Raw genomic sequence first — 134945 nt, forward strand, 5'->3', positions numbered from 1 at the left:
AAAACCATACATAAATAAGGATGAAGGTGATACCGAAGATTGGGAAGACGTCATGCCTAGTGTACCTCTGGCGCGTTTCCCTATTGAAAACGTTACCAGAATCTCGGGAAACCCCTTCCCGACGTCTTCAGAATTGAGCCTCCCCTTCCCTTCTGCTCATTTCCGTTTATCCCCCCCCCCCCCCTCCTTTTCTACCGTCACCCTACTGGCAATTATATGTTTCACCCAAAACAATCCCTTTGTTCATCCACTGCTTATCTTCACGTTCTCTCGGAATAATTTACAACCAAAGAGGTGAGAACTCGAAAGAACAAAGGAGACCTTCCTCAGTGTCACTTTTTAAACGGAAGTGACACTGAGAAAGGTTTTTGGAGGGGGACCCTGATATTAAAGGGGATAATTGGATGGGAAATCTAACCTTTCTGTTTTAGATAGGACAGCTCTCCACAGAATCCTCCGGAAGCCTTCAAACCCCATTTTATTTTTGAAATTGTATCTTTTTTCCATCCTTATTGCCACCCGGATTATCCTGTTATTTGTAACCCCGTTCTAGTCACTTTTCAAAAACAATACCATCTGCTCATCAATCGGATTCTTCTAAGGCTTCCCCCCATTCAGGATACTGTAGTAGAATTCAAATTTAAATAAAAAGTTTGATCTCACGGAGAGAAAATAAGGGATATGTTTTTGTTTCGGGAGGCCCGACACCTGCCGACTTTTCGTCTAGAAGGTCGAGAAAAGGAAACATTTTTGTTTTGGGAATTTGAGGAATTCGGATTTGAAAACTTAGTGGAGAAGAAGGGGGTACGGTAGTGGGAGTAGGAGCGTGAGGAAGAAAACTAAGCTAGCTGAAAATCGAGATTTTATTGAAAATGGCTACATCTTTTTACAGTATCTTTAAAAATTGAAAACTGAAAACTAGAAGGTCTAGAGGATTCTGAAGCCGGTAAGCTCAAAACAAAGCAGATTTCAATACTTACAACGGGACGGGCCGATTTGAGAATTTTCACCGGGTACAAGAAATGGTCACAGTTCAAGAATTTGAAAATTTGATTTTTTTTTTGAAATTTTCTTGATTGTTCTGCAAAAAGTAGAATTTTCGACAAGTTTTTAACTATCGATAAAAACTCGACCGTATCGTTAATTGAAATTTCAGAAAATTTCGAAAAAAATTTTTGAAAAATTGTGCACAATTTTTGACTCCGGGCCGATATTTTGCAAGTCTGCAGGTTTCCAAGTTCTCATTGTCAAAGTCAATAACATCCGCTGAAATTCTGTTTTTTCTCTGAATCTTGAATGTTTTCGAGTTTCTCTTTCGAACGAAATTTCAATAAGATTCTTTATTTACATTTAATTTTCCCATTTTTTCGTGTTTTTTCCAGATTTTTCTAAATTCCAGACTCCCCTCCCAATCTGAAACTCCCTGTATTTCCCATAAACTTCTTCGCTTCCTTCATTTTTCTATCCATCAAATTGTCATCTTTGACCCTCTCCACCCCTCTTCATTCTCCTCTCCCTTCCCTCCTCCCTAAGCCCCGCCCCTTCAACAAGTCCCACCTCCTGCCAAGACTCCCAATGTCATCTACTCATACCTCCTTCAGTTTTTGAGGACTTGGTTTTTTGGAGAAAGGTTTGGCGATCATCTCATGAGGCCTTATCATAGCTTCAACGCCTCCTCACGTCTTTTATTTCCCTCTGTCCTCCAGAACTGTTCATATTTCCAGACGTCTCTATCAGAATGAACGACGTGACAACCTCCTCGGTCTTCCTGGATTCTCTGTTCATAGATGACTCTCTGATCACATGTGAAGTATGTTTCGAAGCATTCAATCATCAGACTCGCCCTCCGAAACTCCTCCCCTGTGGACACAATTTCTGCGAGTCGTGCATTTTCAGTCTATGTCTTCATCAGGAGGTAAGTGTAGAGATTTCAAGAAGCAACTTGATCTGAATCTGAAGTTTCGGAATTTCAGTCTTGAAAAGAAAAATTCATAGATTTTTGAGTTTGATGAGAAATAGGAAAATACTAGAATACCGTAAAACCTGTAATAGAGGCGGACCTAGCGGTGCTTGTTCGCAGCGGTGCATCTCGTTCCCCAAAGGAAATGTCAAAAAGCTTTTAACTGACAAAATATAGCTTAATATTTCTTCAGTTGAAATAGTTTTCATATCTTTAAAGACAGCCGAGATATGATGCTCCAAACTCTTGCAAACGGACGCGCCTATATTACAGGTTTTACGGTAACCAATTTCAGTTCGTGTACTCGAAATGTGGCGGAAATTCAAAATTTGAAACTTTTCCCCACTTTTCTACCATTTTTCCAAACCAATTTGTTTTTCAGTACTACCTCCTCGACTCGATCAAATGCCCCACATGTCGTCGAGAATTCACAATGAAGACTGCTCGTCAAGCACCCACCAACTATGATCTTTGCAGTAAGTTTGAAACCGTTTGGCGCGCTTTTGACGCGTTAGTAATCCCTTTCCCTTTCTTCAGAAATTCTTGAAAACTTGTGGAAACGAAAAGAGCAGAATGTGACAGTGATTGAAGTACCTGACAAATCTTCCGACCTTCCTCCACCAATGAAAGAAGTTACTGTATCTCGCAAAATGACGTCATCTCTATCAGCTGCCACATCGACTGAACAGAAAAATCCACGCCATCATCATCATGTGAGCAAGAAAATGAAGGCGTTGGCGAAGAGATCGGAGGAGAGCAAACATTTGAAATGTGCGGATTGTCACAGGAAGATCTCGCAGAAGAACTTATTCCGAGTTTCCAGATATTGTGTCGATTGTACGAGTACTAGTCGGATGGTGAGTATGGGGATTAGGTCATTGTTACAGTACCAGCCAAAAGGTTTTAAACTTTGGCCGTTTTCAGTTGAAATTGGGTAACTTTGAGAGAGTGTCATGGTAATACTGATTGTCCCATCAAGTGGATTTTTAATGAATTTTTTGCACGGACCCTCCCTAGAGAGTTATGGTCATTTTTAGACGACAGCTCAAAAATCGCACTATTTTGCACTGAAATTAGTCGATTTAAGGGAGAAATTACTTTGTCGATGCGTAACTTGCTAGAGAGTGACCGTACAAAAAAGTTGTAAACTACAAAAATTAAGCTCTACTTTTGATATGTATAAATCGTTAAAAATCTATTTTATGGGATAATCAGTATTACCTAGACACTCTCTCAAAATTGGACAATTTCAATTTCAACTGAAAACGGTCAAAGTTTACAACCTTTGGAAATAGTACTGTTAGAAGGTTTAGGTTCATAAAATAATCTTTAAACTTTTCAAATTTTATCATTTTTCCAGACAATCGTGTGCCTGGAATGCTGTGTCAACCATCACAATGGACACGAACTTCTCACCGAAGACGCCCTCCATCACAACCAACTGAAAACTATCACGGAACTCCGAAAACTTCGTCACAAAATCCTCGATATCTCAGATGAATTCGACACTCGTTCAGAAGAAATCAGAATGTCCGGAATGGAGGTCTGCGGATCGCTGGTAGCTGAGAAGCAGAGTCTTTTGACCTACACACTGGCTTCAATCGATGACGTCATGCGACGGATTGAGACCTCTCCGATACTATTCCCTCCTGTTTTGAGGAGTATCAGAGATGAACAATCTCATAACTTCTCTAGATTAGAGAAGTTGGGAATTCAGTTGGAGAAGTCACTGGTGTCAAGAAAAAACACCAAACCGACAAGTCTTACATTCATTGAAAATATGAATGAATCAGATATCCAGGGACCTTCGGGATTGGGACCAAAACCTCCAAAAGGTGTCGGTCTCAGCCTAAACCGATCCCTCTCACTCCGCCAATCAAGAGTCTCCCTTCGTGGAGACAGAGATGATTCCCTCTTCCATGAATCCATTGCTTCCCTGGTCCGCCTGATGCATAAACATCCAATGTGTCTTCAACTGGACTTCCATCACTCTACAGTAAACCCAAAAGATACTGTAGAACAACGAAAGCAAAAGATTATGTCATGTGCCCACGCGACGACTTGTATGCTGGATATCGACACTCAGATCTCGATGGTTCCCTTGTTTGCTGACGTCTTATTGAACTGCTTCTACCAATTGAATCGTCTCTCGAAGAACAAATTTGTTGGAGACAAGAAGTCGTTCAGAAGAATTGATATCTGGAAACAGATTCAGGATAGTTATACGGTTCTGTTTGGTATCACTGCTAAACACTTCCCATCTCATCATCCGGAGAGAGTCGACATTTTGGACGACTTGGCTTATTTATGTCATTTGTACAGTGATGTGGCAGATCAGGTAAGTGTGGGGAACTGTCTGGGTGTCCGATGGTCCGGATGTCCAGTGTTTTAAAGTTTCTTTCAAAACTCCTATCTTCCAGGGTACCGTAACCATCTGCCTAATCGAAGCCGCCCGTGCTCGTGCCTCCGACCCCACTGGACTCTCCGATATCGAGCAACAGAGAACTCAGGAACGTCTCGAATTGATCGATGAACATCTCACAGAGTGCCGTCGCCTTCAGAAGCTTCTCGAACTCCGGAAAACTTCGAAAACCAAGAAAAGTGGAGGGCTGAAGCGTCTTTTCGGTGGTTGCTTCACTTCTCAGGAGTTGGTTAATGAATCACTTGTTTATTGATTGATCAATTTATAACATTCTGTAGTTTGTAGTCTTATATATTGCTTTTTGATACCGATTTATTGTCTGAAAGTTCCCGAGTTTGAAAGAATAAATAATCAAAAATCTATCCGTCACCATGTCTCTTATCACTTCACCCAAAAAAATCTACAGAAAAACAGAAGCGATTTGTGTTGTCCGGTTTGAAAGATTGCGCCAGATGATAAGGATTCATTGAAAATTAGGTCAAATTGGATGAGACGCCGGGCGCCACCTTAGCCTTTCAATTGACCAAGGACACTTAGCGGAACACTATTTTTCTTCATTACCTAACCGATTTAGTTTTCAACTTATTTTTTTCTCATTTTGTTGAAAATTGACTCTTTTTGAATGTTTGAATGGGTTCTGAGGTCTGAAATAAATGACACCTACAGTATCGCTCAAAAGTATATTAAGTTTTCGTTTTTTCAGTTGAAAAAGTTCAACTTTGAGAGTTTGTCATGGTAATTCTGATTGTCCCATCAAGTAGATTTTTATCGAATTAAAGAGATTAAAAGTAGAGCTTCGTTTTCGTAGTTGACAACTTTTTTGCACGGGCACTCCCTAAAGAGTTATGCTCATTTTTAGGAGACAGCTCCAAAATCACTCTGATCGATTTGAGAGAAATTAATTTGTCGATATGTAACTTGCTAGGGCGTGTTTGTACAAAAAAGTTGTCGATTACAAAAATAAGGTTCTTCTCTTGGTCTGTAGGATTTATTAAATTTTTACTTGGTGAGACAATCAGTGATACCGTAACACCCTCTCAAAGTTGGACAATTTAAACTGAGAACGGCCAAAGTTTGTATCTTTTTGGACGGCACTGTATCTCTGCAATCGTTATCGTCACTGAAAAATACTGAATTATACAAGTGTGAGAAATTTCATATAGATGATTTTTGTAGTTGATAGTTTTCAGATACCACTATCCCTTATTGAACTATGAACACTAGAAGACAACGAGACGCTCTAGCTTCTCCGCGTCTCTCACTTTATGCTTTTGAGCTATCCAAAAACTGTTAGCTATAAAAATGAAGTCACTTATTTCTCAAATATAATCTGCTGCATCGTCAAATCTTTAACTTGTTTCCAGATTCTCCTTCAAAATGAGAGAGTTTGCTCTCATTTGTTTCCTGCTTCCCGCAATTCTATCCCATGAATTTCATGTTCATTCAGTAAGTCTATTCTCTCAAAACTTTTATAACATAACTATTGTTTTCAGCTGAAACACGTGCAGAAGCGACATGACATCCCACTGGAATTCATCATGAATTCTCAGGAGCACTCGGATATCAGAAGATCAGTGCATATGGAGGAGGATAAGGAGAATCTGGAGAGGCTGTCGTCGGATAAGGTTAGTAGAGAGAAAGAGACGCAGAGAAACGAGACTGTCTGATTGTCTGCGCGTATCTATCTCTTTTTTTCGAGTTTTGATCGCATTTATTTCTTTTTTTTTCAATCTGGAAATCCAGTAACAACACGGAAAATTAAACATTTTATTAGTTTCGAGTAGTCAAGTAATAGAGAGTTAGAATTCCAAATGCTTTGAAAAATTTCTCCTTTTGACCATTGGTAAATGGATTGCCTACAATCTTTGTAGAATTTCCTGAAAAACAATCAGTTGTAACTGCGCTCCATTGATAACAACTAACTGCATTTATGAAATCTGAAAAGTGATTGAATATTTGTATTTCTCCCTCGCTGTTGCTCCTCATTATTGTTGCGCGTAGAAGTTGAACAGATTCATTGCAACATCCTGTAAAATCATAGAGTAAGCTTGTGCGCTCTATTGATAATAACTCACCTTGTTTTCATACTATCCTATATCGGGGTCCATGACGATAGTGGAGAGGAGAGGAGAGAAGAGAGGAGAGTTGAGGAGGGAGGGGAAATCGAGAACTGAATTTATCCACTGATCGTCTGGCCATATAAGGGGGAGAGGGGGACAAAAAAATGAGGGAATGGGGATATCGGGGGGTCACGGGAAAAATGATTTTTGAGTTATTGCTCTCCTCGAAAAAGAGAAAATCCACGTATCCTCGAAATCTTAAAATCATTGGAAATGTGTCTTGATTATACTCATTCGGACCGTTTCAACGTGCTGAATCTGAAAATGCAAATATCAGAGCGAAGTTTTAGGCAATTTCAGTCAATTTTTGATGATTTTAATTGATTTTGGCTTAAAATTGCTCATTTCAGTTCGAGTTAAAAGCATTGCGGACATTTATTGCTATAACTGCACTTTCAGCTCGCCAAGACGCTTCGAATGAGTATACTCACGAGCAGTTTTAGAGAAATTTAAATTTTTTCGGTCTCCAGTGGAATTCGGCCACTTTAAAGACGCATAGACCATAAATTTTTCAAATTTGAGCGAACCAAAGCATGACTATACTCATTTGAAGCGTCTCGACGTGCTGAATCAGGAAATCTGGGAGTTTAGAGGCGATTTCTTGTCTTCTGAAGCTTATATCTTTCGAACCACTGTATTGTCGAAATAAAAAAAGTGATACCCGGTGTTTGCGGACTTAATGGAAAAATTATTAAAATTAGCAGTAAGTCCGCAAACACCGGGTATCACTTTTTTCATTTCGACAATAGCTATCAAAAAGTTGTCAACTGTCAAAATGATCATCTTGAGATTCTACACATTTCATTGGTTGACATCTTTTTGATATATTCACTAGTTTCAGAGATACAAGCGCTCAAATTGAATGAGTTCGAGTGAAGAGGAGTTAGGCCCAGGAGCCACGTGGTTTAAGTGCAAAAGACAGATCCTTCTTCCGCATAAATAAGTGATCCCCATCTGAAATCCCACAACAAAAAACAAAAAGATTGATACAAAAATTTATTCAGTTCAAGTAGCTATATCGAGTTAGAATTCCCATCGATCCTCCCATCATTTGATCGATTCCATCTTTTTCATCATTCGTGAAGATTATCGAATATTTGAATTGATAAATATTCTGAAAAACAATGGTTGTTTGAAACTACATGGATCTCAAACTCACTTGTTTCAGTATACGGAAAGAAGTCGATTATTTTCTATAATCTCCAACTGCATTACGTGTCATTGAAATTTAAAGAAAATCGCAGTTGAGCAGGAGAGGAGAAGAAGAATAGAGAACTGAATTCATCGTTTGATTTTTGATTGATTGAGGGGCGGTGGCGGATGACGTGGAGATACGTGGAAACTAGGGTGACAGGGGATATGGGAGATCACGGTGAAATTAATATTTTATTCGAATTTGGGATATGGAAGGTCACGGAAATATTATTTTTCGTTACATGTTTTTTAAAAATTTTTCTGAAAGATAACAAAAGAAGAACGAAGTATCAGCTCGGCACAGTTCTCGCAACTGCGCTCCACCGAAATCCCCTCGAGGAATGTCTCTTTTTCTCTGAGTCTCTCAATTTCGCACACAATTTTCTTCGGTTTCGGTAGTGCGCGGTTGTAATCGTGCTGCGCGTGTCTCATAGTTGTACGGAATTAAACTATTCGATTTCCGGAATCCGGAAACCGCAACCAGAATGAAAAAAACCCGGAATTCCGAATGGTTTGCAAAATTTGCAAGAAAAGTCATTTTTTCTAGTGTTTTTAATGATAAATGAAGTTTAAGACTACTTTTAAGGATCAAAACCGGAAAAAAGTACTATAGTCGTCTTTTAATACCAAAAAATTAAAAATTTTAACTTCCGGATTCCGGAAATCGGAAACTCAAAAAACCGGAACCCGGAATTCCGGAAAACTGTGGTGTATCTCTCCTCTCCTCCCACTCATTTGATTTAATCCACTTTCCGAGAGACTATTACTATTTGAAGATAGATACGATAGGATTCTACTTTCCTTCGCTGAAAAAGAGTCTCTATTCAAATTGTTATCAGGGATGAATTTCACTTATAACAGCCAGTTATCCATCTCAAAATCTATCAATAACTATAGAGATATAGAGAAACGAAAGTGTCTCGCCGTCTGCTCCTCTTCTCACTTCATGGTTTTATTTGGACCGTATACATCTTCAACTGTTAAAAGTAGTCAACTGAGAAGTTATAGCCCCGTTTGATATCCTGTCTTATTTTGTGTATATGCGGTTGGAAAACTGAAAAGATGATTGTCAGTGAGCAGATGATTTCATCATGGCATATATTTCTTTCAGTTCGTCGTTCGTCGTGATGAAATCCCACCACGCTCATCTGATTCCTCGATTGAAGTCGATGGAGATGCCACTTCAGTTCCAGACAAGTTCGACCAACCGTCTTACGATTTCATGTTGCCAGAAGGGAAGAACGAGGTTTGTTGTCACTTTTTCTAGTTTTTGAGATTTGCTCATTCTTCTCTAAGACTCCGTCTTCTGAAGAGCCCATGATATCATTCAAGACCGTGGGGGTATAGCTCAGGGGTAGAGCGCTCGCTTTGCATGCGAGAAGTCTGGGGTTCGATTCCCCATACCTCCAGTTTTTTTTTAGTTTTTTTTTAAGCTGCCAGGTTCTTTAGTTATCTCAATAGATTTTAGAAGAGCAAACACCATCTGCGGTTCTCAAAATGTATTTTGAGCAAACTCTATCATTCTTCTCAATCATATCTTTTTTTCAGAAATCCACAATCCTCGCCGTGGTCGACTTCATCACTCGTAAGCACAACGTCAAGCCAACGTTCATTGTGAATTTTGACGAGAATCAATGGTTTGATATCGGAGAGATTCAGAAGACACGGGCAGACAACGCAGATGTCTACAAGGCTACAGTAATCCTCAGAGAGAATGCAAATGTGGAAATTGCGAAAACGGAGGGAGGATTGTATAAATTTGTGGTGGAGGCTCAACAGGGAGATGTCGTTTTAGCGACAACGAATATATCTGTGGATGTGATAAATCTGGCACCAACAACGACAAAAAGAGCAAGAGTTACTGTACCGAGTGAACCGAAAATGATGGAGACAAGCACTTCGGAAGGAGTCACGTCTTCTACTGCGTCGTCTTCTGAATCTACTTCTGAATCTCCAGAATCTACTACTTCTGAAGCATCAACTGAATCCGATGAACCTGAAATTATGACTACCACATCTTCTGAATCTCTAACCACGTCTTCTGATGAGATTCTGACAATCGGAGGATCTGACGATGACCTCACCACCCCAGTCTCTTCTGAATCCACCACTGAAGATTCAGAAGAAGAAGTTGAAGTATTGGATTCTGAATCAGAATCCTCTGGAGATTCTGAAGGCTCCGCGGATTCTGCCACCACGTCTTCTGCAGAGGAATCATCTGGAGAACTCTTGACGTCTTCTACTTCAGAATCCACGTCTTCTGAAATCTCTGAATCTGAAGACCCAATCACTGGTCCAATCACTATCCTTCCACTTAAAAACTCTCCTGATGGAACTCTTGAGCCCCTTGAAAATGTTCATTTAAAAATTCAAGGAGCTCCAGAAGACGTTATTCTGATTCCACGTGACGCCCGTCCAGGTGACGTCATCAGAGATGTCCATGTTGACTTCCAAGGTCTTCAAGGGCATGAAATAGAGCTATCCGTCGAGCCGAAAGGATTTGTGGAAATTCGACCATCTACGATTCTATCTGGAGAGAGTACTGCATTCTTTGTTGAGAAAATTCTGGAAAAATCAGAAAATTCTGACTCAGAAGACCCGCGAATTCAAAAATTGGAAATCGTCGCTCGTTTCGATAACTCTTCAATTCGAACCCCGTTCCAAATCAACTTTTCGGAGAACTCTGATACTTCTGAAGGTTCGGAAATGTTGTCGTTGAGAGAGGTTGAATTTGGAGTGATGGAATCAGCTGAGAGTGGAAGAACTATTGGAAAAGTGGATGGAGATTTGAAGATTATCGGAGGAAATGGGAATAGAAGGTGAGAAGTGACATTTAGATCTGAATTTCTAGGCCAATTTTTTTTTCAAAGTTGAGAAAATAACTTTGTAAAATTTTGATATTCTAAAAAAACTAGTCATTTTATCAGATTTATCGTAGTTGACAATTTTCTTCCAGCTCTTTCAGATTTAGAGATTTAACCAGTTTTTGAATAATTATGATTTTTGCTGTTTATTCCCAGAAAACTGGAATTGATAACAATTATAAATGTGAAAAATGAGTTTAGCGTGATTGATTTAATCTATAAACCAATTTTCAAGAAGATCGGGGAAAATGAAGGAGAGGAGAGACGCAGACAACCAGACACTCTGGCCGTCTGCGTCTCTCCTTCTCTTCAAACCACTATAGCAAAAAGTTGCTGAAATATCAACGGAACCTTGAACTTCAAAATTTTAAAGCGCGTGGCCCCAGTCGTTTTACACATTATGCCAAATTTCTTCTGAAACCAAGAAAGACTCTCATCCCTACTCTAGAACTTCTTCCCGGCTGCTACGCGAAATCAGATCAAGAAAAAGCAGATTGCCTGGCTTCTCATTTTGAAAAACAGTACCTGAATAAGTCCACCTCCCCGCTCAGCTTCCCAAGCAACTTTAAGTCTAGCCAAACAACTCCCTGGATCACTGACAACGATCTGTTCAAACTAATGATGAAAAGCAAAAACTCCTCTACTCCTACTTCCGATGGCGTCCCTCATACCTTTATGAAAATGATCAGCCCAAGTATCTCCAGTCCCCTATCGCAAGTATGTAACTTGACTATGTCCCGTGGTTCTGTTCCAAAAGTGTGGAAACACTCTTACATCCTTCCTCTCAACAAAACTGCTAGGCCCTCGCAACCGTCAGACTTCAGACCTATTTCTATCACTTCCCAAATATGCCGAATCTACGAAAGATTTCTATTGAAACAGATCATTGCGCATCTTGACTCAATCAACTTTTGGAGCGACGAGCAGCATGGTTTCCGCCCCAGGAGGTCTACAGTATCATGCATGTTAACCGCATTAAATGACTGGACAGATAACATAGATAAAGGTAACCAAGTAGACATTGTTTACTTAGATTATGCTAAAGCTTTTGATCGCGTACAACATGACTTACTGCTAGCTAAACTTGTCGAAGTTAGACTGAATCCGTCACTAATCAGGTGGATCGATTCATTTCTTTCCGAGAGATATTTTGAGGTTAAGGTGGGAAAATCATATTCAGCTAAACGTAAGGCGCTATGCGGAGTCCCGCAAGGTTCAGTCCTATCCCCCATTCTTTTCGGAATTTTCGTCAATGATGTCCCAAAAACGTTACCACCTGGAGTCAAATGCCGTCAGTTTGCAGACGACCTAAAAATTTATGCCTCCTTCTCCACCTCAGATTCTAGTAACTCTCTTCCTAATCGTCTCCAATTAGCTATAGATTCTGTAATGCTATGGTCCAAAAAAGCAAAATTAGACTTGAACAATAGTAAAACCGAATGCATTACCCTAGGCAACAGAAGAGCTATGAATACCTACACTATAGAAGGTAATACTGTTGGTCAGAAAACACTGATAAGAGATCTTGGGTTCCTCATAAGCCCCAAACTTGACTTCAGTGAACATTGGCACAAGGCCACCAACGCAGCTAAATTCCTTGTCTCCCAAATATTTACTAAATACAATAGTAACGACTCAAAAATCATGACTCTTTTGTATAAAACTTTCATTAGACCAGTTCTAGAATATGGAACGGAAGTAAGCAGCCCGTACAAAAAATGCGATATCAGGGCAATAGAATCTATTCAAAATTCGTTTACACGCCGCCTCCTCAGCAGACAGATCGGGAGGTATCTTACACCATCCGACCCGGACTACTTGTCAGCCAATCAACGTAACGCCAAATATGGCCTAGCCTCTCTGGAGCACCGCAGACAAACAACAGACTACAAAATGATTCTCAAAATGCAACTAGGCAAAATTGATATTAACACTGAAGACTTCTTCACGACCAACACATTCACTAAAACACGCAGTAACAACACATTCCACTGGAAAGCAGGAAAAACTAAAACTAGGCGCAACTTCTTTATTCACCGCACACTTAGCCGCGCAGCCATCAGCTCTGACCGACCGCCCATCTCTCCTAACTGATCCCACTACGATAGCTCTTTTTTTGTCTTTTGCTTGGCATATAACATCCCGTTTAACTCTTCCCCTGATGCTTATATTTTCTGTATATTTTTCTTTTCTTTTCTTACTTTCACGATACTCGAGATCGTATTCAATAAATAAATAAATAAATAAATAAATCTCAAAAAGGGGCAGTGCTAGAAAAAAGTGATCAACTAACGAAATGTGTAAAATTTTATGCTGATCATTTTACTAGTTAACAATTTTTTGATAGCTCCGCCCATTTTTGAGATACAGCGATTTGAAGTTGAGGAGAGGCGCAGACAACGAGACACTCTAGCTTCTCTGCGTCTCTTCTCCTTTTCAAACCGCTACATCTCGAAAAGGAGCGGAGCTATTTAAAAGTGGTCAACTACAAAATTGTAGTCCTTGTCATAGTTTGGAATGCATTAAAAACTAAAAACATTAAAAGATTAGAATATCTAAAAAGTTTTGTTTTCCAGATTCTCCTTGGTCGGAAACGATTTGATCTTATCCTGTGGACAATTCGACACTGAAAAATGTCTCCAAAATGACCCTCAGAAAACGTTTTCCCTAATTTTAATGCCAAAAAATGGAGAACTTCTCCCAGTCCAAGTGACAATTCAAGTACAACAACAAGCTAGTCTTCGTACTTCTGATAAAGTTATCAGAATATCAGATAATCGGATAATTAGTCCATTTGCTGTGATTACGGAGAGAACGAGGAAGAATATCAAGTTGGATGGAGATGCGGCCAAGTTTTTGGGATTCTTGAAGGCACAGGAGGGATTGTATCAGGTGAGGATGGGGGAATGGGCATCAGGGGAAGTGCTTCTGAAGTCCCCACAACAAAGAAAAACAATATACTTAAAATAAAATGAGTTTATTCATGATCTCCAAATACTCCATTGCATAACCATTCTTCCTTGTTCTGATAATAATCTCGTCTTTTAATTCGAAATGGATTCATATTTTCCATTGTAATTGAATCAACTGAAAAGATAGGAAAATGATAACTCCAACGAGATAAAACTTACTTTTGTATCATTCAAACGTCTTGATGAAAAGATGACGATGAGAAGATGTACAATTAATCCATAGGATGGAGGCAAGTCTTCCAAGAGAAGGGAGAGAGGGAGAACTGATTGAACCGATCGATTTGTTGTTATCGATGAGTTGGAACTTTTTACGTGGCAGAAAAAAGAAGGAAGGTCAGGGTCACTCGCCGACGTGAGGAATTAAATTTTATTTTTCTGAAAACTAAAAATGTTAACTGGAGGTATGGGGAATCGAACCCCAGACTTCTCGCATGCAAAGCGAGCGCTCTACCCCTGAGCTATACCCCCACGTCCAGGATTGGAATCATGGGCTCTTCAGAAGACGGGTGTTTGCGAGTATTTAAGGATATCGAGATTATCTCAAGAACTAGAAGAGCTATGGAAAAAGTGACAATTAGTAAAATGTAGGAAATTAAATTTTCCATATTTTTGTAGTGAATCACTTTTTGGTTAAAGTAGTAGCTGGAGAGTTATAAGTATTTGAAGATAGGTATAAATAAATAATGCATTTTATTTCCAGCTCATCGTTGTCAACTCGGCTGCTTCCGGACGCTACACTCTCAAGATCTCTCTCGAAGATTCAGAAGACTCTCCAAGTCAATCAGTCGACGTCTTCGTTGAGAACTCTCAATCTCATGCCCACTTCAGAAAACCAAAATATTCAGTTGAAATCGATGCGAATACAATTGAAAATGGAGTGAAATTGACACAAGTTGAACTGGAAGGAGTGCCGATTGATGAGGCGAAAATTATGATTTTAGATGGGAATCCAGGATGGGTTACTGTAGAGGAGTACGGTGGAAAAGTCAATGTTGGAAAGTTTGATGGCCCGATCTACACCGGAAAATCATCCATTCGAATCGGTGCAGTTGACAAAAAGACATGGACAATTCTCACCGAGACAGTTGTCGAGGTCGAAGTGAAAAACGGACAAGAACCAGAAGAAAACGACAAAAATCCAACTGAAAATGTAGATAATTCAAGAGTTTTGGAGGCAACATTCGATAGAGAGAAGTCAGAAATTTTCGAAATTCAATTGGATGAGAAGAATCTGAAATTGGATCCAAAGTCAATGTACGGTATTGATGATAAGGGAAGAAAGGTTCCATTGGATCCGGTGAGTTTCAAAGTCTTCTCTTTCAAATTTTCAATGAAATTATATTTTCAGACGTCCATCACCGTCACCCCAACCCATCTCCAACTCACTCCAGAATCCCTCAAAACCCTTCGAATCCTTGGTTTGTCCCTCAAGAATCTAGAATCCACTCAGACAACGAATGTCCTGATTCGTTTGATTTCATCCCCTGACTACCTGAAAACCCAGGAGAAACTAGCCGCCCGCTCGATCTACCCCGCTCCTTGGACCCGTGAGAACAATGAAATCCACGTGGAATTGAAGGAAGAATTGGCATTGGGACAAGTCGTTGGAGTGTATCCAGCAGTTTCCAGACAGAATATGTCACTGGTTTCAAGAGATATCGAAATGGAAGGAGCAATGAAAGATGCATTCGAATTCGATGGAAAGACGGGAGAGCTGAAAATAAAACAACGAATTGATTATGAGAGTTTGACTGAGAACCAGAAGATGTTCAATTTGACATTGAGTTCCGGAGACGAGGGATTTAAAAGTGTGGCGGTGTTGATGGTGAATGTGTTGGATGCGGATGATAATCCACCGATTGTTGATCTCGGATCATTTGAAGAGGTGAGCAGTTAAGGTTTTAAACGCCAAAAGCTATATGTAAAAGCGGTTCCGTGACATTTCGCAACTACGACGTTTCGCAACCATAAAACTAGCAATAGTTTAATCTAGTTTTGTCAAAAAACGGGTCAGACCTTTTTCTTGTATTTAATTATTTCAAGTGTTGCCAGACCCTTTGGTACACTCAATATTTTCAACTGATCCAATTATGCAAATGCGGCAAAACAACGTAGTTTTGAAACGTCTAGTGGCGAAATGACGCAGTTTCGAAGTGTCGCAGAGCCCAACCAACCGCAACTTGATTGCTATATGAGAATTTGAATACATATGATATCTGAAATTCAATAACAAAACACGATTGCTTCAAAACAAAAAGGTTTATTCATTCAAGTAGTATTCAGGTAGATCAAATGAAGTCGCTAGTCAGTGAGATCCTTTATACACAAAAACAGCCAAAAACCAAATCCAGAATTACTCGCAAGAGTTGTTGTAATCATTGAGCACGGACTGAAAACGATTAGAATTAAATTTGATCTACCAAAAAAGCTCAAACTTACTTTTTCTTTTTCTATTTTCCTGATCTTCTTCTGATTTGATACATTGACGAAGAGCTTGACGAATGCATGTGAAGGGAGATCGAAAACTGAATTGTTCGACTATTGTTTTTATTGCTTGACGAAGGAAAGGAATAAGGAATGAGATGGAACTATACAGGGAGAGGTCACGAGAATAATGTAGATTTAGTAGTAAACATATGTTAACGTGAAAAAAATTATCTTTCTGGTGCGCCTATGATGCTTTTTTTCTAGGTTTACTAGTTTGAAATTTTCAAATTTTGAATTTAAAAATTAATTTCAGATTGCTCTACCTGAAAACGCGGTGCCTGGCACAAAAATAGCCGAGTTTGATGTCTCTGACCCAGATAAATCAGAAATTTTCACAGTGAAGTTAGAAGGAGAAGGAAGTGAGAATTTCAGAGCGAATATTGTGAGTTTTTCAAAAAAAAACCTCTTCAAATTAACAATTACTGTTACAGACCTCCAACGGAACCTCAATCCTCTCAATTTTCATTGCTGAAAATGCAAAAATCGATCGAGAACTCGAGGATGCATTGGCTGTTGTTGCCATTATATCCGATATGTCTGGAAATAGAGCCAGCCTTCTCCTTCCCATCAGAATCCTCGACGTAAATGACAATGCTCCGGAATTTGTGAAGAAAATGTATGAGGTTGAAGTGATGGAGGATTGGCCACGTGGAGTTATAATTCATAGAGTCGAGGCAACGGATTCAGATGCTCCCGGACCGTCTTCAGACGTCAAATATGAAATTTTGAAGTCAGAAGATGTTCCAGATGTTATTTCTGTCAATTCTAGTACTGGAACAATCGAAGTCTCCGGAGATTTGTGGGGACTCGCGAGAGAAGTTCCATATAAATATATTGTCATTGCAAAGGATGACGGGGCAATAAGTCAGAATTCTTCAGCTATTTTGAGTCTGAGAGTTCGAGAAAAAGAAGATATCATCACAGAGGAATTCGTGCAGTTTTTGGAGCCAAAGTTTGTTAGAGCTGAAGTTATTATCAAGGAGGTAAGAGAGAACTCACAGGCCAGAAGACCTTATTCAGATACTTGCAAAATTTCGAGCCTTTTCCATTAGACTTTTTTTTGATTAATTTTTTCCTGATTGTGAATATTTTCTTTTTTTTAAGTATATCTGAAAAAGCAGTCTGAAGCGAGTTATATCACCTCAAAATACCAAAAATCGCTTTTCGTCGTGCAGTTCTTCAGTAAACTTCAATTCAGTAAATTTCAAATAGTTTGTTTTTCGATTTTTTTTCTTGAAAATATTCGAAAAATGAACATTCACGTGCACGACGAGGAGAATTTCTGTTGAAACGTATTGAAAAACTGCACGGCGAGGAGCGATTTTCGGCATTTTGAGGTCTCATAACTACTTTCAGACCATTTTCAGACATGACACCAAGAGAAACTTCTCTTTTCCCTGGCTTCCAGAATCGATTCATATCGAAAATCCTAAACTTGGGAAGTGTTGTGTTCCTGTTTAAAACATTCCTCTTTCAGAATCTCCCCCTTGATACCAAAATCTTCACGGCCAAAGCAGATCTACGTGGACTCCCAACTAAAACTGGTGGAAAGCTAGTCTACTCGATCAAGGACCTTCTGAATTCTGAAAAAAAGCCCACATTTGCAATTGATAAGGATTCCGGAGATATATTTGTAGCCAAGGAAATCGACTACGAGAACAAAAAAGAGTATACGGTTAGTTTCAGAAGGAGTTTCAGATGAAATCTCACGGAATGACCCCTGAAAAACTGGGAGACCTTATTATTCTTTTTTTTTGGTTTTTTGAAATTTTTGTCGTTTTTCAACATTTTTTCCGTTCAATGTTTTTTTTCGACAAAAAGAGTGTTTTCCGTTCTATTTACCGTATTGATTATCTACGTAAACCAAATTTGTGACGAAAGGACGAAACGTGTGTTACCTGAACAAATATGATCGGGAACAGCTTGAAAAAAAAAGAAAACGTTGTAAATAAATATGGTACGGTACCACAGGGATTACTGTAGTTTAAAAAAGTTTACTGTAGTTATCAGACTTGCAACAGGCCGGGTCTCAGTACATAAATTTGAAAATTTGTTTTTTTTGTTGATGTTTTTTGCAAAACTGTCGAATTTTTCGATGTTTTCAAATATTGATAAAAAATCAAAACGAAGAAAGATTTTTGACTATTTTTGATGAAAATCTTAAAAAATTCAAAAAGCGCCGGTTTTTTTGGCTGAATTTGCTGGTTTTTGATGGAATTTTGTATGAAAACAACGCAAACCTCGTTTTCAGTGATGACTAGAAAAAGTTTCGTCAAAATACACTGTCGACTTCCGAGTTCGGAACCCCACTTCCGACTTCCATTTTACTTCCACACAGCTCTGCTACATCACTTAAACCTACAGTACCCCTTCAAATATAATCCTACTGTAACCATAGATTTTTTTCCAATCCCCTTGTATACCCTGCTTATCAATCCCCCCCCAAAAGGTCACACCTCTCTCTCTCTTCACTCAATTCCTATTCTTCACACCACCAAAAAATGTTTTCAGAAAAACAGCTTAAAATGCCATAAGGTTTGTATGTTCAGAGGGGGAAGAGTAATCCTATTGTGTCAAACCTTTTCCCCCTTCCCGCCTACGCTTCCCTTGTTGCATCCACAGATTGAGATTCTTCCCCCAGGGTCAACTTTCCACACCATTTCATTTTCTTCACCTTCTTCTTTTCGTTGTTGACCATCCGACGATCATCCTTTTAAACCTGACTCATGGCTAGTTTTCCACTCTTTTTTCCTCCATTCCACCGCCGTCCAGCATAACAATTCCGCATGATGAACGAATGATTAGAGAGGAAAAGCAAACATCAGCACTCTCTTTCTCTTCTAATCAGTTTATCAATTGACACTTGTTCGGTGTTTTAATTAGTTACCTCTTGCAATCAATTAGTTAGTAGCCTTATGTGTTAGTTCCATTAGCTTCTGAACAAAAAAGGAAAAGCGGCAAAGGTGCGCCAGACTTTTTGTCGTAAGGTGGTTTTACAAATACTGTATCCGGGCCGGGCCATAACGAAAATTTTCACGGCACGGCCCGTGGTTGGAAATTCAAAAATTATTTTGAACGAAATTTTGAACGAAATTTTGAAATGTTTTGAATTTATTCCGAAAACGTCGAATTTTTGACTATACGCCAGAATTCAATTAAAAGCTAGTTATGCATCAAAAAATTGGATTTTTTTTAATGTAAATGTTTTTTAAATTCAAATAATTTGGTAAAAAAAGGTACCTTTTCTTGAAGCCGGGCCGAAATTTGACAAGTTTGCGGTCTGTTCTTACTGGAATACTGTTTCTGTAATTTTTAGTAAAACGCGCCAGAGGTGCGCCTGTCACGAAGATGCTCCAGAAGATCTGTCGTGCCTTCGGCTCGTTGTCCTTCCAGCCCCTACTCTTTCGAAATGCAACTTTCTGTTACCTCACCAAATTCAATATTTTCCAAGTTTAACAACTATAAGCCGTTCGTGTTTACGATATTTTTTCTTCTTTTTTTGAGAGTTGCTAACCCCTTCGTTTCCACACCAATGTCAATATTGATAGCCATCCGTTTAGCAGGACTCTCTGTTAGGTCATAGGCTATAAAGTAAGGGAAAGAAGAGTTGTTTGTGATAATGACTCATCTCTCTATATAGTACTACGGGGAGGTTTATAGCTCCAAAAAACAGAGCGTATTGGGAAATTTTATATGGTGACGTTTTGAGAGTTTTTTATAGAATAATGTAGGGTACCAAGGCTGTCAAAATTTTCTACAGTACTCTCATAGTTTCTGCCACGTCACCAGCCTGCCAAATTCCCAACATGCCTGACTAGACAGGTTTCTCTCTCTCACTCATATGCTTTGAAAATGTGTGAAGCTTCGAATGAAAAAAAACACTCAGTCTCTGATCCGACGTCTAAATAAACACTTGTATGAGCCACCCACCACGGGAGGAGTGGAAAGAGAACGCTTTTTTCTTTGAATCTTTACTTTTGAAGGATAGCTGTCAGGAATGTAATACGGCTGATGTGAAGTGTTTAGGAAGGAAAAACGTGTTAACATTTTGAAAAGTTTTCGTAACATTAGTTAGGGAAAAAGAGCTAATTTTTAGGTTGCCTCACTTTTTGGATACCCTAAAGCCAGTAATAGAGGTGCAACTAGCGGTGCGTGTTCGCAGCGGTATATGTCGGTTCTCAATGGAAATATCAAAAAGTTGCCAACTGATAAAACATAGTTTGATTTTGATAGAATATTTCTTCAGTTGATAACATTCTCATATCTTTAAAGAGAGCCGAGATAGGATGCTCCAAACTCTTGCTAGCGGGTGTGTCTATTACAGGTTTTACTGTATGTCTCACGTCAGATCTTAGGTTTCTCGAATGTAAAAGAAACTTCATCAAATTTTCAGCCCGAATAGTCTCCCCTTCCCCCCTCTAAACCTCCAAAAACCCACACAACCTGTCTTCACTCTTCCCTCATTTTCTGTCCTATCCATACTTCAAAATTGGAACGCCTATCAATCCTGACACCTCTTCACCTAATTCGATTTGTCACTTCCTTTTTTCATTCTGTGGATTTTTGCGGGGCACAGTGTTCTTTTATTTATTGACTGATTGTCAGTTTTATTTCTACGCCAACTTAAGCTTTTTCACCATGAAGATCCAGAAAAAACTTATAAACTTTTATAGAGATTCGTCTAAAATTCATTGGCTTAAAATATGAGTTTTCTGACTTTGAGATCATGAAAACGCGCCGAAGGCACACCCGACCGACAAACTCTTACCCTCTGCTCTTCCACTCTTTATTCATTATAACTTTTGACCTCCTTTCTCAATATTTGTTTCCGTTTCCAAACTCTTTTTTGACTCCAAACCGTATACCATCACTTCAAATATTTATGAAAAGAAACCATTTCAGTTGATACATATATTGTTGCCATCTGCCATCATCTTGGGTTCTTCAACAAACACTCCTCCTCCTCCTGCAACTTCCATCATTTTCTAGGTATGTTCATACCGTATATATATATAATAGAAACGTTCTCTCTCTGTCTCTCGACACTTGAAAAAGTAGGGGGAAGAATAGGTGTTGCAATTCAAATCAAACACTTGAACAACACAGAGGAAACCCGTATATTGCGGAAAAGAGAAGAGATGAAAAAGAGGTATTTGAAACACTTATTACCCTTTTTTAGTGTGTGTTTACTGTTACTCCTAGCATCATCCACTCTTTTTTCTAGTTACCAGGATTTTCTAGTGGAAAGAAACGCATCAATGGGGCGCCAGATTTCATCGTATTGCGAAAACGAGTCTACACCGGCAGGGTTGCTCAGCTTAACATGGACAGACTGAATAGCCCTACATAGGTATTTTACTCTATGATAAACAGTTTTCGATATTATTGGAAAACGCGTCAAAGGCACGCCAGCCTTCAAGTTTTTTTTTTTCATTTTGCATTGAAACCGGCAAATACAGTTTTTTGGAAAACGCGCTGAAAGCGCACCAGACTCAACAGCTTTGGATTTTGACATGAGAGAAGGAATACTTTTCCATACTTTTCAAGACCCGGGTACTTGGCGGCAAAAATCAAAATTCAAAAGTTTGCGATTTTTTTGAAATTTTTGAAATTTTTTTTTGCGAAATAGTCAAATTTTCGACTATCATTCAGAATTTAAAGAAATTCTGAAAAATGATCAAAAACTTCTTATTTTCGATGAAAAATTGAAAAAATGTTGATTGATTTTGAAAGAAATCTGTTCATTTTTTGAAGCCGGGCCCTGAGAAGTTAGGCAAATTCTGCTTTTTGGAAGACACATCAGACTCAACAGTTTTGTATTTTGACATGACAGAAACCTTATTTTTTCTTAGGAACGCGTCGAAGGTGCGCCAGATTCCTGAACCACTCGAAAACCATATCTGTGAGCAATCCGAATTCTGAAAATTCAGCTAGCTCGAGGTTTTCGGTTAAAAGTTCAAAAATCTAGCCTCCTCTTCTCCAAATAGTTTTTTTTCGTTTCCTCAAAAAGGAACATAAATCTAATCCATTAAACCCTCTGTCCACTTTTTTGTACATCCTAATCCCCCCTCCCCTAGTCATTTCCTTCACTAATTCCAAAACGTTCCGCTTATTTGACTCATTCCTTCCATCCAAATGACACTTTTTTTTCTGCATTTGATTTGTTACCTCTTTTCCGGAATAAGGTTTCCAAAACCCCCTCTCAACTTTTCCTCTCAATTTTCTCTCATTTTCCCCCCTTTCGTTTCCTGATGATTCTGAGTATAACTAGTATGGAGAAGTGGTGTTTCGCTAACTCCTAAAAAAGCGCCTGAGGTGCGCCAGATTCCTACTTCCAAAGAAAAAACGCGCCCAAATCACGCCAGCCTAGTTCTAAACCCCTTTTATAAAATTTACATACCCGTCATCGGAAACTTGTGTTCTATGAGTCACACTTGTCGGTTTTTGATCATTTCCACGACAATTTTCATTCCGTATTTTGTAATTTCTGTTCATTTTTTGCAATGATTTCCAATTTCCAACGGAAAGAGTGCAACGGGGGTCTTCTAGAACACCTTCTCCCCCTCACTGCCATCCTCCTCCCCCGTCAATTATCAAATTTCCCCCTCTTCCGCGTCAATGAATGTGACGTTGGTTGGTTACTTTCTCACCTTTTGTTATGTTTTTCTTCTTTTTTTTTCGAAAAGTGAGAGAAAAAACGTTCACTTTTTATTTATGGGTAAATACTTAGTGTGTTCTTTTAAGAGTCGAGAACGCGACAGGCACGACTGAAAGTTCTGAAACATAAGTACAGTTGACTATTTTTTTTTGTAGAAACACTAACATAAAACTTACTGGTAATCAAAACCATTACTCCCTGAAACCGACTAATTTCACTTTGACAACCTGTAACTTTCCTGGTAGGGTCCTTACAAAAAAATAATCAACTACAAAAATTATTTCCTATTTTTGCTCTGCTCAACCCATACAAAATAAAACTTGTCGGACAATCAGATGGCACCGAAATACACTGTCAAAGTTGGTCATTTTCTACTGAAAACGGCCAAAGCTCGTACCTTTTTCCACGGTACTGAATGTCTGTCTGTGTGTCGGTTTGTCCAGTGAAAACATGACTCCAAGCTAGGATAGATCGCGTTTCTTACCACTTCATTTTGTTTTATTTTAAGCTTGTTAAAGCGCGCCTAACGGCACCCCAGCAGCCTGGACTGTCTATCAATTCTCTATCAATACTCAATACTTGTCTACCTACTCTCCCCTCCAGCTATTTTCTCCAAAACGCGCCCAACGACACCCCAGACCCTTCCCTATCCAGATCTTCTTCCTCCCAACCGTATCAAAACAGTAAACAGAGACCGCCCATGACGGATGTACTATCTGATCATCACAAGATCTCCTCTCTCGATCTTTTCCTCTACTCTTTTTCCTTTGGTGCGATAAAATTTCTGGTAGCAAACAAAAGAGCAAAAAAGAAAGTGTCCGTTATAATTCTCAAGTGTGATATCTCGGGAGGAGCCGCCTGCTCTCTGAGAAAAATGCTCTGCTCACAGAGATTTACTATCACTTTTCTTTTGTCTTTTTTTTTCTGAATTGATACATACAAGTTGGTGTTAGGAATGGTAGTACAACTTATTTTACGTTTTTTTTTTCTGTTTGCTCTTTTTTAATCACATTTTATCTGATCAAGCTAGTTAGTTTATCATATTTTATTATAGCTTTTTTCGATGGCCTAGATCCTGATGACCTAACTTTTACCATCCATCCATCCATCCATCCAATAGTTTCTAGTACGCTTGTACCTTCCAATTTTCCCCCAATGCCATCCATCCACACCCATTTGTTCTTTCTCTTCCACGTCAATAACTCCCAAAAACCATAATTTTTCCCGATTTTTACTTTTCTGGGTTTCTGTGTCTCTTTATCCCTTGTAATACTTGCCACCCTGCTAGTTATAGTGACGTAATCACTCGAAAAAAGTGTTTCAAACTTTTTGAAATTCTCACTGGAAAGAGGGTTCATAAACTGTGAGAGATCAGAATCAAATGGTAAAGAAAAATTGGAAATGTGATATAAGTTTGACCCGGTTTTAGAAAGATTTTTGAGTTTTTAAGCTTACATTTCGTCGTAGAGTACCTTACAAACTGTCAAATGCTCCAGAAATCACTAATTTCTGTTTTTTATTATCTGGCTGATATCAGGAATTCTGAAGTTTTCGAAGAGTCTGAGAGTAGTTTTAGTAGCGTATAGAAAAATAAATAAGATCCACAAACTTTTGGAAAGCGCTAAAGTCACGCCAGATAGGATATACGTTTAATAATTCACTCTATCCAGAATTCAGATAGTTTTATCATTTTCGATAGAAAAAAGTGTGATAGTTTGGAAATCCGGATAGGCAGTCTTCTGAACAGATGGTTTGGAAAATTTAGACATAGACGATTCATTGAAATCAGAACATTCCGAACATGTGGAAATCTGGAGAAATGTAAGAACAGACAGACGATCCAACACATTTTTTTAAGTACAACTTTGACTGTTTTCAGTAGAAAATGACCAACTTTGTCAGTGTATTTCGGTGTCATCTGATTGTCCGATAAACTTAATTTTGTATGGACTGTACAGACCCAAAATAGCACATGATTTTTGTAGTTGATCATTTTTTTGTAGGGACACTATCTCGAGAGTTGCAGGTTGTCAAAGTGAAAAGCTCCAAAATTTCGCTACTGAAATTAGTCGGCTGGTTTCGATTACCTGTGACTTGCAAAAAAGTTGTCAACTTCAAAAATTATGTGCTTTTTTTTCTGTTCAGCCCATACAAAATTGAGTTTATCAGACAATCAGATGGAATCGAAATACACTGTCAAAGTTGGTGATTTTCCACTGAAAACAGCCGAAATTGATAACCTTTTGAGCGGTACTGTATAACTTATTTTCCATCTGTACATTTGCTTGTCCGGATATCCCCCAGGCTCTCCTTATCTTCTAAACAAATCCATGCCACATCATATGATCCATCTGACTCAATAATTTGTCCCCCAAATATCTATTTGCTCTTCATTTTCCCTTCTCTTTTTTCTTGTCCTTTCCTCCTCTATCAATTTCATTTCCCCCCTCCTCTCATCCTCCAACTACTACCACCATCCGTTCCATTTCTCTGTCATATCAACTCAATTACATTCTGCTATCAGTCTCCCTCTTATATTCCACTTAAAATCTTGCTCTCCGAACAAAATTCTTCTCGTTGCTCATGTGCTCACTCAATCAGATATATAACTTGTCGGAACATTCAGAGAGATAAAAAAACGTGGAACTTTTCTCGAGAAAAGAAAAGTGATCTACCCAATCATAAGACTCCCTATTCGTGGAGTCGAACACTATCTCTATCTCATACCGAAACAGAGAGAGAGCTCAGAAAAAAAGAAAGTTTCATTTCTTATTTTGATAGCACTGTTTTGAGAGCACCCACCGTATTCACTACACTATTTTTGTTATTTGCAACATTTGGTATGTTTTTGTGCACCATTAGTCAGATAGCTTACGTCTGTGAGGCGGACTAGAAATGTCGTGTCGGATTTCTAGGCAACAGTTGTATCGAAAAATTGAGTGACTTGAATGTGGCTGTTCTAGATTAGAAAGCTTAATGTTAACATAGGTTTGTACTGTTTTGAAGTTAATGGCCTAGAAACCCAAACTTTGAATTTCGAGGCCTCATGCTGAATGAACAAATTAAGCAAGACTTTGACTATCTCTAACAGTTTTCAATAGTTAAATAGTCGATTTTTGGATAACTTATCAGGTTTTGAAAAGTTTGGCCTAGAAATCCAAATCAGGACTTCTCGGCCACCAACTTCACAGCGTCAGAACTCGGCCTGACGTCGAAGCTTTTCAGATTCAAAAAAGTCTTCAGTAGGTCAAATCCCAATTTATACGTTTATACATTTCATGGCCTAGTTTTTCAAAATTTGGATTCCTAGGCAATCCACTCCAATGCCAATTTATAACGGGTTGCTCAGGTTAACATGGGCAGACTGAATAACCCTACATAGGTATTTCAGTCAATGATAGACAGTTTTCCTTATTGGAAACGCGTCAAAGGTACGCCAGAATCCAAGGTTTTTTCATAATGCATTGAAACCAGCAAATACACTTTTTTGGAAAACTCAAAAGTTTTGTATTCCGACATGGCAGGTAATACTTTTCCTTAGGAACGCGTCGAAGGTGCGCCAGAATCCTGGAAATCCAAATCAGAATTTCTCGACCACCAACTTCAAAGAGTCATAAAACGACCAGAAGGCAAAGATTTTCAAATTCAAAAAAGTTTTCAGTAGGCCATAACCAAATTTATACATTTCATGGCTTAGTTTTTCGGAATTTGGATTCCTAGGCAATCCACCCCATTATAACTACGTCATGCATTCCAGCCTAAACCCTTCTTTCATAGATGTTTCATAGAAAGAGCTGAAAAAGAAACCAGTCTTGAACGTCTGCAAACAAATAATATAATACACGTGCCGAAACCACATCAAGCAGCACACCTTCAATAGGCCTTTCCTTTCCCACCAATAATTTTCGTCAACTTTTTTTATTTTATTACTTTCTTCTTCTTCTCTGGAAAATTAAACACAGAGATATATAATATACCAATTATCCCATTTGACAGTTACATTCTCTCCCTTTATCTTTTCTGTTTTCCCACCAATTAGTCCTGATTCCGTCGTTTCGATTCCGTAACATTCTTTCGTGTCCATCCCAGTTGTCCGACAAGAAAAAAAGAGAAAGATGGGCGGTACGGATCCGGAATTTTGTGTAGTTGACGGCAGCGAATTGTTTGTTAGAGGGGGGTTTAATGGGAATTGGAATTATACCAGTATGTGTGTGTGTGTGAATGTTTCACTCCTCTGCTTTTCCTTCTCTTTCATGGTTTAGGATAAGGGTCTCTCTGTAGGTCTGTGTATTCAAAGGCTTCATTGTTTTTACGAAATAATTTCAGCCAAAAACGATAGAAGCTGGATAGGCGGCAATTTTAAGCACAAAGTATTGAAGACCAAATTTCGAAAAAATGAAACTTATTTTTCATGATTTCTTTAATTTTTAAACTGAAATTCTCTTGAAAAATGTCTCTTTTTCTCTGCGTCTCTCAATTTCGCACACAATTTTCTTCAGTTTCGGTAGAGCGCGGTTGCAGTTAGCGTGCCTTGCTAATAATGTCTAAAAAAAAAGTAGATTTTTTTTCAGTTTTTCACGCCATCCTACCTAGAAAACACTATAAATCATTGAAATGAAAAGTTATCGCGATTTCCAATTTTCACAAGAAATTCTAAAATTTTTGGGTGACTTATCTGAAATCCGTAACAATCTTGCCTAAGAATCTGAAAATTCACACTTCTCCAAGTTTTTTACACTACAAATTTCTGAAAACGGACATCAATTGACCGAGTTATTACGTTTTGAACTTGGAAAAAAGTTATTGAAACAATTAGTTTTTTTCTGAAATTTCTAAAAAATAAAATTTCTGGAATTATTTGTATGTAAAAGTTCTGAATTTCCAACCTGAGAATCACACACGATTTCACTGTTTTCACACACTGCGATACACTATCACTTGTACTAGAAATACTGTTTGTACCCAGTCACTCAATCAGTACCCACCACTTCTACAGTACCCCTCCATCACAATCTTACTGTACTAATTTCAGAAATCACAATCAAGAAAGAAATGGGCAAACTCGAGAAGTTGGGTCGAAGTATTCTCAAGAAATTCGGCGGTTCTCGTAGAAGTACTTCTCGTCGGAGACGTGAAGAAGACGTCGCTGCAAATGCCACGTCGTCATCGTCAACGTCATCAGATGAGGAGAGAGATCAAGGATATATTCACAAGTTTCAAGTGGTTCCTCCAGAAGACGTCATCATGAATTCAGAAGACGTTGCTTCAGAAGATGTCAGGATGGCTTCCCCAGCAGCTAGTGACGAAGGGTCAGCTGGATACGCAACAGATGACACTGCATTGAGCTCATTGAGCCCGTTGGATATCAAAAGAGTCTCTGTAGACTACTCGGAATCTCAAGGATACTACAGTAATGCTGAGTTGTCACCGATACCAAGAATTGAGATTACGGTACCGCCACAAGATGGTACGGTAGAAAGTCTTAGTCCACGAAGTCCGATGAGATCCCCTATACAACAGGCTCCTCCACCAATCCCCAGAATTGTCGGGGTTACTGTACCAGAGGTTACTGTACCGGTATCCAGAACGCCTCTCTACACCAAAAAACCTGCTCAAGAATATCCGAGAATTGATGTCAGAAACCGACTAAAGCCAAAGCCAATCTATAAGAGCTCCCAACTCCTTGCTGAAAACAAGGAAAACGTATTACCTTCAGAGAAAATTGAGAGATCGGCGACGTTGTCGAATTTGACGTCGTCTGAAGAAGAGGATCCAATTGAGAGATTTATGAAGTCACATATTTATAAGACAAAGATGATTACAACAGTTTTTGAGGCGAAGGATCGAGGATTTGAGGTGAGAAATGGATAGAGTTTAATTGAAAACGAGTAACATAATTGAGTCAAGCTAGTTGACAGGGCCCATACTCCCAGGGGGCATTGGAACAGGGGGCATCGTGCTGATAGGGGGCATTCACTCAGAGGGGTCACTAAATCTTAGGGGGCATTTCACTGATACTCTTGGGGGTCATTTCTCATATGCTCATAGGGGACATTGACCCTTATTCTCAGAGGGGTCATCGATATACTCAGAGGGGGCATCAATATTTTCAGAAGATGCATCAGTTTTCTCAGAAGTGGCTTCAGAAAAATTACTATAAAAGTTGAATAAGGTTAGTTTTCGATGATTGGATGGCCAGATAAACTTGATTTAGCGGGCTTTGAGAAATGTTGATTAAATGTTATTTTCCTCCAAAAAGTTTTACTTCGAAAAGATTCTCTCAATAATTTACAACCCCAAAATCAAAGGCTCTTTTGCTTTGGCTTTCTCTTAAAAGATTTTTGTTCGTTTGTCAGAAAGCTTCTATTGGGATAATCGTTTCGTAGAAGATGTATTGAAATAATCAGTGTCATTAGTAACTTTTTCAAAAAACATATATTTAATCATTGTGAAATTTATCGGCAAAAAATCATTGAATACACGTCGCAATGACTACATTTTTCTCATGGACTACAATACTCATTGAAAATCTCTCATTGACTATATCTACAGTACTCTCCAAAAAGAACGCGATACTCGCAGTTTTTAGTTAAAAAGCAGTCAGCTTTGAGCATGTGCCTCACTAATTGTCTCAAAATTTAAATTGTTTATCTAACTAAAAACTTCAAGTCTCACATGCTTTTTTCAACTGTATTCAAAATTACACTAGATATCATTTATTTGTGACCTGTAGAGCATTTCGAAATAATTTTCATAGATTAAAAGCTCGCGGCATTTCTAACATATTAGAAAGATGGGGAATGTTGTGAATGATTTTTGGTGGCATTTAAGAATCTCTAATATCTAACATCATTGGGCTAAAACGTGAAGTCGATGAGTCTTTGTCGTCATTGAGTTTCTGCCAAATTTCTCAAAGCACGCTAAATCAAGTTTATCTGGCCATCCAATCATCGAAAACAAACCTTATTCAACTTTTATAGTAATTTTTCTGATGCCACTTCTGATAAAACTGATGCATCTTCTGAAAATATTGATGCCCCCTCTGAGTATATCGATGACCCCTCTGAGAATAAGGGTCAATGTCCCCTATGAGCATATGAGAAATGACCCCCAAGAGTATCAGTGAAATGCCCCCTAAGATTTAGTGACCCCTCTGAGTGAATGCCCCCTATGAGCACGATGCCCCCTGTTCCAATGCCCCCTGGGAGTATGGGCCAGTTGACAGCATTCAGAAAAGTTCATATAATCGTGACATAGTCAGGAAAACTAACATCCGATCTTATCATGATGTAGACTTTTGGCTCTATTCCAGTTCACATGTCCTTTAAAAACTCGAATGTCCCAAAAAGAAACACTCGGATGTCTCTTAAAACACTTAGAAGTCCTTTCAAATGTAAAGACGTCCCAAAAAACGTTTAGGGGTTCTAAACGTCTAAATGTTTTTTGGACGTCTAATTATTTAAAACCTAGTTTTGGGATTTCAAGGGACGTCTAAATATTTTTTGGGACGTCTTAACATTTTTGAGCATATTTGGGACTCAAAAATACGTTTAAATGTTTTGAGGGACGTCTTGGAGTTTTTTGGGACGTTCGAGTTTTCAAGGGACATCTAAACTGGAATAGAGCTAAGCTGAAATTCCTGTTTTTGACATCACTTAAGATTCAAAAAACATCAAATACCTCCCATTCATACCCCTGATAACTCCTCACTCATTCCCACTTATCATAGGAGATCAGTGGCGACGTAATCCATGAAATCGACCGTTGGTTCGAATCGAAAAACATGATGGCCGTCGCTTGTGAACTCCATTGGTCCGTTCCAACATCCAAAAGAAGTCGTCAATTGGAATGTAAACTGAAAGAGAAGCTACTGCAAGCACTGAGAGAAAACAACAAGAGATTACTGTATCTGAGAGGGATGGGACACGGAAAGACACCCGTCAAGTTGGCTGAGTCAAAGACAATGGAGAATATATCAAAAGATAGGGAAACTGATTCGGTTAGAGGTAAGGGAAATTCATATTTTGAGAATTGAATGTCAAGAAAAAAACAGAAAATTTGAAAATTTTGATAGTTTTTTCAGAATCAAAAAAGTTGATTTTGAGCAAAGTCACAGCGATTCAAAAGTTGGTGGCCTAAAAAACTCCTTTTGTGTTTCTAGGCCACCAAGTTTGGAACACCACAACTTAGACCAGAATTATCATTTTGGAAATCTGAAAATACTGGAAGATAGCTCAATTCTTATTTCATCTGTTCATACATTTTATAGCCAAGACTTTTCAAAATTCCATTCAAAAATTCATACAGGAATCTACCAACGCAGCTACACCCGCCTCCTCCCGTACCTTCACAAAGAGACACCCGAATGGCATTCCCAATATTGGACCCTTCAAGATCTCGAGAATTCAGATGACGTCACGTCTCCAGAATATCCGATTCAACCAATGCCTCAAAAGTTCTTGTTTGACACCGAACCATCCGACGTGTTGGCTAAAAACTCGCTAATTTCATTAAATATTATTGGTTTGAGCATTTTGGGAAACTCGAGAAAATCTTGTGGTTCTTTGTTTATTTAGGCTTGAACGGAAAACTGTTTGAGCCTAAAAACTGACTATCGGGTAGCATCTGTGTTGTGTATATTTGTGATTGAATAAAGTTTTTTCAACTTCTCATTGTTTTTTTTAGTTTTGAGGGGTTTTTGGATACAAAAATTTTAATGAAACAAAATTCAACACCCCATTTCAGCTACTGCTAACTGCCACAAACTCTGAAGACGACGCAGTGACGTCATCAACAATTCTGAAGGTCCACGTGGAGAATTTGGATGATAATAAGCCAAGATTTTTGGAGGTTTGTGAAAAACAACAATTCGGCTCTATTCCAGTTCAGATGTCCTTTAAAAACTCGAACGTCTCAAAAAGAAACACTCGGATGTCCCTTGAAACACTTAAACGTCCTTTCAAGTGTTTAGACGTCCCTTGAAATTTCAAAATAGAGTTGTGAATATTTAGACGTCCCAAAAAACGTTTAGACGTCCCTTGAACACTTTCAGTGATTTTTAGTGTTGAAGGGACGTCTAAATGTTTTTTGGGGCGATTAAATGTTTTTTTGGAGCGTTCAAGGTTTTCAAAGGACATCTAAACTGAAATAGAGCCAACAATTCAAAGTTGTTATCCTGGGAATTGGCCTTGAGATCATCATTATTTAATTTCAAACGCTTCCAGAGTGCCGTCCCTGTGTTCCAAATCCTTTCAAACACCTCCAAACCAACTGCCATTGGCCGTCTAACAGCCCAAGATCCAGACTCCAACCCAATCTTCTATCACCTTCTCCCTAACTGTGGCTCCACTGAAATCTCCAAAAATTTCTCGATTGACTCAGAATTCGGAGAGATATCCTATCTTCCGAAGACTACTGTGGCACCGGGAAAATATGAGCTCTGCTTTATTGTCTCGCCAGAAAAGAATCTAGACACTTCGGAAGTGTTCTTCGATGGACATAAACCAAATTTCCTCAAGGTTCTCGTCGACTTTGTGGTAGATCAAAATGTGGAGGGATCTGAAAAATACGATAATATTGGAGTCTCTGGAAATCAATCGATATCGCGAGTTGGTGATGTATTGGATAGAGTTGACATCCCAATGCTCATGAATGCAGATTCTGCGGATTTTGATCTGAAAAATTTGCAGTTTGTACCGTGAGTTGACTTCTGAAATAAGGTTTTTGTTCATCCACTTTTTGACTTTCAGAGCAAACTACGAGCTCGGTAGAGACATGATATCTCCAGAAGGTGCAGTTGAATTGAATAAGAAAACAGGAGAGATAGTGGCCAATGGAAAGATTCTGGATACGCCACAAGGTGTTTATACAGCCGAGATTTCGAGAGGAGGACAAGGGAGAGCTATGAAACAGGTGAGCATGAAGGATAAGGTTTTTAGAAAGATAGAAGTTAAATTATAATGTAAAATTTTACCCAGTTCATTTGTGTAGTTGAGAGCTATTTCATAACTTTCAGGGGTTATGACAGTACTCGCAATAAGATATACAATTTGGCATTTTTTAGTGGAAAATGACCAACTTTGAGAGGGTGCTACGGTATCACTGTCCTACAAAGTAAATTATGTAGAAACCATATAGAACAGAAGTAAAACTTCTTTTTTGTAATTGACAACTTTTTTGTACGAACACTTCCTAGAGATTTATGGTCATTTTAAAGGGACAGCTCAAAAATCACTCTATTTTGCACTGAAATGGGACAATTTGAGGGAGAAATTACTTTGTCGATATGTAACTTGCTAGGGAATGCCCGTACAAAACAGTTGTCAACTACAAAAATGAAGCTCTACCTTTGTTTTGTATGGTTTACACATAATTTACTATGTGGGACAATAAGTGATACCGTAACATCCTCTCAAAGTTGGCCATTTTCAACTGAACAAGCACAAATTGTTCATCTTATTGCACGGTACTGTAGATGAAAAATTTCATATAATACTTGACACATTTATTTATTTAGTTGAGAGCTATTTCATAACTTTCAGAAGTCCAACAGAAAATCCTAAATGAGTAAATGCATTCAGTGTAAACCATGTAAAATTCTATGTGGATCATTCTAGTAATTCATCGTTTTACTTTAATGGCTGAAGAGATATAGAAGATACTATAGATGAATATTTTCAGCTCCACCACATCCGAAACGATAGAAAACTCCGTTACGTCCTGTCAATGTCGCGGAACGAATTCGGAGCAAACTTGGAAAAATTCAAGAGACAAATTCTGGAAGCAATTGCAAAAGATGATCAGAAGGCAGGGAAACAGTTGGATATTCATTTCGATGAACCGAAGGCGGAGAGGAAAAACTCCACGTTGTAGGATCTTTTTTCTTGTTCTTTCAAACGATTTTTTTCTTATCAGGACATCAGTGTGCTTCTACTTGACCCGTGAAAACGCAATCCTCGATGATAAACAATCGTCCGCCCTAATCTCCCCATCGAACGGCCACATCTCAAAACTTCATCACATATTCAAAGTACAGAATGTCGACGTTTGCTCTCCAAGGGTTTCCGCGTCATCTGAATCCTCCACGTCATCTGCCACGTCATCAGACATCCCACTGAACACTTTGATATTAATTGGAGTCGTTGGCTTATTGATAATTGCTCTTGTGGCTCTTCTTGTCTTCGTTTGTTGTGTCTCTCGGTATCAGACATATTTGAAACAAAAGGCTGAGAGAATGAGATGCTCATCTAGTACTGGAAGTTATTACAAGTCACCGAATTTGATTCCACCGCCACCACCTGGTTATATGTGAGTTAGGAAAGAAAGTTGTGATACTTGGTCACTTGCCAGCGGATTCAAACTATAGCTCCGTTTTTTTTCGAATACTAGACCTCGAAGGCGAAAACTAAATATATATCTGGAATCAGCGTTTTTCCAGCTTTCCAACGGTATAGAGACTCCATGACCTTCCCTAGTTAGAAGGGGTGTAACTTGGCTCGGACTCTATGTTTTTTTTATGTCTTTAATCGAAATTTCATTCCAGGCACACACCTCCACTTCCTCCACCGCCACCACCACAAGCCATCGCATATTACTAATTTTCTATTCGAATTTGTTTCCCGGAATCTATATTTTCCAAGGAAAATGTCGAATTTCACAAGTCAATAAAGTTATTCATTTTCACGTGAAATCCACGAATTCCGCATATTTCAAAAAAGTTTTCCCTCGTGGTTACAGAGATTATAGAAAAAAAGAAATTTATTGTCCGTTTCATTGGCCCCTTGGGGGAACCATCTTCTAGAAACGATGTAAGTTCGCTCCAATGCACTCTTTTCAGAAAAGAGTGGGAAGCCCCCACTACCACTTTTATGAAATGATAAACACCCTCCACCTCGATTTTCAGCTGAAAATCTGAAAAACCGCAGTTTCATTGCTGGATGGAAATTCTCCGTTCCAAATCAGAAACACGAGATGAATAGGATGATGGGTTGGTATCAGAGGATGATGGGGAAGAAAAGAAAGAAAAAGAAAAAAGAGGAGACGGCGAAGAGGGAATCAAATATGAAATCGACTAGCGATTTCATTAATTAAAAAACAGTAGATTGTGAATATATTACGCGGGGATCCAGAGGAGAGAAATTGGAGTTGAGAAGGTGAGATGGAGCGCGATTGCTAGCAATTTGAGAATTTTCATTTTATAGATCCCCGAGAAGTTGATATACCATGAGTGGTAGATCAAACCACCCAAAAAGAAGTTTCCCGAAAAATCGATGAAGAAGACGTGAAAGGACTTCGGATGATTTTTGGAACACAAACGAGGATGGAGAAGTGTAGACAGCCCTTTTGAGTTTTATTACCATTCGAATGAAAAATTCATCTTTATTTTATATCCGTATTTTATGAAACAAGGAATTTTCAGAAAAAAACTAACAAAAGACAGCTGTACCACGTTCTTTTCACTCTCTTTCTCTCTTTGCACACTCAACCGTCAGTAATCTGTACGCCTCTCTATCCCCTCTTTCCCGTCCTCCCATGTGGTCTAGTGGTTAGGATTCGTGGTTTTCACCCACGCGGCCCGGGTTCGATTCCCGGCATGGGAAGTTTCTTTTTTGAGAGGTTTTTTGAGCTTTCCCCACTAGCTTTGATTACAGAAAATTGTCTCCTTTTGAATAGTTATCTTCATAAAAACGAAAAGAAGAAAGGTGACCTCGCCCCACTCTTGAAATTAATCAAAAACATGTTTCCACAATGCATGAGTTGGAACCAGTCTTCCCGAAACAAATAGAAAAGAAAAATTCAGTTTTTATCGGAACTTCTCTACTTGATGCTAGTCTTCTTCTTCTTCTTCTCTTCCTTTCTATAAAACGTTCTAGTTAAAAGTTGGTTTTCAATTTCAGAAGGTCCTCTCAATTTCAGATGTAATGAGGTAACAAGGATAGTCAAACTTTCCAAAGATTTTTGTGTCCCAACATAATCATTTCTTCTGTTTCCAGATCTCTTCCCAACAAGAGTGATCCTCACTAATTCGTTTGAAAGCGAAAAGTCAGCATGATGTGGGATCTTGAGAAGTCAGAAGACGTGGAACCAAGCCAGAGGAAATTTCAAACGAGCAAAAGAATTCAAGAGAGGAAATAATAAGAATCTGGATCATTTCTCCATCGTCACCTGGTTGTTTCCATTGTGAAATGAAGTAAGAGAGCAAAGCTTCAACAGTAACTCATTTTCTCTCTGATCCCATATGATCTTGTTTTTAATATCTTTCATAACGGTTCTTTTGTTATTCTTCAAATGATAATCCAGTTTTTATTATGCAAGATGCTTTTTTTGTGAAAAATAAATTCAGTCAGAAGGGTTTAAGTACCTTCTATTTTTGTTCAGAAAGTACAGTAGTGTCCTTTGAAATCGGTACTGAGTCATTAAGAAATCTGCCGAGCTTAGGCAAAGTAAAATTTCGTAACTTGAATGAACAATACAAGAAACGCAAATTGTGGGAAACTTTTCCTTATTGCGTTGCGGTAGGCATTCGAAATTATGAGAGAACTGACATAAAATATTGAATCTCTCGCAAAAAATTTAAGGCCCCGTTAAAAATTTTCAACGCTGTCTCTTTGGGCACGTTTGAGGTTTAGCGCTGTTGAGCAGCGCTAAAAGTCAGTGTCGATTTACGGTAAATTGAACGCTATTGCGTAATTTTGGAGTGTCGTGGTATTTAGCGCTGTTAAGCAGCGCTAAACTTTTAGCGCTGTTCAGCAGCGCTAAACTTTTAGCTGTATCATGTCTTATTTTCGACTTTTTCTCCTGATTTATCGCTTGTTTCGTAATAAAAATGGCAGAATTATATATCTCACGACCATGTTCTGTTCAATTGCTTTGGTTTCGATAATTTTTTGTTTGAAAACACTTTTTTTCTCTTGATATCTTGAAATCGTTTCAAAGATATCTTCCAGTTTCCAGGTTTCCACCGAACAAGAAAAGCAGCTGTTCTTCACGAAAATTCTGGAGACAATAAAAAATAAATACAGCGGTTAGTTTCAGAACGAACTATTGATGTTCTCTCCGCCCATCATTCTTTCAGTGTCCTCCGTTCCCCCGCATGTCAAGAAGCAATCGAACTTCCCGGGCTGACGCGACACCAATCAGCAACTTTTAAGCAACATTTCGTGTTAAATAGTTTAAGACGAAATACTTGTGTTTCTCTCCGCTGTTTCTTTTTTTCAAGTTTTCACGACAATCAAATCGGATTATCGCAAAGAAAAGCTACGAAGTGGAAAGTGTATGTAACAGTAGTATTTCTGTTTTTCTTTCAGTTTATTACTTGGAATTTTTCGCTTCTAAAGTCAGTACGGCAGTAGCATTTTATTAACCAATGAAGCAAAAAATATCAATTTTCGGTTGTGACATCTTCCGCAATCGTTTGAATTAACGAACTTCACACTTTTACGTTGTTTAGCAACGCTAAACTTCAAATTGTGAAGAATTATCGAGCTTTCTTAGAACTTTTCTGGATTGCAGGTTCAGCGCTGCTTAGCAGCCCTAAAGTCGATTAACGATAAACTGGTTTTTTGTGCAAAAAATCGAGAAATTGTATCACTTCACAGCCGTTTCCCGCTCAAATGTTTCTAACACAACTTTTCGATTTACATCAAAACGGTTGCTTTTTCTGCACTTTTTCTAAAGTAATACTTCAGGTTCCAGGTTTCTATCAAACCACAAGAAGTGGCGAGCCTTCATGAAATATGGACGCGAAAGCGTTCAGTTTGAGCACGAACTATTTCTCCGCTAACCATTCTTTCAGTATCGTCTACTCCACCGGATAATGCGATCTTCCCGTTCTCAAGCGATGCAAACATCTACTTTCAGCGAACTTCGTGTTAGATTTTAACGAAATTTTTGCGTTTCTTTCCGCTGTTTCCATATTTTTACATTGACTGTCGTGACAAGCCTGAAGAAAACAAACAGCGGAGAGAAACACAAATTTTTCGTCTAAAACTAAATAACACGAAATGTTGCTTAAAAGTCGATGTTCGGTGTTGTGTGTGAGCCCGGAAAGTTCGCTTCTTGAGGGAACAGAAGACACTGAAAGAATGATTAGAGTATTGGCGGAAACGAAGTGTTTTCAATCAAAAAATTATCGAAACTAAAGCAATTTAACAAAAAATGGTCGTGAGATAAATAATTCTACAATTTTTAATATGAAACTAGCTATAAATCAGAAGAAAAAGCCGAAAATAAGACATGATACAGCTAAAAGTTTAGCGCTGCTTAACAACGCTAAAATACCACGACACTCCAAAATTACGCAACAGCGTTCAATTTACCGTAAATCGACATTGACTTTTAGCGCTGCTCAACAGCGCTAAACCTCAAACGTGCCCAAAGAGACATGACAGCGTTAAAAACTTTAAACAGTCCTTTAAATTTTTACTGAACATCGTAATAAATGTAATTTGTTAGTAAAAAACGGAAACTTGTACACATTGAAAAATGAGACGATTCAATAAATGAAATAAAATAAAATCACGGAAACTATACTTATACTATCAGCTTAATTAGCTTCAAACATTGAATTTGTCAATATTGTTTTAAAATTCTTCCGATAAACATTTCGATTTTTCAGAAATTTTACATATTGAATGTCCGGATATCGAAGAAAAAAACAAATTGAATCAGGATGGTTTCCCAGAGCGGATCAGTGATAAAAGTTTACGACTATGGTGTTTGGTTTTGAGGGAAATTGAAGTATGGGGAACGAGAAAAACTGAAATATGAAATCAAAAGCTCAGAGTATGAATCAGAGCGAATTGAAACAGATGTATATAGAAAAGTATGCTGAAAAATGATGATAGATTGGAATCCATGTAAAAATTGGATACCGTACACATTTCATCCCACAGAATTTGGATTCGAAAAAGTGTCAATTCCGTCTCCAAATGAGTTATTCTCAAGAACTACTAGGTCTTTTGAAAAATGTTTTCTCAAATGAAACATAAAATTTATAAGACTTTCATAAAATGAAAAGTTCTAAAACATAACAAGTTTCATGCGGAATCCCCACGAAACAATTCATTAAATTACGCATCACTTTATTTAAAATCATTATTATTATTATTTCAATTAGAACATTGTGTGGATCACAAAAAGCAAGAAGATGAGGCTGATTTCATAAGTCTTCTCGTTGATACCAGATGAGTTAGTAGCCGTCCCATTTTGAGAATTCTCTAGACTCCCTCCACTCGACACTTTCTCAGATTTAGCAACTGGTGAACATAACCCATCATCATTTTCATATCCTTTCGTACACTTCGATCCAGCATCTCCTCTTGTCATGTTCCACGAAGTAAAGCTTCCTCTGAAAAACATAGTCTATTTGTATAATTGAATGGAAACGTACTCTGGAGCAAGAAAACACATAGTTTGGGTTATGGTATTCTTTCCATCTAGCACTGCACTGTAGTTATACGGTGCACATCCGATTTTTTTCTGATGTGGAGTAAGATCTTCGAGACCAGCCATATGATGATTTATGCTTTGTTTTATCATTGTTTCTCGCGTACTATCCGCCCAATAATGGTCGTAAACCATTTTATGACGCCACTCTTTGTCGGCGTCGTTCCCATCCCGACGACTCACACGCATCGTTTTTCCGTTTTCACTGAAGTCGTTCATTTGAACTTGAGTTTCCATATAATCGTCCCAGACCTAAAATACACCTTGATGAAATTATATGTGTAGTGATTCCCATTTACCAGTTTGTGCATGTTTGGAATTCTACTCTTCTTCGCATATTCTCTTCTCAAATCATTAAATGAATTCAGGTATTCTTCCTTGTTGGATATCGACTTTTTGTCACTTATTGCAGATGACACATGATGAATGGCTGAAATGAATGTCAGTTTGAGTCTTTAAACTCAGAACTCACTTATCGCTAGGATCCCGATGAAGACGAGAAGTATCTTCATGTTTCTGTTGGCTAGACTAAACAATCTGGAACTAAAAAGAAATCGAAAAAAATACGGTTTCAAAAAAGAGACCCTGAATATTATCCTGGTTTTTCACGTAGACGATATCAGTTGTTGTTATTTTTTCTATCAAAAAAAAAACTGAGAAAAAAACAAGACTTATTTACGTGGAGAACCAGGATAAGATCCTACACAACTCGTGTCAATCTCTTTCTTCGCAATCAGTTCCACGTTTTGTCTACAAGAAGAACAATGAAGGTGCTTCTCGTCTTGTTTGGCACCTTGGCTACTTGTAAGTTTATAGATTTTCAGACGAATAAGAGTGAATGATTTCAGTTGTCCATTATTCGACATCTACCAAGATGATGGTGAAATCGATAGCCAACAAAGAGGAATACCTCAAATCAATTAATGATTTGAGAAGAAAATACGCGAAAGACAGTAGAATTCCTAACATGCACAAATTGGTGAGTGGGAAAAGCACTTTGAGAGAAAAACTATTTCAATTATGACTGCCAAGAAAATTGATTGATTTCAGATCTGGGACGACTACCTCGAGACAAAAGCACAATTCGAAGATTGGTCTGAGGACAAAAAGACAAACCGTGGCAGTCGACGAGATGGAAATACCGAGGCAGAAGATTTACGGAAAAGCCAAATAAAATATCATTGGCCATTTTCCAAACGAAAGGAAACGATTAATGACAGTACTGTATACCATATGATAGGTAACGAGGACCTCACTCCACATCAGAAGAGAATCGGATGTGCACCGGCTGAGAGCGAAGAAAAGCGTGTTAATGGTGCAATTTTAAAATTCAAAACACTTTGTTTTTTGGCCCCTGAGTAAGTTCTGAATGAAAACGGGAATAGACTACAAACTACAAGTTTTAGAGGAACATTCGACTCGTGGAATATGGAAGTGGGAGATGCTGGATCGAAGTGTACAGAAGGATATGAAAATAATGATGGATTATGTTCACCAGTTGAGAAATCTGAGAAAGTGTCGGGTGGAGGGAGTCTGGAGAATTCTCAAAATGGGACGGCTACTATCTCATCTGGTATCAACGAGAAGACTTACGGAATCAGCTTCATCTTCTTGGTTTCTGTGATCCACACAATGTTCTAATTGAATTAATAATGATAATGATAAATAAAGTGATGTGTAATTTGATAATTTCAATGGTGAAAAACTAGATATTTGAAATTTCAAGATGTACGGTACCGCTCAAAAGGTTATCAACTTTGATTGTTTTCAGTTGAAAATGACCAACTTTGAGAGGGTGTTACGGTATCAGTGATTGTCCCACAAAGTAAATTATGGATAAACCATACAGAACAAAGGTAGAGCTTCATTTTTGTAGTTGACAACTTTTCTGTACGAACACTTCCTAGAGAGTTATGGTCATTTTACGCGGACAGCTCAAAAATCATTCTGTTTTGCACTGAAATGGATCGATTTGAGGGAGAAATTACTTTGTCGATATGTAACTTTCTAGAGAGTGTCCGTACAAAAAAGTTGTCAACTACAAAAATGAAGCTCAACCTTTGTTCTATATGGTGTATACATAATTTACTTTGTGGGACAATCACTGATACCGTAACACCCTCTCAAAGTTGGTCATTTTCAACTGAAAAATGCCAAATTCTATATCTTAACGGTACTGTAGCTGAAAACTGTTATGACTTTTTCGGAATAGGACTTGAACGAGAGGCTACTATGTTGTTGTTATTACTTTAGGGGTGCTCAGTGAGACCAGAAATAAGTATAATGATAACCGCTGATACGGATTTTCATCTCTGATTTCTTCTTCATAAAAACAACAAAAAAAATGACCCAGCCACGTGAAAAACCAGGACTTTCTGCAGTACTTCTTATGTGGAAACTTTTTTTTTCCATCAGTTCAGATTTTTTCTCATCGAACGAAGAAAAAATCATGAAGCCAGTCGTCGTCCTTCTCGGAATCTTTCTGACAAGTTGTGAGTTTCCATAGACACTCCGACACAATTGAAGCCAACCAATTCAGTCTTCTCCGTATCCATTGCCAAACAACTGAACAAAGAAGAGTATCTCAAAGCCATAAACGAGGAGAGAAGAGTCTATGCGAAAAAAGCTCGGATTCCGAATATGTATAAATTGGTAAGTGAATGGAGCAGTGAGAATAAGTACATGGCTTCTTTTTTGAGGAATGGGACGATTTCCTTGCAACGAGAGCTGAAAGAGGAGATTGTGATTTTAAGTCTCCATCGTGCCGTGTAGCCTTAAAAGATGGGAATTCAGAGGTTGAACGGCATGCGCAGGATCAAATGAGATATTACTTTCCGTACGCGAAACGAAGTGAACTGATCGATTCTTACGGAAAATATCATATGAATGGACATGAAGATATGACTCCCGGACAGAAGAAAATTGGTTGTGCTCCGGTAACAATCAAGCAAAATGAAAATCACCAAATGACTGGATATGAAATGCTTGAATTTCAGACACGTTGTATTCTGGAACCAGAGTGAGTTGATTCCTGGGAATCTTTATTAAACGTTGTATCATTTCAGAGGCACCGGTGAGTCGTGGAATATGAAATTGGGAGATGCTGGATCGAAATGTGCAGAAGGATATAAGAATGATGACGGGTTATGTACACCAGTTGAGAAATCTGAGAAAGTGTCGGGTGGAGGGAGTCTAGAGAATTCTCAAAATGGGACGGCTACTAACTCATCTGGTATCAATGGGAAGACTTATGGAATCAGCCTCGTCTTCTTACTTTCTGTGATCCACACAATGTTCTAATTGAAATAATAATGATAATGATGAATAAAGTGATGTATAATTTAATGACTTGTTTCTTTGGTGAAGATTTAGATATTTGAAATTCTATTATGTAGTTGAAAACTGTTAAAAAACGTCCTCTGACTCGTAAATGCTGCAACAAAGAGCCTGGTAATAGTGAGAGGATGCCTATATCTTAAGATTTCTCGGGATCTTGACTCTTTCGGAGCATGACTTGAACGAAAAACTATTGTAATCTTATGGAGTTGATCTTGCTGCCTTGCCGTTAATAATTTCATTGATTCTCTGATAATAGTGATTTTAAAGGGGGGGGGCTGCGGTATTCCAAAAATCGAGATTTTTGGAATACCGCAGTCCCCCTTTAATAAAGTAATGATTCAATATGCCCATTTCACAAATTCAGCAGTTCCATTTACATAATCAAAATGTGGTCTAATTGACCGACAAAAGGCTGTAACTTGGTCGGTAGGTCGAGTATCAAATATCTGTTTGGTGCATCTTAAAGAGCATAAATAAATCTATAATTTTGCCAAGTTTGAGAAAAACTGCACACAAATTAACCGAGTTCTGTGTCCTCTACCGTTACGATCTGGAAATATACTAATCACATTTAAAGTCGGTTGAACCATCGGATTTCATAGAAATATGCAGAAGAATTGTGGAAGGATTATGCTACCGCTTATGATGAGAAAACCTAGAGTGAGATAAAACGAATTGAAATTATTTGTTTCATTCTTCTGAATTGTGTGAAACAGAAAACTTTGAATGAAAAAAAATTTGTCATTCAAAGTTTTTCATTCAGTTGTGAAACAGTAAAGTTTGATATCTCTTTTGAAGTGCATAGCTGTTCAGTGTGTTTCATGTTGTTTTCCCCTTCTCCGTGACTCCAAATCTTCTGAAAACTCAAAAGCAAACTTTGAAATTCCCCGTGACCGTCCATACTTCCTTTTTCCATTTCTTCCACGTACCCCTTCCCTAATCAATCGATAAATCAAACAACCACTTCAGTTCTCGATTCTTCTCCCTTCTCTTCTGCACCTCCTCCAATAGTGGATTTCAATAACACGTAATGCAGTAGAGGATGATCCATTTCTTCCTGTTTTCCATTATTGAAAAAGTAAGTTATTATCAATAGAGCGCACTTCCAACTTCTATTTTTTCAGCATATCTAATCAGAATGCATTCAAATCAATGACAATTTGCACAAAATGGAATCGAAGTAAAGATTATTAGCTCGATATGACTACTGAATAAATCTTTATAATTTTGATCTACATGTGTTGTCTTTGTTATTGTTTTTTGGGAATTCGATTAGCTCGGTACAGTTCTTACAACTGCGCTCCACCGAAATGCTCTTGAAAAATGTCTCTTTTTCTCTGCGTCTCTCAATGTCGCACACAATTTTCCTTGATTTCGGTAGAGTGCGGTTGTAAGACGCGTGCTATTGAGAGAGACGCAGAGAAACGATAGCGTCTAGCTGTCTAGGTTCTCCTGGTGCATCTGTTTACTTTCAGACCATTTATCACTGAAACCAGAAGAGATTTCAAAAAATGATCAACTAATGAAATTTGTAGAATTTCAAGCTGAGTATTTGGTCAGTTGATAACTTCTTGATAGCACCAAACCCGGAAGAGATACGGGCGCTCAAAGGTGAGGAGAGACGCAGACAGCCAGAGCGCTCTCGTTTCTCTGTGTCTCTCGTCAAACTTCCATCGCCCGTATCTCCTCCGGGTTTGGTGCTATCAAAAAGTGGTCAACTAGTAAAATGTTTAAAATTTCAAGCTGATCATTTTGCTAGTTGACAACTTTTTGATAGCTTCTGTGGTTCGAGAGATACACGCTTGAAAAGAAGGCTATGTGGATTTTATCTTTTTCGAGGAGAGCAATAATTCAAAAATCTATTTTTCCCTGTGACCCCCCATATTCCCATTCCCCAGTTTTTTTGTCCCTCCTCTCCCTATCTGATCAAAAGATCAGTGGATAAATTCAGTTCTCGATTTCCCCTCCCACCTCAACACTCCTCTCTCCTCTCCTATCCACTGCCTATGGATCCCGGATGTGATTGTATGAAGACGAGGTGAGTTGTTTCCAATCGTTCCGCTCATCTTTCATTTTTCAGGACAATGTGAAATTCTATCTATGTTACAACTTAATTAAACAAGAAATCGACGAGGAAGGAAAATACAAAAATTCAATCACTTTTCAATGTTGGAATTAATGAGTGAGTTGAAGTCGAATCGAGAGGTCTCCAAACATTCGATTTTATTTTCAGTATATCCCATTTACAATAATTCATTAAAATCTACTCAAATTGCCCAAAAGTCGATTCCAACAGAGGATATGGATACTTACCTGATCTATATTTAACTACTTGGTCTTTTAATAAACTAGTTTTGGATTTTAAACTGTATTTTTGCTCTGAAATTGCAGATGGGGAGAGAATATGGGTCTGGCGCTGTAAGAATCTAGAAAGAAAGTTGATTGGGAATTCTATAATTCAATCAAGTTTAGTGAAATTTCCCCAAAAAAGTACATATCAACTCTGAAACAGTAATCTTTTGATTTGTTAGTTCAGAAGTTTGAGTTTCAGCGAGTTTCAGCGAGCGGAATCTCCTTGGAAACCGTCATTTTGGTTCCGTTTGCTTTCTGTTTCAAGAGTTATTGAATAGGTTTTCGATGAGTTCACTAAATTGATGAGATCCGGAACCTTCTTTGTACATAATTGATAAAAAATATGCTTATTCCAACTAGGGACAAAAATCGGAACTGCTCATGAAGTTCACCAGAAACAGTAGATAATTTTAAAGCTTATTAGCACGGACCACTTCTTACAACCGCGCTCTACCGAAATCGAAGAAAGTTGTATGCGAAATTGAGAGACTCAGAAAAGAAACATTTCTCAAAGGCATTTCGGTGGAGCGCAGTTGTAAGAACTGTCCCGAGCTGCGCTCCACCGAAATGCCCTCTCAACTTCGTCCACAATTTTCTTCGGTTTCGGTAGAGCGCGGGAGTAAGAAGCGTACCGTTCTAATATGAATTTGCTAAACTTTTCTGAAAAGTTATATTTTGATTTGAAACAACGATTTCCATGAGATACTGTTGAAATCGAAAGCATCGAAATCGAAAAGCACAAAGATTCATTTTTTCACAGAAAAGTTATTCAAAATAGCACACAAATTACAGTAAGCAACCCGTAAAGTACATTAGAGAGATCGTTGTAGGCATAATGAGCAATAGATAAATACATGAAGTAGATCAAAAACTAATTATAAAGAAGCCATCACGCTCTAACCCTAACCACATCCTCCAACCATTTCGGTATTCTCAATCGATTCTTTTTCAGGAATTTGTAGAGAGAAGAGTTATCCAATGAGAAGATTTTATCTAGTTTCATTCGTAATTCCTCATCCATTTCCGGGTATTTCCGTCCTTTACTTTCACCGAGACATTTCGTTTTCTCATCTATAAAACGACAGAAATATCCTTTTGATTTACTGAATCGAATGTGCGATTCGTATGGATAATCTGGCAAATCCAGCCATTTCGTGAGTGTTGCCAAGACCTTAACCGGTTGTTCCTTCAGCTCATCAGAATCAATGAATAGAATTTGTTGAAGTGAGAAATGTTCCAACCATTTATCCAAATGATGAACATATCTTCCACCAGAAATACATCTCTGTCGGATTTTCAATGATTCAGGAGAAGACGTTGTATTCAGAAGTATTGATTCAAGTGATCCGAATGATGTGGCTATCGGATCTTTGTGGGCAAGCAGGTGCTGGAAAAATTGAAAATTAAAAGATTTTTTTGTGTGTGTGTATTAGCGGCACAGTTCTTACAACTTCGCTCTACCGAAATGCCCTTGAAAAATGTTTATTTTTCTCTGAGTCTCTCGATTTCGCACACAAATCTCTTTGGTTTCGGTAGAGCACGGTTGTAAGAAGCGTGCCGTGCTTCTGGGATTTTTCCCATTTCCACTATTTTCCGGTTAATTCAAAAAATGTTTAATTCGAAAATGATCTCCGGGATAATTGCACTTTGTGTCTGCCTGTGTGTCTGTTATACCTTTAATGAGATAAATCAGTGATCACTTTTTTTGAGAAATTGAGCAACCCATTTTTTCAGACAAACAAAATCTCGGCCTGGATTCAAAAAATGTGCACAATTTTTTTCGAAATCGTTATCATAAATAGCCAAATATCTTTCGTACGCTTGATTTTTTATCGATATTTAAAACATAGTCAAAAATTCTACTATTTTGCAAAAAAAGAGTTAAAATTTTTTATTGATATACCATCCTTCTTACAACTACGCCCCACCGCAAACGAGAGTATCGGCGAGAGACGCAGAGTTTTTTCAATTACGACACTGATTTTCACAGTTTTTGACTTTTTTTTTAATTGTTATGAAAAACAACGAGAAACAAAACACATGTTTCTAACTTCTTTGAGCTCAATGCATTCTCAATTTTCACTCTTTTACAGTTTTCTTCACAACTTGCTCACCTGAAACCACGAATACGCTCTTTGCGCGGGATTCTGCAGAATCACGACAAGTTTTGCATGTGGAATCAACGAGGCCGCCTGTTTCGGAGCCGACGGATTGTCAAAGTACGTGGCACTTTTCTCGTAGATTACTGTAGATTCATTCGGAAAGTTTGACATGTACCTGAAAATCTGTCTGTGAGTGTGTTTGTCCAGATGTCTCCCTATACCATTCGACTCCTTTCAAATAATTTTTTCCACCAAAGAACTGAACTTCTTCGAAACTTCCAGGAACTGGTGAATTCTGGGAGACATCAGGATGGAGGGAGAGGAAACTGCCGAGAGCTGTGGATCCTGAAACAAGAAGTTTTGTGGACATCCGGATAGACAGATATTTACCAGTCTTTTGTGGTCCAAGAATCAATAAATCCGGTAATTTCTTCAGTGTGCAATTGATGGATGGTGGGAGAATTGCTTGATGACGTGGATCTGTGCAAGGATTCTGAAAAAAATTGTTGTTGCTCTCGCCACGGGTCTTTTCCACTTCCACCAGGGATGTGCGGAACGGAAATCGGAAATTTCCGACTTTTTTCGGAACTTTCGGAAATTCTTGATTTTCGATAAATTTTTTCGAAATTTCATATATTTTCAAGATCACAGTCTCCCAGCCTCCGAAAACGAACTGCAAGGAAATTTTTGATCTACCCTCATGAAACGAAAATTATGAGAACGTCTAGAAGCAGGTCTACAAATTTATTTTTTGATTTTTAGAATAAAGCTCCAAGTCAGGAATGATAAATTCAAGTTTTAGAATTATTCTGAGAGCATTATCAACCCATTCAATCCAAAAAATCCTGATTCTATATATTATTATAGGCCGAAAAGGCAATTTTTCATATTGATTTCGGAAAAATCTACGGGATTTGTTCATTTCTCTACATTATCCAACGAATGATAGCTCAAAACGTGCTCCGGGGAGTTGTTCACATTTCTGTAGGACGGTTTTTCAATTTGCTCATTAGTTTTCGAGAAATCGATCAAATTCTGTATTTTTTTCAATTTTTTGTTATTTTCTCGAAAACTAATGAACAAATTAAAAAACCGTCCTACAGAAATGTGTAAAAATCTCTGGAGCACGTTTTGAGATATCATTCGTTGGATAATGTTGAGAACTGAACAAATCCCGTAGATTTTTCTGAAATCAAAATGAAAAATTGCCATTTCGACCTGAAAAAATATATAAAACCAGGATTTTTTGGATTGAATCAGTGGATAATGCTCTCAGAATAATTCTAAAACTGAAAATTTCTTACTTCTGACCTTGAGCTTCACGCTAAAAATTATAGAAATAATGTTCTAGACCTGCTAATTTCTCAAATTTTTCGTTTCATGAGGGTAGATCAAAAATTTCCTTGCAGTTCTTTCTCGGAGTCTGGGAGACTGTGAAGATGATTAAAAAAAACGAAATTTGTGCGGAATCAAGAAATGCTGCAAAACCAACGTAAACGGTGTCAAAACGTCACAACTGTGTCAAAATTAACAAAATGTTCAATTTTTACTGCATATTTATTGGATTTTGACTATGAAATGTTTGAAAAACCGAGTTTCCGAAATTTCCGGAATTTCCGGAAAGGAAAAAAATCGGAAAATTTCCGATTTCCGAAATTTTTCTTTCCGCACATCCCTGTCTTCCACTTACCGTCCACAACGGAATTCTCTCTTCTGGAAATTTCTGAAAGTACAAATTCGCCGACTCTATCGGACTCTGCCATTTCAATTGAATATTTGTCCAACATTTGAGAAAACGGAACAAATTTTCGAAAGTGTACAAAGCGAGACGATCATGCGAATAGTTCTGTTGGTGGGTCATGAATATTGAGATCTGAAAATTAAAATGAGATTGGGATGGAGGAATGGATGGACATCTGGAAAAGCAGACTTATATTAGCACAGCACGGTTCTTACAAACGCGCTCTACCAAAACCAAACAAAATTGTGAACGAAATTGAGAGACTCAGAAAAAAAGTGAAATTTTTCGTAAGCATTTCGGTGGAGCACATTTTTAAGAACTATGCCGAGCCAATATTTACTTTGATAAATAAAAAACCAACCGGATTCAACAGAATAGTGAAAAAGAGGTCTCCTCCTTGAATCGAATGAATAATCTTATCAAAACCATCAGGATATTCATCGAATAACTGTGTATGAGTGTATAATCCACATGTTTGACGTGGCAACACATGAATTCCTGAATGAATGAATCCCTTTCGTCCGGTTGATGGTTTGAAGTGAGGATACTCTTCGGTGGCGGTGACGGAAACATTCCAGACCTGAAACATCAAAATGTATCTAAGAAAATAATGAATTTCTTTATCAAAACTCTAATAATAATTAGGATACGAAGATAACAACTATCCGCTATCATCTAAAAATTTTTTAGGAAAACAAGTATTTCTTACCTTCTTCCATGCCTCGAACATCTGTTCGTGTACTGGGAAGACACCGTCATGTTGTGGAGCAATTGCATATGGATAGTCGACTGGGAGGTGCATGTTCTGGAAATAGAATAATCCATACATCGAACTATTAGCACGATACGCGTCTTACAACCGCGCTCAATCGAAGAAAATAGTGTGGGAAATTGAGAGACTAAGAGAAAAATAAACATTTTTCAATCGCATATCGGTGGAGCGCAGTTGTAAGAACTGTGTCGAGCGAATAAAATTTGAACATTTTTAAATTTTTTTTCCGAAAACGTCGATTTTTGACTACACTTCAGAATTCAACCAAAAGCTAGTTATGCATCACAAAATTGGATGTTTTTAATGTTAAAATTCTTTAAAATTCAACAAATTTGGTTTAAAAATTGGCGCCTTTTCAGCAGGGCTGAAAATTTCCAAGTATAGAATAATCAATGTTTCAAACAACTTTCAAACAATTGAAGGGGTTTTTAAGCCAATCGTTTGCAAAAACGCGTTTGATACCCTTTCAAATCTAATTTTTACGAATTTTCAATCAATTTTTTCTACAATTTCAACCAACCTGCGCAAAAATCTTATTCTGAATCATAATAGCCTCCAAATAAGTGAAATTATGTTCATGTGCATGATTATGTCTCCACATATGAGGAAACCACACGAATTTCTCCGAATTCTCCACAAGAAACTCGTCTCCTCTGTCCTCTAAATCGTCTCCATTTCGGAAATAACTTCCAGAAAAACCCAAAAGAAATTTGAAATTTTCAACGGATTTTTGGAAATGAGATTGACTTGAAATTAATCGATTGACGTCTTCTTCCACGATTCGAGTGCCGGCTGCACCTACGAATATATCATCAATATCAATCTGAAAATCTTTTTAATTATTTAGATTTTAATTAATTGCATTAATTATCTTTTCTACCTGCACAAATCTCTCCAATCCGAATGTCTTCTCCGTACCCATTGCCCACCAAAGTGCATCCAAAAACGTCATTTTCACTTGAAAATCTGTCAAATTTCTTCCAAAAATCACTCGTTCCACACCGTCTTCTCTCCCTAAATCTCTCACAACAACTGCTCTCTCATATCCACTTTTTACTGTCCCAGTGAGAATTGAATCGAAATTTTCAGATGTTTCAAATAGAATCCAATCAGATTCTTCTGAGGATAAATTTCGAAATGATCCGATTTTTGATATTTTGTGAATTGGGGATGGAGAAACAGTGAGACGTTGGATTCGTTGATTTTGCCACATCCAGAGCGAGCTTCCCTGGAAAAAAATATGTTTTTGAATGATTCTTGCTCAAAAATCCAAAGAAAATCACGAATTAAACTGGTTTTCTTGAAATTCTTTGTCTCAAAAATGCATAAATCTTACCTTAATCTTGATTCTTTTTAATTGATCATTCGGTTTGCTTGCAATGAATGAAAACATTGGAACTCGATACTCTTTACAATATTTATCCAATAATTGCCGATTCCATCGTGCCATATTCAGATATTTATAGTAATTCTCAATTATAATCAATGAGTATCTTCCTTTTCTTGATGTTGTTAGTACTGGAAGATTCTTCGACACTGCTTCCGCTTTAAATGCGAATTTTTGAGAGTTTAGCATCTGAATTATCGCTTTTCCGTGTCTTGAAAACATTGAATCTAGAATAACGAGAATCTTCTGATCGGTCCCATTGTTCTTATGAAATTCTAGCGATTTCGGCGGGTTTTTTGAGAAGTAGTCGGCAAAACTCGGATTTTCTGGGTTTTCAAAGGGACAGGTATAGTTTTTGACTTGTTTCGCGGGTTTTCTTGGTTTTGAAGGCTTTTGTGATAATGGAAATGTAGAAAAATACAGGAAGTAAACTAGAAGAATAGCTGCAAGCCATTTTAACGGCCGGGTGAGTCTGGGGTTCAGGTATGGCGTTATTATCATCGTTTCCGCCGCGGCATTTATCTGAAAGTAGCTATATAAGGTAAATTGTTGTGTTTTTCATTATTTTCAATGTCAAAAAAATTTTTCAGGCTGCTTTTTGGTCCTAAATTCAAGCTTTTTGATTAAAAAATAGCAAACAGCTTGACTGTCGTCAAATTAAATGCAGAATACGCAAACACCACGCATTGCGGACAATGCGTTTTAAATGACGAGCAGGAAATTGATGAATTTTCGTATGGGAATGTTGACGATAAAGCGTGTGAAAACAATGGTTCAAGCTGGAAAATTGCTGAAAATGGAGTTGGAAAAAGTTGAGAAGCTGGTTTTCGAAGTCAACGATCGAAGGATCGCGGAAAATCTCATCTAAATTAGTCAAACAACGTTAATTACTTGATTAGAACAAAATTTAGCATGCTTCAACAAACACACAGAGTGTTTCGGCTCCAATAAAGCATTCGAAATACGATTTTTACAATAATATCCAACAGGAAAACCCTTCTGAAACAGCAATTTTCCAGCTTAAACCTGGTTTTCACCGTAATCCACACATTTCATAAAACACGGATTGCAGGCAAAAAACCACCGGATGGCCAGTAAATTCTAAAATGCCGTGTTTTTTCTTCATTCTGGACACCAGCGGGTCCATGTCCACTCGATCACATCCGCAATTCTCATTTTTTGATCTCGCAAAGAATTATATTGAAACTTTTATCAAGGTTTGCGAGGAGAACATTGTTTCTCCGTCTCTATTCAGTGTCAGTTTCCTTCAAATCTCTAATTTTTTCAGGTCCGAACACGACATGATAGTCGAATTGCGATTGGAAGGGAGAATGACAGATATTTCTTAATGACAACTCAAACAAGATATCCAGAAAATGTCAAGGTCATTATTTACTTGAAAAGCTCCAAACCCCAAAATTATTATTATTTCTATCGAAAAATGTGATATTTAAACTTGAATGGGCGCCGAAAGCAAGAACGGAGAAGGAAAAGTAATAAAATGCGTTCGATGGTCGAAGAACATGTTCATTGTTTTTTGACAATATTTCATAGAAAGTGACACGTTCAATACCGGTATTCTAGCACGGCACAGTTCCTACAACTGCGCTCCACCGAAATACCCTCGAAAAATGTCTCTTTTCCTCTGCGTCTCTCATATTCGCATGCAATTTTCTTCGGTGTCGGTAGAATGCGGTTGTAAAAAGCGTGCCGTGCTAATAGTCGATTGAACACATTGGACAAGTGTTCGCGGGCTTATTTTAATAACGAAAAGCTCACTATTTCTCTGAAAAACAAATCAAATGTTTCATTTTCGCCTCTTCAAACCCCTCAAATCCTTAATTTTTTTAGGTTGTCTCTGAAAAACTGGGTGGAATCGTTGTCGACGAACTGAAAAAGCTGACTTTACCGTATGGAAGTGCCCAATTACACCACACAATTCTCGACGCATTCCGTGTATTACACGTGAATAGAGCACAAACTGGAATCGATGGAGTCGGAACGGGACGGGCAATTCAGAATACTGAACAAGTTGTCATGATTTTATTAACTGATGGAAGTGGAATCAGTGGAATTCCTATTGATTTTCGATTATTTTTTGATCCGCCGTTCTTGGGAAGTGAAATGACAAAAGAGGCGTTCCGGTGGGATCAGAAGTTGTATACAGTGGTGAGTTTTTAATGAGGAAGAAGGAGGGAAAACGCAATAAAAAGTTATTAGAACGGCACGCTTCTTACAACCGCGCTCTACTGAAATCAAAGAAAATTTTGTGCGAAAGTGAGAGACTCAGAGAAAAAGAGACATTTTTCAACGGCATTTCGGTGGAGCGCAGTAGACAAACATCCTCGAAACCAGACATGCAGGCATCTGAAACTGTAAAAACACGTACTTTTGAATCTGTTGAAAAACTTTAAAAAAACAGACAAATCTGAAAATGAGCAGATTTTCTGAAACAACATTTTTCCCCCAATTTTCAGGTATTCCGTATTCCATCCACTCCCTACCGACCCACTCAATCCCAATTGACCACCATCGACATTGATCTCCCAGTTATCGAAAAGTTGTGCTCCCGCACAAGTGGGCGGAGTTTCTCGATCATCTCAACGCGACAAATTCAAATCTCAATTGATTATATTCTAGCAATGGCGAGTCAACATAAAGTTGGCGTTCGATTTGATTGTTTACCGGCGATACGTACGTTTTTATTGGGGATTTCCGAATAGGAAATTCGTTATTTTCACCACAAAAACTTTATTTTATTTCAATTTCCTCTCAATTCAATCAAACCCAATACCGCCCCTCGAAGACTTTACAGCTGGAAACGTTTCACCGGACGAAATCGCTCGGATAAAAGCGAAATTCAAGAAAGTGATCGATAAGAAGCCGGTGACCAATTTGATCTCTCGACTGAATCCACAAGGAAGACCTGTTTCGTGTCATTGGCCAATTCCCGAATCGTATTTTCCAATGAGAGCTATGTGAGTTTATTGTTGAGCTGGTGGAAAAAGCAATGAAAGAGGATTGGAAATGACCCGGATTTTTGAAAAGAACTTCTTTTTTTTGTTTTCAATTTTTCACTTTGAAAAAGTTCTCAATTTACTCGTTTTTTCATACTATCTTCGTGATAGTTTAGTATAATTTTCGCAAGATTGACTGCATTTTTCAGCGCCACGCCTCCGGCGAACTTACTGAAATTTGAAAAAAAAATTCCTCCAAAACAGACAAAAACGGGATTACAACAGATTTTGCCTAAAAATTCGAATTTTTCACAATTTTTTGAAGCTTTTGGACATCCGGACATCTAGACAGACAGACTTGCAAAATATCGGCCCGGCCCGGCCCGGCCCGGTCGGCCCGGAGTCAAAAAATGAGCACAATTTTTTCACAAAATTTTTCGAAATTTTTTGAAATTTTCATCAAAAATAGTCAAAAATCCTATGTACACTCGAGTTTTATCGATATGTAAAAACATAGTCGAAAATTCGACTTTTTTGCGAAAAAATCAAAAAATTTTCAAAAAAATTCAAATTTTCAAATTTTTGTACTGTGACCCGGGCCGGGCCGGTGAAAATTCTCAAATCGGCCCGGCCCGGCCCGTTGCAAGTATGTAGACAGACTACCGACACACATGTGGACATCCGGATTACTCAATAAGCAGACACACAAACAGACAGAAATCGGAAAAAAAACAGTCGAAAGCCCAGTTTTTTGTTTTCAACATGTTGAAAATTGGGGTTTTCGACGAATATCCAACTTTCCAATGCAAAATTAGAATTTCAAGCTTCAAGAATTAATTTTGGACTCTGGTGAGCCTTTTTAATATGGAAAACGTCTATTATTTTCAGCTAAAATTTCATTTTTGATCGAAAAAATTAATCCGATTTTTCATCAGTTTTTGATCCAAAATTTCAACTTTTGAAAACATTTCACGAAAATCGCGCATTTTTAATGAAATCTTTTCAAAAAAATTCAAGTTTCGATCTTGGAGCCTGCCGAGCCCGGAATTTTCCAACCCCGATGAGCACGTCATGCAAAAATGTCTGAAATTTGATCAAAAACCTATGAAATGTATATATTTCTTTCCAGGGACCAACTCCCCCAACGTACCGCTCATCCCGTCATTCTATGTGCTCCAATGGCTCTTCCATTGACAATACGAACAGAAATTCCAGTGGATAAACTGGAATTAGAGCCAAGTGGTGTCTCTGATATCATTATGGAAATATTACAAGGACGAAAGGATATGACTGTTTGGACATATATAGAGGGTTCATCGAACGGTCCGACTGCTCCATTCGGATGTCTTCGTATGAATACAATGGGAACTGGAATCACTCTTATATTACTTCCATTCAACTTTCCATTGTTCTATCCACTAATTGAAGAAGTAATCAAAGATCCCATTCTGACGACATCACAAGTTTGGAGACAGAGACTTGACTCCTATTTTCAGACTGTTCCTTATTACTATTTTACGGTGAGTTTCGAGAAAAAACCTTTTTTTTTTAAAGATAGACTTTTGCGTTTGTCTGCCCAACAGTACGAACAATACGAATTTCCATACTTCCTAACCGGAACGGTCCGGCGCGTAACTCGCTCCAAACTCAATACTGTGATCTGAAAAATATACCAAAATGTAGATCTCGACGAGTTCTATACTAGTGACCAAGTACGGTCCGGATAGCTATTCGTTTACATGTCGCGGGCAGGTAAAAGGTGCCAAAAACGCTAAAATGACCAAATAACCATTCCACCCCTTCCCGCGGGACATCAAGAAATTGCCATTCGGCCCGTGGTAGGTCACGGATATAGAACTCGTCGAGATCTACATTTTCGTATATTTTTCAGCTCATAAGATTGAGTTTTAAGCGAGTTACGCGCCGGCCCGTGTTGCAAGAATGAAAATTTCTTTCTGTCTGATTTTCTCTGTGCCCAGATGTCTATTTTGTCTTTTTCCAGCAAATGCGAATCTGTCTTGACAAAATCCGAGTGAAAGTTGAGTACAACAGTTCGATGAGTAACATCTACGCGGGCGCCCTTCTCTCACATCTGAATCGTCTCAAAGTGAAAGCGAAAGAAGAATTTGATCAAGTGGGAATTGCGACGAAATTGAATGAATCAAGAGCGCCCAGATTGACGAATCCATCGGTAAGGAATACGGTAGACATCTGGTGGTACTTGCTTTTAGAACTGAACTCTTGTGCATTGGAGCGCGTTTGATTTTATTCAGTATTGAATTTTTCCCTCTTTTTTCCAATTTTTACCCGAAGGAAGGATTTATCTTTCATAAATCATAAAAGCAAACGCGCTCCAATGCAAAAGAGTTCCATTTCGTAAGCAAATACCGCTAGACATCTAAAATTCTCTACTATCCTTCCATTTTTAGATCCGAATCGAACGAATCACATCTCGCACGTCGATCATCGGATTGGGAACTGAAGATGATAATATCGAGGATGAAAACTTGGATGGTGTCGAACCGACGCCCATTTACTCGGGAGATTTTCAGGTTTGTGCCTTTTTATGGACATCTGGAAGTACAGACACACAGACATACATATGTTTAAACTTTCAGATTCCTCTCTACCCTCCTCTCATTTCTGAAGCTCACGGAGACACTTCATACCGTAATCCGTATTCATCAACTATTGAAGATCTAGTTAGCAAACTGAATAAGTATGTTTGAATGCTATAATTATTCGCTCGACACAGTTCTTACAACTGCGCTCCACCGAAATGCTCTTGAAAAATGCCTACTTTTCTCTGAGTCTCTCATTTTTTGCACTCAATTTTCTTTGGGTGCGGTAGAGCGCGGTTGTAAGACGCGTGCCGTGCTAATAAAAAAAATCAATTCCAATTTATTGTGTTTTCAGAATCGAAGCGAACGTTGAGATGCTGTTCAATCCCCATAAGACAACACTTCTGGATATGGCGAAACTTGGTGTCAAACCGAGATTCAATACGCTAGGTTAGTCCAATTTCACCGAAGTTTCCCTACTTAGTTTCTTGTAATTCCAACTCTTTTGATTTCAGAAGAACTCCACAACATGCCACAGAAAACAATGGGAGAATATGAAGCATATCAAGCGGTTCGTTCATTTTTCATCAATCTTTTCTACTGAAAATGACTTATTCCAGGCCCGCCAACAATTCTACGGGCCACCGATGCGAAAAATTGACGAGGAAAGAGATCGGACGCATGCATTTGGAAATCCGTATAAACTGAAAGGAATGGGTGCTGGAATTGATGAGGTAATTAGAGGAAAATTATATAATTAGTTTTCAAAAGGCTCCGGGACATTTCGCCACTAGACGTTTCGCCACCGGACATTTCGCCACCAGACGTTTCGCCACCAAAAAATGGAGTATTCCCGAAGCTTTATAGGGAAAAAAGCAGATCACTTTAATTAGCCTAATCAAAGCGTACTAGTGGTATGTTTTTTTCCCTATAAAGCTTTGGAAATTCTCCATTTTTTGGTGGCGAAACGTCTGGTGGCGAAATGTCTGGTGGCGAAATGTCTAGTGGCGAAATGTCCGGTGGCGAAACGTCTAGTGGCGAAATGTCCCGGAGCCTTTCAAAATACTTCCGAAAATTGGCTGATGTTTTGGAGAAGGATAACAAATGTAAATTAATGAATTATGTGTTCTGATTATCGAAACCAGGGATGTGCGGAACTAAAAATTTCCGAATTTTTTTTTCGGAAATATGGAATAAAAACAAAAAATTCTGTAAATTTTGACTTGACACAGATGTGACGTTTTGGCACCGTTCATGTTGGTTTTGAAGCAATCATCACGTAAATATTTAAAATTTTCGAAATTTAGAAGTTCTGAAAAGAAAAATCGGAAATTTTCTGATTGAAAAAAGTTCCAAAAAAGTCGGAAATTTCCGATTTCCGTTCTGTCCCGTTCGTTTTTCACACTCAAAATAGTATACTTGTCACGGGCCGGGCCGGGCCCGCTAAAAAAATCTTCCGGCCCGGCCCGTCAAAATATTGAAAAAAAAATCAGCCGATGATCAGAATCAGATCAAGAACTTGCTGGAGGCTTCTGAAAGTAGTCTTATCGAATCCCCCGACCTCGATTTAGTATAAACCGAAGAAAAAATTTAATTTCCAAGACTTTCAATTCTATTTTTCAAAAATAATTTTTTGATGCGGGCCCTGAAATTTTCAGCGAGCCCGGCCCGGCCCGGCCCGCGGGCCGGCCCGTGATTTGACAAGTATGCAAAATAGCAGCCCGTTCTAATCCGTTCCCACTGTTTGAGGTAATGGACAGTGCTGTGGTCGAAGGAAATTCTCCACAAGGACAAGGAGGAAAACGATACGGAGAAATACGTCAATCCGTCGGCGGAGGACCTCCAAAGAGACGACGAGGACCACTGGGAATTGATGCATTCGATATCTACCGAACACGTCGATCAATGCGTGGATCATCTGTTGCTTCATCTGAATTTGATAGGCGAGATTCCATCGACGATTTACCCGGATCAAGAGAAATGACACCTGGAACGAGTGGAGGCAGTACTCCAGTCAATGAATTCGAGGATTTACAGTTACAAGAAATGGATTCAGATGAGCAATTACAGAAGAATTTGGATGAGGTGACGGAGATGATGAACAAGAGAAAACGAGAGGAATCTGGGGAGAAAGTGGAACAGAAAGTGCCGAAGAGATTGGAGATTTTGGAGGTTTGGTTTTGAAAAATAAACTGCATTTTTTAAAGGAAGTTTTATTAGCACGCTACGCCTTTTACAATCGCGCTCTGCCGAAAACGAACAAAATTGTGTGCAAAATTGAGAAACGCAGAGAAGAAGAGACATTTTTTAAGGGCATTTCGGTGGAGCACAGTTGTAAGAACTGTGCTGAGCTAATATTTGCTCGGAACAGTTCTTACAACTGCGCTCCACCGAACTCCCCTTGGAAAATGTCTCTTTTTCTCTGAGTATCTCAATTTCACACGTAATTTTCTTTGGTTTCGGTAGAGCGCGATTGTAAAACGTGTGTCGTGCTAAAACTCCGAATAAACTTCTTATTTTGCAGCCGCCCGCACCGCCAGCTGAGATAATATCCGATCAGGAAATCATCACTCGAAAAATCAGAATTGGATCAATTGTCAGAAAACCAGCGAATCGTGAGTTTCATCTTGATATTTCTAAATAATTTTTAAAAACTTCCAGACCGCGCATACGAAGAGATAATGACACTTGTCACTGGAATAACCAACGAAACGTGTTCAAAACTCATCAAATATGCCGTTCGAGAGTCTCAACGATTCAAATTAAAACAATTGACACAGAAACTGGAGGATCGATTAAAAGTTATTTAATTTTTCTGGTTTTAGGTATTCACTTAATTCTACTTAACAATCCCACCTCTTCCCGATGAATTCGATTCGTTTCCCTTTTCACTGAAAAATGTTTATTTTAATTATTATTTTTTAACTTATTCAATTTTTAACTATTTTTGTGCTGGTGAATGAAAAAAAAACTAAGAAAAGAAGGGAGAAACAAAACGGGAAACAGCGAAATCGAAATATTCTTGTTTCAGAAAAACAGTGAAAATATGATTATTTCAAACAATATTAGCCAACATCAGCAATTTCGACTGATCGATGATACTCTCAATCTCGTCCACCACAAATTTCAAATCCTCTTCAGTCTCTCCCAAATGTTTCTGCATATCGGCAATTAGGAATCCCATGCGAACGGGGATATCAGGCGGTACCATTGGCATTGGCATTGCCACCGTTGAACAAGTTGTACCGGGAGCGTGGGACCAAAGCGTGGGAAGTGTAGAGCCAAAAAAATATATAATCCCTTCAACTGCTCCTCCAGCACATGCAAGTCGTTGTTTCTCGATCCAGTAATCTTCGTTTCTAAATAAAAATGTATAAGTGGGTTACTTGAATTCTCGAATACCTTAAACACGTGAAGAGAGTGAATTCCTTGTCATCTCCCTGTGTTCCAGCAAAAGAGTGATAGTGAGTATTCGTCACCAATGAGGCAACTTTCTTGAGACGTTCTGGGATACGGTGCTTCTCGAAATCTATCTTGAGTTGTTGGTTGGAGGACTCGGACACACGTTCTGAAGAAATATTTATTTAATAAATGATTTGGTGTTTTGGTTTGGAGCAGTGTGAGGTATTCGGAAGCGTTCGGTAAATTTATCGATAAATTTACAGGCAATTCACCGAAAACTGCATTTACTAGTAGTTGTTCACCGGAAGACACGCCAAATACGGATTTTTATTTCGAAAATTGATTTTTCACATATTTTGTTCAATCACAATTGTGGTAGACACACTTCTTGCTCTAGAATTTTTCAGTTTCAGAAAGTTGTCCAAACTTTTACAATCCTCTGAAAACTGCAGACGTACCCAGCACAGTGTGCAACACTGCAACATCCTCCAACGTTCTCTGTTTCATCATTTTCTTTATCCTTTTCTTCATCTCGACATCCGCTTGTAGAATCGCTGTCCCGATTTCTTTAGCTGCAGCTGTGGCGAAATTCATATTGGTGGTTTAGCTGGAAAAATTAAAATTCAATCAAATTCAATGTATTCTGCGAAATTTCGAGGCTTCAAAACTGGGAATTTTCAATTGAGAGCACAGCGAAAAAGTCAAAATGAGAAAAAAATGGCGAAGAAATAAGAAAAATGCGAGAAATCGCAAAAAAAATCAGAAAAATCGTGTATTTCTTTTCCCTCTCTCGCCTGCGCACACTCTCTCGCCGCAACTATACTGTAAAATGAATAAGAGTTTTCTGAGCCGTGTTTGACAATCTTTCAAAAGTTTATGGACTAGAAAAAGTTGAAAACTGGTTGAAGAAAGACATTTTCAATAGCTTCTCACAGACATTTTCCCAAATTTTCAGAAAGAAACAAGATATTTGCCGTAGATTCGTTGGAGGTCATACTTCCATCTATAATTTCATCAAAGTATAAATGTTTTATTCGAAAAGACGAAGGAATATTAGAAAACAAGGTGGACTAGCACCTTAAACATTTAAAATATAATTTGTGAATCGTGCAATTGTCTGAGCGAGAAGACACTGGCGAGGTATCCATAGGAATACGGAAATAAAAGTTTGAAGGAATGGTACAGGCTCAGAAATTGAGCAAGAGTCTTGAAACTATGTGTATGAACATATCTATCATTGTACTTCAATTTTGTAATTGGTTGTTTTTTGATACAGGTCTTCCCTGGACTACTGTACTAAACTGAGCATGACTGAGTTTCTATGAGCTACAGTAAGCCAGGGAGGGGTCCTAGAAAAAAGTGAACTATTAAGAAAATGATATGCTAAGTTTGAACATTTTACTCACAATTTTTAAATGATTATCGGTTCTGTTTATGGCTCACAAGATATATATATATATATATATATATCTGATATGTTTTCTATTTATAATTCTGATGGATGTGATTCTTTTTCATTTCTCACCTTTTTCAAAAGCAAAATAATTAATTAGAAGGCTCATATTAGGTTTGGGATCCGAAAATAAATTTCAGATTGAGAAACTTGCTGGAACGTAAACTCAATTATATGAGTTTAATCTCAAAACGATCTGAAGATAACGATTACCGATTGAGACATCACCATCAGATTACACTAAAAATTCTAGTTTCCCTTTTTTTTAATTCAACCTAGCCTTATTGACTCTCCTGGTTTCACCTAGATCAATCAATAACAATAATTCTCATTTTTGCCTTTTTTCATCTTCACATATTGATCCTTCCCATCGAGACCCGACGTCAAAACGCTGCGTTTCTGAATCCACAATCAATGAGAAGACTGTGTTCTTTACCTTCACTCACTTCTACAATGCCCTTTCTTCGTTTTTTCGTTGATATACGTCATTTCCCCTCATAGATTTTTAATGAAACTGTTCTCAATTCTCTCCCAAACCCTGAAAACCCTTTCATCCTTATATTCATTCAAAATTCTACTATTTCAGATATCAACTATTTCCGATGGAGAACAAATTCAACGTCGCTCAAACGCAAAACGGCAAAAGTGCTGTGAAGCAAGTGAAACAGGAGTTCGGAAATGAGAAGTAAGTACTGTACCATGTTGATGGATCCACTAGCAAAAAATTCTGAAACTTGAAAAATTGTCACTTTTCGGATTTCATGTTTGAAAATATTGTTTTTTTGAAAACCCGCTTTTTTTAGCATACACTGATCATAAAATTGTCATTTCTAGAGCGCGGTTGTAAGAAGCATGCTATTCGGAATTTTCGCTCTTCGAAATCCTGGTTTTTGATAAGTTGTTCTTTACAAAAAACGTTTTATAGTCGAAAATCAGAAAAATAAATTTCAGTTCGATGAGCCCAAGAAAAATAAGACCTTCTTATTCTCAACTCTTGGAAAACTTGAGAAAAACTAAATTGGCTCTACGAAAATCGGAGAACCAACGGAAATCCGAGAAGGAGAAAATGGAAAAGCAACTTCTGGAGGCCTACGCTTCCAACTCCTTCCTCAAAAGTCTCCATGCCAAGAAGCTGAAGGAGGTGGAGGATAAATTGGAAAAAACGGAAAAGGAGCTGGAAAAGGCAAAAGAAGTGGTGTCGAATATGAGGAACACCTTGTTCCAACAACAAAAATCAACCCGTGAAGTGATTGTGAAGCAAAATTTGATCAGTGGGAAGTTATTAATGGACTTGAAAAGACAGAAGGAAGAAGTGGAGGAAGCAGAACAATTTCAGCTGAGGGATAAAAAGACGCTGAACGCTCTATGGAGAGATTTGAAAGAGATGAAGACTGAAGACAACAAGAAACAACATGAAATTGAAAAACTAGAGAAGGAGCTGATAGCTCAGAAGAAGAATATGGAGGTGTCTCAGCAGGAACTGGTGGATCGACACCGCGAGGAAATCAGGGAAGCACAACGTGGGGCAAATATTCTCCAGAGTCTTCTACAACAGAAAGAAGAAGTTCTTGAATTTAATTCAATTAAAATTAATAAGTTGGAGCAGGAATTAAAGACGAGAAACGAGGAGTTTGTTGAAAAAGTCAGGAGAATTAATGCAATTAATGCAATTTTAAACAATGGAACCGTTTTATAGTTTTTGTTTTAATTGGTTAATCTGTTAATAAAGTATTTCTCCGGGTTTTCAATTACAATTTGTTAAAGAGAGAGAGAGAGATATTGTTGTGAAGATGGCAGTTGGGAAGGCTTCTTGAATAATCCGACACAGTAATTACGACTGCGCTCCACTGTAATGCCTTGGAAAAATATACCTTTTTCTCCGAGTCTCTCGATTTCGCAAACTATTTTCTTTGAGTTCGGTAGAGCCGTGATAATAACTCATCCAGATTCTGAAGCATTTCGGGCAAAATTATTTTTTTACGGTTTCAATGGTTCTTGAACTGTTTTATAGAATTGAAAGTAGTGATAATAGACCAATCATCATTTGTTTTTGTCGGCCTAATAACTCGATATCCAGTATTTTTTGTTTAACAAAAAAAGTAAATCAGCTCAATTACTCAATGAGATAACAACACGAGCAACGAATACTCTGAAATTAATTTCAATTTCTGAAACAGTCGATATTTTATTTATTGTATTATTCGGACAGTGCACCAACTAAATAAGATTTTAGACGCAGCATAAGTGTTCCGATCAGAAACTGAAAATCTGGAAATAACCATATTTGAAGTTCAGGAAGAGATAACTATGATGTTTCGGAATCCGGAGAGTTTAGCTGTTAGTCTATGATTTAACAACTTGAACAAGGCCCCAATAATTGCACAAATAACAAAACTAGTTGATTTTCAGAAATGTTCTGGTATAAGGAGGTAAGATAGACTGCAGAAAAACATGCATTTGACGTTCCAATATATCTATTTGTGAATTCTTAATGAGTCATTTACTGTTTGAAACAATTCTATACTTTCTAACTGTTCTAAGAAAAACATGAGGATTACTGTAATTGTTATTTATATCACAACGTTTGCATTTTTCAGTTGAAAATTAGCAACTTTGAGCATATTTCGCGTTGTCACTCGAAACTCGAAATTCAACGTGACCGCCTACCTTCACTACAAAACTACACTAAAACTACTGATATAAAAACTCGAAAATAGTTTTTACGTAACCCCTCCCACCTTATCTTTCAATCTGCCCTCCAAAAAACTGGAGCAGATCAAATCTGCTGATAAGCGTACCGTATAAAAGAAGGTGTTTCCCGTCAGTCTCTCCATAGAGTTCTCAAAAACTCCTTCAACCAAACCCAACCTAACATGGCTCAATCCGTCCCACCAGGAGACATCCAGACCCAGCCCAACGCCAAGATCGTCTTCAACGCTCCGTATGACGACAAGCACACCTACCATATCAAGGTGATCAACTCGTCCGCCCGTCGTATCGGATACGGAATCAAGACCACGAACATGAAGCGTCTCGGAGTCGACCCACCATGCGGAGTCCTCGACCCAAAGGAGGCTGTCCTTCTTGCCGTTTCCTGCGATGCTTTTGCTTTCGGACAAGAGGTACATAGTTTGAAATATTTATCCAATCTGATTTTTAATACTTTCAGGACACCAACAACGATCGTATCACTGTTGAATGGACCAACACCCCGGATGGTGCCGCCAAGCAGTTCCGTCGTGAATGGTTCCAAGGAGATGGAATGGTCCGTCGTAAGAACCTCCCAATCGAGTACAACCCATGATTTTTGTCTTTTTAACTTGAAATAAATGTGGAACCTCTCCCAATGTGTTTTAGTTTTTATTCATAGGAGGCCTATAATTCACGGGTCATCGAAAAAGGTACATCATGATGGGTATATATATTGATCATGAGGTACATCAATGGAGTTATCATAGGGTACATCGAGCCAGAATTTCCATAAAATTTCAGAAGTCTCAGAGTTTTCATATTTTTTGAGAAAAGCTTCGCAGACGGAGTTCAAGGAATATGTTACTGATATTTTTTCAGAGGGATGATATAACAGGAAAGTTGTTTTTGTATGGACACACTCCAGTGAGTTATCGATCGTCAAAAGTATTCTCATTGAGAGACAATCAGTGGCATTGTGACAGATGCTCAAGGTTACTCAATTTCAAACTGCAAGTGTTGCAGTCTTTACGTAAAAAAGGACCGTATAAGGCATAAGGCTTACAAGGGAAGTTCTCGAAGTGTCTTTTTTCAAACAATGCAAGAGTTCGGCCCCTAATACTTTCAAGTTCGTAGATTCCGAATCTGAAATAAAACTCTGCTAAATCGTTCTTTGAGTCGAGTTATGACCCGTCAAACTTTTCCTATGGAAACATACGACTTATTGTTATTGCAGGACCATTTTGTACGGCAAAGTGAAGTTTAGGAAACTCAGAGGATTACTTTGAAAATGAGAAAAGTATTTGTAGTTCAACATCCGGATTTTCTCTTTATTTCATTAGAGGCGTTCAACTAACTTCCAATAAATTATATACTGTATCTGTAGCTATACTGTAGTTATGTTCTTCCGAAATGGCAGTGTTAACACTTGTCTGTTGCATTATTTATGTCTCTCATGAGAACATGAAAAGAAAACTTCTATAGATAACAATTCATTCGTAGTAATAAAACAATAAAAACATTCACAATTCATCATCACTTCCTCTATTTTCAAATAAGATATCCATTATCTTAATCTTCTTTTTGACCTCTTCTTCCTCCTCGTCATCTCCAAACTCCAATGCATCGTCCATCTCCTTGAAGAGTTTTCTTTTAACTTGTCTGTTTTTAAAGCGATAAGAACTGTCTTCCAGTTCCTTCATCTTCTTATTCACCTCTTTCAGTGCCTCATCCGATTTCTCCAATTTCTCTACCAAATCTTCGATCTCTTCCTCCAATTCTTGCTCGAGACTGGCCGATCTAGCTCTCTCTTTCGCCAATTGTTCATGCAACATGAGAATTGCTCTCTCCGCATCTTTCCTCGTTTCTTCCGACTCTTCCAGATCTTTTTTCATCCGAATTTGTTCCGCCAATGACTTCCAAAACGCACTCTTCAATTCCTCCATCTCCTTCTTCAGATTCTCGATTTGTTCATCTTTCTCCAAATTCGTACCGCTACAGCAGCTCCTGTCCGCCATCAGTTCATAGCATTTCAACGATTCTTTCAACTTCCATTCCGAATCCTTCAGCATCTGGTTTTCCTTTCGAAAAGCTTCGTTTTCTTCTTTCAGTCTTTGGAATTCCAGAGTCTCAATCTGTGCGGAATCGGAGTAGTAATCGTAGATCGATCTGAATAAAGAGAAAGGTTTTGATAAAATAAGTATTGCGGCGATCAGGGTTACGGTAAGAGTTTGCAATCTTTTCTATCCAAAATTCTCTTACATTTCTTGATTGTCCTCGTATCTTCGTTTCTGTCCTTGGTTTTCCATTTCACAGTTGATGAGGCTGGATGAATCCATTGTTTTCTCTATAAATAAAATAAGAATAGTCAAAGAAAGGGTCCAAAGACGAAAGGGTTCAAGTCACTCAATAAATAGGAAAGGGGATCAGGACAAGGAATGACTATGTGAATAGTGTTGTGAGATGTCTGCGCGTTCACACTACTCCCTGTACGCGCGGTTCTTCGATGATTTGGTCCCACCACTCTACGTAAAATTCGAATGTTCACCGTTACGACAAGTTGTAACGCCGTTATCGATAGAGCGCGTCTGTGGAGGTTGGCAGAGCTGTGCGGAAGTAAAATTTTTGAAAAGGGAAGAAGGAAGAAGGAAGAAGGAGGTGAAAAAAGGCCCGGAAGAAGGAAGAAGGAAGGAAGAAGGAAGTTGGGTTCCGAACCGGGAAATCGGAAGTTAATTTTGAAAATGACAAATTTGAGGAAACTTTTTTCTAGTCATCTCTGAAAACGAATTTTGATGTTGTTTCATACAAAATTCCGTTAAAAGCCACCAAAATTCCCAGAAAATTACAAAATTTTAGTGAACTTTTTAACGGAAGAAGGAACAAGGAAGAAGAAAGTAAATTTTTTAAACAGGAAGAGGGAAGAAGGAAGAAGGAAGTGAAAAAAGGCCCGGAAGAAGGAAGAAGGAAGGAATTCCGCACAGCTCTGCGGTGGGCTTATCGTGGCGATCTTGTCTTGTTAATTACTGAAATAAACGCAAATGTATTAGCACGGCACGCTTCTTACAACCGCGCTCTACCGAAACCGAAGAAAATAGTGTGCGAAATTGAGAGAATCAGAGAAAAAGAGACATTTTTCAAGGAAATTTCGGTGGAGCGCAGTTGCAAGAATTGTGCTGAGTTAGTAGTACTGGAAAATACAGAATGGAAAACTTAAAACAGAAAAAAGAGTCTCGAAAATCAAGAAAAAGAATGAAAGACTGGAGAAAAAAAATTACTGTTTCAAAAGTCAGTTTCTGAAATTGACTCATCTTTCAGTTAGTAATCTGTTGGCATTTTGTTCGGAAGCACTTTTTGTTCAATTCTGTATCTCTTATGATGCGGTGCGGTCGCGTCGCGTGCTACCGTATTCCTACTGGTCGCGTTTCTCACTAGCTCGCTCGTCAGGACATGAGCAACCCTAGAATTATGAATTTATTTTTTCTGAATTTATTCGACACGTTAAACATAGAAAAGCTGAAGAATGTAGATCAAGTAAAAATGAGCAAGATATCATCAATAGGAAAACTGGGAGACAAAGCTGAGAATAGTCGAGATTTAGATTACGGTAGATCATTGGATTACTGAAGAAAAAAGAAATTACATAAAACGAAGTGCAATTATTTCTCAATCCGCAGCTTCTCCAGTCGGAATCTGTGATGCTTCGATTCGATTCTGAGATGGATAGTAGACGTGGAATGTGTAATTACTTCTAGCAAATGATCCAGGATTCGAGACAATTGTATCCGAACCAGTGACTTTTTCATTGAATGTTTCGAAGCGATCAGCAGTGACAAGTAGATCAGGAAGTGGGTGGAGACTCAGTGATGATGAGAAATCGGGAAGAATTGGAGTGATGTGTTGGGGAAGTGGGCACAGATGCGCCTGAAAATGAAGGATTTATAGTAGATGGCATATTTATAGTAGATGGCAGTAGATGGCATTTATAGTAGATGGCATTTATAGTAGATGGCAGTAGATGGCATAAGAATTGACAATTGAAATTAAAATAACTGTTTTCTAGATGAAATTTTGCTGAAACGGTGAAAATTTTAATAAAAAATTATCTTATTTTGATTTTTTGGCTAAATTTCGGTTGATTTTTGACGATTTGAAGCCTTGAATCCTCTATTTTAGCCGTTTTCACTCCAGAAATCAAAGTTTTTGAGCTCCGGAGCTCATTTTTGAGCCATTTTCAGCAAAACAGTGGTGTTTTTCGAAGAAAAGTGAAAAAATCCGAGATTTTTGCCTTATTTTTTTGATATTTTAGACCTCTAAATCGACTTCTAGCTTCATCTGATCGAATTTCTGCACAAAATGACATTTTAAGCTGTTTTAGACTTCCGAAGCAATTTCAGCACTATTTTCAGTGAATTTCAGCCTAAATCTGAACCATTTTGGAGTCTTTCGACCATTCTGACTTGTGGAGTGCGCCTGGATAATAATTTTTAGCAGATGTCATAAGAATTGCCAATTGAAATTAAAATAACTATTTTCTAGATGAAATTTCGCTGAAACAGTGAAAATTTTAATAGAAAATTATGGTTCTCAGTGTTTTATTTTAACTTATTGGTTTGATTTCGGTGGATATCAGACGATTTTAAGCCTGGAAACCGCTGTTTTAGCCGTTTTTTACCCCAGAAATCGAATTTTCAGCAAAACCGTGGTGTTTCCCCATGAAAAGTTCATCGATTTTAGCCCTATTAAAAAAATATTTTAGACTTCCAAATCGATCTATTTCCCCATAAAATAGGACATTTTAAGCTGTTTTTAAGCCTCCCGAAACCATTAAAATGATTTTCAGCCAAAATGCGTTAGCTTTCGGCTGAAAATCACTTAAAATAGTGCTGAATTTGTCAATTTTTCAATTTCTGGGGTGAAAACTTGCGAAAATTGCTTCCGGAGGCTTAAAAACAGCTTAAAATGTCCTATTTTATGGGGAAAATCGATTCAGAAAAAGCTATTTTCAGTGATTTTCAGCCAAAACTGACACATTTCAGAGCCATTCTGACTCTAGATGGAGCATTTTTTCAAAATTAAAGATTTTTAATAAATTTTAATTAATATTGCACATCTAAAAAGTGCTGAGACTGTAGAAAAATGCAATTTTCACCATGATTTTTTCCACCATAATTGCCTTATCAGTTCTCTAATTATCTCTCGATTACCTGACTCAAAACACTTCTCGCATATCTCGACGGAATCGATTCGACTGTGATCGCATTGATCGAGTGTCTGAAATCAATACGTATAAAATTATAATTATAGCTAGAATCAATCAGCTAACCTGCACATTTTCTTGATCAAATCATTTCGGAAAACCACAATTTCTTGACTCGCGAATTGAATTCGACACGGATTCGATGCGAATGTACATGAAATGATTGGAGAGACATGTTTGAAGAGTAATGATGGAAGATGTGGACGGGGAAGCACCTGGAATTAAGAATTGGAGTGAAAATGTTCAAAATTCAGTCAAAAATCTCTTTTTCGGCTGTAATTTTTCAGTAATTTAGACCGATTTTCAGAATTTTCAATATTCTTTTTCGAGTTTTTGACACTAATTCGACGATTTTTCTTCTATTCCTTTCAGGGCTATGCGAAAAATGTTTTCGGTCTAAACTTTTAGAAAAAACCATCCGAAATTTTAACAAAAAATTTTTTAATTTCAAAAATTAAGTAACAAAAATAGAGATGTTACGATTTTTTCTGAATTTTTTCTTAATTTTGTACTCAAAAACAGGTTTTCGGAGTCCTTCAAAATTCAGTCATAGGTGACTTTTTTTTTATTTCTGGAAATTCAGAATTTTTAGCTCGAAAATTTTAAAATCCAGGATTTTAAATAAAAAAATCGGAATTTTCATGTCCAGATGTGCATCAGAGTGTCCGGATGTCCAATTTAAGATCAAAACATGCTATTTTCTTGTCGAGATGTGTGTCTGTCCGGATGTCTCAAGAATAGGTTTTTGAGCGAAAATCCGGAAGTTTAAACCAAAATTGATATTTCTACGTCCAGATGTGAATCCGAGTGTCCGGATGTCCAGCCTTCGCATATTTTAGTCAAAAAACTGAAGTTTCCAGCCAAAAGCCAATATTTTTCCATGTCCTGGATATCCCAATGTCCAATTTTATCGGAAAATCACGATGTGATTTTTAGTCTGTAAATTCAGAAAAAAAAAACACATTTTTAGCTCGAAATGTTTCTTTTTCGGCCAGTTTGTACTCTGCCACGAATTTCCAGACTTTTGAATCATGTGTGCATTCAGTCTAAAATCTTTTTTTCTTATGTTGTTCAGCATTTTTCACACTAATCCGACAACTTTTTTCCAATTTCCATTTCTCACCGAATCAACGAATGGATCATCTGGACCGGGTACAAAAATGAATTGAGTCTTCTCGTATTCTTTCTTCATTTGCATCAATTGATTCGCAAGATATCTGAATCCTCTATCCAATAGATCAATCGTATCCGTTTGACGTGGTTGGGAACAGAAATTTCCGCAGAGAATGATGGCGACGGGCGGTTGATCTTTGTATCCGATTAAGAGTTTGTTCAGGGCACGCATTGTCTGAAAATAGAGAATTCGTTGATTTCACATGAATAACTGGCTGGCGTGACGTTGGCGCGTTTTCCAGTCTCCAATTATTGGAAAATTGTTAATTACAAAACCTAAGGATTTGAGAATTCCAGGTGAGAGACTGGCGCGCCATTGGCGCGTTTTCAGGTGAGAAATCGCTAATTAAAAAACCTTAAAAACACGATTTTTTTAGCTCAAAACTTCAAAATTGATGAATCTGGCGTACCGTCGGCACGTTCTTAACAACAATGGCAGTACCTTAACATCATCCAAAAACACATCCGATAGGAAGATCATTGACGTGTCCTCTTGTTTTGCGAGTGCTGATCGAAGACGTTCACTGCAACGGAAGGCGATCTGAAATGATAGAAATTAGGAATTTCATATTTGTTTGATAGATCATGTCTGAGTCTACATTTTTGTAGTAGACAACTTCTTGATAGCTCCACCCACTTTCGGGATACAATCGTTGTTTTGCAATCTATATTCAAACCCTTGTATCTCAGAAGTGGGTGGAGCTATCAAAAAGTTGTCAACTACAAAAATGGAGACTCAGACATGATCTATCTAACAAATATAAAATTTAATAGAACTCGTCAGCAGGAATTTGACTATTTTTCACTCGAATTTTCAGATTTCCCACATGCCAACGTTTTCTATGCTCCAACCCTTTCTATTGACAACTAGTTTTGCATAAAATATCTACATTGATTTGCCATCTGAAATTCGGAAAAAAATCTAAATTATTTTTGGAGCAATACACGTTATCTTTGAAGGAATAATTTTGAGAATTGAACGGCATCCATAATTTTTTATCGTTTTCAGAAGAAGCTCAAGTTATGAATCCGAAATTAATCGACTATCATTTTCATCAAAATCAATTTCATTAAGATGTGTCGCTGAAACAGCAAAAAAATTGGAGGCAAAATGAAGTAAAATTATGGTAATTTATTTCAGTAGGATTCTCATTTTTATTGCTTCAAATCTCAGGTTAATCGACTCATTAATTTAGAAAAAAATCTGAAAACTTGGGGAAATATTGAAAAAAAACAATGTTTTCTCTAAATTTTCCACATTTTTGAGCTGCTGGGATTCAGCTCCTCACCTTATCCTCTCCACCAAACCAATTCTCATTCGAACTCAATTCTTTGCGTGTCATTTCTGCTGACTCTACTGGAACCATTGCCACTTCATTCACTTTCAGTACACTATTCTCGAAATTTCCCTCAAAGATGGCGATAGAATGTTCATGGAAGAGAGCGTGATGGAATTTCGTGTCTTCTTTGAATTCCACTTCAATCGAACCACTCAAATCTTCGATATGGTAACAGTCGGCCTGAAATAGGAATGAAGGGGGTGGCTGGGATGCCGTTGGCGCGTTTTTGAACTTTGAACTGAAGCAAAACTGCTAGAAAACTAGAATGAAAGAACAGAGAATGTAGAGTCTGGCGCGCCTTCTCCGCTCTTCTCTGCACTGTACCTTTTGCTGTGTGAGCATTCCCAAAACCACGACAGATTTCAGCGTTTTCGTCGAATTACACAGAATTTCACACGTCGTGAATTTGAATGATTTGAGTGATGCACAACGGGCGGCACGTTGTTTCACAAGTAGAAAACGTTGACGGGTCGCATGAGAGAACGAAGAGGAATCGGCGGCGAGGGTCGTTGTTCCTTTTCTGAAAAACATGGGATAGCTTGGGTACAGACTTGCAAAATATAGGCCCAGAGTCTAAAATTGTGTACAATTTTTCACAAATTTTTTCGAAGTTTTTCGAAATTTTTATTAAAAATAGTCAAGAATACCATGTACTCTTCGACATTTTTGCAAAAAATCCAAAAAATTCAAGTCTGCTTGGGTAGAGTAATTGTGGAAAATTAGTGAAAAAAGAAACATAAAAATCTTTATCAATCTTGTCTTGTCTCACCTAACAACCATTTTCCTCAATTCCGGATCGAAATCGTACGGTTGAAGGGAGAACGCATCGAACACGTTGAGCAGTTTTCCACTGAAAATATGACAGTTTCATTTCAGAAAATTGTGAACATTCGGACAAACAGACAAACAGATAGACAATATTTCAACGAAAAATAACTGCAAGAAGCATGAAATCGATTTTTTCTTGTTTTAATTCAATTCTTATTCACCGAAAATGCAGTATTTTTAGGTTTTCAGACGCCGTAATTTATGAAAAAAGTGCTCATCCACAGGAATTGTAGAAAATGAAATTCTCTATCGAATTAGACAAAAAGCGTGAATATTGGTAAGAAATTGACTTTTTTGATACAGAAAACCCGATTTTCAGAAATGTGAGTATAACGTTTTTTGGCAGAAAACAATTTCCAATAAAAATTTTACGTAACGTAATTGAGGATACTCCGAAACTGTTACAATTTTCAGAAATTGAAATATTGGCTGAAATTGCTGAAAGTCTCAGTTTTCTGAAAATCGGTTTTTCTGAAGCAAAAAAGTCAATTTCTTACCAAAATTCACGGTTTTTGGCTCATTTGATAGATAATTTAATTTTACACAATTCTGATAAATGGGCACTTTTTTCATAAATTGCGGCGTCTGAAAAACTGGAAATACTGCATTTTCAGTGCAAAAAATAAAATAATTGAATTAAAATGTTCTTTTTCGCAGTCTGGGAGACCGTGCAGTCGGATGTTTTCAACATTTCTAAAATAAGCATTTTTCTTCTAAATATTTCAGTCTGAAAATCCACTTTCGCGATAGCATAACAATCCTACGTACGCATCTTGTGTTCCTTTCGATTTGCACTGTCGAAATGTGTCACGAATGAGTTCTTCACTGATCAGAGACGATTGTACTGAAAGCATTTATGTATTTTTGGAGCTGAAAACTCAGAAATTTCCGCTTGAAAATCACACTCACATGTCTGTTTTTTGAGTAATTCAACCATTTTATTCGTCCATTTCTTTCTCGTCTCTTTGTCATGTTCGATGAATAGTTTCACACACAATTTCACGGCTTCTCTGCAAAATTGAGGAGTTTTATTTGTTTCATTACTGTTTTAACGCTTCTTAACAGCGCTAAAACAAAATTTACACGTTTTCAGCGCTGTTGAGCAGCGTTGAGAAAGTTTTAGCGCTGCTTAACAGCGCTGAAAACGTGGGAATTGGGTTTTAGCGCTGTTAAGCAGCGCTAAAACGTTCTCAACGCTGCTTAACAGCGCTAAAACTTCATTTTTACAATTTTAGCGCTGGTATTATCGAAATAAAAAAGTTCCGACATTTTTTCCTCGTCGGTGTTTGCGGACTCAAGCCAAAATTATCAAATTTTGGCTTGAGTCCGCAAACACCGAGGGGGAAAAAATGTCGGAACTTTTTTGTTGCGACAATAAATAACCAGCGCTAAACTTGATATCATTCTTATATATAAAAGACAATTGGGCGTTGTCTGTTTGTCTGAGGCGATGTCCGCAGCGGTTTTGGAAAGAGAAGAGAAACTGAGCCAACGGGCAAAACCGAACTGGCGTGCTTTGGACAGCCACAGGTAGTTGGCGTGCGGACCGCATGCGGATTCAGTCCTATTTTCCGCCCGTATAGAGTCCGCGGCGGAATTATGGCCCGCTGCGGACTCTATATGGACGCAGTGTGGACTTTGGGAAAAGAGGTGGAAGTGGGCAGCAGGCGTCCGCGCGCGGACCGTATATGGACACGCTGGCCGCGGCCGCCGTATGCTGCAGCTCTTCCGAAGCTCTCGGACTCCTCTCGGATAATGATTATTTTTGTAATCATTTACGGAGCTTTTACGTTTCTTTCCCTATTTTTCGAAAGTTTGGCCTTTCTTTATGATTTTTAATATTGAAATTTCTTTTAATTAATTTTTTCCGTGAAAAATTCTCGCATTTTAATGTAAATGATCGAAAAATTATTGTGTTTTCAGTCAGTCCGATGATCCCAAAAAGAGAAACAGCGGCGATAGCTGAAATGGAACCAATTCATCGTTTTTTTTCAAAGGTTTGTAATAGTGTTCAGCTTTCTCTATTCAAAATATTATTTTTCAGTGAGAAACTTAGATAAAATTGGCTGGAGTTCTTCTCAATCACGACATCTGTATTTGTTCGGAGGAGGAACCCTTTTTCGAAAGTAAGTTAACTGAATAATTATTTTTTATTCCGCAATTAATGGATTTTTTTCAGAAATACAAAGGGAAACACGGAAATCAACGACTGAAAATTGCTTCTACCTCAGTGGATTTCGATGGATTTCAAGGACACGACTGCCCGACAAATTTGCGATTTCTATGTCTAATTTGCTATGTTTTCTTCCTATTTTCATTATTTTCAATGTTCCTTTTTATCTTTATTTAAATAAAATAGTCATTTTATCACTAATCTTCCTTGTTAAATGAATCTGAACCGGGGGAACAAAGTAGGGAAGGGGCTGGCGGTGGGAGGGAGAGAAGCAACTTTTTCGGCGCGCGGACTCCAAACGGACCGTATATGACGCACACATATCGTCCTTAGCTACTTCTTTTTGAGTCCGGCGCGGACGCGTATATGGTCCGTATTTCGTCGCTGGCCAACTACCTGTGAGCGCCGCCGCTTTAGACCACTCGGCCATACGGGCACATTTGAGAAAGGGTTGCCACGTAAATGATAAGAGGCCAGCCGACTGAACCGCCGAAGGCGGGGCAGATAGGCTGGTTTATAATAAAAAAACATCTTTCTTTAAAAATGGAAACCAAAAAACCAGTTATGAAATTAACAATTTTTGCTGTTGTACTTAGAAAATATCTGCTAGAAATCAGGGAGTATAGAGCGAAAACTTCAAAAAGTGTTTTCTTGACGAACTTTTTTTTTAAAGTCACTGTTTCACACAATTGTCTTATTGTATTCACATCAAATGATATCACTACGAACTGATGAAACAGAAGGTAATTTCACACAAAACTTATAAAAAATCTGTCTAATCCCCGAAAAAAACCAAAAACGAAAAATCTGCTGTTTAAAATCCGTTTTTAGCGACTTTTTGGTTGAAATACTGAATTTTCCTCGAAAATCCATCGATTTCACACCTTTTCACCGTTCTTTTTCAAACAAATACATAATTTCAGCTTTATTAGTAATTTTTAACCAATTTTTGATAATTTCCCACTCGAAACTCTCACTTTTTCAGTTCGAATGCATGTATCTGAAAAGTTTTGATTAATTCACGACGAAGTGCGTTCTCCTCAGCTGTTTGGTCCATGTCTGAATGATTAAAAGTTAGAAAAAACAGGAAAATATAAAGATACACACCATGCATTACGAGTACACTCCACAACATTGACAAAACTGAAAATCTGTTTTAAAAACTGATAATTTATTAAATTCCAGCTAGGAAAACAGTAAAACTTGAGGGAGAGAGAACGAATTCGAAGAAAATATTTAATAAATTATTACAAAAAGAGCCAAAAATAGATGCGAAAAAATAGAGAATTTCTTTGAGAAACACAGAAAGAAGGAAAGAAAATTGAGATTTTTGGAGAGATTTCGGAAAGGAAGAGCTGATTTTACATTGGACGGAATTGTTGTGGTGGTCCACGTGGCATCATTGGTGGCATTCCTGGTGGTCCGGCAAGCATTGGTCCGCCAGGGAATGGAGCCATCTGGATGGGAAATGTAATTATGAATGGATAGAAATAAGAGAATTGAGGAATGTTGTGTATTTTTATACTTTTTACTCAAAATCTTATGCGAAAAGATCGAATTTATCATACTTATCAAGGCCCGGCCTTGGAAAATTTTTGAAGGTTCGGTCGGGCTTCGAAAAATTACTTTTTTTCCCAATTTTTTTTGAAATGTTAGAAATTGTTCATCGTAAATGTGACCAGTTCTGATGATTTCTCTGAATTTCTTCTAATTCTGAATGATAGTCGAAAATTTCACTTTTTCGCGAAAACACTTCAAAAATTTACAAAAAACCGAAATTCGGCGCGAAAACACCCGGGCCGGGCCTTGAAAAGTAAGGAATTTATTGAAAACTAGCCAAAAATATTCATTTTCTCTACACTTACCCCCGGTGCACCCGGAAATCCAACAGGCGGTCCTGGGAATGGGCGTGGTGCCATCAAAGGCATTCCCGGTGGTCCTCCCATCATCGGATGATGTCCGACAGGCGGTATCGGAGCCATTCCCATTGTTGTACGAGGTACCGCTCCTTGCATCTAAAAATAGAAAAGTTAGCGTGGAAAATGGAAGAAAATTAGCGATTTAGAGGTAAAAACTGATCAAAAAGCTGAAAACTAACTCGATTTGTAGCAAACGCCCTCGCAGTCTGATCGACGAGCTTTTGTGCTTGATCTTCCATCCATTTCTGAAATAATCGATTAATATATAATTTCTAGCGTTAATTCGCCAACCTGATAGAACATTCTGACATTATCCTTGTGCTTTCTTCCGCCATTGTGCGTTTTTCGGACAGACGGTGAGTCGTGTGTCAAGAATGTATCGCAGTAGTCACAGTAGTACTTTGGCATCGCGGTGGTATGAGCTTTCGGCTGAAAAATGGATAATAGTTGGTGGTTATGAGCGGGAAAAGATGGAAAAAAGAGTAACGGTTACGAAAAATTATTTTTTCGTTTTATCAACGGTTTGGCGATGAGAAGAGATAAGATTAATGAAAACAACGAACTGCAAGCTACTTTGAACGAGCAGGGACACCGAGCATGTGGCCAAAGATTGAACAATATAACATTTCGTTTGAAATCTGTAAATTTGAAAATTTATGAATTTTTATTACATAAGAACATTGCAAACTTATTGATTCTAGAACAATTCTGACATTTCTATAACAAAAAATACAAAAACGGCTTGAATCAGCGAAGCCTGAACCAAATTGATTTTTTCAAGACAAATATCGAACAAGTACCGCTTTCAGCCGGAACATTGAATTTCTGTTGCTTTTTTTTACTCAAAATTGATAAATCAAGTAATTATATTCATTACTCCACTTTAAATTCCGATTAAACAACATTAATCGTTATTTTAACTTATTTATATCTTCACTCTTAAAGAAATCGATAATTCGCCTGAAAACTTGTAGAGATTGGTAAATTAAGTGCGAAGAAAATTTGGAAATACATTATACTACTCGAAAATTACAAATTTTTATAAAATATCATTTTGAAACCTTTTCTAGAACTCTAAAAGTGGCAAAAAGTGTTTAAAAAATAATTAAATACGTATTGTCCTCGAGGAGTACACGCGGTGATGGAAGAGAGGAGAGCTAGGCCGCCGGTCACTTCTTTGCGCGGCTGTTCAAATGTAATTTTCGAGAAAATTCGAGAAAATTTATTTTCAGTTTGAAGGCATTATTCTAGTGTCACGATGTTTTGAAAAGATGGATAAACTGTTGATTTTATTGAAAAAATGTATCAATAATATAATTTGAAAATCAAAACTAATCAAAAATACAATTAAAATTAAGATCCAATTGGAAAAATAACTTCTCTGTCAAAATGTAAAATTCAAAAACATTTGGTTTAAATTGAATTAAAGCCACTTTATTTTTTGCTTTAATTTTGATAAAAACAGCTTAAAACTCAATAAGTGTTAGTGACACAACCATATTTGGAGGTCTCTTGAAACAGTACTGTTAACAGTGGTTAGTTTCAAAATTTCCAGTTTCAACGTAAGGTTAATAAAAAATTGTAAAAAAGTGTTTATTCCATCAACTACAATTTGCACTATATAAAGAAAAATGTTCTCGAGTTTAAAACATGAGCCAACGTTTTTAATAATATATTTTTTCTGTTTCAAAAGAATATTTCTATTTTTTATTTTTGTTTCAATAGAATATTGTGTATTAGAGATAGGCACTTCCCAGGGGTAACGGAGTTTCAGAAATCCAGATGTTTTCAGTTTTTTCAAATATTAAAATATAAAAACCTTTTCGATCTCATGCTTATTTTAATTTTGCTTTTTGAAATGTTTGGTTAATTACATGTTGTTGAAACACATAGACGTGCCTATCTCGATACACAATTTTCCATTGAAACAGAAAAAAAACATTCTATAAAAACATGTTATTGGTTTTAAATTCTATTAAATTTGTATTTTTCATAGACCAGACACTCGAATTGAGCTCTCAATCAGTGGCATAAGTATAAGAACTACAGGAAAAATAAATTAATTTAGAGATGAGTCACAATCAATTACCAAAATGAAACCAACGGATCACAAGTGTTTTCAGTGAAACAGTAAGTACATATATTTTTTCAACTTAGTTATTTGAACTACATCTGAATTCATTTTCATCTTCAAAACGAACTGAAAAAGGTATTTATTGAAAGAAACATATGAAAAATTCTTTTTATCGTCATATCTTGCATTCGATTTAATAAACACTTCTTTTTTCAAATTTTTATTAACGTAACGTTGAAACAGGAAGTTTTGAAACTAACCACTGTTTCAAGAGACCTCAAAATATGGTTGTTTGGACTAACACTCATTGAGTTTTACAATTAGATTAAGATTACTATCTTTCTTTGTTTGATAAATTTACAGTTTCAGAAACTATTTCTTCTCTGAAGCCATCTCTGAAGAATACACTGATGAGCCCTCAATTGCGGTTTCAACAGGAATATGTTATGGTTTCAACTTTCTTCAAAGATATTGATGCTTCGATCTGAAAATGATAGTCTCCCCTTTTCAGAACCAAAAACCTATTGTTGTATCCCGGAAAGAAATAAAGTCCAGGTGATAAAATCTCCCTTTGATTTCTCTCATCACTCCAATACTATTTCTCCATTCTGCTGACCAATTAGTACAATGGTCGCGGTTGCGTCGCGGATCGTTTGAAACGTTTTCTGATCGTCATCACTGTCTTGACTGAAATCCACTCTCAGTTAAAATCTACTCTGGTTTTTTCGAAGTTTTTCATGCTATCAAATCCATCCTTTCCCCTCCTTAAACTTCCACTTGTTGTGCTGAGACGAATATGTGCCAATTGGGTTCCAATCGATTTGTAAGATTTTGAAAAGTATATTCTGAGCTCACAAAAATGTTTTAGGCTTGTATTATCAAATGTCTCAAAGCGAACAATGCTGCGACTTCATTCAGTGATTCCCAGGAAACGATTTAAACTGAAAGTATTGTTTTGGATGAATTCAAGAGCTTTCGTACTTGATGGAACGACGGAGCATGTGATCGATATTCCATTTGAGCAGAGAAATCGAATTAACTGGAAGGATGACATTTATTTTTTGGATTTCATTTTCGAAGACATCAGCATTCGTAATATTATATCGATGTTCGACCAAATGTCTTATGTCTTCAACACAGATATTCATAGCATAAGCATGAATGCTAACCAGTGCTCTGGAAAAGTATCGAGAATACTGTGCTGGTTGAACTACCGTCAAAAATCAATTGATGATGTAAAAATAGATTTTAACACGCGAGAAGATATTGCTGATATTATTTCACTTTGTCAGACTTTGAATATTAAGAAAAACCTTGATATAGCAAATTTTTTCGAATCTCACAAAGGGAAAAAGCTAAATCCTAAATATGAAATGGATAACTTATGGCTGCATGCCTACAATTTAGACCAGTGGATCACGTTGGATAACATAATGGATTTCGATTGCATTCATATGAATTTGACATCATTCTCATTCACATCATCTGATATGAATAGATATTTGAAAGCATGGATAAATGGATGTAATTTTCGAATGAAGTATCTTTCTTTGGGTCTCAGACCTTTAGATCTCAAGGTACTCACTGATGGAATAGAGGTAGAGGAAGTAAATGCTTCCATTGTGAGAAGTTATAATAGCAAGTGAGTTTCAGTCTAGACTTCAGTTCTGCAGTAATATTCATTTAACTTGCAGAATTCTCCGAGGACCTTGCGTGTTCGAGGATGGAACAAACATACGTAGTAAAGATGGGAGACGAGCAACATTCAAACAAATAACAAATAATGATTATCTCGATTCAAAACGATGTTCCCCGTTCAAAATGATGGTGTGGTTGGAGGATGGTCAATAAGATTCTGTTTTGTACTATTCTTTTCTGAGTTTATAGCATTTCATGTTTCAACTTATAATTAAAAATAACTTGTTTAGTTTTTCTTAAGAATCAAACAGGCCAATACTTTTTGACTATTTGGTTTTTGACTTTTGACATTTTGATTTTCACTTTTCGACTTTATGGCTTCATGACTTTTTTGCTTTCTGACTTCAGCCTGAATTACTTCGTCTTAATGACTTCTAGGCTTTTTGACTATTGGATTTTTGACTTTTTCCCGTTTTACCTCTGATTTTGCAATAAAAATGCCTGAAGAGAACGGACGATATTGAATGCGTCAAGACGTGTTATAGAATATTGATTGTGGTGACCACTGTGGGAAGTTTTCTCAATGCCTTGTCGATCGATTTCTAGATGAACTCGGAATCTAGCAGGAGGTGGATAACGGAAAAAAACAGGGAGATAAACAATTTATTTATTTAAAAACTTCAAGTAGACAATCATTTTGCTAGGAAATAGAAGAGGCGAACATCCGAAATACTTTTGGGGACAACGAGTGAGTGGCAGCAACGGCCGCCTGGGATGAGCTGTTGACCTTGGCGCGGATTGCAAGATCGAGGCTTGGGGAGTACTTGGTGGCAAGATCGCAACCAGCTTCTGTTTTTCCGATCTGAATCAAAACAAGTGTATACAACATTTTTTAGCCTCATATTTACCTTCAATCCGAGTTGAGTAGGAGACGCAGACCGCGAGCGAAAAGAGAGGCGCTTTTCTCGTGCAGGAGGCAGTGTACCTCACAGTCTAGCCAAATTCAACTGTTCTGGCCAAATTCAACTGTTCAAGCCAAATTCAACTGTTCTGTAGAAGATCTTTGAGAGACTGTAACTCGCAAGCAAGCATTTGTACAAAAAAGTTGTCAACTGTGAAAATGAAGCCCTATGTCTGATCTACGGCCCTAGTAGAAATTAACATCTTGGGACAATTATTTTACTCGTTATGAACTCATAAAAACTACCAAGTTTGACAGAGCATCACGACGGCACTAATTGTCAGAAAGAGCCAATTTTTGAGGAATATGTAGATCAGGTGTATAGTTTCACTTTTTTAGTTGGTGACTTTTTTCTACAGACGCTTACTAGCGAGTTACAATCTAAAACAGTCGACTAACATGGAATGTACTTTGATTGCCCCCCCCCCCTAAAGTACCGATTTTTTTTTGCTCATTCGATGAGTTTTGCGAAGAATATATGAGCCATAACGGGTTTTCCTGTGACGTGACCTGGTTTTTGAGAAATTGAGATTTTTCGAAAAAAAAGTTTTTTTTCGAAATTTTAAAAAAATCATATTTTTTCTCTGTCTAGAAGTGTTATTGAAAAAAAGGTTTATGACATAAATGTAGCAAATTTCAAGTGCTTTAAGAATAAAAATTGAATTTGTTCAAAAAAAATTTTTTTGAGTGTGAAATTTTCCAAAAACTGACACCAACTCAAATTTTCGAAAATTTCAAACCGTTCTAAAAAAATTTAACGGGATTATTCATTTTTTTCCCGTTGAGGGTAAAAAGTGCAAAAGATGTACATTATTGTTATGCAAAAAAATTAGGGGGGTACCCCCCATTTACGAGAGAAATTTCTATTTGAATGCTTTTTTCAGTATACAAAAAGGGTCTGTAAGATAAGAGGTCAGAATTCTAGCAAGACATATATTTTAAGAAAACATAAAAGAAATTTTGTATTTTGATGATGCATTGTTGATTTTCTAAAGATTATCGTGCCGTCTAGTCAACTTTCCTTTTCACAAAATTTCATCAAAAATCATTAATTTTCAATGTTTTGAAACTTCAAACACTCATAACTTCTTCAAAACTGTGAGCAAAGAGTTGAAACTTCGGGAAAAAGTTTTTAAACGTGTTCTTGTTTGAAAAAAATAGTTTTGGTCTGTTTTTTGGACAAAATTTTTTTTTCGATTTTTCATAAGGGGGGACCACATGAAATTTCGGTTAGAAATGGGAAAAAATTTTTTTTCCTAAAACGACACTAAAATGTTTTCAAAAGATAATTTAAGCTTCATAGCAACAGAAAACCGTCTTGGGTCGTTTTAGGAAAAAATTTTTTCCCATTTCTAACCGAAATTTCATGTGGTCCCCCCTTATGAAAAATCGAAAAAAAAATTTTGTCCAAAAAACAGACCAAAACTATTTTTTTCAAACAAGAACACGTTTAAAAACTTTTTCCCGAAGTTTCAACTCTTTGCTCACAGTTTTGAAGAAGTTATGAGTGTTTGAAGTTTCAAAACATTGAAAATTAATGATTTTTGATGAAATTTTGTGAAAAGGAAAGTTGACTAGACGGCACGATAATCTTTAGAAAATCAACAATGCATCATCAAAATACAAAATTTCTTTTATGTTTTCTTAAAATATATGTCTTGCTAGAATTCTGACCTCTTATCTTACAGACCCTTTTTGTATACTGAAAAAAGCATTCAAATAGAAATTTCTCTCGTAAATGGGGGGTACCCCCCTAATTTTTTTGCATAACAATAATGTACATCTTTTGCACTTTTTACCCTCAACGGGAAAAAAATGAATAATCCCGTTAAATTTTTTTAGAACGGTTTGAAATTTTCGAAAATTTGAGTTGGTGTCAGTTTTTGGAAAATTTCACACTCAAAAAAATTTTTTTTGAACAAATTCAATTTTTATTCTTAAAGCACTTGAAATTTGCTACATTTATGTCATAAACCTTTTTTTTCAATAACACTTCTAGACAGAGAAAAAATATGATTTTTTTAAAATTTCGAAAAAAAACTTTTTTTTCGAAAAATCTCAATTTCTCAAAAACCAGGTCACGTCACAGGAAAACCCGTTATGGCTCATATATTCTTCGCAAAACTCATCGAATGAGCAAAAAAAAATCGGTACTTTAGGGGGGGCAATCAAAGTACATTCCATGTTAGTCACAATCTCGTGGAGAGTTAGGAAGATTCGATGGAGGAGTATAACTTTCCAGAGAAGAGAAATACAAGAAAGTTGTCAACTGCAAAAGTAAAGCACTACGTCTAATCTACATACCCTTTAAAAGTTGTCTCTTTCTGACAATCAGGGAAGCCGTGATGCACTGTCAAACTCGGAAGTTTTTAGGAGTTTATAACGAATAAAATACGTGTCGCGAGATGTTAATTTTTACTAGAGCCGTAGATCAAGTATAGGGCTTTATTTTCATAGTTGACAAGTTTTTTGTACAAACGCATACTAGCGAGTTACAGTCTATCACAATAGACAATCTCACAGCATTGCACTGAAATAGGAGGAGGAGCATAACTTTTCAGGGAGGTCTCGTACAAAAATTGTGTCAACTAAAAAGTGAAGTTTTATGCCTGATCTACGTTTTTGTCAAAGTTATGGGTTTTAGAACAAAAAAGAGTTGGCTCTCTGGCATCACTTTCTCTACATACAGTAATATCAGTGGAGAAAGTTGGCACACTTAAAATCATCCTCAATCAATCTGTAGTGGACGAAATCACAAGCTGTAAAAAGTAATAGATTTCCATTGAAATTTCAAACGTTTCCTTCGTTTTATTTTTTTGAGAAATTTTTTTATTCGGCTGAAAAATAGAAAAAAGTTCGAAAAAATGACGTTTTTTCAACTTTTTCAACTGAAATTTGATTTGACCATGAATCTCTGAGGACTGAACGGAATCAACCAATACCGTTATTGCCCATTACATGGATTACTAATTGTTTTATTTTAAGGAAATTTCTAACTTTATGAAGTATTTCAGATATCAGAAAATCTATCTAAAAAAAAAATTCTTTCCAAATTAGACATGTCCTTCAAACACACTATTCTTTCATTTTCAGTTGTCCTTAAGTCGTGTTCTGAATATCATTTGAGATTTTTATGAAAATTATAGTTCAGGTCTTCTCCTATCTTATTCTTTTTTTACCGTTTCGAAATTCGTTGTCTACTCGTTGTACGAGACATTTTTCCAAAATTTTTCATTTCAGATTAATTTTAGTGCAGACGCGATCCCTCAGCATGCGTTAGAGATTTTGAGGACTTTTCTCGTGAAAACGCTTGCGCATTTCGCGTGTGGGAGACTGTGGCTGTTCAAATGGAATTTTCGAGAAAATTAGAGAAAAAGATATTAATTTAGATGGCTTTTTTTACTATTATGATGTTTTGAAATAATGGATTTATTGAAAAATGTATCGAAAATATTTTTTGAAAATCAAAACTAATCAAAAATACAATTAAAATTAAGATCCAAGTGCAAAAATAACTTCTCTGTCCCAAATGTAAAATTCAAAAACATTTGGTTTAAATTGAATTGAAGCCACTTTATTTTTCGCTTTAATTTTGATAAAAACAGCTTCGAACTCAAAAAGTGTTAGTCCAAACAACCATATTTGGAGGTCTCTTGAAACAGTACTGTTAACAGTGATTAGTTTCAAAATTTCCTGTTTCAACGTAACGTTAATAAAAAATTGTAAAAAAGTGTTTATTCCATCAACTACAATTTGCACTATATAAAGAAAAATGTTCTCGAGTTTAAAACCATGAGCCAACGTTTTTTAATAACATATTTTATTTTGTTTCAATAGAATATTTCTATTTTTTATTTTTGTTTCAATAGAAAATTGTGTATGATAGGCACTTCCCAGCGGTAACGGAGTTTCAGAAATCCAGATGTTTTCAGAATTTTTTCCAATATTAAAATATAACAACTTTTCGATCTCATGCTTATTTTAATTTTGCTTTTTGACTTGTTTGGTTAATTTCATGTTGTTGAAACACAAAGACGTGTATCTCGATACACAATTTTCCATTGAAGCAGAAAAAAACATGTTATAAAAACATGTTATTGGTTTTAAATTCTATTAAATTTATATTTTTCATAGACCAGCCACTCGAATTGAGCTCTCAATCAGTGGCATAAGTATAAGAACTACAGGAAAAATAAATTAATTTAGAGATGAGTCACAATCAATTACCAAAATGAAACCAACGGATCACAAGTGTTTTCAGTGAAACAGTAAGAATATATATTTTTAAAACTTTGTTATATGTGCTTTATCTGAATTCATTTGCATCTTCAAAACGATCTGAAAGAAACATATGAAAAAATGCTTTTTATCGTCATATTTTGGGATCGATTTAATAAGCACTTCTTTGTTCTAAATTTTATTAAAGTTCCGTTGAAACAGGAAGTTTTGAAACTAACCACTGTTTCAAGAGACCTCAAAATATGGTTGTTTGGACTAACACTCATTGAGTTTTACAATTAGATTAAGATTACTATCTTTCTTTGTTTGATAAATTTACAGTTTCAGAAACTATTTCTTCTCTGAAGCCATCGCTGAAGAATACACTGATGAGTCCTCAATTGCGGTTTCAACAGGAATATGTTATGGTTTCAACTTTCTTCAAAGATATTGATGCTTCGATCTGAAAATGATAGTCTCCCCTTTTCAGAACCAAAAACCTATTGTTGTATCCCGGAAAGAAATAAAGTCCAGGTGATAAAATCTCCCTTTGATTTCTCTCATCACTCCAATACTATTTCTCCATTCTGCTGACCAATTAGTACAATGGAGATGAAACAGGTGATAACTCAAAACGTACAATGATTTCAAATTGTTTATTGCCAGAATTTCGGATCAGAAGTAGACGACGTCTAGTATTCAGATTCGTATAGATGACGTGCAGTTGGAGTTGAAAATACTGTTTCAAAAACATCATTAAAATGTTGAGAGAGGTGTTGTTTTATTGTTTTATTGTCATAAAAAAAACAATTGACAAGAATCGAGAAACTGGCGGGTGCGTATAGTTTTTTGTATTGTTTCAAAGTCTATTCATTTTGTTTCTTGTTTCATTTCTTCCAATGGATTCACTAGAGACATTTTGTTTCAGAATTTTTTTGAATATGTAAGATTCGGTCAGTTTGATTGATTCCCGTCAAGTGTTATAATTCACAAAAATATTTCTGTTTCAGAAATATTTCTCATTTTTCTCAGGTTTTTAACAAGTATTCCACCTCACAAATTTCATTTTTCAAAATATGGTTCAAATTGGCAAACTCAGTTCCTCATGACAAGCAAATCGTATTGCTTTAACACAAAACTGAAAGAACACTCTTTCAGAAGATTTCCTTGAAATTAATTGTTGTCTGACAAACGATAACACCCCGTGTTTAACTTCAACTAACTTATTAGCAAAATTAGAATATTTTTTACAAGTTTCGTAGTTTTTCTAGTGTACCGTCTATATTTTTTCAGCTGAATTTTTAAACAAAACCGCAATATGCTCCGCAAATATTAGCTAAACACAGTTCTTACAACTGCGCCCCACCGAAACACCCTTGAATTATTCTGGATTTCAGTTTAATTATAATTTACAATCCATTTCTGTTTGAATTTATTTTGAACTTATTACTGCTTTCAGTTTTTTAAATTATTAATTCAGTGCCTTCTGATAAGCTTACCATAAATTAGTATTACTTCACTGCGGATATTCTATAATTGCCATCGTGCTGAAGTTTATATAAAATCTTTCTGTTTCAAACTTTCTGGGAATATAATCATTGGATCACATCACTTGGTTCTTCTTTTTTCTTTCAGAATGTGTTCTGTTTCAAAACGTTTCCTTGTTCCAAAAATGTCTTAAAGTACGGTAATGGTACTATTTGTAGTTTTATAAAATTCTTCCTTTACCAATAAAAACTGTTTCTGATTTTATAAAATTTTCGAATCCATATTGCTTCAAGGGACAAAAACTGCAACCTTCTCGATTTTGGATTTTCAAAAAAAAAACCTGCTCTTCTTTCCAAAACTGACTTCTCCAGATGAAAACACCTGATTCTAGTCTCTATTTTTTACAAAAATACTATACAATTTTTCAGAAAAAAGCAAAACCGACTCTTTTCTATTTTTAGCTTTACTCCATTTCTCGTTCTTTATCCAAAATAAATGGAAAGTGAATGTCACGTAGTAGGAACTAGATATAGAAAATAGTTCCTATTTCTGATATCACCTGGAGACATATTGAAAGAAAATGGGAAGCAATAGAATATTTATAATGGAAACTACAGGGGAGAGAGGTAAAAATAGAATAGAGAAGATAGAATTACCCGTCAACAATTGAAAGTGCCTAGGCTTGAATTGTCTTGAGTGAAACTTGAAACAGAAACAGAAAAAATGTAATTGTAAGTGATAACAGAATTACAAAAATACAGTGTTGCGAAAACAAATAAAATGTAACAAAATATAGTAACTCTGGAGAACGATAAAAACTGAATGAAAATTATTGAAATGTGGTTCAGAAGTCAAAAATTCTCTGTTTCTAATCAATGCTTTGTATTTATGCAGGAGGATTTAAGTTGATTCATACGTACTATAGACAGTAAAAGTACTGAAGACGAGTTCAGAAACATATTAGCCAGATTCCGATTCAATTTGAAATTGCTCTGTTTTGAATGAAATGGAGGAAACCCACGAAAATCGACGAAAGTGTGAACGGATAAATGCAAATTCGCTGCGCAATTTTCAAACCGTAGTTGTTTTTCTCGATTGAAAGGGTATCTCCGATTTTCGTGGAATCCCGAAACGGAATTGATAGAAGACGTATTTTTATTTCTATATTGAACCTGTACAGGCTCGAATCAATTTCGTGGTCGGAAAAATTTTACAAAAATAACTGTTTCAAAGTTTCGAGAATTACTCAAAAACAATTGAAATGTGATAAAATTTCTGGAGAACGATAATAATAACAAAGTGATTTTTTCTCAAGTAATTTGAAGTGTATCTGAAATTTAAAATTTTCTGTTTCTGGTAGTGATATAAAGAGATTTTCATAGCCCGTTTCCTGTTTGGTCTTCATTAAACATACTAACAGTGTAAGCCAACAAATAAAATATCTTTACTAATAATATTCAGCAGATCCGTTTGTCTGTCCGTTTGTCGCCGACTCTACCGCCTTCTGTACAGAACCGTTTTCAATGAAATTTACACAGATCGATTGGAAATTTGTCCCGGATGATGCCCGTCTATTTTTTTAGTTAAAATAGTTCTAAATTAGGACACTACGTGAGAAAAAGTGGTTTTCAAGCCTTTCAGTGGCTTTCATTTCCGAAATAGGGAAATAGGAGTTCACGGGAAAAATAGTTATAGAACTTTTTCATTCTTCAAATGAATTCATTTCTTCAAATTGTCAGGAAAAATGCGCGGGTTTCAAACAATTTTTTTGATTCTATTCCAGGTTAGATATCCTTTTAAAACTCGAACGCTCCATGAAACACTAAGACGTCCCTTAAAACACTTAAACGCCCTGTCATGCCCTAAATTTTTTCCGAAAGTTAAGACGTCCTTTCAAGTGTTCAAACGTCCCAAAAAACATTTAGTCGTCCCAAAAAACGTTTAAAAGTTCCATAAAATGTTTAGACGTGGTTTCCTTAAAACATAGACACCAGAGCTGTGCGGAATTCCTTCCTTCGACTTCCTTCTTCCTTCTTCCGGGTTTTTTTCAACGTTTTTATTCCTTCTTCCTTCTTCCCTTTTGAAAAATTTACTTCCTTCTTCCTTCTTCCTTCTTCCCTTTTCAAAAATTTTACTTCCGCACAGCTCTGATAGACACACTGATGCTTGCTTGCATTTTTTTTCCATAACTTTAAGCTAGATGCTGGATGTCTCTGTGTTAAGGAATCCACTACTTCCCGGGTGCTGAGCCATTATCATGTCAAGATTCAAGGACGTTTTTGTTTTTAGGCAATCACTACTTCCAGGTGTCACAGCAAGCTCTTGGTTTTGAAAGTTCAAGGGACGTCCAAATATTTTTTGAACGACTAATTGGTTAAATAAAATTTTGGGATTTCAAGGAACATCTAAACGGTTTTGGGACGTCTAAACATTTCTGAGCATTTTTGGGACCCCAAAGAACGTTTAAATGTTTTGAGGGACGTCTAAGTGTTTTAAAGAACGTTTAAGTGTTTTAAGGGACGTTCGAGTTTTCAAAGGACATCTAAACTGGAACAGAATCTCTTTATGGACACCCTTTCAAAGTTGGACATTTTTAACTGAAAAACGGTCAAAGTTGTTCGATTTATGGTCATTACTGTACTCCATTTTTACCGGCTGTCTAACTTTCACACTTAGAAATATGTAGAATAGCTTTGAAGTCTTTTAGAGAAAAAAAATCAGAAAGCAGAACAGTTCAGATCAAACCAGACTGAAGAGAAGATTTCCGTGTATATGAGAAACAATCTTGAAAGATTTTGGGGAGGGAGGCGGCATCGCTGCCGATCAGTCAAAAACTTAAAAGTAGTACTTTAGGTTAATTTTTTAAAGATGTGAATAGGAAAATTTCCAAATTTCTAAGCTTCAGTAAAAGAGTTGGTAAGGATTTCTCAATCTGAAGCCGAAAAAGTCATTTGCTGTGTTTAGTACAATTCATTCTGAGACTTCGGATGTCTCCATCATTAAAGAAGTTGCAACAGTCAGAAGCTTAATAGAAATAAATTGAATGAAAAAAACATTACTCAAAAAGTGGTGGTGATTTGTGAATAAGTAACTTTGTCGTTGATCAGTTACCATCAAAAGGTAATAATTTCTAGGATGAGGATTTGTTGAAACATGGTCTCAGTCTGACATATTCAGAGAAGGGAGACAGCATTGTCGCCGAAGTTTGACATTAATATTTGAAAGATGACTCGCCTCTTGAGGAGGGAGAAAGGAGAGTTAAAAGTTCCTGTTCTTTTGAAATAGTATGTTAGAAAAAGCAGAAAAAATGAATACAGTTTCGATTATTGAATTGAAAACTGCTCATATTGAAATCCATTTTTCCTCAGGATAGAAAAGTCACCGAGAAAATTTGTCGAAATCGTATCAGAAATGAAGAGATGTTTTAATTGTTCTCTACCGGAACGGGCTGTTTAGCTAACAAAAACTACCGACAAGTGAAGAAAATTAATACGATCCAGGAGAAGGAGAAAATTCTAATACCTCGATAGTTTGAACCATTTAAGAAGCGCCGCAGGCGCTGTAACACCCAGAAGGGTGGTGTAGAGAAGGAGGTTGAGCAGCCGTTAGGCTGCGTTAACCGACTGGTATATTCTGTTTCAAATCAAATTTAAATCTCGTCTGTTTCAAATTTCTATATTCGAACCAGTCGCAACCATGTTAAATGCAGATTTTAAGAATCTCAGTTTCACACATAACCAAAGTCATAACCAATGTGGATTTTAACTATTGTTTCAGTTGATTTTGAAAAATTTTTGAAAAATTTCTAGTTCTCAATAATCGTAAAGTTTCTGATAGTTGATGATAAAATTATTTCACAGAATGATTGAAATTAAAAAAAAAAGTCTACTGTTTCAGTGTGTGCCTTTACAAGTCTGTTAGTCTTATTCCAGTCACTTCACCTATGTTTTGAAAACGTCTCATAATTCATCTGGATCAAAAAGTTTGCTGAATTGTCTTACAACGCCTCAAAGCTACAAATCCACTTATCTTATATATTTTTCAAATTGAAACCAGGGCAGGGGCAGACTGAAAAATTCTCTTATAAAACTGGCAAAACTTTTCCTACCAAACCTGCAAATTTTCAGCCAGGAAAGTCCTGAATTGTTTCTTTTTCTTTATTTCAAAAATCAGCCTTCTTTCTCTTCTTTTCTGCAAAATATTGACCAATCTGATCTCTCAATGATCCCCTTTTCAGCACAGCACTTGTGTTTTGAGTTCTAACATTTTACAGACAAGGAAAGAAATCAGAAAAAGATAATTAATGTTTGAGCTATTAGAATTATTGCTCAATTAGACAAATTGAGACTACGTGGGTTGTTGAAACAGAAAAATAATAACAGAGACTTGTTCTTTCAGGCGAATGATGTTGGATTTTAAGTTCGGGAGCTACAGTATTAGAACGGCATGGTTCATACAACAGCGCTCTACCGAAACCGAAGAAAATAGTGTGCGAAATTGAGAGACTCGGAGAAAAAGAGACATTTTTCAAGGGAATTTCGGTGGAGCGCAGTTGTAAGAACTGTGATGAGATAATACTGCTTCGAAGTTTTCCTTATGAAACTTAAGTGGAACAGGAAACAAACACTCTCAAATATTTCTGCTGTTTCAAATGAATTACATTTTCAAATATTTCTGGATTGGAATGGTTGCGCTTTCTCTTTTTTACACGTTTGCTGTAAGTGTCCACTTCCAAAACGTTCTGATTTTGCAATATTTCAAAATCCCTGATTTCCAGTCTCTCCCCCTCCAAAAAAGTGAAAAAGTGACGAATACCTGGTGTGTCCCGTTTCCATAATTTCAGAACTCACCCCTCCTTCCCTTCCACTTTTCCACTTCAGATGACGTGTAACCTCGTCGTAATCTGATATCACTTCTCACTTTGTGCATATCCCTCCTCGGACCCCCGGAGACAGGTGAAAAGAAAGGGGCGGAGCTTCGAGAGGAAAAGGGGGAGGGGCCTATATATAAAATGAGAATTTTCGTTGTTCCTGGAAAGAGGAGTTTTCAGTTTCGTTTTACAATTTTGTGATTAAGACAAATTACTTTTGATAAACTAAATAAATAATTAGAAGTTTTGGGAAACAGTAAAATTTATAAAAGTTTTATAAAGGAATAGCTGGAAGTGTGAAAAAAGCTAGTTTGTTTAACTACCTGAAAGATTGAATTCTGGAATCTTTAGTTTCCTGATTTCAGGATTTTGAAGAAAAACATCAAATGTTAAAGCGTACCCCATATAATATAGAAATAATTTGGAAACGGCGATCTTTTTAAAAATATATACAATAAAAGTATATTGTCTCTAATGATTAATGTTCCTTTCTTTTGAATTGTACCATTTGTTGTAACAGTAAATTCAGTTTGTTTCTTTTATAAGTAGAACCACAGGGGTGCAAAACGCAAGGTCGCTTAAACGCGCTCCATCGCTCAGCGGTTGGCACGGTGCCAAAAACTAACTTGGCTGAGTGCCAAGTTCAAGTTTAGCGTGTGTTTGTCGTATCTTTCGATGAAAAACGCGACGCACACGCATCGCGACTCGGCCGGTAATTTCAAAACTTTTCGTTGCGGACCTTACGTCTCGCACCCCTGTGTAGAACAAACATTGCGGTTTCAAAATTTCTTGACAAGTTAGGAAAACCATACGCTGGAGTAAGTTCGCGTTTATTGCAGACTATTTCTATTAATTACCTCAAATTTTCGAAAAATAATACAGTTAAAAGTCGTCTTACAAGGGAACCTTTTTCATATCAGGGTTGAGAATTGGCTGAAACTTCGCACATATATACTTTCGACCCTGCTCTATCACATGCCGTTCTCAAAAGCTGCGCAATACGGCTCGTTGGCGAGAAAATTGGGTCTGAAAATTTCTGAAAATCGCCGTGTCAAATTAAACGCGTGACGCCCCTTTCTTCATTCTCGCTTTCTCTATTAAAAATATGAACATCGGTGGTCCAGTGGTAGTGAGGGGGAGTCGGGGTAGGAAAGGTGTGGGTTCGTTCCCGGCCACGTCAAATCTTTTTTTGCTTTTTTTATTATGAATTTTTAAGGTGCAATTATTGGGTCTGCATCGCGTTTTTTGAGATTTGAAGAGTGTAATACTGATTTTTATGAGAATAGAAAGAAATTAGGACCACAAAAACTTTTCGAGAACAAGGTTGTTTTGGAAAAACACAATTCGATGAAAGAGTGTCAAAAGAAAATTTCTTCAAAAAGCATGTCATTCATTATTTTTTCATGTCGAAAAGATACTGAACTCTTTTGAAAAAATTGTTTCTCCAAAGTTTTCAAATTAATGACCATCACTTGATGATCAAAAAGTGTGGAAATCTTCGAAAAATGTGTTTCGTTTTTGTGGTCCTAATTTCTTTCTATTCTCATAAAAATCAGTATTACACTCTTCAAATCTCAAAAAACGCGATGCAGACCCAATAATTGCACCTTAAAAATTCATAATAAAAAAAGCAAAAAAAGATTTGACGTGGCCGGGAACGAACCCACACCTTTCCTACCCCGACTCCCCCTCACTACCACTGGACCACCGATGTTCATATTTTTAATAGAGAAAGCGAGAATGAAGAAAGGGGCGTCACGCGTTTAATTTGACACGGCGATTTTCAGAAATTTTCAGACCCAATTTTCTCGCCAACGAGCCGTATTGCGCAGCTTTTGAGAACGGCATGTGATAGAGCAGGGTCGAAAGTATATATGTGCGAAGTTTCAGCCAATTCTCAACCCTGATATGAAAAAGGTTCCCTTGTTAATGCACAAACTTTATTAAGGGAACCGGGAGCTACAGTACTCCATTTTTGAAATCTATGTAGGTTTTTTAATTGTTTTGTTTTTTTTTGTAAATCATGTTGTTGAAAAATGAATAGCAGAAGAATCACTGATTTAGACTGAACTAGACTTATTCTTAGAACATATTTGAAACAGTGGAATTATTTGAGTATCTGCTTAAAGGAGGACTGAAGTCATATTTTTTATTTCAGATTTTGATACTTCAGAAAATTCTGAGCAACTTTCATCGTTGGAACATGTGCTAAAAATCGCTCTAAACGCCCTAAATTCACGTTTTCCCTGCTGAAATTGAGCTTTCGTGGAAGAGTTTTCTCACGCGAATTTTTGATCCCAAAAAAGTAAAAAAAGAAGAAAAAACACGAAATTTTGTTGAAAAAAGCAAGAAAACGAAAAATCGAGAAATAAAAAGAAATAATTTTGTCCGAGAGGACTACACGGGAGCAAAAATTCGCGTGGGAAAACTCTTCCACCTACGCTCCTTTTGAGCCGGGAAAACGTGAATTTAGGGCGTTTAGAGCGATTTTTAGCACATGCTCCAACGATGAAAGTTGTTCAGAATTTACTGAAGTATCAGAATCTGAAAAAATATGACTTCAGTCCTCCTTTAATACATTGAATTTTCCTAACTATTCAAAATAATTCCACTGTTTCAAATATGTTTTAAGAGTAAGTCTAGTTCAGTTTGAATCAGTGGATGTTCTCTCCGATCTAATTTTTCACAAGCTGATTTACAAAAAAAAAACGAAATTTAAAATAAAAAGTTAAATGAAGTACTGTAGCTCACGATTCACTTAGAAATTTTTTTTAATTTTTTGAACATTAGAGGTGTTCAATAGATATCAAACGCAAGATTACTCAAGCGGTTGGTTTTCCCAACTTTTCAAGAAACTTTGAAACCGCGATGTTTGTTTTTATTTTAAACATTTCCGGTGTTGTCTACTGATTTAATCCGAACAGTTCTAGAATAAAATTCACCACGAAACAGTAGAATTTTGAAATAAAAATCATTAATCTGAACAGTTTGAAAATGATTCTTGGAACTTTTGGACACGATTTTTCTTCTGAAAAAGTATGACTGTGAAGATTTCAGGCATGATGAGACCATATTGAATTTCTAAAATCAAATTTTTATGATTTACTGATTCAAAAAATTGTCTTCCCTGACTCAAGTTTTAACTGCATCAGTATGTTTCATATTTCATCTTCATCAAAAAATGCCCCAAAAATCAGGATCAAAGGTGCTGTTTTTTAGTCACTCTTCTGAATTTTTCTTTCTCCGAATTTCTGATGACGTGGACAACAGACAACATGAAACAGGTGAAAGTTGGTATAAAAACCAAAGAAAGTTAGAAGGAGAACTCTTTTTGTGCTTGACTTTTGGAGTTGGGAAATCTCAACCGCACTCTACCGAAACCAAAGAAAATAGTGTGCAAAATTGAGAAATTCAGAGAAAAAGAGACAAGAGCATTTCGATGGAGCGCAGTTGTAAGAACTGTGACGAGCTAATAGACAATGAATAGTTTCGAAATAGGTTGAAAGAAAATGTATTAGTGCTGAACATCCAGAAAAAACGTTTCAAATTTTTATGAAACAGTTATTATAAAAAGTTTTCCCCTCCGTTATTTTCCATTCTAATCTCTAAACCATAACCACTTCCTCATTGAACAGAAATAACAATTCAATTTCTAAAGTTATTTCGAAAATAGCTTCTCGATGTGTGTCCCCCCACCCCCAACCAACAACATTTCCATTCTTTTTTTCAATTACTAAAAATATATATTTACGTGAGAGAAATAAAAAGAGGGTGCAAAAAGTAGTAGTAGTCAGGACTTCCATTGTTTTCTTGTTTAGCTGCTGGACGATTATTTTGCAGCTATTGACTCATTTTCGAACTTAAAAATTTTTGGTTGTCAAAATAGAAGTTACAGTTTCAAGGAAACTTATTCAATTAGTTGCATGAATAGTATTTGTTCATTGTGGATTACTAGGTCCAACTTATAACAATATTCCAAAGACTTACTGGCAACAGTATTTTTTTAACAGGTCAAGGCTATTAGGTTGTAAAGTGTCCGAACTCAAATGATTATAGGGAAATTATTCAAGGCGAGTGTGTTTGAAACTCTAAATGAGGTGACAGCATTTTTGAAAAAAGTTCTTTGAAACAGTAACATTATGTAAATTAGGAAAAAGAGGACGAGCTAACATTGAATTTTTGGACGCATTTTGGTTGCTTACACTGTTTGGAGAGTATCGATGTTGTCAATATTAGATCAATTTTTGATACAATTGAAACAGTGAATATGGTAAAACTATTGAAGTCACTAGAAATTTACAATCTATTTCCGATGAAGTAAGTTGTTTTTTGTAACCACGGGCGTAATAATACCATAATTTTGTGTAGAAAGTTTTCAGAATTATTGATTCAGTAAACTTTTTTGACTTTCCGGAGCAATCTGAGTTCTGAAAAGATTTCAGCTAAACTTGTCAGCGCCAAGAAAAATAATAGTGTTTCAAGAAAATCTTAATTTGAACTTGATATGAACTGCCATAATAACAATAGGTCAATTATTGAAATTTACAAGAGATTTGTTTGTTTTTTAGCAAGTTTTTCCGAATAACCGAATTTTTCGAGTGATATCTGGAAACCTTTACATTCTGCAGCCAATTCATCCAAGACCGCTCCGATTTTAATTTTTCTGATATCAAGTGATCACGCTACTGAAACTGCTAAAAAAGTACACTTCCGAAACAGTAAAATTGTAATTTCTCGGAAAGTCCACTCCTAATTTCCCAAGATCCTACATGTATTTAACTGTTCAATATCTGAAACTCTCCCAGACTAAAATAAATATAATTTGTCTCATTTTATGGCTTCACTAAAGTTCGGAACTTCCCAAATCCTTCCCGAAATTTCCAAATTTCGTAACGAAGTCTTAATCCTTCCTTTCTCTCTAATCACCTGACATAAAAACACCAATCACGGAAGCAGAGGGTCTGCTTTCAGACTTTTCTTGAAAGGTTTCAATCCAATTTCCATCGGATAATTTCGAAACTAAACGAATCATTTCAATTTCATCTACGTAGGTGACCTGGAAATGAAGCCCCTTCTGTTTCAAGTCCTCCCACTCAATTGGCTTGTTTTGATCTGCATTATATCATTTTTATTTTTGTTTTTGGATGTATATAAGAGTTTGAAAGAGAGGAGGAAGTTTATCTAGCATTTTTTCAAAAGTTACTGTTTCATAGAAATTTCAAAACAAAAATATCAAATTTCAATTTGATCACAACGCGCTTAGATGTTGTTGGTTTATTTTAACTAAACTAAAATCAACCAAATTTTAACTAAAAATTTGACCAAAAATTTTCTAAAAGTTACTGTTTCACAGAATTTTCAAAACAAAAAATTCCGATATTTAATTTGATTTTTCCGAAATCAAAATAAAAAATTGCCTTTTCGACTTGAAAAAGTATCTGAAACCAGGATTTTTTGAATTGAATGGTTGGATAATGCTTTCAGAATAATTCTAAAACTGAAATTTTCTTACTTCTGACCTTGAGCTTTACGCTAAAAATTAAAGTAATAACGTTTTAGACCTGCAAATTTCTCAAATTTTTCGTTTCATGAGGGTAGATCAAAAATTTCCTTGCAGTTCTTACTCGGAGTCTGGGAGACTGTGCACAGTGCTGTTAGGTGATTTATTTTTCTCCATCTTTTATATGTCTTTCAGAAATTTCCCTTTCCTTTCAAATTCAGTTAAATTTCCTTCTGTTTCAAAAGTTGTTTAATGGATGTTAACTGGTTTTGACACTGCTCTAGAAATTTTCAATTTTTCAAACTTTTGAATTTTGTTTGGTAGGGAATTCAAAAATTTCACTGTTTCCAGAAAATCTCAAAACTAGTATTTTGGTTTTCACATCGCTGAAAGTTGGGTCCTCTGATTGTGTTTCCAAATATATTTTGAGTTCAACCACAATTTTTATTACTGTTTCAGTGTTTTTATTTGTTTTCAAGATGTATTATTCAAACCAATAGAATTGAAGAAAGCATACTTATTTGATTGAATCAAAATGATATAGGATTATTACTGTTTCAATTGGCATTTGTTATAATTCGTCGTGTCGAACTAGGTTGTTAATTGGAGAAATTCGTTCATATTTTCTACATTTATGGTCCAGAATGCCTTAAACTTAATGAATTAATAGTTTCTAAGATTCCGATCCATTGCCTCAAAATTTTTTAAGAAAAAATTCACCTAAAGAAATACCGTAAATTCATTATTTGTCATCAGCTGCTTCCACTGAGATTAGTACTGTTTCAAACGGTTCCAATATTTTACACAATATTTTTTAGCAACATTACTCTCTTGCTACAATGCTTTACTAAAATCTTATTTTACTGTTTCATTCCCATTATCTGACACGCTCTTGAATTTTTCTTCTCAGTTCCGCTAATTTTGCATTATTTTCCCCTACCCTCATCAAATTCCATATTTTCAGGGTCCCCAGTTTTCTCCACACATCTCTTCTTCACCAGAACATGTCTTCTACCTCCTCCTCCTCATCTACTGTCTCATTCTTCTTCATCACACTGATTCTCGTGTCAGTATGTACTGCAAATTTGGCCACAGGAAGGTAAGACTTTTTCTCTGTTTCAAAACTTTTCCATATATTTTAGTGAATTAGATCTTCTTAGTTTGTGGTGGAATTCGCTACATAAAGTTGAAGTTTCAAAACAGTAAGTATTTTCACATTTTCAGAGCGTCGCTCCGCCCATCAGCTGGAAAACGGAGTGCAGCTGTTTTGGTGGGAAGAACACCTGCACACTACTATCAATTGGCAACTGCAAAGAGATTCGAGAATGGTTAGTCATAGAAAAAGGGGATTGAAGATTGGAAGGGTAGTCTGAAACAGTGGAATGAACCATTTATCAGCTCGGCACTGTTCTGACAACTGCGCTCCACCGAAATGTCCTTGAGGAATGTACCTTTTTCTCTGAGTCTCTCTATTTCGCACACAATTTCTTTCGGTTTCTGTAGAGCGCGGTTGTGAGAAGCGTGGCGTGCTGATATGTTTCAAATGGGAACATAAATCTAAAATAGGGAGTAATGTCCCTAATTGTTTTCAAGAGATTATAAACTGGGTTTGATTAATGATGTTACTGAAAATACACAGACTGAAAATGACTTCAACTGATCAAAAATGATTTTACTTGCATTGCACCATTTATTCCGCTTTATTTCAACTTTTAGTATTAACAACAAACTAGTTTTCTTCTGTTTCAAAAAAAAAGATATATTTATTGATTCTATCAAAAGATCAGTTTGTAGATGTTTGCAAAATCTCCATTTTCCATATAAAAATGAATTTCAGAACTAACATGCAACATGCACACAATGTCCATCCTGGATGCCCGTTACCAACAACTTCAAGAGGAAATCGAAGAAATTATTGAGTTGATGGAGGCATGTCAGACGATTCGAGCAGTCAATTAATTGTAATTAATACCGATGTAAAAAGATTCCAAGAAAATCCATGAGAGAGAAATCAAAAAGTACAAGGTTCATTTTGTGTCACAGTTTCATATTTTAAATGTCAATGAATAATTCAATTTGTCTGTCTGTGTGTCCGTATGATCCAGAAGTGAAAACTCAAATTTTGTTTGTGTTCAAAAAACGTTTTAAGATAAAAATGCTTCGAAACGGAACGAAAATTTATAGAGTTTGCCTAAGAAATAACTCATCCAGATTCTGAAGCATTCCGGATAATTTTTTTTTCAAAAGATCAGCATTTCAATTACTCAAAAAAAGTTTGTTTGAAATAATTAAAACATCAGAAACAGCAAAAATTGCAAATGTTTCCAAGGTTTTTGTTTCGACCTCGCAACACGAACAACGAATACTCTGAAATTAATTTCAATTTCTGAAACAGTGAAATTTTTCTTTATTGGATGCGAACAGTGGGGTTTATAGAATTGATCACTGTTTCAAACTCTATCCATATAAATAATTTCTTTTTTCCCGCAGTTGGAGGCATGTCAGACGATTCGAGCAGCCAATTCATTGTAATTAATACCGATGTAAAAAGATTCCAAGAAAATCCATGAGAGAGAAATCAAAAAGTACAAGGTTCATTTTGTGTCACAGTTTCATATTTCAAATTTCAATGAACAATTCAATTTGTCTGTCTGTGTGTCCGTTTGTCCGGGGGATGATCCAGACGTTTTAAGATAAAACGTTTTAAGATAAAAATGCTTTGAAACGGAATGAAATTCATAGAAAAAAAAGGCTCTATTACAGTTTAGAAGTCCTTTGAAAACTTGAACGTCCCTTAAAACACTTAGACGTCCCTTAAAACACTTAGACGTCCCTTGAAACACTTAGACGTCCCTTAAAACACTTAGACGTCCCTTAAAACACTTAGACGTCCCTTAAAACACTTAGACGTCCCTTAAAACACTTAGACGTCCCTTAAAACACTTAGACGTCCCTTAAAACACTTAGACGTCCCTTAAAACATTTAGACGTCCTTTGAGGCCCAAATTTTTTTCCTGTAAATTGAAACGTCCTTTGGAATGTTTAAACGTCCCAAAAAACATTTAGACGTCCCAAAAAACATTTAAACGTCCTTTGAAATCCGAAAAATTGTCGGAAAAATTAAGACGTCCCAAAAATTATTTAGACGTCCCAAAAAATGTTTAGACGTCCCAAAAAATATTTAGACGTCCCAAAAAAAATTTAGACGTCCCTTTAAATCCCAAAATTTGGTGTTAAATATTTAGACGTCCCAAAAAATGTTTAGACGTCCCAAAAAATAATTAGACGTCCCAAAAAATGTTTAGACGTCCCTTCAACACTAAAAGCCACTGAAAGTGTTCGAGGGACGTCTAAACATTTTTTGGGACGTCTAATTATTTTTTGGGACGTCTAAATATTTAAAACCAAATTTTGGGATATCAAAGGACGTCTAAATTTTTTTTGGGACGTCTAAATTTTTTTTGGGACGTCTAAACATTTTTTGGGACGTCTAAATGTTTTTTGGGACGTCTAAATATTATTTATCATAATGTGGGATATCAAAGGACGTCTAAACTATTTTTGGGACGTCTAAACATTTTTTGGGACGTCTAAATAATTTTTGGGACGTCCAATTATTCGAAACCTAATTCTGGGACGTCAAAGGACGTCTAAATGTTTTAAGGGACGTCTATATGTTTTTTGGGACGTCTAAACATTTTTTGGGACGTCTAAACATTTCGGACGACTTTTGGGTCCCCTTGGGAGTTCTTTGGAGACGTCACTTTCAAACACCCTATAAATTTGCTCATAGGTACTTTCGACTACACAGATTCCATTTCTGCAGTCCAAACCTGCTAAATGTCTCTGCGAACCGAGTTATGAGCTCTCAAACTTTTCATATGGCTTTGAAAGCGGCGCTTTTAAAGACTTCCCTTGTGAGAAATGACTCATTCAGATTCTGAAGCATTCCGGGTAAAATTAATTTTTTACTGCTTCAAAGGATTTTGGACTTTTTTATAGAAAATAAAGTGATAATTTGGCGATCATCTTTTTTCTAGGTTTATTAATATTGATAGCATTTTTGTTTAAAAAATCTAAATCAGTTCAATTGTTTGTTGAAGAAGACGATCTCGCAACACGAACAATGAATACTCTGGAATTAATTTCATTTTCTGAAACAGTGATATTTTTCTTTATTAGATTATTCGAACAGTGGGGTTTATAGAATTGTTCACTGTTTCAAACTCTATCCATATAAATCATTTCTTGTTTCCCGCAGTGGAAGCCCACCATTATCTTCTAAACTTACAACATTTGGTTTTCCTAATTAGAAAATGTAGGCCAGTTCCTTAATCAAGTTATGAAAAATTACATCACCTAGATAAGATTTTAGAAACAGTAAAAGTATTGCTTTAGAAACAACTTTCACATCTGCTCGGTTTTTTGAAGCGCAGGTTCTGAAACATTAGTTTTCTGCTTCGAAAAAAAACCATTAATTTATGGCATTCTTGTGATTGACGGGCGGGCCCGGATGGAATTTTTTTTTGAATTTTAATACTCCAAAAATAATTTTCAAGCAGTTTTTATCACTTAAATTCGCTGTCGATCTACTTTAAATTTTTCGAAATTAAGCTCAAAATGCCCCCAAAACTCCTTTTTCAAAAATTACTTCTGAAAAACAATGTTTTTCGGGAAAAATCGATGTTTGCTTGGGAAATTCGAATTTTGATGGACGGCTGTACGACTACTTGAGATAAGAAAAACATTAAAAAATGTTTAAAAACTGGACAATCTATTGGGAGATCGTCAGTAAAATTATAGTTTTCTGAAGAAGCAACTCTCCGAAAAATTATTTTCTGTTTCACACACTCAGCATGTAAACGTATATTTGTTTGCAATAGTTCTTCGTCCATTGGAAGGTCAAAATTTAAAATTATGTTTATTTTCTAAATAAGAATAGATTTTAACTTTCTTTCAGACGTCAAATAATAAAAAAGGAACGAATATTTTTTACTGTTTCTCCGAATACACAAGAGAATTAAAACATATGTGAAAAGCAACCTGTAGGATCTTCATATTTATTACAAATTCAAAAACAAGTTTCTTTTTAAAAATACAACAAAATGTACACAAGAAATCCCGTATCAACAATGCTCTCTACCAGCTTTTTTCAGACTAGATTTTTCAGTTGTTCCCTTCCAAAAACTACATTTTCAAGTGGGATGAACTCTAGAAAGTCTCTGTTTCAACCACATTAGAATGAACAGAATAGTGACTAGAAGGAGGAAAGTTCCAACGACCAAATAGATGACAGGAAGGAATAGATTACGAGGGCCAACCCAGTTTTCAGAAGCAATTATGAATGATTTGTCTCCGTCGTACATGTCCACTGGGTAGTCTGAAAATTAAAGAATTTTGGAAACAAATAAGGTTTTTCTAGGTTACAGTAACCCAGAAGGATATTGTTTTGGCTGGATTTTTTTTGGGAAATTACGCTGCGTGGCGAATGTCCACGACGCCGCAGCAAATTTGAAATTAAAAAAATGGGCGGAGTTTTAAGTTGCAACTCCGCCTCAAACTTTTTTTTAAAAAATTTTTTCACAGGTTGCTTAATTTTGTGATCATTTTTTTGGGTAGAGAGAGCCGGCTTTTATGTCTTTTTAAAATCATACCAAAGCAAAAACTTCGAAAAATAAACGGATTCGGGACTTATATATTTCAGAAAAGATTGTGCGGCGGAGTTGCTTGTCTTGAAACTCCGCCCATTTCCCATCGAAAATTTTTCCATCGAAAATTTCTTCCGCGGAATCGGTGTTGACTCTCCACATGACCTGTGCCGGGATTACTGTAGGACTATACCATCCGAAAATTGTAAAAGATGAGGACTTTGCCTGTCCAATTAACACATGAGATTCCAATTCGTGTTAAAAATTGTTTGAAACAGAATTAATAAAGAAATCAAAACTCACTATAATTAATGACCAATTGATAGGTTCCTCTCGGCAACCCGTTACTGAACATATCTACCTGAAACAGAATAATTTACCCTTTCAAATCTTTCCTATCTCCTTTCGTACCTGTTTATTCAACACTCGATACAATTTTCTAAACTTTGGAAGGGCCGCCACTTTCATCCAAACCATAAAATCGATATTCTCAAAGCCAATACCAACGTCAGGATCAGTACTATTTACTCCCAGTTGACATATTGGATATCTCCATGCCGGGGGTTGGATTGTGCCCTGAAATTTTGAATGCATTGATGGGGAAAATTGCAGTGACTTTTCTGTGATACAGAAACTTTTAGAACTGCTTTGAAACAGAACTTATTGTTTTCTGTTTCAATACTTCTATAAATTTTTTATCTCACTGTCAGATCTGGTAACTAGTAGATTTCGAATGCAAAATGCAACCACCTACCTGAAAAACATCGCAAAGTGTCTGATTGGCAGCTCTCACTGGATTTCGAAACTTTCGTTTCATTTCGGTTTCTCCTAGTACTCCACGTGTAGTCCACGGTACTCGAGTCGTTCCATTTGTAGTGCCATTCATGTAGAATAGTTGGAAAGTGTCTGAAATGATTATATTATTTGAGTGAGTGGTTAGCCATCGGCCGAAGGGTAATAGAGAAAATAAACAAGACAACTATGTACAAAACATTCGAATTCAAAAAGTGGGTGTTGACGATTTGATGGATTAACTATACGTATCAGTTTCTATGAAAGAAATATTTTTGAAACGGTACATTTTAATAAATATAGAATTGAAGGGATAACGTGATTATTAAAAGAAAAATATTTTGAACCTGTAAGAAGTTCAATTTTTTTGTTTGAGAATTCCAAGTAGAATGTAATCAATAAACAAACTACTATTAGTATTTTCTCTGAAACAGCAAGTTTCTGAATTTCGATAGCAAATAGCGTAAAACCTGTATTATAACGGCATGCCGTTGTTTTTTCAACTGACTTCCTGAAAATTTTTTGGGTTTTTGAGATCGTTACAATACGGTTGCAGTTCTATTAGAGGTGCCGCTATAATACAGTTTATACGGTATCTGATTCGAACAAAATTCCATTGTCCCGTTTTTTTCTATATTTCTGTGAAACTGTAACTTTTTTGAGATTAGTCACTGATAGAAAAACTAAAAATGTCAACTATGGAAAGAAAACAAATTCAAAAAGTGGGGATGGACAATTTGGTAGATTAACTATACGTACCAGTTTCTTTGAAAGAAATATTCTTGAAACGGTACATTTTTAAAAATCCTGTGACAATGATATAATTGAAGAAGGGACAGCGTGCAAATTGTTAGAAAAAATGTTTGAAACTGTAAGTCACTAGACAAAATACCATGCTTCGCTTTGAGTAGTCTCTCTGAAACAGAAAATTTCTGGAAAAAGCGAAATTAAAAAATGTCCCCGAACACGTTTTATTTTTATAAGGTTTTGAAACCCGGAAACCGTAAAGTCTATTAGCTAATCAAAATCAATTTAGGCACCCAATTTTTACCTTTTCCCTTCTAAATCCTCACCATTAAACATGGAATTCGCAACAAATCCACATGGAGCAATCGGAACTTTTGTCCCATTCACATCCACGTATTGCAATGGATCACATCCATCTATTTCATTTATTTTCCCTCTCAACTGCTGATCGTTTCGAGAATTAAAGTACAATCGATTGTTCTGGTAGAACTTGTTGAGTCCGTAGTAGAATTTTATGTCGCCCTGAAAAGATGGATTGTTAATTATTTCGGAAATTATGTCAGCTTCTAAACTTTCTATATTATTCTTTTTTATTTTATCTGAAACAGTATAAAACTGATTTATTCGCTCGACATAATTCTTACAACTGCGCTCCACCAAAATGCCCTGAAAAGTGTCTCTTAATCTCTGAGTCTCTCAATTCCGCACAAATTTTTTTTTGTATTCGGTAGAGCGTGGTTGTAAGAACCGTGTCGTGAGAATATAATCCTGTAAGCTGAAAAACTAACGTTCCAGAAATTACGTCGGAATTTCCAGAATATTTAATTACCTGACAGTATAGATACCAGAAATGCGGACATAATAAAAATAGATGTACAGATATTTTACTTACATCCAAAACAATTGTTTTCCTAATTCTCAAAATATTCTGGAAACAGAAAAAAAATGATACTGCTTCACAACTAAGACTAAGAGAAACAAGATATCCCCTCAAACCGTTATCTGAGTCGTCTATATATCTTTTCATTTCTACAGTAACCCACCGTATAATCCTGATCCAGAATAATATTATACGCGCATTGGAATGTCTCATTTCTCATTTCACTTCTCAAAACTCTCTCTACTTGAGTTCCATTCGGAAGGGTGCAATTCGTGTAGAGTACCTCTTGTTCCAAAGCTGAAAATTGCATGGGTCTGGCGCACCTCTGCCGCGTTTCTCACTTACACCCCTGATGTCCGAAAAAGAGTGCAATTCCCATTGCCAGTGTGGCTAATCCTGTGATTAGAGTAACCGGAATGGCAGATGTGATACTGTAGTGGGGGCGGAGTGCAGGCAGTTTTTGCTGCTTCCATGCTGTGTCTGTAATCTTTTTTAATTTCAGAACTCAGAGTATTGAAAGATCATCCAATCACTCTGAAATACATGTTTCTAGTTCCAAAACGTACCCTTTGGTTGATTTTTCTTTCCACGCTGTCTCGGAAGTTTTGGAATATCATCTGGCATTTTTTGGAGGTTACTGAAAATAAAAATGAGCCCAAAAATAATATGACATAATAATTATGAAACAAGAACGACAAGAATGACGAATACACTAGTATAACAAAAAGTCATTTTGGTAATCTACAACTTATGAAACACGAAAAAAATTGTGAGTTCAAATTTTCAGGAAAATTAATTGATTTACGGTTTCAGATTATTTTTTTAACAAATGTTAGGAAAATCTCACCAATGCAGTTTTTGAAAAAATAAAATAAAATTGGAAATTTACTGTTTTCAGTATTATTAAAAACTCGGCGATTTGAACAGGAAATTGTTCTGGAACTGTGAGAAAGTTAAAATTTGTGAGCTTTCTTACTACATGTGTTATTTAAATTTCTCTAATATTGAATGGAATTAACTATTTGATGAGACAAATGTTTGTTTCTGATGAGGTATGATATCAAAAACACAATTAGTATTGCTGTTCTATACGCCTAATTGTTTTTGATTAAAAATTTTTATGTTGAAATGTTTCTGAAACAGGAACAAAATGGAAAGATTTTCACTGTTTCAGTGAGTTGATATAAGTATTCACGAATATATCAAAATTCATATTTTAGAAAAAGAGCATATCTTTTTCGAAAAAAAACGCAAGGCGGAGGTAACATTCTGCAAAAATGCCTCCATTCGACCGGATCTGTCAAAGCCGGAATTGATCAAGTATCGGAATGCTTGGAAGAAAGCCATCGAACTGAACAATCAGGAAAAGCAAAGAATTTACACCGTTCGAAATCTGGAAGTTGTCAAGATAACCTACAAAAAAGATCAGGTGCCATGGGCTTGGGAAATCAGAGAGCAAAAGGCAAGCCCTGCTCATTAGCTTATGCCAACTGCTTCGCTATCTCCAATAAAATATCCTATCTGGATTATCTTGCTTCTTTCTATTCATTTGACGTCATTGCACTCACAGAAACCAAACTGAACGATACCTTTCCCGATGCTATTTTGTCCCTTGACAACATGTTCACCGTTTTCCGCAAAGATAGAACACGACATGGTGGTGGCGTGGCCCTACTTATATCAAAATCTGTGAGATGCTCTCTTATTACTATTCCAGAAGCCTTAAGTGCTGTCGAAATTATCGCTGTGGATATATTTATCAATGGGAAGTCAACCCGTATTATATCATGTTATCACGCCAATCATAGTTCTGATATCGGTCCAATCATTGAAGCGCTGGAGTTCTTATTGTTTACCCACAAACAGACTATTATTACTGGTGACTTTAATATGCCTCACATTGATTGGTCGAGTATGACGGCATCGGACAGTAAGTGTAATGAGTTTTTAAGCTTTGTACTTCGGAATGGATTATGTCAACACGTCCTCTCTCCCACACGCCTCAATCCAGACCATATACTTGACTTATTGCTCACAAATACTCCGAGTGTACGTGAAGTGGTGGTAGGAGAATTATTCAGCGATCACAAGTTGATAAGAGCAACCCTGAATTTATCGCTAAAGAAACAACCCAATCATAAAACCTTGCTTAATTTCCGGAAAGCGGATTATGATAGTATCAACTTTGAACTGAGCAATATGAACTGGAACTCTATATTTCGGGAACTATCGGTCGAGGAGATGTACAGTCAATTACTGGAGGTCACCACTAACCTTGTCAATACTTATGTACCTACTGTCACCCGAAATGTCTTACTGAAGAAGTATCCTGCTGAAGTTAGACGGTTACAAAAGTTGAAGCTATATATATGGAGGAATGAGGGTAACACTGAACGTTACAAGGCCATTAGTGCGTTATTGAAAAAATCCCTCACTGATTATGATACATCGGAACTCGAGAAAAAGCTTACTACTGGTTCATCTAAAACCTTCTTCAGATTTATGAAAGACCACATGAAACCGTTTCATGAGGTCGGTATCATCAAGAACAATGGCGAAATTATCTGTGATGACATAACCAAAGCGGAGCTGTTTGCTGACAGGTTTTCGGAAGTGTTTACGCATGATGATGGCAATGTTCCATTCTTCAAACCAAGGTCCAACTCTATTATCGATGGCTACGAATTCGAACCGTATATAGTGGAAGCCGTGTTGGCAAAGCTCAAGCCCAGACATAATCGAACTCCGGACCAGATTCCTGCTATATTTCTGAAGAGAGTTGCCACTGCCATCGCGTTCCCACTCACTCTAATTTACAACAAATCACTGTCAACTGGCAACATACCTCATATCTGGAAAAAAGCCATTGTTGTACCGTTGCACAAAAAAGGTCTTAGATCAGACTGTAACAACTACAGGCCAATTGCACTTACGTCCAGTGTCTGCAAAACTATGGAAACCATTCTGAGAAGAGTTTTGGTCCAACACCTGAATGTCAACGGCCTATTGAATGGGAGTCAATACGGTTTTCGCGCTTACCGTAGTTGCGAATCTCAACTTATTCATTATCAAGGCTCTCTATTACAAGATCTGGAAAGGCACAAAGCCAACTTTGCCATCTATATAGACTTCAGTAAAGCCTTTGACAAAGTACCGCACAACAAATTGTTGACCAAACTCGAAGGATATGGTGTTCAAGGAAACCTTCTTCGTTGGTTATCTACGTTTCTGACTAATCGTATTCAGGTAATTTCTCTAAATGGAATTTACTCAAAACCTATGGATGTTATTAGTGGAGTGCCACAAGGCTCTGTCCTTGGTCCTCTTCTCTTCCTCCTATACATCAACGATATTAGTGACAACGTGGAATCCAATATATTAATGTTTGCGGATGATTTAAAACTATTCTCTCCTCATGCCAATCTATTGCAAAATGATTTAGCTACTATATCCGATTGGTGCTCCCAGTGGCAAATGACAGTCGCACCAAACAAATGTGAAGTTATTGCGTTCAGACTCTCGACACGCAACCTCAAAAGCAAAACTTCCCCGGATTTCCATATCTCAGGTTTGAAACTCCCTTTTGTCAGGCATATTCGAGATTTAGGAATATTCTTTTCGGACGACCTGTCATTTACACATCATGTCAATATTATTTTAAGGAGATCTCAATTCAGAGTGAATATGCTTTTCAATATTCTCAAGAATTCGACTATGGAAGTGTTTATTAGATGTTATATTATATATATTCGACCTATCTTGGAGTATGGATGTACCATTTTCTCGCCCTATCTCAAACTTCACATTCGGAAGATTGAATCTATTCAGAAGTCATTTGTTCATCGAATTTTCAAAAAGTTTGGAATAGAATATACATCCTATTTCAACGCTCTGGATATATGTGGACTGGACTCTCTGGAGCTCAGAAGATTAGTTTTCGATTTGGTATTCATATATAAATCAATTATCAGCAGAGAGATCTATTGTGCAAATGCCTTATTTACATTTATTCCATCTGTTAAATCTCTAAGAAGACACCCATTTTATTTGCGTTGTAATATCAAAAATAGTAACAAATCCAGCTCCCAGTTCTTGACCAACCGTACTTTAAACTGTTGGAACTCTCTACCCGTTTCTTCTTTCCCGGTTAAATCCTCCTCCCGTTCGTTTAAAACTAACTTGAAACATGTTGATTTGTCTAAGTATCTAACTCTTTCTCCCCTCAACTATTAATGTTTCTACTTGTCTCCCCCCTCCCTCTCTTGTTTTTGGCCTATTCACGAGGTAGCAAAAAAAAGGCAAAACTATTTTTCTCTTTTTTACTACTTCCAAAGGGAAAAATAGTTTTTTACCACCTAATTTTGCGTCCTCCAGAATCGGCCCATCAAATATTTATTTATCTTTTTGAATCCACTTCGGTTGTATCAGTGGCTCCTTGCCCTTCATATCGAATTAAAATAAATAAAATAAAAAAAAGAAACTTTGATGTATTAAGATCAAAGTTTCTTTTTCGAAAATTTTATACTTATTTTGAAACTGTGGTAATTTTTTGGAGGTTACAGTAACTGATAGTGAGCACAACGATAATAAAACGAAATAATTATTCTGAAACAATAATGATTTATGCTCACTTCTTAATAAACATTTTGAGTGTCAATATTGTAATCTACAACTTGTGAAACACGAAAAATTGTGAGTTCTGAAAGAAACTTTTTTATGGTTTCAGATTATTTTTTAAACAAGTGTTAGGAAAATGTCACTAGTGCGGAAAAAACTCGGCAATTTGAACAGGAAGTTGTTTTGAAACAGTGAACAATTTCGAATTTGTGAGTTTTCTTACTACATGTGCTGTTTAAATTTCTCAAAACTCGAATTGAACATTTAAGGAGACAGATATTTGTTTCAGGTGAAGGGTGATATCAGAGATCGAAAATTACTTTCATTACACAATCATACACATTTTATTGTGGTTTTTTTCCAACCGTACAATTGCTTTTGACTAAACAGATGTTATATTGAAATGTTACTGAAACAGGAGAAAAATAAATTCAAATAATGAGATTTTTTACTGTGTCAGTGAGTTGATATAAGTATTGAGAAATTGATTAAAACAATGATCTCATGGATATATTAACTTAAAATCAGAATTTTTTCGAAATAAAAGCTATGATGTAGAATGACAAACATGTAACATTATTATTTATTCAAAATGAAAATTTTCTGAAACAGTGGATTTTCGAATATTTTCAGTTACTAGAGTTTCGTTTTCGAGATTCATATTAAACAATTTTGAGTGTCACTTTTGTAATCTACAACTTGTGAAACACGAAAAAATTGTGAGTTCAGATTTTCAGGAAAATTAATTGATTTACTGTTTCAGATTGTCTTTTTTCAATAAATGTTAGGAAAATCTAACTAGTAAAGTATCTGTTTCAGTTTTTGAAGAAAAAATTAAATCAAACAATTTTTTTGTAGGAAATTTACTGTTTGTGACATCATGTGACATGGCTCGGCGATTTGAACAGAAAATTGTTTTGAAACAGTGAGAAATTTGTGAGCTTTCTTACTACATGTGTTATTTAAATTTCTCCAAAATGGAATTGAATTGACTATTTGATAAGACAGATATTGGTTTCTGATGAGGGATGATTACAGAGATCGAAAGTTACTTTTATTACGCGATTATTCACATTTTATTGTGGTTTTTTCCAACGTTTAATTGCTTTTGACTAAACAGATATTATGTTGAAATGTTACTGAAACAGGAGAAAAATGAATTCAAATGATGAGATTTCTTACTGTTTCAGTGAGTTGATATAAGTATTGAGAAATTGATTAAAAGAATGACCTCATGGAAATTTTAACTTGAAATCAGAATTTTTTGTAGCAAAAGTCATGATGTAGAACGATGAACATGTTACATTATTATTTATTCAAAATATAAATTTTCTGAAACAGTGGATTTTCGAATATTTTCAGATGCTAGAGTTTCAATTTTGAGATTGATATTTTTAGTTTAAATCTTTTTAAACGCAAGAAGTGAGAACTGGTAGGCACATTGACTTTTAAATTTTTTTGAAACTGTAGTAATTTGATTGAAAAGTTTGACTAAGTATAGAAAAATGTATAGAAAGTAATCAAATTCTCATAAAATTCAATCGAAACAGTAAATATTTTTCATGAAAATACAGCAAAAACCTAGAAAAATAGAAAAAAACCTTCTCAAGTAACCGAAATTCAACAAAATCGAAAAAGAAAATCGAGTTCTTCCCCCATACAACCGAAAAGTAAATACTCTAAAAGCGAGGGAGTATTCAAATAGAAGAGACGGAGAGACAAAAAAGAAAAGATGGTAAAAATAAAACAAGTGTGCCAAACTGTGTGTGCAAATAATGTAAATGTAGTCTGTGACTTTGGAATTGATTAGGAAGGAAACGGGTGAACGGAACACATATTTGAAATAAAAATAAAGAAGAAAATAACGAAAATAGTGACCGGAAAACGAGGGGAAAGAAGTGATGTTTGTTCAGTTGATGAGTCAGTGATATTGAATGATAATGGTTGTGTTATTAGTCATGATAACAACATTCGAGGGAAATATTGAAAGAACTTACTGATTTAAACGTGAATATCTTAGAGACCGGTGAATTTTACTGTTTCAAAATTAATTGATCTACCGAAATGTTATCACTTATCACTATCAACTGTGAACAAAATTTTAATAATTATATTTTTCGAATCTAATGAAGTTTCCAGTCACCTTTTTTCCGGCAGTAACATAGATTAACTCATTTAGAGAAGGGCGTCAGGAAGGGTGGAAGGTGGAAGGTGGAAAGCGGAAAGAAAAAAAGCCTCACATTGCTGTAAAAATTCCATAAAAATGATTATATTTTTATTAAATTTCGTTTTTTTGGGAAAAAAACTTATAGCTTTAAAACCTTTAAAAATCAGTAGGTTTGAGTATCCGAACAAACTTTTAAAGCTGATATCGTCTAGGCGAAAGGCAGAAAAATCTTGAAATGGCGGATGGCAGAAAACGGAATTCAACCCTGGTTCGACGGTTCACAAAGTACTGAATCCAAAAATCAAAATTTACTGTTTCACTGAAAAACTGAAGCAAATGCGTTTTTATTGAAGCTAATGCGTTACCTTCAAAGTTATTGCTTTTAAACATTTTTCTGAAACAGTAGACACTTTTCAAATGCCTACTGTTTCAGGAAAGCCATTAAAATGTTAGAAATTTGTTGGATTACTATTTCTTTTGAGATGCTCACATTGGGAGAAATCATTCGAAATGTATCACTAACTGGAAGAAGCTAACTGTAAGAAGTAAGAAAATTTTTAAATAGTTTCGAAGAAGATTTCAAATAGTTTCGAAATAGAGATGACTCGAAACAGTGAAAAGAATTCAAATGTAAAAATGCATCGGAACGAAAAAGTAACAGTTAAAGAAAGAGGAATTATTTTCAACACTTCTGAAACAGTAAATCATTTTGACTCTGGAAAATATTCAGTCGTAGGAAAAGCCGACTTAATTGAAAAGTGTCTCATATACTTTCGGAGCCAATCGGGGTAAGACTGTTTATAAAAAAAGGCAGCTCACAGTTTGAGTTTCGAAGTAATTAGTTTCTGGTCTACGACTAGAACTTGCTGGTTGTGAATCCTTTCAAAATCGACGGTTCATAAAATACTGAATTCAAGAATCAAAACTTACTGTTTCACTGAAAAACTGAAGCTAATGAGTTTCTAACTGGTTACTGTTGCAATTGTGAAAACTAGGTGGCCTAATATATAATGAACTTCCATGAACTTGTTAGATTTTTAAAATATTTAAAGCAGTAATGCTCTAGACTCAATAACCTTGAAGATAATTGTTTTGAACATTTCTTCTGAAACAGTCAATTTTCAAATGTCTACTGTTTCAGGAAAGTTTATAAATGTTAGAGAATTGTTGGATTACGATAACTTATTCTTAAAGAAAAAGTGACAGTAAAAAAAAGGGAATTATTTTTAATACTGCTGAAACGGCTCCGCGACAATTCGCAACTGCGACATTCCGCAACTGCGACATTTCGCAACTCACGTAGGTTTCGCAACTGCGACACTTCGCAACTGTTCATTTCGCAACCATAGAACTAGCAATAGTTTAACCTAGTTTTGTCTAAAAATGGGTCAGATAACTTTTTCTTCTATTTAATGTTTTCAAATATGTTCCCAGACCCTTCGGTTTCAACATTCTCAACTGACCTAAAGATGCAAATGCGGTGTGGTTGCGAAACGCCGTGGTTGCGAAACGTCGTGGTTGCGAAATGTCGTAGTTGCGGAATGTCGCTGTTGCGAAATGGCTAGTTGCGAAATGTCGCAGTTGCGAAACGTACGTGAGTTGCGAAATGTTGCAGTTGTGGAATGTCGCAGTTGCGAATTGTCGCGGAGCCGCTGAAACAGTAATTTTTTTGCAATCATTAGTTTGGTATACGACTGAAACTCAATGGCTGCGCTTTGAAACAGTAAGATTGCGTGAAATTTTTAGTCTATCAAATGCGCTCTACCGCTAATTTCTTTATATTTTTAGTTTTGTTCGGTGGAGCACATTTGCTTCATTGTTTTGAATTTAAAATTCTTGTCGAAAAAAAAACAAACAAAATTTTATTTTTCACGTGACACTCCGAAAAATTGTTTTTTCCAACGTCAAATATTCCACGAAGCGCCAGCTAATCCACCAAATCGATTATTTCCTCCTCTTCGCCTCTCTTCTTCGTTGCTTCCAAAAAACAAAAATCAAAAAAGAAGCAGTGAAGAATGGAAGACGAAGAAGACGACAAGCCAGATCGACAAGTTGAGAGTGTTCGATTGACAATTGGTGAGGATGTGGTGGATAAAGATGATAAGGAGAAGAAAAGAGTGTGGACAACTGGAAGAGTGCTGGGAAAAGGTGCATTCGGAACAGTTTATCATGTCATCGAGAAGACGACGAAGCAGGAAGCGGCTCTTAAGGTTAGTGTACATGGGTGACGTACAGTACCGGTCAAAAGATTGAAAACTTTGTCCGTTTTCAGTGAAAAATGCCAACTTTGAGAGTGTGCCGTGGTGTAGATTTTTTATGGATCAAACAGATCAAAAGTAGATCTTAATTTTTTTAGTTGACCACTTTTTTGTACGAGGGCTCCCTAGAGAGTTATGGCCATTTTAACACGACAGCTCAAAAATCGCACTATTTTGCACTGAAATATGACGATTTGAAGGAGAAATTACTTGGTCGATTTGTAACTCTCCAGAGCGTGCACGTAAAAAAAGTTGTCAACTACAAGAATGGAGATCTATTCTCGGTCTGTTTGATCCCATAAAAAGTTAATTTGTGGGACAGTTAGTTTTACCATGACACACTGTCAAAGTTGATCATTTTCCACTGAAAACGGCCAAAGTTTGCAACCTTTTGACCGGTACTGTAGATTCAGTTTCCATCTAAAATCAACAAATTTTAGATCGAGCGCATGACTGCCGGTGACAATCTCCTGAAAATCGAGCGTGAAATCATGCAAGCGATGAAAGAAGAACCCACTGCGATCCATATCTTTGATGATGGCATCTACAACGACTACCGCTTCATTGTGATGACTCTCTGTGGACCGGATCTACAGAAAATTGCTGAAATGGTAGGGTCTCCAATGCATGTTTCATAAAACTAAAAGTGAATTTTCAGATGAACAACACATTCTCCCCGGAAACCATCATCCGCGTGAGCATTCGAACTCTGTTGGCAGTCAAGACATTCCATGAATACGAGTATGTCCATCGTGATTTGAAACCATGCAACTTTGCTGTTGACTATGATCCAAACTCTCTTCACGTCTACATATTCGATTATGGAATGGCGAGAAGATATGCAAGAACTGACAAGAGTCGCTGGTATTTGAGACGTCCCAGAGATAATGTAGGTGGTTTGAAATTGAGTGTTTTAAGTAGATCAAATATTGATCTTCATTTTTGTAGTTGGAAGTTTTTTCATTGGAGCAAACCCTGACTAGATACGCTCCCTGGAAGTTTGAAAGAAAAGAGGGAGAGACGCAGAGAAACGAGAACGTCTATGTGTCCGCGTCTCTCACATAAACTTCAACTGCAAATATCTCCTCGGTGTTTGCTCTGATCATAAAGTTGTCAACTACAAAAATTTAGAGCTTAAAATTTTGCACATTTTTGTAGTTGACAGCTTTTTGATTGGAAGAAACGTTGAGGAGATATAAACGGTTGAAGTTTCTCTGCGTCTCGATAGTTTTTCTTGTTTTCGAGATATAAGTCTCTCAACACTCATATCTCAAAAACTTCAGAAGCTAGAAAAAAGTTGTCAACTACAAAAATGAAGATCTAGTTTTGATCTACAAAATGCATACATAAAATTTCAGGTTCAATTCCGTGGCACTGCTCGTTACTGTTCTGTGAACATGCACAAACGAAAGGAGTTGGGTCGTGTCGACGACGTCTGGTCGTGGTTCTTCATGATGATGGAAATGCATAAGCAGCTCCCTTGGAATGATGTCCAAAATCAGGATAAGATTGAAGCGATCAAGGAATTCCAGCTTCCCGAGTATATCTCCAAGGATCCGTGAGTTAACACGACGTCACTGGTCTCAACTTCTCAACTCTTTGTCTTCAGATTCTACAGCTCATTCAAGCCGATTCTTGATATTCTCAACGGAGCTGGGTACTCTGATCGACCGGATTACACTAAAATCTTTGAGATTCTTCTTGCGAAACTCGAAGAGATTGGTGGAAAGCTGTCGGGCCCAATGGAATATGATGCGGCTCGGATCAATGCGATGGAGCCGAAACCTGGAGAGAGTGGTGAATGAAACTTTGAGAATCTGTCCTCTAGTCAGGAAGAATTCGGTTGTTTTGAATTAACATGTCCTAGATAGATCTGATGTAGATCTATCATTTTGTAATTGCTAACCTTTTATAGCTCATCAAGTTTTTGAGATACACGTGTTTTAAAATTGGTCACTTGTTGGTTAGAAGGACTGGTATCCCATTTTTAAATGCTCATATCTCAAACGTCGGATGAATATCAAAAGGTTATCATTCTCAAAAATGGAGATTTAGATTTGATCTATCTGAAAAACGTTAACTTGACAAAATTTATTGGTTCCTAACTCTGTGACAACTTATTGAAAGTAGCCCAGGAAATACAAAAACGTACTATTTTCAGTTAGACAACAAGTTGAGTCGGTGAGAATGGATGAGCCAACAACGAAGGTATAGTGACTCCAAGTTTTAAATCCACTGAATAAGTTTTCATTTCAGCAGTACTTGACGGATGCATTCAACAAAGTGGTGATTCCCGGTGGCAGTCAATATGTCATCCCCGAATGGGTCGATTTTTTCGGAAACTTGAATCCAAAAAAGCCGGAAAAGGAAAAGACGGAAGAACATAAGAAGCGTATTCCAGTGAGTTTTGAATTTTCAATAATAGGTTTTCCAACCAAAAAATTTTTAGAAGTCCCCGCAGTCTCGCACGAAAACTAAGAAGACCGCCGCCACCGGAAAAGCGAATCTTCCAACTTCTTCAGTTGAGAAAAAGGATGTGACCCAGGGGACCGTCCCAAGAAAGGACAAGAACAGTAAGCAGAAGCCGAAAAAGTAGAGATTCACTTCTACTCGTTTATTATTTTCAATAAAGATTTGTTTCAGAACTCGCTGTTTTTTACTTTAACTTTTGATAGACAAGTTGTAGAAAATCGTATTCAACTGTAACAACAAAAAGCTAGAAAATTTTAAAGTTTTAAATCTAAATTAAAAATTTTATCCGTTTTTAATAAATTTGTCATTTTCTTGATTGAAGTCTATGAGATTGGACTTCGAATAGAAAAATCTCGTCCAGTTTTACGAGAGCCAACTGTTCGAGTCAATATGTCGGGTTAATTCGTTTCGATTGATGGATTGATGACAGGAGATAAGCACAACGTGTTTATGTTTCCACAGAAAAAAGAGAATTTCAAAGATCATAAAGACATCGTATTGGACTGACTTTAATGAAAATGTTCATAATACAGTACCGGTCAAAAGGCTGTAAACTTCAGCCGTTTTCAGTTTAAATTGTCTAACTTTGAGAGTGTGCCATGCTAATTCTGATTGTCACACCCAGTAGGTTTTTAATGAATCCTACAGATCAAAAGTAGAGCTTTATTTTTGTAGTTGACAACTTTTTTGTACGGACACTCCCTAACAAGTTACATATCGACAAAATAATTGTCTCCCTCAAATCGTCTCATTTCAGTGCAAAATAGTGCGATTTTGGAGCTGTCGTCTTAAAATGACCATAACTCTCTAGGGAGTGTATGTACAGAAAAGATGTTAACTACCAAAATGAAGTTCTACTCTTAGTCTGTTTGATCACATAAAAATGTATTATGTGGGACAGTTAGCTTTACTATGACACACTCTCAAAGTTAGGCATTTTCAACTGAAAAAGACAAAATAATATTTTCATATTATGATATATTTTTGGCCGGTACTGTATATAGAAGTTTGAAGACAACAGTTATATTAATTAATCTCCGGTCAATATTGTAGTGGTTTTCGGGATCTTATTTCGCAGAACGAATAGCAGGGGAGACTTAACAGGTTAAAAACGTAGTTTAGATTAGATTTACAAATGGCGGCTCGTCGTTTTTGCACAGATATCCACGAATGATCAGTTCCCTCATTTGATGCGTTACTGATTAATTTTGACTTCACTTGCCGAAAGAATTTCAAAAAGGTTTATAGGATTCAAGTTGGTTTCATTGTTGTTATTGAACAGTTTCTGATGATTTCAGAGAGCGAAAGAATTTGGAGAGAGAGTTTACGGGTGCAATTTGAGAAGTGTTTTAGCTTTTCCAATCCGGTCTAATCATTGGCAATTGACGAAAAAAAATATTTATTTTATTTGTAAAAATTTTGCTGTTTTAATAAATGTTTTATGATAACTGCAATGGTTTCTGATCATGATCATCTTCAAACGATTCCCTTGAAATCGCATTTCTTGACGCGGTCATTCAGAGAAAGAAGATGCTGAAAACAAGTTGTTACTCTCTGAAAATATAAATATTCTCACCTCTTTAAGCTTCTCCCATTCGTTGACACCACATGCATCAGTGACGTCTTTCTTCAAACAATTATCCTTTCCAAAATAGTTACTGCACACTTCCGTGATATCTGTTTTTTGAGACAAGTCCGTTTGAGTCTGGAAGGGGTTCCAATCCTCATTACATTTAGACTTGGCTTCATCTAGCTTCTTATCACAACTCCTAAACTGGGTGGTCGCAAACTCAATGAGAGCGCATGTCGATTTCATTAAGGCGAACGCTGTCTTCGTGTCTTCATCTTGCATTGGTTCACAGTGTCCAAGAATACGAGTGCAGTCATCAAGAGCAGCTCATGATCTTTTAAATTCTTTCATCTCATCATTGTTGTCAAAATCCAGATGTCCAAGTTTCTCTCCAAACTCCTTGATTCGCTGGAAACATACTTCTATTCTGTTGTAATGAAAAACTGGCTTCGAAAAAGTATTTAGGCATGTTTAGGCAGAAACATAATAACCCTTGTCTGTTCAGGCAAGCTTTTTACTTACAAATCCACACGAAGCTCCGAGGTAACTATCCGCCAGTGAGAGATTCCCACAAGCCACGCTTGCTCCATGAGCACTGACTATGAATGTAACTCCTATGAAAACAAATTTGAGTAAATTAGTCATTATCTGAAAGAAAAAAAAACGAATATAACGCAGAAAATAAGAGCGAAAAGAAGAAGGTTGTTTGAAGAAATCTAACTGCCAAGACATTCTATCAAACGCGTGACACCGGAGTGTCCGAGAAGTGAAAGACAATTGTTCAGTTGGAAGCTCAACCGACATGTTTTCGGTTTTATAGGTCAACAGTTGGCACCATTAATTGTCAAGTTGACCCGGGGTTCAAAAATCAAAAATTTTTTGAACTAAATTTTGATTTTTTTTCCGGAAATGTCGAATTTTCGACTATAGTCATGCCGGGCCGGGCCTATATTTGACATGTTTGATATTCTGAGTAGACGTGTCAGAACTAGTTTGAACTAAGTAGATTTATATCAGGACAGTGATATAAATCTAGTTAGTGTAGTAGTAAGTGAGGAGTTCTCATGTGTTATACAGATATTGCTTGCGCGAGGGAATGTAAAGTTTATGTTTTTTATGCTTTCCCTTTTTCAGCCATTTTTAGCCGCAGAAGGAGTCACACAAAAAAAAAATATTTGAACAAGTCTATTGGAAAAAATAACAATTTTAATTAGTTCATGTATGGAAAACAGCACCTTGGGAAATCTGATAGAGTTCTTCATAGCGTTTCTGGCGCTCCTCGTATATCCTGGTGCAGTGTTGACACCACTCTTCTGTGTCTGTGAAGAAGCATGGAGGGGATCTGGTTATCGTGACGACTTGCTTTGTGACCTTGCAAATTGGACCGTCTTCCAGAGGGATGAGAGGTGCTGAGGATGTGGGATGATCCACCATGTCTGAAACAGAATTATAGTTAGCTCAAGTAGACAAACTTGATATTTACCGGCAACTGGTTCGGAATGGCGTGAGCTGCCGTGAGCAGCAGGAAACTCTGGAAGTGGGCGATTGTTTGCGGGAGGATCTTCAGATTCCACGTCTTCTTCGCCGCCTCTAGCATTGTGAGCTGACGATGCTGGAGTTGGGTTCAAAAAAGCATCTGCCACGTCGTCAGTCCCATTTTCTTCATCATCACGCGAAGATTCTGAATTTCGTCCGTTAACAACTGGAGGCATAGACGCTAGAACTCTAGTTGCTTACCATTATTAACTGATTCCAGATTGTCCTCTTCGTTCACAACTGAAATTCTATAATTGTCAGGAGAGCGGCGCTCTGAATCTGCTACGTTGGAATCTGAAACAGAAATAGGATTACTATGTCATAGTCAGAGAAATTTCGTCTCTCTCAGCATACATACACGCCGAATCTACGCCAAAATTTCTCTTTGCAGAAAAAAAAAAGAGACGCTTTTGATTACCAGTGTCATGAGTGGAAGACGATTTCGAAGCTTCCATGTTTCCTTTATTTGAACTTGACGGTGCCGCAAAATCAACAACATCTTCCTCGTCCTCCAGCGGGGATTCTGAATCCTTCTGGTTAGGAGCTGTGAATCTCGACGAGACCGTTGAAGGTAAGGTAGGAGATGCATGGTCCAATTCGTCTTGGATAGAGTCATCTGAAATTGAAATGAAATTGTCTTAAGAAAAATAAGAGTTGTTGGATTACCTGTTCTATTTTGAATCGGTTCCTGACCTTCCACGTCTGGTATAAATTGCTCCTCGCTTTCAACAGAAGACTCATTATTTCTTTCCTCAATGATTGGAGACTGTGACGTCGATTGAGAAGCATTTATGTTTGACGTGAGTTGTTCTGAAGAAGAAGCTGCTTCATTTGAAGATCCTGACGACGTCGCTTCAGCAGAGCACATCTGTTTGAAGAGAGGTTCCGACATCCTGATATTTTCTACTGGAATTTCAGAGCTGTTTCCTTTTTGATTTGCTTCAAACCATTCCATTATCTGAAACAATGTTAATCAATTTATATATACTGTTTCAAGATTTCAAAGTCTCACCGAAGGCGCTGACACTTCCATTTTCTCTGATAGAAAACGGATATTGGCCAATATTATACGAGAGCCTTTGTACAACTTAGGAAATTCGGTGTGTATATAATCAAGAATATTCACATTTCTATAGTTTACATTTTCTCTTATGTATTCATTGAACAACACTTTCACCAGATGATTCCTGCTGGGGCATTTTGGCTGAAACAATAGTTTTTAAGCTCATGTTTTAGAAAATTCAAGCATACCAGTTGAAAGGGTTTTGGATTTTCTAGCGATTCTTCGTCTAAAATTGCTTCATTGATAACTTGTTCCAGGAATTTATCTTTTGTTACTCCATCAATCGGTTCGGGAATTTCTATGTGGGCGTATATCTGTGAATCTCGTTTCTCGGTGAACCAGTTTTTGATCTGAAATTATATTTTGACATATTTTTTCTGAAGAAAAAATCATTAACCTCTTCCTCAGTGAGTCCAATGTTTTTCGCCAAGTTTCTTAAGCTAGCATCATATAAATATGGTCCATTTTTCGAAAACAGAAGATTATAATAAAGGAATTTCAGAGTTTTATCGGCATTTGAGTTGATTTCTTCTGGTTTTTGAAGTCGTGATCTTTTTGGTGCCGGTTCGGAAGGACCTTCTTCCAATGAATCTTTGGGGATTGCTCTCGGTTTCTGAATTTGTATTTTTAAATTAATGTTTCAAAAATAAAAACTTACGTTGCGTTCGAATTCTATCTCTTCAATACATTCGATAGCATATTCGATGCAATCCGTTACTGTATTGTTTAATTCATCGGAGGCTTCTTTGGGAGTAAATATAAGTTTCCATCTGTCATCATGCTTCCATCTATCAGAATTGCGTGTTTTCTCAAACCAATTTCTAATCTGAAAACAAAAAGTTTTTAGAACTTTTATTAAAATTAAACGGATTCACTTACATAGTCCACCGATTTATTTATTTTATTCGCTAATCGTGTTAAACTGGCTTCGTATAAATATGGACCAGTAGGTCTTTCCCGAAGAAGGGCATAAATGACTTGTAATAACACATCAGCCGTTTGATCATCGAAAACCATTTTTGATGTGAAATCTGAAAATAAAAGATTTATTGAAAATTATTATTGAAATTAAAAAAAAAAACTAAATTAAAAATGAAATGAGAACTTTTTAATATCGAAAACTGAACAAATTCCCCGATACCAAATAAACAACCAAACGGAGTCTCATCGTCGGTCACTCTCTCCCTTCCGCATGCTCTCTCGTCTCCTTTTTCTTTTCCACCTCTCCATCTGTTTCGGACCTCCCCCCTTCTCGATGGCAATCTCTCTCGCCGTCTCTCGTCTTCCTATGATCTCTCGTCTTATTTTCGTAAATGAGATTTGCGCGCGAAATTTGAAAAATAAAGGTTTTGTTGTTTCCAGAGATTGAAGAATTTTTATTCAAAAAAGTTATTGGAAAAGGTTGAAACAGTACTTTTTTGAGGATAATATCATAAATATTATTTCTGATGTTTTATAAATTTTCGAGATGAACGAAAATTCCGTTTCAGGTGGTTTCTAGACGAATATTGAACCCAAAACACATGAAACCAATAAGTTTAAATGAAAATGGTAACAAAAACCTAGGAACTGAAACTTTTTGAGAAAACTGAAAACCCCGAATCCAAAATTTTCTGAGAAATGACAGGAATGGTTATATTTTTGTTAACGATTGCTTTCTACAAACCTCTTCTTTCGCAAGAAAAATTTCAAAGATCGTTGCGTAATTCGGTCGATCCGTATACCCAACACCGTTGAGAATATCAAGAATAATCGGTTTGAATGAGCTGTAGAATCTGAAAACACCTGGTGTGAAATCTTTTTTCCTTTTGAATCATCTTGAGTAAAAATGACTGGCTTTTTTCCTAGTTTTTCTTCTGCTTTATATTTTTTAACCATTTTTATCTGCAGAAGAAGTCACAATACAAAAAATTTATATGAGCAAGTGTATGGAATTGAAGAAAATGTACATAAATCACAATTTTAATTCGTTAATATGTAAGAAAAACGGCAGGAGGGAAAGGGTTGAGAAGAAATGAATCGGGGGAGAGAAGGAATGAAACATGAAAATATGGTTTTCATCAGAACAAAAAAGGTGTTATTAGGAATCAACATACTTAATTTATTTGAATTAGTTTGAAAGACTTTAAAAAGTCCCTCACAAGACAATTTCGAGTGAAAAATGAGGAGGGCAAGAAAGATAGAAAAAGAGAGGGAATGTAGAAACGATAGAACGTAGGGTAATGGGTCTTCTAGAACTTGAACTTTGAAATAATCTGATACAGTTCTTCATGGCGTTTCTGGCGCTCCTCGTATATCCTGGCGCAGTGTTGACACCACTCTTCTGTGTCTGTGAAGAAGCATGGCGGGGATCTGGTTATCGTGACGACTTGCTTTGTGACCTTGCAAACTGGACTGTCTTCCAGAGGGACGAGAGGTGCTGGGGAGGTGGAATAATCCACATTGTCTGAAACAGAATTATAGTTAGCTCAAGTAGACAAACTTGATATTTACCGTCTAGTCCCCAATTTCTGACGTAGTCAGTAGGCTCGGGTTCTTCAACAAAGTGGTCATCTTCCTTTCCATTTTCTGAAATAAATATTGGATTGTTGCAAAAAAATATGTGGTTAGATTACCAGAAACTGATCCTGTTGCTGGAAGTGGACTATTGTTTGCTGGTGGCTCTTTAGATTCAACGTCTTCATCGTCATCGAACGCATCGTGGGCTGACGATGCTGGTTCAGAAATTGATTGTGGAGAACCAGAAGAGGATGACGTCGGAGGCGCAGAACATGATTCTGGAGCTCTCGGATCGATGCTGACCAAAGAATCTGAACCAGAAGTACAATTATCTAGACAAAGCAGTTCCTTCCCATTACGAACTGATTCCTGGTTGTCCTCTTCGTCTGTATCTGATATGAGCTCATTAATTCCAGGTCCTTCACCCTCGACGTCATTCCTCGATTCTTCGTCATCAGACTCCTCCTCGTCCTCAACTGAAGCTCCATTGTCTACTCCGTCGGAATCTGAAACAAGCATCAGACTACGATCTCATAGTCAGAGAAATGTTTGGTGCTCCTGGCATTCACTCCCAACTTACTCCAATATTTCTCATTGCAGAAAAAAATACGAGACGGTGTTCGATTACCAGTGTCATGAGTGGAAAACGACTTTGAAGTTTCCACAAAATCAACAACATCTTCCTCGTCTTCAAAAGGGGATTCTGAATCCTTCTGGATAGGAGCTGTGAATCCAGACATGGATAGGGATGTTTCTGAAGACTCGAGAGCTGCCTCGTCTTCAACTGGAGACTCAACATCCGGAAATTGTAATTGTGAAGATCTCTCGTTGGCAGAGATTCGCTCACGAGGATCAGATTCATTAGCTGGTGATTTCGGAGGTGTATCGTTATCAGATGGCCCTTCTTCTTCCATAGTTGTTCTATGCTTGTCGCTTTCTGAAGACGCTACTCTAGCCATCGTGCTATTCTCTGGAACAGAAATGTGATTAATTGATAGAAACGGAATTGTTTTAAATTACCGAAGTGGTGAACTCCTGTTGTTGGAATGGTCTCGTGATCAAAAGCAGCCACTCTTCCATCGTCATTTGGAACAAGTTCTGAACCTGCGATCAATTTATACATCTTCATTACAGCAGCGGCAGTAGTTGAAATTGGTTTTTTATTTGAACTAGTTGAGATCACTCCACCATTGGAACTCCCCGCGAAAGAAGAAGAAGCTGCTTCAACAGAGCGCATTTGTTTGAAGATAGCTTCCGACATTCTGATATTTTCGACTGGTATTTCCGAGGTGATCCTTTTTTGATTTGCTTCAAACCATTCCATTATCTGAAACAATAGAAATTAATTTATATACTATTTCAAAATTTCAAAGTCTCACCGAAGGCGCCGACACTTCCATTTTCTCTGATAGAAAACGTATGGCCCCCAAACTTATACGGGTACCTTTGAACAGCTCAGGTAATTTGGTGTGTATATAATCGAGAATATACACTCTTCTGGTGTTATAATTCTCACTTCCATATATTAAACAAGCGGATTCGAACATCACTTCAAAATGAAAAGTACTGCTGGAGGTTTTTGGCTGAAACAGTAATTTTTAAGCTCAAGTTTTTAAAAATTTAAGCATACCAGTTGAAAGGGTTTCGGATGTTCTATCGATTCTTCGTCCAAAATTGCTTCCGCGATAATTTGTTCCAGCAATTCATCTTTTGTTACTCCATCAATCGGTTCGGGAATTTCCAGGAGGGAGCATTTCTGTGAATCTCGTTTTTCCATGAACCATTTTTTGATCTGAAATCATATTTTGACATATTTTTCTGAAGAAAAAAGACTAACCTCTTCCTCAGTGAGTCCAATTTTCTTAGCCAAGTTTTTTAAGCAAGCATCATATAAATATGGACCATTTTCCGAACACAGAAGATTATAATAAATGAATTTCAGAGTTTTCTCCGCGTTTAAGTGGATTTTTTCTGGTTTTTCAAGCCGTGGTCTTTTTGGTTCCGGCTCGGAAATTTTGGTTCTTCTCGTTGGAATGGTCTCGCGATCAAGGACAGCCATTCTTCCATCGGGATTCGGAACAAGTTCTGGAGCTGCTATCATTTCATAGTTCTTCTCAGAAGCGGCAGTAGTTGATATTGGTCTTCTAGTTGAACTAGTTGAGATCACTCCACCATTGGAACTCCCAGCAAAAGAAGAAGAAGCTGCTCCAGTTGAAGATCCTGACGGCGTCGCTTCAGCAGAGCGCATTTGTTTGAAGATAGCTTCCGACATCCTGATATTTTCTACTGGTATTTCCGTGGTGATCCTTTTTTGATTTGCTTCAAACCATTCCATTAACTGAAACGATGGTCCTCAATTTAAATACTATTTCAAGATTTAAAAGTCTCACCGAAGGCGCCGACACTTCCATTTTCTCTGATAGAAAACGGATATCGGTCAAACTTAAGGGGGTACATTTTGATAGATTAGGCAATGTGGTGTGTATATGATTGAGAATCTTCACATTTCTGGTGTCCTCTTTATCTCTTCTATATAGTAAACGAGCTATTTTAAACATCCCTTCCACCTGTACATCACTGCTGTGTATGTTTGGCTGAAACAATTCTTATATTCATGCTTAAAAAAATTTAAGCATACCAGTTGAAAGGGTTTTGGATTTTCAATCAATTCTTCGTCCAAAATTGCTTCATTGATAATTTGTTCCAGGAATTCATCTTTTGATACTCCATCAATCGCTTCGGGAATTTCTATGTGGGCGTATTTCTGTGCATATCGTTTCTCAGTGAACCAGTTTTTGATCTGAAATTATATTTTGACATCTTTTTTCTGAAGAAAAAACTAACCTCTTCCTCAGTGAGTCCAATTTTCTTAGCCAAGTTTTTTAAGCAAGCATCATATAAATATGGTCCATTTTCCGAACACAGAAGATTATAATAAATGAATTTCAGAGTTTTCTCCGCGTTTAAGTTGATTTTTTCCGGTTTTTCAAGCCGTGGTCTTTTTTGTTTTGGCTCAAAAGGTCCTTCTTCCGATGCCACTTGGATGTTGGTTTGTTTTGGGCATTTGGGGATTGTTCTCGATTTCTGAATTTGTATTTTTAAATAAATTTCTCAAAATATAAAAACATACTTTGTATTTTAAAACTTTCTTTTCAAACGTTTCGATAACAAATTGGATGTGTCTCGTTACTATTGTGCTTAATTTATCTGAGTATTCTATCGGACGAACTTCATGTTTCCTTGGATCAGACTCGCGTCTTGCTTCAAACCAATTTCTAATCTGAAAACAATAAATTTTTAGAACTTTTATTAAAATTAAACGGATTCTCTTACATAGTCCACCGATTTATTTGTTTTTGTCGCTAATCGTGTTAAACTGGCTTCGTATAAATACGGGCCAGTAGGTTTTTTCAGAAGAACGTCATAAACTAATTGTAATAAGTACTCAGCTTTTCTATCCTCCATATTCATTCTGATATGAAATCTGAAAATAAAAGATTTATTTAAAAGTGTCATTGAAATTTAAAAAAAAAAAAACAAAATTAAAACTGAAATGATAACTTTTTAATCTGGAAAACTGATTAAATTCCGACTCCAAGGTAACCAAGTGGTGTCTCATCGTCGGTCACTCTCTCCGTTTCTCATGCTCTCTCGTCTCCTTTTTCTTTTCCACCTCTCCATCTGTTTCAAACCTCCCCCTTTCTCGATAGCAATCTCCCTCGCCGTCTCTCGTCTTCCTATGGTCTCTCGTCTCATTATCGTAAATGAGATTTGCGCGCGAAATTTGAATAATAATAGTATTGTTTCCTATAGAGATTGGAGCATTTTGTACCAAATTTTGAAACTAACACACATAAAACCAATAGTTTTAAAGAAAAACGGGAACATAAACCTAGGAACTGAAAGCTTCATAAAAAACTGAAAACTTATATCAAAAATTTTGACAAAAATCCTCTATTTTTCGTTAACCGTTGATACAGAGAAAAGTACTAGAAATGACAATGTGGTAAATAACGGGGGAGAAAATGGAATGAGTTCAGAAATTAAATGACACTTGAAAATTGAGATGGGGGTAAAGCAGATTGTACAGTATTTTTTGAACATCAGAATAAACATTCTCTTCACTCAGACGGCATCACTTTTGACGACGGTCCAGCCACACCATCCTGATGAGTTCGTTTCTTTCCGGAGGGACGCATCAGAATCTGTTCAAGTTCGTGGTAAAGTTGTTGACGTCTATCGAAGATTATTTGACAACTCTCACAGAGAACATTGGTTGATTTTTCCATTAGACAAGGTGGGGTTCTATCCAATTGGACATATCTTCGAATGAGTGTACAGAAAAGTTTTGGAGGAAGTGGAGGAGCTGGGGTGGGAATTGCTTCGTTGGAAGATTCTGGAGCTGAGTGAGCGGCTACATCCTCAATTATTGGTTCTGTAGCGTTCACGGGACCAGAAGATGTTTCTGGAAGGGGAACATCTTTTGGAGTCGCCACGTTTTCTGTAGATTTAGCTGGAGGATTGCTTTCAGATGATTCTTCCGGAGCTTCAATTTCTTCTTTGATTTCTTTAATCGGGTCAACTTGGTGTGCTTCCTTTTCAGATGGCATTACTTGAGTAGTGGATGTGGAGGCATCGCATGGCTGAAAAACAGAAAATAATTGCTGTTTTTACAAAGAAATATACATGCTTGCGAAACGGGCCGGCACGTAACTCGCTTAAAACTCAATATTATGAGTTGAAAAATATACCAAAATGTGGATCTCGGCGAGCTCTATATCCGTGACCTACTGCGGGTCGGGCTAGAATGGCTTTTTTGGTCATTTTTGCGTTTTTTGGCCATTTTTCTCGGCCCATAGAACTCGTCGAGATCTACATGTTTGTATTTTTTTCAACTCATAATATTAAGTTTTAAGCGATTTACGCTTGGGCCCGTGTTGGCCCTATTTGCAAGTAGGGAAATATCGAAGAGACTCACTTGCTGAGAAACACTCTTCTTCCTATCCATCAATGCAATAGCCTCCTCTATAATTTTCGAAACGAAACTGCCACTCGTCGCACCGGGAACCTCTTCGGGAACGGGAACACCTTGCTTCTTTTCTATATTTCTTTTTGCGGAGAACCAGTCGTGTATCTGATGATTGGATAGTCCGATTCTCTGTCCTAGCAGTTCAAGGTCTGCGTCATAGAGGTACGGACCGTTTGGAGTGTCCGATAGTTGTTTGTAGATATGTTCCAGAGCAAGTTTGTTATAGTTTTGATCCACTTCCGTTCCTGATTTGATCTGAAATTATTTTTTTATATTTGAAGATTCATAGTTTTAGACTAAAAAGCTTAAAATCTCAAACTAGTTTTGAGGAGTTTTCTAAATTTTATGAGCATTCTTTTTTTCTCTGACAGACCAAAATCGGAGCTAGCAGACCAAAATCTGAGCTAGAAGACCAAAATGGAACTAGCAGACCAAAATAAGAGGGAATTTTTTCAATTTTTCAGCAAAAGTTTGAACATTTTTGATGATTTTTCAAAATTTCTTCGAATTCTGAATGAAACTAAAGTAGCAGACCAAAATCGGAGCTAGCAGACCAAAATTAGAGCAATTTTTTTAAAATGTGCACATTATTTGATGATTGTTCAGAATTTCTTCAAATTCTGAATGATAGTCCAAAATGTGACTTTTTCATGATAAAAAATGCGAACATTTTTGAATTTTAAACTTTGGCGCCAAGTACCCGTACCAGCCTCAACAAGTATGAATTTTCTCATCCCTCTAGATAAAAAAAGACATACCACTTTGTCTATTTCCTGATTTATAACTATCGTTACAAAATTATCAGGTTCGGTTCCCGAATCAACTTTTCCAGGTACAGGTCCCTTTGAATTCCGTTGTTCCCACCGTGTTCTTCGGAACCAACGTCGAATCTGAAACGGTAAATGAAAAATATTTACAGAAAAGAAACCAATTACCTCAATCTCTGATTGTTTCGTGATTTGTGACAATCTCGTCAGACTCGCATCATATAAATATGGACCGACTGAGGAGTCATAGAGACTTTTGTAAATTTCCTCTAACAGTTTATTGGCGTTCTCTTCCATTTTTTGAAATCTGAAACTTCTTTTATAGGTTAACTGGAAATGATGAAATGAAATAGAAAAAATCAAGCCACAAGTCGATGGCGCCCGCTCCCCCTCTTCTTCTAAATTCTCTGTGCCCTCTCCATTCTCCATGCTCTCTCATTCCTCTTTTTTCTTCTCCCTACTCGCAAAAAAAGGCACAGAGAGAGCCTTCTGACTCTGCGTCTCCGGTTTCCCAGTAATCTCTCGTTTGATTGCTATCGGACAGTGAGAAAACCAAGGCAGAGAGAGGTCAATTAGATAGAGAGTGTTGAGGGGGAAAAAGCGCATTTATCTGACTGGGTGGTCTTTTAATGGTGGCTCGATGGTATACAGGAATAGGAAAAAAGGTATATTAAAGTATGGAGAATGAATATAACTTGATGAAATGAAGAATGGTCATGTGGGAGATGAAACTGTTCCATTATCGGAATAAAAAAGTTTCGACAGTTTCAGTTCTAATTACATATATTTCGCGGGGAGGGAAAACATATCAATTTTGATGAAAAAAGAAGATATTTTTAAATTTTTACCCGCAAAACAAATGTAATTAGAACTTGACAAAAAACTTGAGGAGATGATCCAGTAGATTATAGGTTGTTTAGGTTGTTTGCGGGTCGTTGAAAAATGGCGGAACTTTTTTTTTTTTAAAGTTACTAAGCGCGCTTTTTTAATCAGAATCAAGAAAGAAATCGGGTTAATCACATTCATTAATTCTGAGTATTGATGGGGGTGCCGTTATGATACAGGTACCGTTATAATACCGTTTTTACGGTATGTTCTAATGTACATTCGGAACATCGACATGACTTTAGAAAGGATCAATTGAAACATTCACTAGATAAGGTTTTATGTAGTTTAATTGAAAAAAAGATGAAATTGTGATAGATGACTTTAAAATTTTTTCACAGCTTCAGATGATACTCAAGTCGTTTGGTTCTTGTCGGACAGTAAGGAAACGAAGGCAAGGAGGTCTCTATTAGATAGGGGGTGCTTAGGGGGACAGGTGCATTTATCTGACTGGGTGGTCTTTTATGAGGGATAGGAAAAAGGGTGTTTTAAAGTATGGAGGGTAAATAGAAATTGATAAAATGAAAACTGGTTATAAAGGAAATGAAATTGAAACAGTGTTATATTATCGGAATAAAAGCGTTTAGATAGTTTCAGTTCTAATTACATTGATTTCGCGGATAAAAATTTGAAAAATAACACTTTTTATCTATTTTCCCTGAAATTTCATTTCAATTATAGAAGTTTCAAGGAAAACAAAGCAAATTTGATGGATAAGTGGTAATTTTCAAGTTTTTCAGTCACGAAATCAATGCAATTACTAATTAGAATTTTCAAAAAAACTTGAGGAGATTATCCCGTAGATCAAAGGCAATCAGAGGCCTGTCCAATACAAGTTTTTTTGTAACTTTTATGTGTTCTAATGTATATTCAAAACCTTGATATAAATTCAGGAATAATCAATTCAAAAATTCACCAGGAAAGGAATTTGAAAGCAAAAACTATGAAATTGTGAGAAAACGAATGCAAAGGGGTCTCAATTAGATAGAGAGTGTTGAGGGGGAAAAAGGTGCATTTATCTGACTGGGTGGTCTTGTAATGGAGATACTCTTACCAGTTAGGTAGACATGTGAGAGGGAATAGTGATAGTGATAGAATAGGAGAAAAGATTTTTTATGGGTTCGAAATGAAAATGAATGAGCTGGAGATCGATATTGGAAAAGAAGCGGAACTGTAAAACATTTGAACAATTTTCGGTTTCAGTAATTTTTCTAAAAGTTGCCATGTTTTTGCTTTTCTTAATTATTCATCTCTTATCGTAATACAGTTCTCAGAAAACTTTTAGGAGAGTTGTTTCCCAATTTCAGAAGATCTGAAAGGTAAAAATGAAATTATTATTGTGTTGTATAATGTATTCCTAACTTTTTGATTAGATGTTTTGTAACTTTCAGAACTTTCTAATTTGTATTCAAAAAGTTGATATGGCTTGAAAATAATTATTTGTTCAAAGGATTCAATATAAATTGAAATATTCATTTTAATCGAAAAAACGATTAAAATTGTGATATAACACTTCAAAAATTTCAAGAAACACATACTAAATAATCATTTTTGGTTCTTGTTGGTCTTGTGGGAAAACGAAGGCAAAGGTGTCTCAATTAGATAGAGAGTGCTGAGGGGGGGGGGGGGGGGGGGGGGGGAAAGGTGCATTTATCTGACTGGGTGGTCTGGTAATGTACATGCTCTTAGGAAGAGAGGGAATAATCGGAGAAGGGAAAAGTAAAAAAGGTTTTTTAATGAGTTAGGAGTGGGAAGCTACTAACATTTTCCTTGAAAATTGAAATTCGGCATTTCAAAATTTCACTGTTTCTAATAATTATCAAGTTTTTGGTTCTTGTTGGTCTTGTTACTTACTCTAGTGGAATGAATGAGACATATTTCTTTCAAATCAATATTCTGAACTATACTGTTTCAAAGAATTTCTAAAGTGTTCCGTTGAACGAATTCCAAACATTTCTTGTGTTTTCAATTAGTTTTGCTTCAAAATTAGTAGAAAGCCTCTTGTTGGTGATTTGAGGCATGCATTCTCATCCAAATGTGATATAGGGAGCTTATTAGACTAAATAACTATTTGAAAGACCAAAGGGAACTCATTGAAACAGGATTTTAGGTTTACTTATTCAGAAAAATGTGAAGTAATTTGTGCCAGGCAGATCTTGCCCGCCTCAATTGAGAAATCGTTCCCTTTATTTTTTTGCTGAAAGAGTAGAGACTATAGTTAAATTTTGTTTTATTCATTCCACAGTAAAAACGTTATTCATAAATATCTCGTGGGGGTGATGAAACAGAATTAAAATCGGAATTTCGGAAAAGTACGAAAACTGAAACAGAGATAACTTATTTGCAAACATCTGAATTCACTGTTGAGTTTTAAAACAATTTGTAAAATTAAACGTTATTTTTATTACAAATTAAATTTACGTACTTGAAATGGTTTCAAAAGATCATTTCCACGAGAATACGCCATAAAACCGCTCATTTCAAATTTCTTACCGAAATGGTTGATGAACGAGAAAATTGTGAGTACAGTAATGTTCTTTTTCAATCTCAAATCCCTTGTTCAGACTCAATAAATGGAATATGTCGATTCGAAAACTTCGCTGACAGCTTCAGAAACAGTGACTTTCCCAATTTTCCGATTGGTTTTATATGCGGTTTCGATGAATGGTAGGGATAGACAGGAGAGAAAGAATAATATGAGAATATTCCAGGCGTTTGACATTGAAAATAAAAGAGATAAACGGTAACTCTTATGTTCATCCATCTGTAAGATCTTACTGGCGGAGTCAACTGCATTCAATCAGAGTTCGATTTTTCATTGCTATTCTCGATGGAGATGGATCACAAAGGCTTGTGATGGGAAGAAGATGTCATTTGACTCCAAGGAAACTGCCAGCAGGAATCTACTTGAAACTGGAAAGTCTATTGGATGAAGGGAATGGATGGTTGGATAATGGAGCACTGGTAATTGAGTATGGATTTCATGTGGAATCCATTGTAGTCCCCGACGTCATTTGGGAGTTTCAATTCCATGAAAAACTAATGCGATGTGATAAAGAAAGAGATTTAATTAGATTCAAGTGCTCAGAGGATCCTGGAATATTCCTTCATGCTCACAGAATGGTTAGTACCTGTCAAAACTGTTAATTATACAATAATTTCAGCTGCTAGCCTTCCACTCTTCATATCTCAAATTGACTTGTGAAGTTGAGTGTAACACTTTCTGTCGGGAAACTGTCGAATGTGTTCAGATTGCATTTGGAGTGAAAATTCAGTCGAAAGGTGAGACAAGCATTTAAATTTTGAGTTATAATACTTGGTATCTCAGAATCCAATCCAATCGTAATTCTTGACATGGCGAGAGAACTTGGGTTAACGAATGTTATCAGATATTGTGAGAGATTTCTGATTGAGGAAAGAGATCTGGATAGTCTGTTATTTGAGTTCAAATTGGCGGCGGATTACAAATTGAATCACTACTTGACTTATTTGTTGAAAAGTTTTGGAGGGAAAAATCAGAGGAAACTGGCCGGAATTCTGAAGAAAATCGGAGTAGAGAACATGTCATTGGAATACATGAAACAGTGCACCAAGTATTTCTTTGACAACTCAAAAACTAGATTTCTGTAAACTCGATGAGATTTTTTTCGAATAAAACTTGTTTTTGTTGTTCGTTTTAAAAAAATATCATGCTTGTAAAGAAGATGTGATCGGCAATGAATTCTAAAAAACATTCACTTTTCAAAAGTATGGTGTTCTTTTTCAGTGTCTCTGAATAGTGTCGTACTCTCTCTCTCTCCGAAATTGATACTATCTTATCTTTTTTTCTCTAATGCCGCAATATGTTTCAGAATTTATTGGAAACGAAGAGGATTATACATGTATGAACAGACAAGTAACATCATAATATCTTTGAAAATAATTCTGAAGTTATTAAATGCTAAAAGAGTTTTATATTGCTTAAAAATATACTTTCAACCAATGACCAAATTTCAAATTAATACACGTCTTTCACAGTATTTTTTTTTGCTAATTTATTAATCTTATTAACTTCGGTAGATTATTTTCGTTTGCTGAACAAACATTCTATTAGGGTGTTTCATAAGTCTTTGCACTTTTTCTATCAGTTTTTCATCAAATTTTTCTTAATGAGAAAGGAGTTCTAATAAGTTATATGCTGTCCATGAGTACTGATAACATCTTGCCAACATTATGGTAGTTGGGCTATTCCGGCCGCGTAGAACTCTGGCGGCTGTGAGCTCAAGAAGTGATCAAGGTAAGATTTCACTTGCATTCGATCCTCAAATTTTTGACCAGCAAACGAGTTTTGCCATGATTTAAAAAGATGATATTCAGTTGGAGGAAGGTCTGAAAAATACGGCGGGTAAAGTAGAACTTCAACTCCCTGAGCCTGTAAGAAGTTGCGACTCTTGGTAGCAGAGTGTGAGCGAGCATTGTAATGCAACAAAACTAAATGATCGATTTCCGGCCGTAATGAGCGATGGGATTGGATCATTTTTTGGAGTAGTTGACAGTATAAGTTGACTGTTATTGTAGCACGATCCGGAAGAAGTTCGTAACAAATGACCCCGTTTCTGTCCCACCAAACTGAGAGCATCATTTTTTTCTCATGCATATCTCTTTTCTGGTCCGTCAACGGCTCGTCATTATCCAAAACTCCCTGCTTTTCACTGTCTGG

The 134945-nt window shown here is 36.7% G+C and overlaps 24 protein-coding genes across 24 annotated transcripts; 11 read left to right on the forward strand and 13 right to left on the reverse strand.

The window, feature by feature from the left end:
- Nucleotides 1-1738: 1738 nt before the first annotated feature.
- Nucleotides 1739-4635, forward strand: GCK72_015168 (uncharacterized protein; the record flags this gene model as incomplete). The annotated part of the gene is made up of 5 exons (XM_003094575.2): nt 1739-1915; nt 2343-2436; nt 2498-2817; nt 3321-4298; nt 4381-4635. 5 exons carry the CDS (start codon nt 1739-1741, stop codon nt 4633-4635), a joined length of 1824 nt encoding a protein of 607 aa, XP_003094623.2.
- Nucleotides 4636-27729: 23094 nt separating this feature from the next.
- Nucleotides 27730-34274, forward strand: GCK72_015169 (uncharacterized protein; the record flags this gene model as incomplete). Its single annotated transcript, XM_003094571.2, has 9 exons — nt 27730-28533; nt 30407-30683; nt 30985-31160; nt 31423-31527; nt 31902-32374; nt 32427-32589; nt 33358-33545; nt 33592-33984; nt 34220-34274. The coding sequence occupies 9 exons, from the start codon at nt 27730-27732 to the stop codon at nt 34272-34274; spliced, it is 2634 nt and encodes an 877-aa protein (XP_003094619.2).
- A 4516-nt stretch (nt 34275-38790) lies between these two features.
- GCK72_015170 (uncharacterized protein) lies at nt 38791-39635 on the reverse strand (the record flags this gene model as incomplete). Its single annotated transcript, XM_003094578.2, has 4 exons — nt 38791-39025; nt 39068-39375; nt 39423-39553; nt 39596-39635. 4 exons carry the CDS (start codon nt 39633-39635, stop codon nt 38791-38793), a joined length of 714 nt encoding a protein of 237 aa, XP_003094626.2.
- A 252-nt stretch (nt 39636-39887) lies between these two features.
- Nucleotides 39888-40764, forward strand: GCK72_015171 (uncharacterized protein; the record flags this gene model as incomplete). The annotated part of the gene is made up of 4 exons (XM_003094576.2): nt 39888-39927; nt 39972-40102; nt 40174-40481; nt 40530-40764. The coding sequence occupies 4 exons, from the start codon at nt 39888-39890 to the stop codon at nt 40762-40764; spliced, it is 714 nt and encodes a 237-aa protein (XP_003094624.2).
- An 808-nt stretch (nt 40765-41572) lies between these two features.
- GCK72_015172 (uncharacterized protein) lies at nt 41573-42423 on the forward strand (the record flags this gene model as incomplete). The annotated part of the gene is made up of 4 exons (XM_003094544.2): nt 41573-41615; nt 41663-41775; nt 41823-42142; nt 42189-42423. 4 exons carry the CDS (start codon nt 41573-41575, stop codon nt 42421-42423), a joined length of 711 nt encoding a protein of 236 aa, XP_003094592.2.
- A 3280-nt stretch (nt 42424-45703) lies between these two features.
- Nucleotides 45704-51005, reverse strand: GCK72_015173 (uncharacterized protein; the record flags this gene model as incomplete). The annotated part of the gene is made up of 10 exons (XM_053730676.1): nt 45704-46201; nt 46929-47091; nt 47138-47261; nt 47307-47409; nt 48607-48789; nt 49019-49237; nt 49367-49462; nt 49950-50252; nt 50310-50657; nt 50766-51005. 10 exons carry the CDS (start codon nt 51003-51005, stop codon nt 45704-45706), a joined length of 2277 nt encoding a protein of 758 aa, XP_053585448.1.
- A 956-nt stretch (nt 51006-51961) lies between these two features.
- GCK72_015174 (uncharacterized protein) lies at nt 51962-59144 on the forward strand (the record flags this gene model as incomplete). Its single annotated transcript, XM_053730677.1, has 15 exons — nt 51962-52033; nt 52105-52200; nt 52668-52985; nt 53294-53510; nt 53632-53794; nt 54903-55293; nt 55776-55964; nt 56203-56325; nt 56392-56492; nt 56690-56784; nt 56850-56905; nt 56955-57068; nt 58084-58506; nt 58859-58949; nt 58996-59144. The coding sequence occupies 15 exons, from the start codon at nt 51962-51964 to the stop codon at nt 59142-59144; spliced, it is 2598 nt and encodes an 865-aa protein (XP_053585449.1).
- Nucleotides 59145-59389: 245 nt separating this feature from the next.
- GCK72_015175 (uncharacterized protein) lies at nt 59390-60330 on the reverse strand (the record flags this gene model as incomplete). Its single annotated transcript, XM_003097358.2, has 3 exons — nt 59390-59693; nt 59737-59902; nt 60195-60330. The coding sequence occupies 3 exons, from the start codon at nt 60328-60330 to the stop codon at nt 59390-59392; spliced, it is 606 nt and encodes a 201-aa protein (XP_003097406.2).
- Nucleotides 60331-61791: 1461 nt separating this feature from the next.
- Nucleotides 61792-62885, forward strand: GCK72_015176 (uncharacterized protein; the record flags this gene model as incomplete). The annotated part of the gene is made up of 2 exons (XM_003097330.2): nt 61792-61874; nt 62141-62885. 2 exons carry the CDS (start codon nt 61792-61794, stop codon nt 62883-62885), a joined length of 828 nt encoding a protein of 275 aa, XP_003097378.2.
- Nucleotides 62886-63909: 1024 nt separating this feature from the next.
- GCK72_015177 (uncharacterized protein) lies at nt 63910-64317 on the reverse strand (the record flags this gene model as incomplete). Its single annotated transcript, XM_053730678.1, has 1 exon — nt 63910-64317. One exon carries the CDS (start codon nt 64315-64317, stop codon nt 63910-63912), a length of 408 nt encoding a protein of 135 aa, XP_053585450.1.
- GCK72_015178 (uncharacterized protein) lies at nt 64063-64493 on the forward strand (the record flags this gene model as incomplete). Its single annotated transcript, XM_003097336.2, has 2 exons — nt 64063-64311; nt 64359-64493. 2 exons carry the CDS (start codon nt 64063-64065, stop codon nt 64491-64493), a joined length of 384 nt encoding a protein of 127 aa, XP_003097384.1.
- A 907-nt stretch (nt 64494-65400) lies between these two features.
- GCK72_015179 (uncharacterized protein) lies at nt 65401-66216 on the reverse strand (the record flags this gene model as incomplete). Its single annotated transcript, XM_003090259.2, has 2 exons — nt 65401-66046; nt 66140-66216. 2 exons carry the CDS (start codon nt 66214-66216, stop codon nt 65401-65403), a joined length of 723 nt encoding a protein of 240 aa, XP_003090307.2.
- A 1324-nt stretch (nt 66217-67540) lies between these two features.
- On the reverse strand, nt 67541-75705 carry GCK72_015180 (uncharacterized protein; the record flags this gene model as incomplete). The annotated part of the gene is made up of 11 exons (XM_003097308.2): nt 67541-67798; nt 69082-69148; nt 69201-69349; nt 70258-70482; nt 70750-70848; nt 71597-71827; nt 71972-72167; nt 72417-72497; nt 73244-73319; nt 73385-73485; nt 75626-75705. 11 exons carry the CDS (start codon nt 75703-75705, stop codon nt 67541-67543), a joined length of 1563 nt encoding a protein of 520 aa, XP_003097356.2.
- A 304-nt stretch (nt 75706-76009) lies between these two features.
- On the reverse strand, nt 76010-76975 carry GCK72_015181 (uncharacterized protein; the record flags this gene model as incomplete). The annotated part of the gene is made up of 4 exons (XM_003097320.2): nt 76010-76105; nt 76514-76663; nt 76747-76812; nt 76859-76975. The coding sequence occupies 4 exons, from the start codon at nt 76973-76975 to the stop codon at nt 76010-76012; spliced, it is 429 nt and encodes a 142-aa protein (XP_003097368.1).
- Nucleotides 76976-79378: 2403 nt separating this feature from the next.
- Nucleotides 79379-80492, forward strand: GCK72_015182 (uncharacterized protein; the record flags this gene model as incomplete). Its single annotated transcript, XM_053730679.1, has 3 exons — nt 79379-79464; nt 79510-80283; nt 80336-80492. The coding sequence occupies 3 exons, from the start codon at nt 79379-79381 to the stop codon at nt 80490-80492; spliced, it is 1017 nt and encodes a 338-aa protein (XP_053585451.1).
- A 17828-nt stretch (nt 80493-98320) lies between these two features.
- On the forward strand, nt 98321-99275 carry GCK72_015183 (uncharacterized protein; the record flags this gene model as incomplete). The annotated part of the gene is made up of 3 exons (XM_003097359.2): nt 98321-98415; nt 98541-98644; nt 99154-99275. The coding sequence occupies 3 exons, from the start codon at nt 98321-98323 to the stop codon at nt 99273-99275; spliced, it is 321 nt and encodes a 106-aa protein (XP_003097407.2).
- Nucleotides 99276-102511: 3236 nt separating this feature from the next.
- On the reverse strand, nt 102512-106007 carry GCK72_015184 (uncharacterized protein; the record flags this gene model as incomplete). The annotated part of the gene is made up of 8 exons (XM_053730680.1): nt 102512-102696; nt 103268-103325; nt 103376-103540; nt 103719-103870; nt 104830-105025; nt 105547-105680; nt 105729-105863; nt 105950-106007. The coding sequence occupies 8 exons, from the start codon at nt 106005-106007 to the stop codon at nt 102512-102514; spliced, it is 1083 nt and encodes a 360-aa protein (XP_053585452.1).
- Nucleotides 106008-114182: 8175 nt separating this feature from the next.
- Nucleotides 114183-117021, forward strand: GCK72_015185 (uncharacterized protein; the record flags this gene model as incomplete). Its single annotated transcript, XM_003097337.2, has 8 exons — nt 114183-114377; nt 114866-115036; nt 115084-115314; nt 115784-115983; nt 116035-116222; nt 116587-116633; nt 116682-116825; nt 116875-117021. The coding sequence occupies 8 exons, from the start codon at nt 114183-114185 to the stop codon at nt 117019-117021; spliced, it is 1323 nt and encodes a 440-aa protein (XP_003097385.2).
- A 1352-nt stretch (nt 117022-118373) lies between these two features.
- On the reverse strand, nt 118374-118749 carry GCK72_015186 (uncharacterized protein; the record flags this gene model as incomplete). The annotated part of the gene is made up of 2 exons (XM_003097349.2): nt 118374-118430; nt 118474-118749. The coding sequence occupies 2 exons, from the start codon at nt 118747-118749 to the stop codon at nt 118374-118376; spliced, it is 333 nt and encodes a 110-aa protein (XP_003097397.2).
- A 45-nt stretch (nt 118750-118794) lies between these two features.
- On the reverse strand, nt 118795-119112 carry GCK72_015187 (uncharacterized protein; the record flags this gene model as incomplete). Its single annotated transcript, XM_053730681.1, has 2 exons — nt 118795-118875; nt 118990-119112. 2 exons carry the CDS (start codon nt 119110-119112, stop codon nt 118795-118797), a joined length of 204 nt encoding a protein of 67 aa, XP_053585453.1.
- Nucleotides 119113-119682: 570 nt separating this feature from the next.
- On the reverse strand, nt 119683-122083 carry GCK72_015188 (uncharacterized protein; the record flags this gene model as incomplete). The annotated part of the gene is made up of 10 exons (XM_053730682.1): nt 119683-119903; nt 119951-120148; nt 120205-120297; nt 120422-120619; nt 120670-120961; nt 121016-121207; nt 121255-121416; nt 121464-121679; nt 121725-121892; nt 121946-122083. The coding sequence occupies 10 exons, from the start codon at nt 122081-122083 to the stop codon at nt 119683-119685; spliced, it is 1878 nt and encodes a 625-aa protein (XP_053585454.1).
- A 1214-nt stretch (nt 122084-123297) lies between these two features.
- GCK72_015189 (uncharacterized protein) lies at nt 123298-127036 on the reverse strand (the record flags this gene model as incomplete). The annotated part of the gene is made up of 13 exons (XM_053730683.1): nt 123298-123512; nt 123560-123634; nt 123682-124071; nt 124146-124535; nt 124586-124892; nt 124945-125148; nt 125196-125357; nt 125403-125903; nt 125956-126159; nt 126204-126365; nt 126410-126649; nt 126696-126845; nt 126899-127036. The coding sequence occupies 13 exons, from the start codon at nt 127034-127036 to the stop codon at nt 123298-123300; spliced, it is 3138 nt and encodes a 1045-aa protein (XP_053585455.1).
- Nucleotides 127037-127686: 650 nt separating this feature from the next.
- On the reverse strand, nt 127687-129658 carry GCK72_015190 (uncharacterized protein; the record flags this gene model as incomplete). Its single annotated transcript, XM_053730684.1, has 4 exons — nt 127687-128208; nt 128544-128849; nt 129353-129484; nt 129530-129658. 4 exons carry the CDS (start codon nt 129656-129658, stop codon nt 127687-127689), a joined length of 1089 nt encoding a protein of 362 aa, XP_053585456.1.
- Nucleotides 129659-132743: 3085 nt separating this feature from the next.
- GCK72_015191 (uncharacterized protein) lies at nt 132744-133876 on the forward strand (the record flags this gene model as incomplete). The annotated part of the gene is made up of 5 exons (XM_053730685.1): nt 132744-132765; nt 132811-132913; nt 132958-133210; nt 133411-133528; nt 133575-133876. The coding sequence occupies 5 exons, from the start codon at nt 132744-132746 to the stop codon at nt 133874-133876; spliced, it is 798 nt and encodes a 265-aa protein (XP_053585457.1).
- Between the last annotated feature and the right edge of the window lie 1069 nt (nt 133877-134945).

This window comes from Caenorhabditis remanei, chromosome IV (genome assembly GCF_010183535.1).
Source record: "Caenorhabditis remanei strain PX506 chromosome IV, whole genome shotgun sequence".
NCBI lineage: Eukaryota > Metazoa > Nematoda > Chromadorea > Rhabditida > Rhabditidae > Caenorhabditis > Caenorhabditis remanei.